Raw genomic sequence first — 123,649 nt, 5'->3', positions numbered from 1 at the left:
TTGTCATCATGTCCCTTTCCCACTTGCATGCGATAGGAACATCATGCGCACTTGTTAGGGATTGTTTATGCAATTTCCGACAACAAGTCTACCATCAGTTGTTTAGGAACATGCCTGCGTCAGGGATCCTCTATGATCTGTATAAATACAACTCACACGGACAAGGTCATTAGAGGGTTTCCTTCCAGATGCCATCTATGCTGCATGTCACCTTGCTACAGAACTCAGCCTTTGTGTCACCTCGGAGTCTGCCCTAGAGACCTTATTCCAAGGTAACGAGGGTTGTGGGGCGCTTCTCATGGACATGATACTGGCAGATTAGGTTTATCACACCTAGCTCACACTAGGGTAGAGATTAGGTTTTCTTGGTTAGGAATTTTATAGCTCATATTTATTTTAAAATGGTGGGCGGTTTATATTCACAACTCTCATTTTCACAATTCTGCTTCTTTTACTGTTCATTATCCTAATCATTGCAGCTCATGCATTTTATCGTAGATTGCAGTCTTTTCAATAAATATATTGAAAACTGTCCTGCATCTCTTTCATTTCCTCTCTGTGTATGAGACTTATTGCTAGCAAGAGAAAAGGGTAACTTCCGTTTAATCATGACTTCCCTGTCTAATCTAGAGTCCATGCGTAAGGCTGCCAGAAATCACCTTTGCTTTCTGAGTTTTTGTGAGGTACTGCTTGTGAGCCAGGAGGGTTGGGCCGACAGTTTCGACTTGTATGAGTGACTCAGTCGCCTACAAACAAAAGTGCTGTCATTCCTAAACCAGCAGTCTTGCAAAGGAGCGAGAGTCTAAATACGACATGGCATCACCAACAATGGTGTTTTGGCACTAATTTACGGATAGCCTGAGTATCTCTATCTCACACACAGCAGGTACCCTAAGTATAGCACCTAATTAGGCTATAGATTGTTCAAGCTTGAACCCTTTAACAGGATTTTTCCCCATTTGGTGTTCCTTCTCTGTATCCATTACCCATTACTAAACATGGCGAACGCCATAGACATTCCAGAAAATGTCAGACATGCATTAACACAACACCTAGTAGCCCATGGCTTAACAGATAAAGGCGGGGAAGTCACATTTATCGTGGAAGCTCACGAGGCTTACCAAACAGAAACATTCTATTCCTGGGTCACCTTTCCTGAAGAAAACACTACAACATACACATTTCATACATATAAAATAGCGAACATACCACAGCGGTACCAAGCTTCCCAGTATCTGGAGATACCGCTTTCTTATCAAGAACATGAAAATTGGTTCAATGGCACCCTACCACATGTAATACAACCTGTGAGATTAGGTCCCTTAAGTAATGATGGACCAACGTGGCCCATGTTTGCCACATATACACCACATCCTGGCATACAGGCAATGCAAATTGCTGACATACGTGCACTTTATAATGAGATGCTACAATTATACAGATGATTAGTACAATTCGCTATGCAGACTTTGAATACCGACCCAGCATGGGCTACACCAGCTGGGCTACAATTGGCCGGTACTGAGATTAACCCACAAATGGTACATTCTATCATGGGCAAGGTACTCACGTAACACAAGAAGATTTAATTCTGAATAGCACAAAAAACTAACCAGCTGGAAGCAGTGGTTCCCATACGGGAGCCCAAGATAAACATAGAATTCTCACAATGTGCTTGCCATTCAGAATGGTTACCTCAGTGGACGACTGCACTACATGGAGTACAGTCTTTGCTGTGATTCAGTCGGCTACTCATGGTACACAGACACTTGCCAACTTACCGGAAGTGTCAAAACAAATTCAAAATGAGCACGGGGCTGCTCTAACCCTAGATTTGGGGATGAAACTGATGCGTAACTTCAACACAGTCTCCTCAATAATACTCTGTAACATTAAAGGGGAAGCTGTAGCATTGGCTATACGCCAATGGCTCCGGGAGATTCCACAGTTGCAACAGGAGCATCAATTGTTTCCGAAACCTATACTAGTATAGGACAGGATAGTTTGGGAGTCAAGCCGAAGAAGCCTGAACTTCAGAGTACCACCCCTAACAACGGTACTAAACAAGCACAAGAGGGTTCTAAAAAATGCTGGGATAAACAAAAACAAAATAAAGACAGAAGAAGTCAGAGAGTAGACTCTCCGCATCTGGAGAGCTCCGAAAGAAGATTTAGTTTCAGAAATAGAGAAACTTTGAAGGCACCTGACAGATATACTGATACAAGTCCCTCTTGTTCCTTTTAGGACACGCCGGATAGAAAGAGTGAGAGAGTGGGCCGTTCAGAGCAACTTACGGGCTACGCGAAACAGAAGGAAAACTCACAGCATTGCTCAGACAAATAAAAGAGGACAAATCCCCACAACAAAAGCCACAATTCAAAAGGAAGAAGGTGGCAGCAATTTCCATAAAACATGCCAGCAAACTTGTGAACGTTGCTGAGGAACAAGACGTGAGTAGTGATCCTGCTGGTCAGCGCGGCAGAAGTTACAATATGTCGCCAGAGTCTGAAAGATCTGGATGTGACAGCAACTAACAACTTGCTTGTAGTTGAGACCACGGACGGGCATGTTTCCCACCCAACAGGGTTTATGGATTAAAAATCCAAATTGATGGAGATATAGCGTGCACTAATAGTGTAATTTTTTGGGAAGAACTTAATTGTGATGTCCTATTGGCAGAAAGAGACTGGTCACCTGAGTACTTCTGCAAGCTCCCACGTGGGGGAAGATGTTATTTTGCCTTCTTTCTCAGATCTTGTTCCAGAGGCAGTAAAAGAAGTCTATGCTGTTGACTGGGGGTGGTGATGGTCAGGGGAGTGGTAACTCCCCTTTCCATTGTCCAGTTTCGCGGAGGCACCAAATGTGCCCTTCAAAGCATACCAGTGGCTTGGGGAGGCTACCCCTCCCAAGCCATGTAACACCTATTTCCAAAGGAAGAGGATATTACCCCCCCTCTTCCAAGGAAATCCTTCGTTCAGCCTTCCTGGGCTTGAGCTGATGAAGCAGAAGGAGGGCAGACACCTGTCTGTGGGGTGGCAGCAGCGTGGGCTGCCCTGAAAACCCCAGAAATCTGGTAGGAGCAATGCTGGGGGTCCTTTAAGGAGCCCCCTGAGTGCATGGAATCATACAACCAATACTGGCAACAATATTAGGGTATGATTCTGAGATGTTTGATACCAAACATGCCTAGGTTCGGAGTTACCATTATGTAGCTGGACATAGGTAGAGACCTATGTCCAATACACACGCAAAATGGTGTCCACATACTCTTGAAGTCCATGAAAACGGAGCCAGAGCTTGTGGGGGCACCTAAGCTCATGCAGGGGTCCTCAAACACACAGGTACCTGCACCCTGCCCTTTGGGCTAGATGGGCCTATTATAGGGGTGACTTACAGTGACCTGGTGCAGTGACCTGTAATGAAAAGAGTGCATGCACCCTTTCACGTAGGCTGCGATGACAGGCCTGCAGAGAGGTTTTGCATGGGCTACCATGGGTGGCACAGTACATGCTGCAGCCCATGGGGACCCTTAGTACCCCAATGCCCTGGGTACCATATACTAGAGACTTACATGAGGGCACCAGTATGCCAATTGTGGAGTGTAAAAACCATGAACAACTGAATTTAGGGAAAGAGAGAACAGTCACTTGGGTCCAGGTTAGCAGGATCCCACTGAACACAGTCAAAAAGACATTGACATCAGGCAAAAAGTAGGGGTAACCATGCCATAAAGAGGGTACTTTCCCCCATCAGGCATGTTTTGTTAATTCCTCAGGGGAGTTTTAGCCAGCCAGACCCTCGTTATGTCTCAGGTCAGCACTCTGGTATAGTTACTAAATACAGTGTGGGTAAACTGTGCCAACAATGGTCACACACTAACACCTTAGCAGCAGTTAAAGAACATCTTAGTCTCCTATCAGAGGAAGTAGACATGCAGGATTTCTTGCTACGCCCAAGAAAGCCCCGCTCTAAACGATTCTTGTAAGCCATATACAATGAGATCTAGAAGCTTTCTCAAATGGAAGAAAATATGGAAAAGGCTTAAGCTGTTGTCAATAATGGCCCGAATACTCTGTCCAACAGAATATACACACATAATAATAATGTGTCTTCTGAGATTTACATCATTCAGAATGACATGTTCTTTTTACAACATGGGCAAAGTCAGCTGCGTTCCATCATGCAGTTGGGTTGGACATTGCAGATTCTGAAAAATGGCCCCGTCCATTGGAAACACATAAACAGTAGTGACTTGTTTGCTGCTTTTAATTTGTCCAGGGAACAACAGATAATGGCTAAAATGGAAGCAACATACACCATGCTTAAAAAAACAGAAAAGTTAGAAAAGCTGCCTTTCACCATAGCAGAGACACAATCAACAGTATGATTAGTACATCGGATCTGTGCAGTGATACTAACAATCAGCGCCTCGGTGAGGCGATTGGCTCTCCGACAGAGTAGCAGGCTGCACTGATATGCCCAGTGAGGGCGCTCAGGGTATTTGGCAAGTGAGAGGAATGAAACACAAAGCCTAATAAGAGGGAGGGAGAGAGAGAGGCTTACCTAGTAAAAAATAGAAAAAGGGAGAAACACAAATTAGAGAGAGACGTGAGGGAGCCCTTCATAAGCAGGGACAGACAAACCGAAGCTCTGCAGGAGCCGAACAACACACCAGACAATGCAATAAGGCCAAAGAATGGGGAAAAGGAAAGCCAAAAGGCGACAAGGAAGTCCACAGAGATGGAGAGGGGGTGGATTCTTCCCAGTTCCTGGCAGTTGGGCCCCGTGGGCAGGCAACAGTGATAAGATTTCCCCAGACTCTCTCAACAAGACCCCCCTGCGGCCTCCCACTCTCCTGTCCCCCGGAGCATCTCGGATAGACACTGAATCACCATTTGCTGGGGATCCCAGGCACCTGGCTGGCAAAAGGGGTGATGGTCTGGGAGAAGGGAGGAAAGATCAGCTGTAGGAAGTTGGCTCTGTATATACTATCTCAAATTGAGAGATAGTGTGCACAGAGTCCAAGGGTTCCCCTTAGAGGTTGATAGTGGCAAAATTAGATAATACTAATGCTCTATTTTGTGGTAGTGTGGTCGAGCAGTAGGCTTATCAGAGGGTAGTGTTAAGCATGTGTTGTAAACACACAGGCAATAAATGAGGAACACACACTCAAAGACTTAACTCCAGGCCAATAGGTTTTATATAGAAAAATATATATTTTCTTAATTTATTTTAGAACCACAAGATTTGAGTTAAGTACATAAAATGCAAGGTACTTCACACAGGTAAGTATAGAACTTTGATTTAAAACAGTAGTACACACAGTTTTGGTTAAAATGACAATAAGCTATTTTAAAAGTGGACACAGTGCAAAAATCAACAGTTCCTGGGGGAGGTAAGTTTGGTTAGGTTTCTCAGGTAAGTGAAGTACTTACACAGTCAGTCTCCTGGGCATAGGCAGCCCACCGTTGGGTGTTCAAGGCAACCCCGAAGCCACCGCACCAGCAACACAGGGCCGGACTGGTGCAGAGGTCAAAGGAGGGCCCAAAACACATAGGTGCCAATGAAAAACAGGGGTGCTCCGGTCCTAGTCTGCTTACAGGTAAGTACCTGCATCCTCGGGGAGCAGACCAGGGGGGTTTTGTAGAGCACTGGGGGACACAAACACACAAGCCCACAAAACATACCCTCAGCGGCACAGGGGCAGCTGGGTGCAGTAGGCAAAGTAGGTGTTGGGTTTGCTATTGAAAGCAATGGAGGGACCCGGGGGTCACTTAGGCGATGCAAGCAGGGCACGGGGGTGGGGGGCTTCTCGGGCCAGCAACCGACTGGCCTGCTGGTCACTCCTGCACTGGTAGGTGGTTCATCTCGGTCCTGGGGGCTGTGGGTGCAGTGCTTGGTCCAGGCATCGGGTTCCTTTGTTACCAGGCAGTCGTGGTCAGGGGGAGCCTCTGGATCCTCTCTGCAGGCATCGCTGTGGGGGTGCAGGGAGGTCTACTCAGGGTGCCCACGTCATTGGAGTCACCTGGGAGTCCTCTCTGCGGTGTTGGTTTCTCCTAACTCGAGCCGGGGGCGTCGGGTGCAGAGTGTGAAGCCTCACGCTTCTGGCAGGAAGTGGAGTCTCTTTAAAAGTTGCTTCAAAGTTGCAAAGTTGTTGCAGTTTCTGAACAGTGCCACTGTTCTCAGGAGTTTCTTGGCCCTTTAGGTGCAGGGCAGTCCTCTGAGTCCTCAGAGGTCGCTGGTCCCGTTGGCTGCGTCACTGTGCAGGTTCTTTGAGTCTGGAGACAGGCCGGTAGGGCTGGGGCCAAGTCAGTTGGTGTCTCCGTCGTCTCTGTGGGGCTTTCAGGTCAGCAGTCTTTCTTCTTTCTTCAGGTTGTAGGAATCTGATTTCCTGGGTTCAGGGTCACCCCTAAATACTAAATTTAGGGGTGTGTTTATGTCTGAGGGGCAGAAGCCAATGGCTACTGTCCTTGAGGGTGACTACAACCTCTTTGTGCCTCCTCCCAGAGGGGAGGGGGGCACATCCCTATTCCTATTGGGGGAATCCTCCAAACTCAAGATGGAGGATTTTTAAAGGCTGGGGTCACCTCAGCTCAGGGCACCTTAGGGGCTGTCCTGACTGGTAGGTGACTCCTCCTTGTTTTTCTCACTATCTCCTCCGGACTTTCCGCCAAAAGTGGGGGCTGTGTCCGGAGGGGCGGGCATCTCCACTAGCTGGGATGTCCTGGGGTGCTGTAACAACAGGCAGGAGCCTTTGAGGCTCACCGCCAGGTGTTATAGTTCCTGAAGGGGGAGGTTAGAAGCACCTCCACCCAGTACAGGCTTTGTTCCTGGCCACAGAGTGACAAAAGCACTCACCCCATGTGGTCAGAAACTCGTCTGGTTGTGGCAGACTGGCAGAAACTGGTCAGCCTAGCACTAGGCGTCAGACTGGTATTCAGGGGGCATCTCTAAGATGCCCTCTGGGTGTCTTTTACAATAAATCCCACACTGGCATCAGTGTGCATTTATTGTGCTGAGAAGCTTGATACCAAACTTCCCAGATTTCAGTGTAGCCATTATGGACTGTGAAATTCGTATTTGACAGACTCCCAGACCATATACTCTTTATGGCTACCCTGCTCTTACAATGTCTAAGATTTGGCTTAGACACTGTAGGGGCATAGTGCTCATGCAACTATGCCCTCACCTGTGGTATAGTGCACCCTGCCTTAGGGCTGTAAGGCCTGCTAGAGGGGTGACTTACCTATGCCATAGGCAGTGGGATGTGGGCATGTCACCCTGAGGGGAGTGCCATGTCGACTTAGTCATTTTCTCCCCACCAGCACACACAAGCTGTGAGGCAGTGTGCATGTGATGAGTGAGGGGTCCCCAGGGTGGCATAAGACATGCTGCAGCCTTTAGAGACCTTCCCTGACCGCAGGGCCCTTGGTACCAGGGGTACCATTTGCAAGGGACTTATCTGTGTGCCAGGGCTGTGCCAATTGTGGGAACAAAGGTACAGTTTAGGGAAAGAACACTGGTGCTGGGGCCTGGATAGCAAGGTCCCAGCACACTTTCAATCATAACTGGCATCAACAAAAGGCAAAAGGTCAGGGGGTGACCAGCCAACAAAACAAAATGGACAACTATGCAGTGGTAAAGGTGACTCCACCAGTGGCACCAGATGAAGCTAAAGTAAGGGGAAGGTTGCCACAGGAGATTCAGATGCTAAACCCATGCTCAGGGAAATTATGGCTGCGATACTGGAAGTCAGAAACTCTTTATAACCTACATTAGAGTCAGTAACAATTGAGGTAAATCTACTCCAGGCAGATCTCCAGAAAATCAGTGACAAGATCCAGTGGATGGACAAAGATATCTCCCTACTGAAAGACAAATTTAAAACTATTAAAGAACAGGTTGGGTGGCTGGAAAAGGACAAAGACCTAGTCCAAACAAAATTGGAGGATTACAAAGGATGCTCCCGTGGAACAATATCCAATGGTTGGGCTACCGGAGAGGGCAAAGGGATGTTCATAGAGGACTTAGTTTTGAATATGCTAAAATTAAAAGGCCTCTAGAAAGAGATGCCATACTACAGGCATCCCATACCCAGGACCAGTTACAATATGGGACCTCGACAATAAGAATCTTTTTGGATTTCACATTTCAAATGCAAAGACTGTAACACAGCTTTGAAGAGGTAAAGAGATGCCTGAGAGAAATAACTCAAATATATGATGCTATTCTCAGCAAAGCTGAGATTAGTGGCAGAAAGGAAAGCATGGCATTATACGACCCAGGGCAAGGTGTTGGAATGGCTAGATGGCTGGAGACCGGCAGGAACACGCCAAAACGAGAATAACAAATAGTGAAGGTGCAATCAGCGAGAGACTTGATTATGGAGAAGATCGATATACCTGATATCTGACAGAACAACGGGGAACCCATCAGTGAAAACAACATACACTTGCAGGAAGGAGAGACAAGAGAAGACGAACCTTCTGAATATTGGGAGACCCACCGCAGATGGGGGCGACAGTGATGGAGCCCTTGCAAGAGAGGGTGGAGAACTTGGACACTAAGTCGAGCTGGAGCAATGGAGAAACTGGACTAAGTCGCTGAGACATGGACCTAATATGAGAAGGAACACTTCACACAATTTGAGAACTAGTCCCAAGTAGTGGGAAAAAAGGATGAGAAAACAACGGGGAAAAGGCGGGCAGTGGCCACCCGAGACACCCCACAGTTCACAGTTAATGGGTGTTAAGGGTCTACAGGCACTCTGCAAGTTTCAGAGACTGGCATTTGAGGGCCTGTACTGCGGTCCATTACACACAAGTGCAAAGACCCTACATAAGTCAGTCCTCTGGTTACAGGCCCAACTAAACTTCCTACAAGGATATCTCTTAGATATTAGAGGAGACTCCTCGCCCTTCATACGGAATCTCACCCGTCATATCGTGGCATGCTTCATCTTTGGTGCCTTGCCTCACCTGGGTAGGGTAACTACCACTCGAGTGGACTCAACCAGAGAATACAAACTTTTGGGAGGTCAAGTTAAGATAGTACTCTCGACAAGTGCAGAGTTCTAGTTAAAATGACTTGGATTTCCCGTAATTAAATGGTTACCTTTGTCATGAGTACAACTTGTTCTGGTTGAATTATGAAAATATTATGGTTTTCGCATCCACTCAGCACTCTTCCCTACATGTTTCAGCTTAAAATACTCTTATCATACGGGTCACTCGGCTTTCTTTGGGGCTAGAAATTACCTGCCTGTCTACATCTTGTACTAAAGGAGTGTGTCTAAGGAGGCATATGGCTCTCCTACCTGTCACCCTAGTTCTCTAGGACCTGTCAGAACATCGACAAAAACACTTGTTTATACGTTATTTGAGCATTTTATGTTATAAGTAGGTTCTAAACCATCAATCACCACTCCTAGTGACATAATCTGATCTAACTATTGTGAGGCCTCATTCCTCTATATCATGTGTGTGAACCATCTTAATTTTATCATTTGATGGCACTCAGACACTCTGCACATAAATATAGTCAGAAACTTATCTATATGTATGACAATGAACAGTGAAAGACGTTAAATTTGTCTCCTCACTTACCCTAATTGGTTCTTGATACAACTTCTTAAGCTTAGCAGAAAGGGACATTTTCCTTTAGTCGTACACTTTGGGGGGGTATACAAGCTACTATTACCAACTTCTGTCCATTTCTAGCTCCGAAAGAGGATTTAATGAATCTACTTTTATTTTTGGTATTAGTTTGCGTCTACTATATTGTGCTTTCTCAAAAGCTAATATTTAATTGCTTCAATACACACACATTTATAAAGTGCCTGGTGTAACTGTGCGTACTGTCACTAGGTGATACTGCACATAAATATATACTTTAAAAATCCCCCATAAATTGTTATTGCAAACTCATGTATTACTAACCAAGGCCAGACACATAGATAGCAAATTCTTCCAAAAAGTCCTCTCCCTTTCCTCTGTTGTCTGTTCTCTTCCCCATCACCACAATCGGACTCTGCAGAATGGTTGTCCCTAGATAATCCATTCTACAAGGAGCTATCTGACTTTTGTCTAGTTCTGGGTTAGAAATCGGTTTTCAAGTATCGGAAAGTACTTTCAAATGAAAACCTTTTCAAATTTTTCTGAAATTTAGCAATCTTAGATTGGGTTAGAAAGTCTTCAAATTCATTAGTAATATTATTAATTTCTTCAAATTGTTTTCTTGAATACTGTTATAGAGATCTAAGTTTTTAGAAGTGATTTGCTAGTTTTTATCTTAATGAGGAGTGCATCCAAGAGTTTTTTGGTCATTTCTTATGATAAGAACTAGCCAGCCTTGAGTGCATTTCCATGCGATCATAGACTAGTCTTTTCGGAATTCAGAATCTGCTAAAATCATGTGTGGTTCATTAGACATTATAAATCCTCTTGGGGCTGTATTCCCTATTAGATATTCCATCATAATGGCCCCATGGTGCAACGTCTTCACTTGTGTGTTTTTCAGTTTCTAAAGTTCCACTCAGTCATTTATGTTAGATAGTGTTTGGTTTAGAGTCTCCTCGCCGATTAATGGTGGTGCCGATAGAATAGCTGAGATTGCTTCATCGGATATGATACAACCTCTGCCATAGTGGAGTCTTTTTTCTACCCTTATTCCTATTGTTTTGATGAATCAAATCAATTTCTTACTGCTATATTCTGCTCAATACCTCTTTCACACTCGAGAATGAGAGAATATTGGCCATCACCGTTCTCCAGCACAATGAATCCACAACAAACATGTGCAAAGACCCTACTTAAGTTAGTCCTCTGTTTAGGCCCAACTAAACTTCCTACAGGAATATCTCTTATATACAGGGAGTGCAGAATTATTAGGCAAATGAGTATTTTGACCACATCATCCTCTTTATGCATGTTGTCTTACTCCAAGCTGTATAGGCTCGAAAGCCTACTACCAATTAAGCATATTAGGTGATGTGCATCCCTGTAATGAGAAGGGGTGTGGTCTAATGACATCAACACCCTATATCAGGTGTGCATAATTATTAGGCAACTTCCTTTCCTTTGGCAAAATGGGTCAAAAGAAGGACTTGACAGGCTCAGAAAAGTCAAAAATAGTGAGATATCTTGCAGAGGGATGCAGCACTCTTAAAATTGCAAAGCTTCTGAAGCGTGATCATCGAACAATCAAGCGTTTCATTCAAAATAGTCAACAGGGTCGCAAGAAGCGTGTGGAAAAACCAAGGCGCAAAATAACTGCCCATGAACTGAGAAAAGTCAAGCGTGCAGCTGCCACGATGCCACTTGCCACCAGTTTGGCCATATTTCAGAGCTGCAACATCACTGGAGTGCCCAAAAGCACAAGGTGTGCAATACTCAGAGACATGGCCAAGGTAAGAAAGGCTGAAAGACGACCACCACTGAACAAGACACACAAGCTGAAACGTCAAGACTGGGCCAAGAAATATCTCAAGACTGATTTTTCTAAGGTTTTATGGACTGATGAAATGAGAGTGAGTCTTGATGGGCCAGATGGATGGGCCCGTGGCTGGATTGGTAAAGGGCAGAGAGCTCCAGTCCGACTCAGACGCCAGCAAGGTGGAGGTGGAGTACTGGTTTGGGCTGGTATCATCAAAGATGAGCTTGTGGGGCCTTTTCGGGTTGAGGATGGAGTCAAGCTCAACTCCCAGTCCTACTGCCAGTTCCTGGAAGACACCTTCTTCAAGCAGTGGTACAGGAAGAAGTCTGCATCCTTCAAGAAAAACATGATTTTCATGCAGGTCAATGCTCCATCACACGCGTCCAAGTACTCCACAGCGTGGCTGGCAAGAAAGGGTATAAAAGAAGGAAATCTAATGACATGGCCTCCTTGTTCACCTGATCTGAACCCCATTGAGAACCTGTGGTCCATCATCAAATGTGAGATGTACAAGGAGGGAAAACAGTACACCTCTCTGAACAGTGTCTGGGAGGCTGTGGTTGCTGCTGCACGCAATGTTGATGGTGAACAGATCAAAACACTGACAGAATCCATGGATGGCAGGCTTTTGAGTGTCCTTGCAAAGAAAGGTGGCTATATTGGTCACTGATTTGTTTTTGTTTTGTTTTTGAATGTCAGAAATGTATATTTGTGAATGTTGAGATGTTATATTGGTTTCACTGGTAATAATAAATAATTGAAATGGGTATATATTTGTTTTTTGTTAAGTTGCCTAATAATTATGCACAGTAATAGTCACCTGCACACACAGATATCCCCCTAACATAGCTAAAACTAAAAACAAACTAAAAACTACTTCCAAAAATATTCAGCTTTGATATTAATGAGTTTTTTGGGTTCACTGAGAACATGGTTGTTGTTCAATAATTATATTAATCCTCAAAAATACAACTTGCCTAATAATTCTGCACTCCCTGTATATGGGAGACACTGCACCAGTCATATGGCGGCATGCTTTATCTTGGGCGCATCCCCTCACCTAGGTAGGTGTACTACCAACCTGTTGGACTCAACCAGAGAAAACTAACTCTGGGAGCCCAAGATAAGTTGGTACTCTGGACAAATACAGCTCCAGTTAAAAATGACTTAGGGGCAGGGCCAAGGAACATGGCCGCTAGGACGTAAACCCCCCGAGCTCTCGGCTGGCCTTACCCTATAACGTTTATAATCCTGCTTCATCCTGCATTATCCTTTCCCCCCAATGTGACAAAGTTATCGTTGAACCTCACTGATAACAAGGGATGTCTGTAAGCGATGCTCACAGCACCTGTGAGGCTGAAACCGGTGCCACAGACTCACCTGGACTGCTCCGAGCCTGGGGCGAGGTGTGGCCTTTAGCGCAAAGGAGTAGCCTGAAGAAACACCCAGGCCTGCGCGGGTGAAGCAAACCACCACCACAGTGGCAAGCCGCTCACATGGAGGCAAGTACAATGCCGGGACGTGTGCAGGGTAACATTGCGGCCCCCGTGAAGAACCCCCAGCGGGATCCCACTGAAAAGACAGGTGGGGTCTGATGGCCACATCTGCCATAACTTGAGGTGGCACAGCGTCAATCTAAAGTAAGCAGTGAAATCCCCCTCCCACCCCTGTGCCGGCATCCTTCGCTGTAGTCTCTGATGCCTTTGATTGCTGCAATGGGCACGTCGAGCACGTAGCCACTCCCTGGCTGAGCTGGTGATCACCACTTGGGCGGCGCAGAAGATGGTGCACTGAGTGGCTGCATGGACTGGGTTTGTCTTCCAGGGAACCTGGGAGCAAGGGCAATGCTGCTGGACCCGTCGAACCCCCAGGCTGAAGGTACTAGCATGGAGGATCAGAGGTGAGATTTAGGAAACAAAGTGATGCATTCTGATCCGCCCCCACTGCATAGTAAGGCCTAATGACAAGGCCTCTGAGGTCTCAAACTCACCCCGTGGAATGAGGTGGGCCCAGAAAGTAGAGTACGTGACCCCCAGAGTTAGAGCCACGGAGGAAAGCCAACGGTACTGCGTGTCTCTGATGCCCACTCCAGGAACTGAAGTCACAACAGGATAAAGCCTGTCCCCGGGGGGCCTGGGCACACATGTAAAATGCTACAGAATCCTCACATTCTTGAAGCGGCACAGAACTGCTCTAGCATGCCTATGGAAGACATCTCACAGATATAGGTGCCCAGCATTTGGCCAAAAAATTGGCAGGGTCAAGTATATAATTCCTCACACTCTTCCTATGCTAGAGGAACTTTAATCTGGGACCCCCTTCTCCCTTACTTATTCCAAGGCCAATGTGCGGGCGGTATGTCCTATTACAGGGAACTTTAGATGGTCAACACATAACCATACTGTATTCTTACCTCCTAACATGGATGATCTGGGGTTCTTTCACACCATACAGAACCTATTGGTGCAGGACCTGGGGCCTCCCAATAATGTGCAGCATCCCACCCAAACGGTATTCATGTGCCATTCCCTAACCCCCAATACACATAGCAGACTGTATAGGATCTTGCTCGCTGGGCTCCCTCATCTAGAAAAAGGTGAGGTCAGCACCTGGCAAGATTCTTTTCAGACCACTCCTCCGTCAGTTGTAGGATGGGATGGGGTGGAGTGAGGTGGGCCAGAACATGGCGGATGCCTATTGACATAATGGAGGGCCAGGAGGTGCGGGAGGCTATCTCAGTAGCCCTCGCTGGCTACTTGGAGACAAATTAAGGCTCTGCGTCCCTTAGATCCATGGAATGGGAGGCCGTTAAAAGTGCGTGTGGAGCATATGTCTTAGCCTCATATACGGGGTGCGCAGGCAACTCTAGTCAGAACTTCCTCAGGAGTAATCTGTCCTTGCACCAATACAGGCTGAAGACCCAAATACGCTTGATGGACAGGACAGGGAATACTGCATGCGTCATCAGATCACAGACATATGGGACCGCTTAGACAAATACATCCTATGCATTACCAACAAAGATTGCACCGGGAAGGTGATAAAGCAGGCGAACTACTGGCCTGGATATTGCGCAGGGAAACTGCCCCTCCCCTTGTAACACATTTATTGACTCCTGAGGGAAAGAAGGTAACTTCCAGAGCGAAATTAGTGCAAACATTCAAGCAGCAGCTACAGCGGGTGCACGGAGCTGACTCAAGCATTGATGCACAGCGCTATAGTAGGTTCCTGGTTAGACATTCCTAAGCTTAATACGCTGGTGGTAGAAGCACTGGAGACCAATTTAACTTTGAAAGAGCTCTGGGCAGTATTGAAAGACCTCACATGCTCAAAAGCACTGGGTAGCGAAGGATTCCCACCCAAGATTTACCAGACCTTCACAGCACCATTGTCACAGAAGCTCCAGTAGTTTTTCTTAAGAGACCAAAGCAGATGACTTTTGAAGCCAGGGGGGGGGATCACAGGCCGACCCAGCCGCCTATAGACACATATCCATTTTTAACGCGGACATGAAAACACTCTATAAACTACTCGCAACTGGCTTGCATCCCTTTAGGATCCAGATGGTACATAGAGACCAGTGTGACTTAATTCCAGGTCGCAACACTGGAATTAATCTTCGCAGACTGGCCTACGTACTGCACAAGGTCCAGAAGCCCGACGAGGAGATGGCGCAGGTAGCTATCAACTTGGAAAAAGCATTCAATACTGTGGACTGGGGTTATTTGCTGGAGGCTCTTAGGGTCATGCGGTTCGGACTTCAGTTCTAAGGCTATTGCTACTCTTAGTTGCACTTGCAATAGAGCCTTTGGTGATCTGGGCAAGTGGGAGCTGCACCCCTGGGGCATACAACTGGGGGAGGTACAGCACATAATGCACTTTATGCAGACAATGCATTGTTCCATATGTCTTACCCCAGGGGCTCCGTTCCACCACTGATTCGGCTAATGGAGAGTTTCAGGGAGCTCTCTGGACTGTGATTAAACAACGGCAAGTCCTTGCTATTTCAGCTTGCTTAGCTGGCATGGGGCACACCTGTAGAGCTCCCACCCCTGGTCTTGCATTGGGAAATGTCACACTGTAGAAATCTGGGCATAAGAGTGGCAAACACACAGAGGCTTGTCAACTTAGCCTCAATATTGATAAGGTGATAGACGGCCTTGGTGCCTCCGTCCAATTCTGGAACACCTTGCCCCTTTTACTAACAGGATGCTTAGCCAACTCTAAGATGGTGCTGCTGCCAAGATGCCTATACGTGTTGCAAAACTTATCGTGCCCCATCCCAGTTAGGGTTTTCAAACGTCTGGACTCCCTTTTGGTCTCCCTACAGTGGCCCCTGTCAACCTTAAAAATGACTCATGATGAAGGAAGTTTGGAAGCCTGCAAGACTTTATTTATAATACAATGCCATACACCTAAAGCATGCAGGCTGCTGCCTAGCTCCCGAAGATAACAGGGAGAAGCGCTTGCTGCCAGGAAGAGTGGAGGTGGTACTCTTACCCAAACTCCTTATGGAAGGGGCCAGACCCTTGTCGACGGCCCTGCAGACAGTGAGGATCACAGCTTCCATTTGGCAATGCTTCACCCAAAAAGACTTAAAGAGAGCCCCTTTCCACCAGGATCTATCGGTCAGGATATTGAAACCAGTCTGAGGATTGATGAAAGAATTGCTGTTCCGAGAATGGAGTGCAGGCGGCTGTAGCACACTCGACGACCTTTATTCCAGCGAGAATTTTATATCCTTTGAGGAGGCATGCACCACATTCACAGTGGGGCAGGGTCATTTCCTGCAATATGCTGGATTGGTCATTATAGCCAGAGAAACTTGGCCCACCTTCTCGGAGACCCCTGATACAACACAGACTCTGGGAATCCTCCTGACCTGTGGGGTGCCACTTGATCACACTATTATATAAGGCCATGAGAACTGATAGGGGAGAGTGGCAACCATGATCCCGGGTCACCTGGGAAAATTATCTGGGTTTGCCATTAGGAGAAGTGAACTGGGTGCGTATTAACGCCCTCACACACTCTGTCTCCTGCAATGCCCGCCTCAAATTAATCCACTATAACTTTCTGTGCCAGACTTATCTTACCCACAAAGATCTCCACAGTATGCCTGACACTCGTTCAGATCGCTCCCCTAGATGCAGGGTTGGAAGCACAGGATTCCTACACATAGCATGGGTATGCCAGGAGGTGCAATAAAAGTGAGGGATGGGGAGAATTAATGGTCCAGTGTACAGCCTCCCTATATTGACACTAATAATTTATGCCAGGAGGTGCACAGGTAGAGGGGTCTAGTAGTAGCGGACTTTAATAGGACTGTGCGCATTACTCTGGGACTCACACCATCACATTGTCTTTTGGAGAACATCAGACGCCCAAAGAGTAAGAAGATGGCCTTAAGATTCTGCAACTGGTGCAAGTGTTGGCAAGATGCCGGATTGCATATCCTAGATGGGGCAAAGAGCACCGGCATAGAATGTTTGCATAGGGACATCAGGGAATGGGTCCTAGTGGAAGAAATATGGTTGTCAGAAACAACCACACATGCCTAAACAATGCATGCCTGAACAACGTGGTTGGAACCACGACTGCGTCTTTACTACACATGGCTTTACCACACATGCCTTTACAACAAATGTCATTGTAAAAGCATATGTGGTTATGCGTTGTAAATTCCCCCCCTCTGCCCTGCACCCTAACACCAGACACCCCTGCCCTGCAATTCACCCCACCCCAACCCTAAAACTACCCTGACCGATCCACCCGAGCCCTAAATCCGATCCATCCCGCCCCCACCCCAAACACTCCAAGGCCTACCTGCACTTAAAAGTACCCCGACTCCCTCCCTGCCCTCAGCCCTAAATCCAAATTACCCCAACCCTCCCACCAGACTCCTAAAACCGGCCACACACCCCTACAAACAACACCTCCTCCCCAAACTACCCCACTCCCCCTCGCCCCAAGTCCTAAATCAACACTCCTGCCCTGCAATCCACCCCCTGCCCTTAAAACTACCCCAAAACCCTGCTGTGAGCTCTAAATTCACAAAACTACCTCGACCCCCATGCCCTGAGCCCTAAATCCCCAAAACTACCCAAACCATCCCACCCTGAGCCCTAAAACAGACCCACACCCCTAAAAACAACACCCTCACCTCAAACTCGGCTCCAGCACACACTTACCGCTCCTGATCCTTCTGCGCCCTGCTCCCGATCTGTGCCTGCCCATCCACACAGCTCGACCACTGCCTGAGACACAAATATGCGTGGTTGAAGCAAGCGCTGTTCTGCTTGTGGACAAACGGCACGCATGGCTCAGCCCGCGTAGTTTATGATGTTTCCCAAGATATACAAAGCCTCATAATGTTTCCTCACTGTAATTGCTTGATGGTATTTATCTCTGGTAGACTGTCTACTGCTGTAAGGTTGTTTGTTGAAAAACTGGAAAATAAAGCTTATAAAAAAAAATGACTTGGGGTGAAACCAGGTTTTTCCTTTATACAATGGCTACCCTTGCCATGATTAAAACTTGTTCTGGATGTATTATGAAAAAATTATGTTTTTTACATCCACTCAACTCTGTTGCCTTCATGTTTCTGCCAAAAATACTCCACCCATGCGAGTCACTCTGCTTGCTTCAGGGCGACAAATTCCCTGCCTGCCTACCCCTTGTATGTAAGGGGTGTCTCTAATAAGTCAGCATATGGCTGCCCTACCTGTCTGCAGTTCTCTAGAACTTGTAGGAACATCTACAAAAACACTTGTTTACAAGTTATTTGAGCATTTCATGTTGTGATAAGATGATTCAAAACCATCAATCTCCACTCCTAGGGAACACTGCACACAATCTCAGTATTGTGAGCCCGTTCTTCTATATCATGTGTGAGCATTCTTAATTTGATCACTTGACAGTACAAAGCCACCAAGAGTACTCGACAGAGTAAGACAGCAACCTGAGCTGACAGGCACAGACTATACTGATACTAGGAGGAACAGGAGGGGGAGAGCATCCTACTGAGACTACAAGCTCATATGCACTTGCCTATGGATACTCTCCTAGAACGTGAATGGGCTGGGTAGTACACTCAAGAGAGGAATAGTTGCCCAATACCTCGGAAGACAGGGGCCGGATCTGGTCCTATTACAGGAGACATGCCTAACAGGTAACACCTGCAAAGCACTAGAGAGAGTACTGGTTGACTCAGTGTTCACAGCAGACTCGAGGGGGGTGGGTATCCTGGTCCGTAAAGCAACGCCCTTCACCCACACACATACCTGGACTGACACCCACGGCTGATACGCGGCATGATCAGGCAAATGGGACGGCCTGGTGACCAATATCAGTGCAGTATAGTCACCGGCTAACCTCCACGGCCCCACCCTGAAAGCAGTGAGCTCCTTGACATTACACGTACCACCAGGAGTTCAGATATTGGGGGTGACCTATACTTGGTATGTAACTCATCCACCTCTTAGTTCATCACCAGAGCTGGGGGGGAGACCTACTGGCACACTTCATGGAGGCAATGGGGATACTAGATATTTGCAGAGTGCAAAATATGTTAGCAAAAAAAAAAATATTTGGGGACACATCAGTCCTTTTTCCCAGATAGATGATTTACTAACTCAACATATACACGCAGAACAATTTCAAGATGCCAAGATGCTAGTGAGGGTCGTCTCAGACCACTCCCTGGGTAGTTCTCAGAGGACATAGTGGAGAGACTAGTGAAGGCTGAACCTTAGACTCGTGGTATCTGCAGAACAGAGAGATTAGGGAATCCCAAGCTAAAAATACAGATAGCTACTTTCAAGAAAAAGTTTAGACCGTAAATTCAGCATGCAAAGTAAGGGAGGCTTATAAGACAGTGGTGAGGAGACAGACAATCTCATTGACAGCAGGGGAAAGGTAGAAAAAGAGGGCCCAATGGACATGATAGAAAGGAGTAGTAGACCTAGAAAGGGCAGTAGTCACCTCAGGGAATGCCAGCTCACTACACCTATTACAACTCGGGGAACAAGAATCTAGAGATGTGATGGGACACAGAGCAAAGCCCTCCTACATAGCAACATGACAGAAGCTAAATGAGGTATGGAATAAATCTGGGAAACTTTTAGAATAGCTGGAGCACAGAGACTGTAGTAAAAACTGGGTATCAGAGATAGAAGTTGACATAGGGCAGCTAAGACATAGCAGAGGCTTTTGCCAACTTCTATGGCCAACTATATACTTTGGCACCTACAAGAATTCCTTAGGATATACAGGAGTTTCTGAAGGATATAGAACTGCGTACGCTCTCGATGGTGGACATGGAACAACTGGCGCTGATATAGAGGTGGGTGAGATAGGTCTGACTATCCTAGAACTCCAGTCAGGTAAAGCAGTGGCCCCAGGGTCATCTGTAGGAGCTATATAAGAGGATGGCGGGCAAACTGGGACCACATCTACTGCAGCTGTTTAAAGAGGCTAGACCAGTGGTTCCCAATCTGTGGTCCGTGGACCCCCAGGGTTCTGTGACACATTCCCAGGTGGTCCGCAGGCATGAGTCGGCAGGAAGGCACTTCTTTAGCTGGGGCCACTGACAAACACGTGCGTGTGTGTTTTATACCTATTACTTCCTTTGTTCAGCAGTTTTAAAAGCACTACAACATTCCTTGTACGTCCAGCAGCTTTCGGACAAAAAAAAAAAAAAACTTGAAGATAACTCTAGTGATTAATGTACTTGTTTGTATATTTTTTGCGAATTAGTGTTTTAATGTTTGAAATTCAAATCATTCAAATTGCTTGGGGGTTCCCTGTTTCCAATAATGATTCAGGAGGCAAAAGGTTGGGAACCACTGGGCTAGACGACAAGGTCAGCTTTCAATGGATCAACGCCAGCAACAGTAGTCATGATTCTTAAAGAAGGTAAGATGCCAAACAACTGTTCCTACAGACCGATCTTACTGCTCGATGTAGAATTAAAGATACTAGCAAAGTTGCGGGCAAGCAGGCTCCGACAGTGGGTATGACGTTAGTACATCCCGATCCAGCTGGCTTCATCCAAAGCAGAGGGACCAGGCTTAACCTTCGGAGACTATATCAGTGCATGGACTACACAGAACAAAGAATGATAGCAGTATGCCATCATTAGGTGGGAGGAAGCACACGGCCTCTCATCCCAGCACAGTCCACCCCACTGCATCCTGGTAAATATAGTACGCTTACTTCAAAGTTGCTGTAGTTTTTCAGGTAGTGCTGTTACCTCTAGACACATGTTTTGGGGTTCAACCCTTCATCAGTAGAGAGCAAAAGTAGCAGAGAGCAGAGAAAAGTCACCTGGGATTGCTGGTATGCTGCCCAAGTCTTCACAGGTCACAGAACCACTCCACAGGCACACATGAGCATCCCAGGTGAGCTCCTCAGGTTTCCTTTGTGTTATCAAATGGAACTCATACATATATATATATATTTTTTTAAACATGGTGAACTCACACATGTCAGTGCTTAGTGAAAACTGGCAATAAGTTTTTCTTTAAAGAATGAAGGCAGTAAGTCATCACTGTTTAAATGTGTGCCTACATTAGGACCGGTTTTAACTAAACACATAATTCACATTTCCCAGTGAGTTCACCATTACTGTTTTTCCAAAAATGCTTCGCAACCAGTTTGCAGAGAGAGATAGAGGGAAAAAGAGAGGGTGTGTGTAGAGAACACAAGCTGGATCTCCTCCAGTATCAAATGAATGGTGGTCCACACCCTCCACCAGGGCGGAAAGGCAACTTCGGCTGGAGACTCCCACGAGATTTGTCACACTCAAAAGGACGAGTCATCACGCTTTTGTTAATACGTTTTTGTATAGCTCACAATCTGCAGAGACTTCTATAATCACAGAACAGAGTGATCACTGGGACGGAGACCACTCTAATCGCAGGACAGAGTAATCACTGGGACCACTATAATCATACGACAGAGTAATCACTGTGGACTGAGACCGCTATAATCACAGAACAGAATAATCACTGGGACGGAGACCACTATAATCATACGACAGAGTAATCACTAGGACTGAGACCACTATAATCATACAACAGAGTAATCACTGTGGACTGAGACCGCTATAATCATAGGACAGTCACTAATCACTAGTATTGAGACCTCTATAACCATAGGACAGAGTGATCACAGGGGCTGAGACCTCTATAATCATAAAACAGGGTAATCTCTGTGGACGGGGGCCACTATACTCATAGGGCAGAGTAATCACTGGGACTGAGACCACTATAATCATAGGACAGTCACTAATCACTGGTATTGAGACCTCTATAACCATAGGACAGAGTGATCAGAGGGGCTGACACCTCTATAATGATAGGACAGAGTAATCACTGGGCCTGAGACCTCTATAATCATAGGACAGTCACTAATCACTGGTATTGAGACCTCTATAACCATAGGACAGAGTGATCAGAGGGGCTGACACCTCTATGATGATAGGACAGAGTAATCACTGGGACTGAGACCTCTATAATCGTAGAGCAGAGTAATCTCTGTGGACTGAGACCAGTATAATCATAGGACAGAGTAATCAGTGGGCCTGAGACCACTATAATCAATGGACAGAGTAATCACTGGGGCTAAGGCCACTCTAATCATAGGACAGAGTAATCAGGTGGACTGAGACCGCTTTAATCACAGGACAGAGTAGTCACTGGGGACTGGGAAATCTATAATCATAGGACAGAGTAATCACAGTGGATGGCGACCTCTATATTCAAGTGAAATAGTAATCACTGGGGTTGAGACCACTATAATCAAAGGACAGAGAAATCACTGGGGAGTGAGACCAATATAATCACAGGACAGAGCAATCACTGGGACCGAGACCTCTATAATCATATGACTGAGTAATATTTTTGGGACTGAGATCACTATAATCATAGGACAAGGTACTCAATGTGGACAGAGTCATCACTGTGAACTGAGAGCACCATAATCATAGGACAGAGTAATCATTATGGACAGAGACCACTGTGATCATAGGACACGGTATCACTGGGACCGAGACACTATATTCATATGACAGATTACTCACTGGGGACTGAGACTTCTATAACTATAGAACAGAGTAATATCAGTGGGACAGAGAGCACTATAAGTATAGGTCAGAGTAATCACTGGGACTGACACCCTACAATCACAGGGCAGAGTAATCACTGGGACTGAGACCCTACAATGACAGGACAGAGTAATCACTGGGACTGACACCCTACAATCATAGGGCAGAGTAATCACTGGGACTGAGACCCTATAATCATGGGACAGAGTAATCGATGTGGACTGAGACCCCTATAATCACAGGACAGAGTAATCACTGGGATTAAAACCGCTATAATCCTAGGACAGAGTAATCATTGCGGACTGGTACCACTATAATTATAGGACAAGATATTCACTGGGGACTGAGACCTCTATAATCACTGGACAGAGAAACCACCAGGCCCTGGATCACTCCAATTATAGGACAGAATAATCACCAGGCCTGAGATGACAGTAATCGGACAGAGTAATTACTAGAAATGAGAATACTATAATGGTAGACCAGAGTTATCACATTCAATTGTTTTATTTCATTATCTGGATAGTCTGTAGTCTGTAGTTCCAGTTATGGAAGCAAAACCTGCAAGTGTATGATTTACCTGTTGTTATCTCTGCATGCTGAAACCATTTTGTCTGCAAGTCACTATCATGTGCAACCACTCTTGGAGTCTCATCTGTGGGTGGTATTCCTCCGTCAAGAAGCTACTCAGCTGCCTGTTAACAAATACCATCAGATTTTAGAGTTCCAAGTAAATTCTAATATATTTTCGGGACCTCTGCCTGGTGTGTCGCTTGTGTTGCTCCATGGTTTGTGACTTCTGTTGCCTCTTTTCCTCCTAGATCATGCCTTCCAATATGGGGAATGCTTTGCAGATGTGATGATGGAAGAAGAATCAAATCAGGCCTCGATTATTTGCTTTGCAATACCTTCCATACAATTGATCACTTGATATTATATGGTCTGTGCAAATGCTTAATATTGTGGACTTTTAGATGTGGGAAGTTTCATCAAGTTCCCTCTGTGATGAAGTAGGCAGGGCACGGATGGTTGTCTAAAAAAACACTTTATTTGAAGCTTGACAGTACACAGGAAATATCCCAACCACTAGAGCTCCAGAACACCAACTGACCCAATAATATTTTTCTGAATAATCTAACATTCTATATTCTAAAAGTCCTAAGCAATATTCTACCCACAAAGCATTGCTAAAATACAATAACAAGATACCACACATCTCCCCCCTTTAGCTTCTGAGCAATCTAACATTCCATATTCTAAATTCCAAGCAATATTCTACCACAAAGCATTGGTAAAATACAATACTAAGTACCACATAAGCCCCTTTGCTCTTCGATTCTATAATACGGAAATGTATTGTTCTTTGTAAATTAACAGGTGAAACTGGAGTAAATAAATGGTTCCACATCCAGTTATTTTATTTCATTTTCTGCATGGTATCTATTTTTGAAGCTGTAGGACAGGATGGGAAAGGCAAAGTGATTTATAGGTTTTATATGGTGACACTCTATTAAAGAATTCTTCAAAATTAGTTTTGCAGTACTCTTTGTTGATTATTCCTCTGATAGCATTCTGTGTGGACTCCCTACCCTCATGTTATCCGAAAGTATTTATATGCCTACTGTACATATTAGTATACGCTCAAGTTATTATTGTGATGGATTTTTTGTCTGTCTTTGAGATAATTGATACGGTTTTCCCCAGTGCGTGATCTTTCATTGTGAGTGAGAATGTCTCTATGACTGAAACATTCCTGGCATTCAGAGCACTGGTTAGGTTTTCCCCCAGTTTAGGTTCCCTCATGGTGAGTGAGACTGGCTCTGTGACTGGAACTCTTTCGGCATTCAGAGAACTGATAAGGGTTTCCCCAGTGTGCTTTCTGTCATGGTAAGTGAGTTGATATTTCTTACTGAAGTGTTTTGGGCATTTGGAGCTCTGATAAGGTTTTTCACCAGTGTGACTTCTCTCATGTAGTGTGAGTTTGCTTTTAAGTCTGAAGCTTCTTTGACATTCTGAGCACTGATAAGTTTCCCCAGTGTGGATTCTCTCATGGTAAGTGAGGGTGGATTTACGGCTGAAGCATTTCTGGCATTCTGAGCACTGATAAGGTTTTTCACCAGTGTGGGTTTTCTCATGTAGTGCAAGTTTGTTTTTGAGTCTGAAGCTTTTTTGGCATTCAGAGCACTGATAAGGTTTTTCCCCGGTGTGTGCTCTCTCATGTAGAGTGAGGCTACATTTCTGATGGAAACTTTGCTGGCATTCAGAGCACTGATAAGGATTGTCACCAGTGTGAGTTCTCTCATGTAGTGTGAGTTTGCTTTTAAGTCTAAACCTTTTTTGGCATTCGGAGCACTGATAAACTTCCCCAGTGTGGATTCTCTCATGATAAGTGAGAGTGGATTTACGGCTAAAGCGTTTCAGGCATTCTGAGCACTGATAAGGTTTTTGCCCCGTGTGTATTCTCTTGTGACGAACAAGATCAGTTTTATAAATAAAGCTACCCAGGCACTCAGAGCACTGATAAAGTCTTTGTCCAGTGTGGATCCTCTCATGTTTCCTGAGATTGTTTTTACAACTGAATCTTTTTTGGCATTCAGAACACCAATACGGTTTTACCCCCGTGTGAGTTCGCTCATGTAGTGTGAGACTGAATTTACGCCTGAAGCTTTTATTGCATTCAGAGCAGTGATAAGGTGTTTCCCCAGAGTGGGTTCTCTCATGTAGTGTAAGACTGCCTTTACAAAACAAGCATTTCTGGTATTCAGGGTACTGGTAAGGATTTTCTTCAGAGTGGGTTCCCTGGTGCAGAGGGAGATCGGAATGATAGATGAAGATGTTATCACATACAGTGCACTTATAACATTTCTTTCTTGAGTTTATGTCTTCAAGTTGGGATTGGTCTTGCATGCATGCCATGGTAAGATTGAACCCGATTCCAGAGCGCATATAAGTCAATAATGTTCAGCGTTAACTTCTACGGCAGAAGTACTGTTCTTATCACTTCTTTATTGCTTCTATCTGGAGATCACATGATATCAGCCGAAACCATTCTATACTCTTTTTCTGAGAAGACACATCTTTGGGAATGTCTTCGTAGAGGTTATTGTCTCCATACTATGTCCATGTGGGTTCTCTCATGTTGAATTAAACTCATTTGGGGACTGAATCAGTTCTGAAATGGGATTATGTAAGCGTTTATAAATCACTAAGAAAGCATTTGACAGGGATTTGGTGATTAGAAATTAGGTACACTTTTAAATACATGCAATGGCAGGAAGTTTAGAGAGGTAGGATAATATTATATATTATCAGTAGCAGAACATCTGCTCCTTTTAAAGTTCCTGCACTCAGTTCATGGTTGCCAGCTTGTGCATAAGCAAAAAGCTAGGAAAGTGAGAAAGTCTGAAGGTTCTGTGTGGTTGCAAACAATGAGATCAGCCCAAAGGGGCCTCGTCGGTGGTTACCATAATTCTACAGAGGCTATGCTGCTGCAGTGATTTGCCTTGCTTTCATGGTAAAAATCTATTCCATGGCTTTCTTTCGTGGTGTGTGTTCTTTCCTCTTGAATCAGACGGGGCTTCAGACTAAAGTTTTTCCTCCCATGTAGAATCTGACGGCCTTTCTGCTCACGGTTTTTTCACCAGAGAATTCTTTGTTGGTCATTAAACCAACTGAACAACAGATGTTCTTCTCAAGTGCAGCGTTTTGTGGTTGTTCTCTTCAAGTAAATATATTCTTACCATTAACCTTTACATCTGGCTTTCAGGTTACCTGTGTCTTCTGTTTACAGTTTAGAGGTTATTTGCAGCCAATAACAGATACCTGATTAACGTCTCTAATCATTTTACTGTGGGTGTTTGATGATCTATAACAAAACGTATGCAATCAGAGAAATCAGTCACTAGTTTTTTACTCTACCAGCTCTTCACCACTCCTTGCTCCTAGATACTGTTTGCTTCTTGGAGCTGTGACATATCTTCACTTTTTTGAAAAAAAAAAAAAAACATTTAATGGGATCATTTTCTGTTGCATTTCTATGAAACCGCCATTTTGCTTTGTTGCTTCAGTCACCTGTAAATTGAAGTCAGAGATTGTTAGTGAATAAAACTGAAACAAAGGAAAACATTTATGAGCTGATAAACTACAGATTGATTGCATTTTGGGAAGTTACGCTGCATTTTCAGTAGGACTGAAAGGGCTCTAGGCTCTGTGCAGATTGGGAATTTGAGACCGGGGGGACACGAAATTGATAAGGCCATCAATAAGCGTGGGTGTGTCATAAATCAAATCCAACTGCGTCACGCCTATTCAGGATGCAGAGTTTGATGCTGATGACAGAGTACCAGTGTAGCTTGGAGAAACTTGCAGGTTACATTCCGCGGTGACGCCTGAGCACTAAACTACAGTTCCCAATTCCAAAGAATCCTTAAACTCTAACAACGTGTAAAGATGGCGGCAGCCATCTTAGTTTCTTGGGTATAACTTCCTGTTTCTCTGTGTCTTTTTTAGGCAGCCGTACTACAATGTTATTGAAGCCTAGACCCTTGCTTGTGGATTTGTGATTTATGTTTTAGAATGACAATTACTTCCTTGGCAATTACTTTCTATACAGGATGCCGAAGGACATTTCAACAACAGAGTACTGTTTTAGGAATAAATAAAGTTGGAAATCAAACTTTGAACTATTCTTTAACATATACTTTATTATACTTTATTATTCAAAGACTGACATTTATTACATTTTTCAAACTTTGAATTCTTCTGTGAAGAAAGAGAAAGAATTCCAGCATCATGTTTCATATGTTATATTAATGTGTACTAAGGTAACGATATATATATATATATATAAGCATGTGGCCTGTGATCAAGGACGTGATGTCTGAAACGTGCATGGCCTGGGAATGTAAAGAATTATTTGAAGGTTTTGCAGCATTCCAAAATAAATTGCAAACTGCAACCTGTTGGGAGTGCGCTTTTGTCTGGGGACAACTTTGTTTTGTACATGATTAACGGCCTGTCCAGCTGTGAAAGCAGCACCACTGCAGAGAGAAAGCAGGTCTGTGTGACTTTACTATATCGCCATACACAAAAGCAACAGGATGGAATAATTTCAGCAGAACTCAGTAACTGTGCTTTGAAGACCCATCCAGGGAAGAAAGGGGTCCAGCACTCACTTTACAGTATTGGCCCCTAAATAAGCTAATGCCTTTGTCCGTAGCAGACTAGAATATGGGCACACACCCTACTTAGGCATCCATAAATCTACTCTCGTCTATCGCCAAAGGATCCAGAACGCTCTAGTCAGATCCACCCTTCAGCTCAGGAGGTTTGAGCCCACTTTTAGCAGCTATATTGGCTTTCTGTTAGGAAGAGAATTCTCTTCAAATCCACAAGCATAATGTTTAAAGTCTTTACGGAGAATGCCCATCCCTACATTTGTCACAAATGTCAGAACTAACCACCAAGACACTCTCTAAGAACAACCAACCAACAAAATATTCTCTAAGAACAAGAAAATGATTATGATAGTCACTCTGTTCAAGTAGTTGTGTTGGGGAGGCCTTCTTTTTTAGGGTAGAAGGACCCAAAAATATGGAAATCTATACTAGTTGAAATCTGGGAAAAAATCAATGGAAACGGTTCATGTTCAGGAAATCCCTTTAAACCTTGGTTTTCAATCAGTAAACAAACATTTCCTTTTTAGCCTTGAAGAGCAAGTTACTTACCTTCGGTAACGCGTTTTCTGGTGGATACATTAGCTACCTGTGGATTCCTCACCTAATGCATTCCTCACCTAATGAATTCTCCCCATGCGTAGCATTCGACGGAAACTTCTCTCTCTAGCTCTGCACGTCGGCGAGGACGTCACAATTGCCAGACTCCACGTGGCTCCGTGTGACGTCATCGTGGCAATAAGAGGTCCTCGCCGGCGTGCTGACGTCAGTTTACGACATTTTTTTAAGTGCTTTTGAAACATATAGAGAACATCGACAATCTACACCCTTTAAGATTAACAAGAATAAAATTTATAGAGAATCTTCATATAAAATTTTTGCATTACTCTTTAAAAAAGAGGCATACCACCATGAACAGCTTGCAAACTTGAAAATAACCTGAATAACAACTATAAACATATATACATATATATATAGAAACATTGAAATTAAAGCACTGAAGTGCACACCCAAGGAGATCCTGGCATGACCAGACATACAATGGGGAGGTGGGAGGGACCGTGAGGAATCCACAGGTAGCTAATGTATCCACCAGAAGACGCGTTACCGAAGGTAAGTAACTTGCTCTTCTGATGGATACAACTACCTGTGGATTCCTCACCTAATGAATAGAGTCCCAAAGCAGTACCACCTCGGAGGAGGGTGTCCATCTGGTCAGACCAGGAACTCCTGCAGCACGGACCGCTCAAAATGGCCATCCCTCCGCACCTCCGCATCCAGACAATAATGCTTCACAAAGGTGTGGAGGAAAGACCAAGTCGCGGCCTTACAGATGTCCGCCACCGGAACACCTCTGGCCAAAGCTGATGAAGTCGACTTGGCCCTGGTGGAATGGGCTCTGATCTCCTCAGGAGGATCCTTCTTCACCAATGAGTAACATATTTTTATACAAAGAACGACCCACCTAGAGAGCGTTCTCTTGTGGATGGCCTTCCCCTTCCTCTTCCCCACGTATCCAATAAAAAGTTGTTCATCTAACCGGAACTCTCTCGTCCTGTCTATATAAAAGCTGAGAGCCCTCCTAGGGTCCAGACGATGGAGTCTTTCCTCCTCCTTAGATGGGTGTAGAGGAGGGTAGAACGACGAGAGAGTTATGGACTGTCCCAAGTGAAACGGAGACACCACCTTGGGGAGGAAAGCCGCCCTGGTCCTCAAAACCACCTTATCCTTATAAAAAGTTGTGAAAGGCGGGTGAACAGAGAGGGCCTGCAATTCACCAACACGTCTAGCCGACGTAATGGCTGTCAAAAACACAGTTATGAAAAACAAGTACCTCAAGGGGCATGAATGAAGTGGCTCAAAGGAGGAGCCCATCAAAAAAGTCAACACTAAATTCAGGTCCGACTGTGGCATAATAAAAAAGGCGTAGGAGGAAATTTATTAGTAAGTCCCTTAAAAAATCGTAAAAACAAAGGAGATTTGAATAAAGAGGGTTGATCTGGTAGATATAAAAAAGCAGAAAGGGCCGAAAGATAGCCTTTAACAGTGGCCACAGTACAACCACGCTGAGCCAATGACAATGCAAACAATAAAATATCAGAAAGATGTGCACTTAAGGGATCAATTTTCTTCTCTCCACACCAACGAACGAAATTAGCCCACCTACTCGCATAGACCGACTTGGTGGAGTGTCACCTGGCCGATAAAAGAATGTCCACCACCTCTGGTGGGAGAGAAAAGGAACTCAGGTTGCCCCGCTCAATCTCCAGGCATGAAGGTGCAGGCTCTGGAGGTGGGGGTGAAGAACCTGCCCCTGCGACTGCGAGAGGAGGTCTGCCCTGAGAGGGAGACGGAGTGGAGGGCACAGTGAGAGCCGGAGTAGGTCTGCATACCACACCCTTCGTGGCCAATTCGGAGCTATTAGAATGACTTGGGCCCGGTCTTGGCGAATCTTCCTCAAAACCCGAGGAATCAAGGGTATGGGAGGAAACGCGTAAAGCAACTGGTCGCACCAGGACATCTGAAACGTGTCCCCCAACACTCCTTGCAACGGATACTGAAGGATGCAGAACGACGGACAGTGCGCGTTCTCCCGAGTGGCAAACAGGTCTATTATGGGAAAACCCCACATCCGAAAGATGTAAAGAACCAGATCTGGATGCAGACGCCACTCGTGGTCGTCCGAGAAGAAGCGACTGAGTCTGTCCGCTCGTTCGTTTTGGACCCCGGCCAAATGGTTTGCCACTACGCAAAGCCGATGGTCCCGAGCCCGGGACCAGAGTCGTAGAGCTTCTCTGCAAAGAAGGTACAACCCTACCCCCCCTGTTTGTTGATATACCACATCGCGGTCCTGTTGTCCGTCAGAATCTGAACTGACTGCCCACGAAGGGACGGGAGGAAGGCCTTGAGGGCCAAACGAATCACCCGCAGTTCCAACAGATTGATATGAAACCTCTGCTCTACTGGAGACCAACGACCCTTGATCTCCAGATCAGCTCCCCACCCCAAGGTGGAGGCATCCATTATCACCATGGTCACCGGAGCCAGCAGCGAAAACGGCTTCCCTTGAGAAAGGTTGCCTTCCGCAGCCCACCATCGGAGATCCGCAGCAGTGTCTCTCGAGATCCTTATCGACTCCCCGAGATCTCCTCTGTGTTGAAACCACTGCCTGCGGAGGCACCACTGAAGAGCCCTCATGTGCCAGCGTGCATGAGTGACCAACAGAATGCAAGAAGCGAACAGACCGAGCAGACGAAGGACCTTGAGGACTGGAATTACCGCTCCTTCTCGAAACATCGGAACCAACGACTGAATATCCTGTTTCTGCTGTGGCGGAGGAAAGGCCCGATTCAATGTCGTATCCAGTACTGCCCCGATGAACAGGAGGCGTTGAGAGGGCTCTAGGTGAGGCTTGGGCACATTTATTGAAAAACCCAGACTGAACAACAACTGATGGGTCAGCTGCAGATGACGCAACACAAGCCCCGGAGACTCCGCTTTGATCAACGAATCGTCCAGGTAAGGGAATACCTCCCTCCGGAGGTGTGCTGCAACCACCGCCATCACCTTCGTGAAGACCGGTGGTGCGGAAGTAAGACCAAAAGGAAGGACCGCGAACTGATAGTGCCGCAAACCTACCACAAACCAGAGATACTTCCTGTGGGACTTGAGAATGGGAATGTGAAAATAAGCATCCTGCAAATCGACCAACACCATCCAGTCCTCCTTGTTCAACGCCAAAAGCACCTGCGCCAGTCAGCATTTTGAATTTCTCCTGTTTGAGGAACCAATTCAAAACCCTCAGGTCCAAAATAGGTCTCAGAGGACCATCCTTTTTGGGGATCAGGAAGTAACTGGAATAACACCCCTGACCCCTTTCTTGCTCCGGAACCAACTCCACTGCACCCTTCAACAATAGAGAGCGAACCTCCTGCTCTAGCAACAGGAGATGATCTTCTGAACAAAAGGAAGGACGGGGAGGGAAGGGAGGAGGAATCTCCTGAAAGGGCAGGGCGTAACCTTTTCTTACCACACTGATGACCCAGGAGTCTGTTGTTATGGACTCCCATAGGGGAAGAAAAAGAGAAAACCTCCCCCCTGCCGGAGAGACATGAGAAACAATGGCAAGAGGACTAGGGCTGCTTTCCTTGAGGTAACCCTCCAGAGGAAGAGGAAGGGTGCTGCTGTTTGGTGGCCCCTCTTGTGCGGACTCTGCCCCGCCCCCTGAACGATCGATAAGGGAGGCTGGAAGACCGCTGCGACCTCCCACGAAAGGAAGCCCCTCTACCAAAAACTCGCAGCCGTCTGAACGACCGAAATGGGGTGGAAGCAGCCTGCAGACCCAAAGACCTAGCAGTGGCCCTACATTCTTTAAAGCGCTCTAGTGCAGAGTCCGCTTTCGATCCGAATAGTTTTGCCCCATCAAAAGGCAGATCCAATAGCGTGGTCTGGATGTCAGACAAAAAACCAGAAGTGCGTAATCACGCATGCCACCTAGTGGCAACGGAAGTCCCCATCGCTCTTGCAATAGAGTCCATGGTATCCAGCCCTGACTAAATAATTTGCGTAGCCGCCGCCTGAGTGTCCAAAAGAAGGCTACGCAAGTCCTGGGGCATGTCTGGAATAACCGTCTTCGTCGCATCCATTATAGCATGGATATACCTGCCAAGAATACAAGTCACATTGGCAGACTTTAGAACCATGCTGCGTGCCAAAAACACCTTCTTGGCCTATTGGTCCATTTGTTTGGATTCCCGGTCCGATGGGACTCCCGGAAACGAGCCAGGGGCCGACCTTGAAGAGCAGGATGCCTGCACCACCAGGCTTTCTGGTGAAGGGTGTTTGGACAAAAACTCCAGGTCCCCAGGCGCCGACCTATAACGCCTGGCCACTGACCTACTAACAGGGTGACAGGCTTTTTCCAAACCTCTTCGATAGGTTCCATCAGAGCCTCATTGAATGGCAGAAGAGGATCCGCCATGGCAGTAGCAGGATGTAGAACTTCAGTCAACAGGTTGGTCTTAACCTGTGCTGTCGGTAAGGGAAGTTCCAGAAATGCTGCGGCTTTCCTAATCACCGAATTGTAAGTGGCTGCCTCCTCCATATATTCTCCTGGGGAGGCCAGATCATATTCCGGAGAAGTGTCAAGACCACTTGCCGTGTCCAGTCCTGGGAAGTCACCTTGGGGAGTGATCTCCCCCTCCTCAAGGAACTGCTTTTGATATTCCCTCTCTTCCAGCAACCTAAGGGCCTTCCTCCGAGACCTCAACTTAGCCTCGAGCCCCGGCGTCGACATGGAGTGCAATGACGTCGGTGAATGGCGCCGGGACGGCGTCATGAAAGATCTCCGGATCCACCCGACGCCGCAGATGGATCCATCTGCGCCATGGACAAGGCTCCTGCATCACCTCCGACACCGGCGTCGAAGGTCTCTCCCTCGACGTCGAGGGCTGCGCTGCCGGCAGTGGTGCATGACCTGAGTCTCCAGCCGAACAAAACGGCATAAACGGCGTCGGCTTATATGGAGCCGGAACACCAAGATTGAATGCCAGGGGACCAGTGGGGCCAGCCGGCGCACCACCTCCCGGAGCCATATTTCGAAATATAGCACACATGGCATTAAGAAATGCCGCCGGATCCATACCTGGAGCCGGGAATGAAGGATATCCCTGCGGAGCCGGTGCCGGCGCCGGACTGGACTCTGCAGCGCCTGGATGCACAGGCGAAGCCAGATGACTCTGAGGCTCCATGACCTCAAAGACTGAAGGTGCCGGGGACGTTTGCGGGGTCACAGTTTGTGGAGACACCGTCGGACTCACTTCCCACGACTTGCGGCGCTGTGTCGAAGGAGACCTCGACTCCGACCGACTTCTAGAGCGACGTCGGGAGTCACGATGACGCCGTTTCTTGTGAGACGACTTCCCCGAAAAGGACCCATGGTGACGCTTCCTCTCTTTCTTGGACTTAGCCAAAAATAGCTTCGCCTCACGCTCCTTCAACGCCTTCGGATTCATCTTCTGACAGGAGCCGCATTCCTGGACGTTGTAATCCGAACTAAGGCACCAAAGGCAATCGTTGTGAGGGTCCGTCACCGACATCCGACCTCCACACTCCCTGCAGGGCTTGAAACCCGATTTCTTTGGAGCCGACATCGAGGAAAAAACACAAAGTATCCCTTCGAAAAGAGCTAACGATACATGTAACAGAAAAGTAACCGTTATCGAAGGCACGGAAAAAAGGGAACTGACGTCAGCACGCCGGTGAGGACCTCTTATTGCCACGATGACGTCACACGGAGCCGCGTGTAGTCGGGCAATTGTGACGTCCTCGCCGACGTGCAGAGCTAGAGAGAGAAGTTTCCGTTGAATGCTACGCATGGGGAGAATTCATTAGGTGAGGAATCGATTAGGTGAGGAATCCACAGGTAGTTGTATCCATCAGAAGAGGGCACTACCGTCAAGAGCCTCCACCGGAGTGTGTGTTGTGCTATATATAGTGCCACCACATAAATAAAAAATCAATACATAAATAATGAAACAGCCTGCCAACAGATTAAACATGCACTAGCAAAACAATTAGGTCAATAGGTCTAGCCTTCATGTGAAAATGCATGCACACAGCAAGACAAATGTAAGAAACAAAAGCCAGACCTTATTGAAAGCTCTCTTGCATTCATGATAGCCCTCATTTTGTTTTTATGTTTAAAGAAGGTAAGATGGCAACAGCACCATCATTATAGTTCTTATTCTATGTATGTGACATAGAAAGGACCAATGACTGTAATAATGCATCACTTGCCTCATAACCTTCCTTTCATGTAGAAATGGTAATAGGACTGTATGGAAGGGAGTCTTCAATGCAAACCAGCTTTACTTCCATGAAAAACAACTACAGGCAGATAAGGGAGCCTTCATTTTAGTCCTGCAAGTCTTTCAATGTAATAGAAACAAATGCAGTAAGGGAGCCTGCTTGCAATCACTCAAACAGAAGAAGAAAACAAAAATACTCCACCTTGGAAGCACTGAGGAGAAGCCACTGGGCACTTTAATGAATGCACAAGGGGACAGAAGGAGGGGCAACAGAGACCAACAAGAGTAAGGCATAGCTGGGAAGAATGAGGTGTTGACACCGGAGAAAGTGGGGGAGGTAGGAGGAGCGGGCTGGGGGAGAGACAGCTAATTATAAAGTAGTGCCTCTGGCTTTGCAGGGTAAGCTTTACATTGGAGGTAGAAGGATACAGCCATTAGAAAATAACATTAACTTGAAGAGGAAATGCTCCTCTGAGCCAAGATGTGGTTGAGAATGTCTCAAGGCACTGGCTGAAAGATGCTGGTCCAAGGACGTCAATGGTTGAAGGGTGTGGGTGTAAAGTCCTTTCTGTGTACATTGACAGTTCCATTGTCAAATCTGGATTATAAAATATACACACATTTCTGGGTTTTTAGGAAGGGTTTAAAATATTTTTGTTTACTCAGACATGCTAATCTATGGAAACAAAATCATGGTCTCCTGGATTTTTTTTTAAAGTTGGTTGGGAATTAAAGAAATTTCACTTTGCTGCGAGTGTCAAATAAATATATAATACATGGGATCCTGCAAACCCTATATATAAACCCGCCTTGATTTCTTTATAACAAGCGACTAGTGACACATCCATTCACCTATAATTAAGAAACGACGTAGCTGCTCAACAGTAATAACTTGTTATAGCTGAGTTCTGAAGTCACAATACCTACTGCAAGAGACAGCAGCCGAGAAGAAAGGCAGGCCACGACACAGCATATTTAAAGCGTTATTTGAAAAAAAATATATATATATGTTTTTTCCTTCTGCTACATTTTTCTTGCTGAATAGACATAAAGAAGATATTTATGGTAACTTGTTTACTTGTACTCCTTACGTAATTAGAGAAAAGTTAGAATCTCTTTACATCTTTCTGCACATTCCAAGCTACATCGCTATGTTTGTTACAATTTGTATTAAACGGATTCTAATATATTTTTGCAAGAAATATCTATTCAATTTTTTATATGTTTAATTTTACACTAGAAATTCCACTTGTAGTCTTCATGTCTGCAAACAGGTCATCTTGTTGACATGAAAGAGCAATGCTTAAGTATTTAAGTGGTTTGTGGGAAGGGTGATGGTGTGACCATGTAATGTAAGGAATAAAGGACTTTCTGATGTATATTATAAGGATACTGAAAGCCATTAAGGAGTTCCATGACTTTATAAATGAGCTCAGCTTTTGGCCAATGAAAACTCCTCGGTGACTTGTGATACAGCCTTATAATGTAAGGCCGGTGGTACTTTAATCCATGTATTTCGAGCAAAATCCAAAAGCTAATTAACATTTACACTGCAACATGAAAAATAAAGGAACAATGAGGCCTGGTGTGGCAAAGGTTTTTTTTTTATCCTTTGTGTGTCTTTGTCAAAAATTCATATGAATTACTGTTCCCAGCCACTTCAACATGTGAGAGAACATTATCCAGGCGATAGTCTGTCTTCGTCTTATACTTGTACTTTTGCATTCATAATTCATTGACAATCCATCCATAAGTGACGGAGAACACAAGAGAGGTACCAGAGATCAAAACAGAGCACCAGAATGAGATACAGTACCCACGCCTGATTATAAACTGATTATAAAGGGGGCAGATGCCTCCCTTTGTCATAAAAGTAGATTTCCTGCTACAGCCAAGTTGAACTACAGACATTTCCTGCCATTCGTAGCCAATTAGGAGGAATGGGAAGGATAAGGGCTTTAAACTCCACCCAACTTATTCCTCAAGTGGTAGACAAGGATGGAGCATCCAGTGGCATTTGGGCAGAATTTCCCAGGGAAAAATAGTTACAGACTTTCACCTAACAACCTCACTAGTGGGGAAACCCCATTGGACTCTAAGAAATAATGAAACGGAAAAGTGCTAATATGATGCAGGAGAAGTACTTTTGCTGCCAACCCAGTCAAAGGCACAACATGGAAGCCTCTGGTGACAGCAGTAGGGAATTCCCTGTTACCTCATGCCAGTGTGTGGGCGCCACATCCTTATGAGCCAGTCTGTGCTCTTTCTTACAGCCTACAGTGCAAATCAAACATTATTGTCATTCTCCATCAGGCAGTCCGTCCATACGGAGGTCTTTCATTAGCTCAACTGGGACATCTCATGTCTCTCCAAATATCACTGGCTTTGTGTTTGCGGCTGGGTACTTAAAACCTGCTCCTGTCACAGTGACCCTGTAATAGCAAATTCAAGGATTGACCTTGGATGTATCAACCACACGGACATCCAACTGGGTGCCATCCACCCAGACAGGTTCCAGTATTCTTACCTGTTAGATTGATATAAGGCTCAATACTTCCTTTGGGCAACACAAAAAGATTATGATTGGAATGCTGAACATTGTCAAACATTCACCCCAAGTCACAGATCTGGGTTTAATCTGTTGTTGTTTTGCTCACCACGCCACCCCAGTTTGGACCCCGCCATATGCAAATCAGACTCAAGCCTGCTCCCCATGGGAACAGCACAGCCCGAACCACCAGGCTATATCCTCCCTGGACCGGAAACAAGCATCCTGTGACCGGTTTCGGGGTACCATCCCTCATCAATCAGGCTAGCTTTAATCCCGTGGCACAGTGAGCCTGGCACCTACATCTGAGCGTACCCTTCCCACTTAGGAAGACTACAGCACCACAAAAAAAGGGCGAGCAAAATAACGATGGATTAAACCCACATCCGTGCCTGGGGTGAGTGTTTCAAAACTCTGTCCATCATTTTATTTTGTGGTGTTGCTATGTGCACCCTAAGTGGTTAGGGTATGCACAGACGTGGGTCTCTTGCTCGCTGCGCCTCTTGGATTCAAGCTAGCCTGGCTGATGAAGGGTGATACCCTGAAACTGGTCCCAGGATGCTTGTTTCCGGTCCAGGGAGGACCTGGCTTAGCAGTTCGGGCTGCTCTGTTCCCATGAGGAGCAGGGTCAAGGCAGATGTGCGTATGGCTGGTTTCAAATGGGGGTGACCTGGCAAGCAAAATAACGATGGATTAAACCCGGATCTGTGACTGGGGTGAGTGAGTGAAAAGTTTCAACATTCCATCCATCATTTTATCATGTGGTGTTGATTGCTCCCTTGGCCTCTCAGTAGTGTGGGGCGGTCACTCTGGCACGCCTCAGCCAGACCCTAAGTTTGTTACCAGTGGTGGTGCAATGATGCAATGTTGTGTGCGCAGTTCAGCTCTGAACCCTGCAGTTGTAACAGCGCTCTCTGAGTTCAGTCTGGGGTGCTGCTCGTCCACCTCTTCCATGTCCAGTCTTATGACTCTTCTCCTTCTCCTCTAGTTTCTCTCCTGTGAAGTTACCTGCGAATCCTTGCGACTATTCCTGAAACTGTGAGCCTGCTGCAAGATACTCCTATCACCACGAACTTTCACCTCCGGATTACCACCAGACTATCCTGTCGCTTCTGGTCCCACAGTTAGCGTGGGCTGCACGTTCCTTCAATGAGCCATCGGGAAACCGGCCAAATGAACGAGTTACTTACCTTCGGTAACGACTTTTCTGGTGGATACATTAGCTACCTGTGGATTCCTCACCTGATGAATACTCCCATGGCGCCAGCATTTGACGGAAATCTTCTTACTAGTCTCTGCACGTCGACGAGGACGTCACTCTAGCCCACGCGACGCCGTCTGACGTCATACAGGCAATAAGAAGTCCTCGCCGACGTGCCGATGACAGTACCAACATTTTTTACGTGCATGAGAATAATAATAATAACCCAATGCAATGAAAGAGCAAAGCAACATCTCTTAATATTGTAAATCACACAACATTGCAATAAAATAGCTGTAGATTTAATATAACCTTTTTCTTTTTTTTTTTTTTTTTTTTTTTAAACAAATAAATATATTTATACATACGAATCATGTATATACCCAATATATATATAGATTTATATATAAATATACACATATATACAAATATCATACATGCAAAATGTATTGCAACTTTGAAGACCAAAAGGAGCACACTCAAGGATTGCTTGGAGAGACCAAAAAGGCAACGGGGAGGCGGGTGGGACCGTGAGGAATCCACAGGTAGCTAATGTATCCACCAGAAAAGTCGTTACCGAAGGTAAGTAACTCGTTCTTCTGATGGATACAACTACCTGTGGATTCCTCACCTGATGAATAGAGTCCCAAAGCAGTACCACGCCCGGCGGTGGGTGCCTAAATGGTCAAACCAAGAAATCCTGCAGCACTGACCGTGCAAAATGACCGTCCCTTCTGACCTCAGAGTCCAAACAGTAATGTTTCACAAAAGTGTGAAGGGACGACCAAGTTGCGGCCTTGCAGAGGTCAACCACAGGAACACCCCTGGCCAAGGCCGAAGAGGCCGACTTAGCTCTGGTGGAGTGAGCTCTAATGCCCTCAGGCGGATCCTTCTTTGCCAAAGAGTAACAGATTTTAATGCAAAGAACAACCCACCTGGAGAGTGTTCTCTTGTGGACTGCCTTTCCTCTCCTCTTGCCCACGTATCCGACAAACAGCTGATCCTCCAGCCTGATATCCTTCATTCTGTCGATATAGAAGCTCAACGCCCTTTTTGGGTCCAGGCGATGTAGTCTTTCTTCCTCCTTTGAAGGATGAGGCGGAGGATAAAACGTGGACAAAGTGATTGTCTGAGCCAAATGGAAGGGTGAAACAACCTTCGGAAGGAAAGCAGCCTTGGTCCTCAACACCACCTTATCCCCATAAAACGTTATATAAGGGGGTTTAACCGATAAGGCCTGCAACTCACTCACTCTCCTTGCAGATGTTATAGCTACCAGGAATACTGTTTTAATAACCAAATACCTTAAGGGGCAAGAATGCATAGGCTCAAAAGGGGACCCCATAAGGAAAGTCAGGACCAAGGACAAATCCCATTGAGGCATAACGAATGGTTTTGGAGGATATTGATTCAGAAGACCTTTCAAGAATCTGAGAACAATAGGGGATTTAAATAACGATGGTTGGTCTGGAAGACAAATGAAGGCTGACAAGGCCGACAAATAACCCTTAATGGTAGCTACTGCACAACCTTTCTGCGCTAGAGACAGTGCAAAAGACAAAACATGTGACAGATGAGCATGTAAGGGATCAATCTGTCTCTCTCCACACCACATAACAAAATTAGACCACCTATTAGCGTAGATAGATTTAGTGGAGTGTCGCCTGGCCGCTAAGATAACATCCACTACATCAGGTGGGAGAGAGAAGGAACTCAGGTTGCCCCGTTCAATCTCCAAGCATGTAGGTGCAGACTCTGGAGGTTGGGGTGTAAAACCTGCCCCTGCGACTGCGAGAGGAGGTCTGCCCTGAGAGGGAGACGGAGCGGAGGGCACAGTGAGAGTTGGAGAAGGTCGGAGTACCATACCCTCCTTGGCCAATCCGGAGCTATTAAGATGACTTGGGCCCGGTCTTGGCGAATTTTCCTCAACACTCGAGGAATCAAGGGTATGGGGGGAAACGCGTAAAGCAACTGGTCGCACCAGGTTATCTGAAACGCGTCCCCCAACGCTCCCTGCATCGGATACTGGAGGCTGCAGAATAACGGGCAATGCGCGTTCTCCCGAGTGGCAAACAGATCTATCCGAGGAAACCCCCACATCTGGAAGATTAAACAGACTTGATCTGGATGGAGACGCCACTCGTGGTCTGCCGAGAATTGGCGACTGAGACTGTCCGCACGTACATTCAAGACCCCGGCCAGATGATTTGCCACCAAGCAAATCTGATGGTCCTTTGCCCAGGACCATAGCCGAAGAGCTTCTCTGCAGAGAAGGTACGACCCTACTCCTCCCTGTTTGTTTATGTACCACATCGTGGTAGTATTGTCCGTCAGGACCTGTACCGACTGACCACGAAGGGATGGGAGGAAGGCCTTGAGAGCCAAACGTACAGCCCGTAACTCCAACAGATTGATATGAAACACCTGTTCCTCTGGAGACCAAAGCCCTTTGATCTCCAGATCCCCCAGATGAGCTCCCCATCCTAGGGTGGAGGCATCCGTTATTACCGTGGCCACTGGTGGCGACTGCGCGAACGGCTTCCCCTGTGAAAGATTGTTGCCCGCAATCCACCACTTCAATTCCACAGCAGCATCTCTGGAGATCTTGACAGTACCTTCTAAATCTCCCTTGTGTTGAGACCACTGCCTTCGGAGGCACCACTGAAGAGCCCTCATGTGCCAGCGAGCATGCGTGACCAACAGAATGCAGGAGGCGAACAGACCGAGCAGACGAAGGACCTTGAGGACTGGAACTACCGCTCCATTTCGAAACATTGGAACCAATTCCTGAATATCTTGAATCCGCTGAGGCGGAGGAAAGGCTCGACTCAATGTTGTATCCAGTACTGCCCCTATGAACAGGAGGCGCTGAGAGGGCTCCAGGTGAGATTTGGGCACGTTCACCGAAAAGCCCAGGTCGAACAACAACTGGGTTGTTGACTGCAGATGATGCGACACAAGCTCCGGGGACTTGGCTTTGATCAACCAGTCGTCCAAGTAAGGGAATACTGCTATCCCCTTCCTTCTGAGCTCCGCCGCAACCACTGACATCACCTTTGTGAAGACTCGAGGTGCTGAAGTAAGACCAAACGGGAGGACCGCAAACTGATAGTGCTGCGACCCTACCACAAACCGGAGATACTTCCTGTGCGACTTGAGTATCGGGATATGAAAGTAAGCATCCTGCAAGTCGACAGACACCATCCAATCTTCCTTGTTCAACGCCAAAAGCACCTGTGCTAGGGTCAGCATCTTGAACTTTTCCTGTTTGAGGAACCAATTCAAGATCCTCAGATCCAGGATTGGTCTCAACTGACCATCCTTTTTGGGAATCAGGAAGTATCTTGAGTAACAACCTCGACCCTTTTCCTGCTCTGGGACCAACTCTACCGCGCCCTTTGAAAGGAGGACTTGAACCTCCTGTTCTAGCAACAGGAGGTGTTCTTCTGAACAATAAGATGGGCGGGGCGGGATGAGGTGCGGGAACTCCCGAAAGGGAAGGGCGTAGCCTTTTCCCACAATGCCGAGAACCCAAGTGTCCGTTGTGATAGACTTCCACTTGTGGAGAAAACGCTGTAATCTGCCCCCTACAGGAGAGGAGTGAGTGGGAAACGGTGGAAGCCTAAGGCTGCTTCCCCTGCTGCACCCCTCCAGAGGACGAGGAAGAGGCAGAGTGCTGTTGAGAGGCTCCTCTGGTACGGACCCCACCCCTCCCCCTCCCTCTAAATGACCTATAGGGGAGGGAAGAGGCGGGTTGCTGGAACCTCCCCCGAAAGGAAGAGGAATAAGAGCCACGCCCAAATCCCCGAAACCTCCTGAAAATTCTAGAAGAGGCAGAGGAAGAAGGAGCTTGCAGTCCTAACGATTTGGCTGTGGCTCTGCTCTCCTTAAATCGTTCCAAGGCTGAATCTGCCTTGGCTCCAAACAGTCTGTCCCCATCAAACGGGAGGTCCAGCAGGGTCGACTGCACATCCGCAGAGAACCCTGAGTTTCGGAGCCAGGCCTGTCTTCTTGCCACCACAGCCGTGCCCATCGCCCTGGCCACCGAGTCGGTCGTGTCCAGCCCAGACTGGATAATCTGGGTCGCGGCAGCCTGGGCGTCCGAGACCACATCCAAAAGACCCTGGGGAAGCTCCGTGAATGAAGACGAAATATCATCCATCAGCGCATGGATGTACCTCCCCAGAATGCACGTGGCGTTGGTGGCCTTCAACGCCAAACTGCATGACGAAAATATTTTCTTGGACTGCGCATCCAGTTTCTTGGAGTCTCTGTCTCCAGGCACCGTCGGGAAGGAACCAGGCGCTGACTTTGAGGAACAGGAGGCTTGCACCACCAAGCTCTCCGGCGTAGGGTGTCTAGAGAGAAAGCCAGGGTCAGATGGTGCAGCTCGATACCTCCTGGCCACAGCCCTATGAACGGCCGAGGAAGACACCGGCTTCTTCCACACCTCCAACACCGGATCCAGCAAAGCCTCATTAAATGGCAAGAGAGGCTCAGCTGCAGCAGAGGCCGGATGCAATACCTCTGTCAGCAAATTCTGCTTTGCCTCTGCCACCGGCAAAGGCAGGTCCAAAAAGCTCGCTGCCTTCCTCACCACAGCATGAAAGGAAGCAGCCTCCTCCGTATATTCCCCTGGAGATGAAAGGTCCCACTCAGGGGAAGTGTCCAGCCCACTGGCTGTATCCAGACCATGCAGTCCGTCTCCAGAGTCCTCAATCTCTCCCTCCTCTAGGACTCGCTGGTACTCTTGCTCTTCTAAAAGACGGAGAGCACGCCTCCTCGAATGAAGTCTCTCCTCGATACGCGGAGTCGACATGGCCTCCGCCGACGTCGAAGAACGGCGCCGATCTCCAGAAGCATCTGACGCCGCGTCCGGCGCCACAGGCAGCTTCGGCGCCGAGGCAGGAGCCGGAGGACGAGGTCTTGGAGCCGATGGACCAACCGGAGTCACAGGCCAAAATCCTGACTTCGACGGAGGGGCAACCTCCGGGGCCGAAACATCCAAAGCCACCGGAGCGGCCACCGACGCCGGCACCGGCGCCGAGCCCACATTCCCAAAAGGGAGAAAGGGCATAAAGGGTGCCGGCCGAAGAGGCGCAGGATCACCCAACGAAAAGGCCAAGGGCCCCGAAGGACCAGCCGGAGCAGCTCCTGGAGCCATCTGCTGAAAGATGGTATACATCGCATTAAGAAACGCGGTACTATCGGCTCCAGGAGTGGGAAAAGCCGGATACTGGGGTGCCTGGATCGAGGGCGACCCCGACGCCGGCCTCGACGTCTGCGACGCCGGAGAAAACACAAGAGGCTGCACCACCTCAATCACTGACGCCTGACCAGGTGAAGTCGGTGACGCCGGAGAGGGCAACGGCGTCGATGGATGCGGCGTGACCGTGGGGCTGACCTCCCAAGTCCTCCGACGCCGAGCCGAAGGTGACCTCGAACGAGACTCCTTGCTGGAGTGACGTCGTGAGTCTCTACGGCGCCGGGAGTCTCGATGACGCCGGTGAGACCTTGGCGAAGAAGACTTCTTATGATGTTTCTCCTTCTTCTTTGACTTTGCCATAAATAACTTGGCCTCGCGCTCTTTGAGGGCCTTCGGATTCATGTGTTGACATGAATCGCAAGTCGAGACGTCGTGGTCGGAGCTCAAACACCATAGACAGTCGGAGTGAGGATCTGTAACTGACATCTTGCCCCCACACTCTCGACAGGGCTTGAAACCCGACTTCCTCTGAGACATTGTTACCGCAGAGAAGACTACGCAGCAGACAATACACTGTAACCACGAAGGTAACAGTAACTCCCTCGAAGATAACCGTTTCGAATGCACGGAAAAAAGGGAACTGTCATCGGCACGTCGGCGAGGACTTCTTATTGCCTGTATGACGTCAGACGGCATCGCGTGGGCTAGAGTGACGTCCTCGTCGACGTGCAGAGACTAGTAAGAAGATTTCCGTCAAATGCTGGCGCCATGGGAGTATTCATCAGGTGAGGAATCCACAGGTAGTTGTATCCATCAGAAACAGATGCGAATCCATGTGATGAACTCTCACCAGCTGCTCAATTACCAGCAAAGTTTTGTCCTCTTGACACACCCAGTCAACCCCTTCTGAATGTCATGCATCAGTGTATCCCAAGTCACACCTTATCTGCACTGTTGTAAGTTTAGCAGTGAAACATGAGAGTCTGCCCCACCCTTCTTGTAACAGACTACTTCCTATAGTCACGCTTACGTTATTGTAATTCAAGGAACACCTTCATTGCCCGGTGGACGTAGTCGGCTCAGTAAAGCAGCTGCCTTACCAGAATCACTCATGTGCTGAAGATCACAAGTCAATTCAAACCTATACAACCACAAAATCTCATCAGACCCTAAAGAGTAGCTACAAGTAAGGCCCTGTCATACTAAGTGTTTGTAATTCACACAAACTGATTTGTAACTGCAAAACAAATGTATGTACAAAACCCTGATAATAAAGTGTTTTAAGAATAGCACAGGTACCAAATGTGCAAGGAATCCAGAAAATGCAACCAGCAATAGAGATCTCCAAAATGTGATGACAATATAGTGAGATGCACAATGTATGTAAATATCTATTGCAATTGTTGAACACTTGCACAACCTACAAAATGCACTGACAAATAACCATCCGCCGGAAGCCCTCCTTGCGACGGTGAGAAGGACATGTACTCTGGGTGACCTGCAGCGGACAGGAAGGATAAGGGACAGAATATAGGGACAAAGAATCACAAACGTTAACCAAAAGAGAGGCGCGGTGTACGCCAGGTACAGATTCACAAGGTGAGTCACCACACATCCCATAAAAATGAATTACAGCCTTTCTCGGAAAGCACACACAAGGCTACAACATGTAGGTCCATGGGCCCTGCACCAGCTAGCAAGAGGTTACGCAGGTACAATAGTTGTTGAATGTGGTGCCTCCTAAAGCGCCCTCTCAGGGGTAGTTAAGTACATCCTGTCTGAATACACCACTTGACAAATGGACACACCTACCTCTGTGCAGTAAGAATGTTCCAGGTCCTGGCTGCCCTTGTCCACCTCTGCCAATTCAAAGAAGCCAATTTCACTGATGTCTTGTCATATATTCTAAAACACAGAAAGGGGTCAATAGTAGGACATGATTAGACAACACCCGTATGCGTTCCTTAAATATACACAAGACATCAGTATACATTTTCACACACGCCCTCAGGTATCTACAAACAAAGAACAAAAGAATGAGCAGGGTGTCAAACTTTCTTTGTCTTTTTTTCAGAGACTGCAAGGTCAGACATCAGTTTTTACCACCTATGATGAAATACTACAGAATATCACAGATTAGACATGTTATAGATCGAGAGGACGTACTCGCATCTTGATACCCATCCCACAGAGAGCCAGAACCTCTACAAAAATGGAAAGAGCCAGCATTTGTTTAATCATACAAGTGATGTTCTGTGCTGGTGCTTTAAAGTTGATTTGGGAAGCACACACAAGTTTTACATGTTCCATCACTGTGCGTATTATGACTGGATAGGAAGATGAGATCTTGGAGACATCACCGAACTTCCAACATGGTATCCTTGGCATATCCATCACCTCAACTAAACAGGTATATCAATGTTGCAGATGAGAGTGAAAATACCATACATGCATGGAACATATAACTTCACCTTAATCCACAGACACAGAGAAAAAGGAGTTAAAACACTACACACTGTATGTGAGATTTATCAATAAACACACATTTCGAAGGATGAAATACAGAATCTGAATTCCACATAAATGGACCGTGCTCTCATATGTAAGCAAGCAACATGCTGCAAAATAAAAGCTACACGTGTAGTGTTGTACAACATCCTCATAAGCAAGGTTCTTAAATGATGACTGATTTTGATGAAGACTCCCCCAGTTCCCTCTGGAGAAAATAAGCGAGAGTCGTTGAGGGCAGTGCAGACAGGACAGATCTGGCACACAATGACTTATGATGTGAACAACCTGTGACTAGAATTTAATCAAATGTAAAGACTGCATTTGTGATCGTAACTAACAATTTCTGTTCTGAGCAAAACATAAAACCAGAAGAAAATGAAGTGTGCTGGCTTTCTGTGTTTGAGAACTAAACAAGGCAATGAAATAATAATGTTCAAATAAAGTATGCAAGTTCTTCATGAAAACATCTTCCACTCCTGTCTCACTCTTAATCTGGCCACCAACGGTCTCGCAGATGTCCGCAGTGTGGCAGTTGTCTGTGCTTTACCACTCTGCCTCCTTGTGCACCTTGCCATGCCTCCATCAGCCACTTACTCACTACTGAAGCCCTCCTCTGCTAAGGGCTGTGAGAGCATAACACAGAGGCAACAGAAATGCCATCTGCATAACCACATCCAAGCTCTCTGCGGACAAATCAGCCTCCGGCACTTCCATATTGTATAGACACGCCTTCGGTCTCGAGGTGGAGTAGGTGCAGCATTGCGCAAATGTGATCAGAAGCCTGGTGCAGATCACCAACACACCGTAGAAGGTCTAGCTTCACAGTGCTGCCCTCCTCTTTCTCCACTTCCAGTGATGTACATGGTTCTTAACACCAGAGAGAGAATCCACATCCCTGATCTGTCCCCCCCTTTCATATGAGTGGGAGCTGCTGAACTACTTGTTCTTCCAATTCTATCTGACCAAGAAGGGAGGTTTCCAAAGAGTCCCCAGAGAACTACTGCATGAACGGGGCTGGTGGCTGCCCGAAAGCAGAATTCCCAGAGATGAGGGGGCATCACCTGGAGTCCAATCTGCCTGACTTGTCCTGGGACCCACAAAGAGTTATGCATGAGCAAGAGGGAAGGAGCAAATCAACCCAGCAGGAGGAGCTGATTGTTGGTTGGTAGGAACAAGCAACAGCTGACCCTGGTGCTATGGGGTCCATCCAACAGAGACTCAAAGCAGTCTGACTCGCAATCTCAAAACTGAAGGCAAGTCCCTGAATTCTTCAGAGGAACTGCTGCATTCCCAAAAGGGGACCTAGCAGTCTGTTGTCATCCCCATCCTAGTAGCCATGGGACTTGCCGAAGTGTTCTCAATCGGCTTGCTCGACTGAGACCTGGACTGACATTGCCACCCGCTGTGTGCCTGTGACAGTGGGCGGCGTGACAGCAGCAATGCTGTACGGCGTGCCCATGCAGTCTGTCCAACTCTGAAGAAGAAGACTGCAAATGGGTGGCCCACGACTGTCGACCCTGATGAAGTAACACCTGAAAATGTGGCCCTGAAGATAAAAACAACTGATCGGGCATTTGCCATGCTTCACACCAGCTCCCTCAAAAGCACCAGGATCTGTGCCAACATTACTTTGCAGTCCTCACATCTCAATGTGTCCCCAGAGTGACTTCCTGGAAGGCTGTAAGATTCCAGTACACCAAGACTGCAAGGCAATTCTGCTGCTGAAGGCTGCAGGATCCCAGAAGAAGGCCACCGTCAAAAGCCATCACTCCTGCTTCTGCCCTCTGAGGAGCTTGCACCAGCCAACTGAGTGGTACCATCAGGTGCTGTGATTGAAACTCAGCATTCAGATGAATCCATCTGTAGCAGAAGGCTGTCCACTGCCATTTGCCAATGATAGGATACAGATGAGGCAAGCAACCCCAGTCCCCATGGCTGTGGCCCAATAGCCCCTGCCTGCCCATGGCCTGTCGAATGGGTTGTGACAAGTGGCCAGTACTATGCCCTATGGACAAGATGTCCACCATGATTGTATTTACATAGTTGGAGGTATCAACACTGAAGACACCAGACAAAGAATGTTCAAACCGGCAATGGCTTGGTGGTGATTCACTGCATCAGAAGACAGCAGTGTCACAGAACAGTCCACGAGGTGTCAAAGATGGAGCCTGAAAAAGCTGCAAGAAGGGCTATGTGGTGGAGGAGGGGGCTGCTGAAGCCTGCGAAGTGCAATGTGCATGGTTCCCTGGCCTCACCACATATCTCTCAGGCCTGGAGAGCAAGAACAAGCATGGAAACTATCAAAAGGCTTCCTGACAGGAAAATTAAGACACGGTGCAGCACATGAAGGAATAGCTGGGGATAAGTGGGAACCATTCAGACATCAGTGTGGTGGGTTGGCACACAGCAAGGCACCTTTTTAAGGAGGATGAGAAAAGATCTGAAAGCCAGATGGAGCTGTGAACCTTTGATGGAGATTGGAGTCGTTAGACACTGTGGACTAAGCGTTCTGTAAGCCTCGGACATGCAAGTGGAACCAGTGGATGGCATTGAATGGGGGCACTAATTGGAGGCATAAGACTCTAGGGCTGTGATTAGGAGCTCACAAACAAAGACATGTGGACATCAGAAAGGATGCAACACTTTTAATATAGCTGAAGGAGAAGCCCTGTCTGGGGTGATCTTGTCGCGCCGCGACTGCCGCGGCCCCGGCCGCAGGCTCGGGGTGCCGCGGCACGGCATGCTTTACATGCCGCGGCGTGTGTGAGAGCCGCAGAAGAAGCCGCGGCTTGCACACACGCCGCGGGGGAAGCCGCGGTTTGCGCTCAGGCCGCGGGGGAAGCCACGGTTTGCGCTCAGGCCGCGGGGGAAGCCACGGTTTGCGCTCAGGCCGCGGGGGAAGCCGCGGTCTGCGCTCAGGCCGCGGAAACCGCCTTAGGTCGAATCAGGGGTCGCGGCACTCGCCGTGCCCCCTTCTTTCTGTTCTGCCGCAAAGGCAGACGCGGCAGGCCTTGAGTCCCCGAGTGGGTTTCGGGTCTGACCGCGCTTAGCGCAATTAGTGCGCTTTACATTTCAGCCCACATAAGATTTAATCTGCTCACCACTTACCTAGGTTTAGAGGCAAAAGCCGAACATTGGCACACGTGGTGTTTTTATGCCTGCCTTTTTCCTTCCCAGCATGCTGTCCACTTCCTTTCTTCCCAGCATGCATTATTTCTATTTGTTTGAACACGTGTACTTTATTCACTACGATGTCCTTTTTCCCAATCTAAGATGGTGGTGTTTCTACTTCCTGTTTCCTACTACCTATGGGTATATAAGGGGACTTTAGCTTCTTTCTCATTGCATTGCGTTGCAACACTCCTTGGTGGTAGTCACGCTCTGATTGATTTCTTCCTGCGATTCCAGTGTTTCCTGACCTGTCTTTGTTCTCCAGTCTTCCTGATCTTCAGTCCTAACGCCTTGGTGTCCTCCTTTTGATTCAGGGAGTTCCTGTGGAGGTTTTTTACCCTACTGGGGTTTTTCCTCTGGGACTCCTTCTGGAGGGCACGGACTGTAGTGGTTTGCTCTTACCAAACAGCACCGTGGCTACCGGAAGGGGTCGCCCCTACCTCGGCCAGAGCAGAACCTGCCGGAACCGGGGCCGTTCCCCTACGCCTCTCAGCTTCGACGGTAAGCCCATTGAAAACCGTGACAGATTGCAACGCCCAAAACTCCAGTTGCAGTCCGGTATCATGGATAATCCAGTGGCAAACACGGAACCTACGAGCCAGACCCTGCTTATGACGATACAACAACAGGCTCAAGAACTCCGACAAGCCTTTGCATCCAGGACCACAGATGTTCCCGCAGTAGCTGCCACTACACCTCGTTTTTCCGGGGATCCTACCAAATTAAAAGAATTCCTGGATGCCTTGACGGTGTACTTTGCCTTTCGCCCCTCGCAATTTGTACAAGACAAGACCAAGGTGGGGTATTTGATTAGTGCCTTATCGGGGCCAGCCTTGGCTTGGGCCACACCTCTAGTAACCAGAAACGATCCCTGCCTATCTAATTATTCCACCTTTATCACTACAGATGTTTGAACGCCCTGGACTCGAGGCGTCAGCTGAAGAGGCTCTTTGCGAAGTCCAACAAGGGAGTCAAGATGTATTACAATACATCACCCGTTTCAGACAATTAGCAGCAGAAACAACCTGGGTGGAACGTACCTTGGTGACACTGTTCCGTAGAGGTCTCAGAGAGGACATTAAAGATGAACTAGTGCACTCTGCTAGAATAGAAAACCTTAAAGGATTCATGGACCAGGCTCTGACGATATAATATCGGTTGAATGAACGAAGAATGGAGAAAAAGAAGAGTCGTTTGCCATCTCACTCAGTACCGTCTCGCTCCTTCTCTCATCGTACCGAGGAAGTCCGTCCTGAACTGAAAGGGAATACTGAGGAAGAGCCAATGCAGATTGACACGGCTCGAGGACCTTTATCAGCCAGTGAAAGGGAACATAGACGAAGGAAGGGGCTTTGTCTATATTGTGGTGCAGCTGGTCACCTAATTTGCGCTTGCCCCATTCGTCCAACCAAGCCCTTGGGAAACGCCAACTCCCGTCCTCAGTAAGAAGGGTGAGGACGGGATATCGTGATATACCTTCTATTTGCTCTTCCAGGGAAGAAGGAACTGCTCTTTTTCTCTTACCAGTTATCCTTCATTTAACTGATGGTCGGGAAGAAAGAACCTTGGCCTTATTGGACTGCGGAGCCAGTGGCATCTATTTAGACGAAGCCTGGGCCAAGGAACGACAGATAGCACAAATACCTAAGGATGTACCAGAAGAACGAGTTACTTACCTTTGGTAACGACTTTTCTGGTGGATACATTAGCTACCTGTGGATTCCTCACCTAATGAATACTCCCATGGCGCCAGCATTCGACAGAAATCTTCTTCCTAGTCTCTGCACGTCGACGAGGACGTCACTCTAGCCCACGCGACGCCGTCTGACGTCATACAGGCAATAAGAGGTCCTCGACGACGTGCCGACGTCAGTACCAACATTTTTAACGTGCATGAGAACAACCACCCAATGCAATGAAAGAGCAAGGCAACATCCCATAACCTTGTAAAATACACAATATTGCAATGAATAGCTGTAAATTTAATATAACGAACAAATATATGCAAATCATGTATGTACACAAAGATATATACATATATATATATATATATATATATATATATATATATATATATATATATATATATACAGATAATATACACACGTATCCATATATACAACGTCTATTGCAACCTTGAAGACCAAGAGGAGCGCACTCAAGGATTACTTGGTAAGACCAGAAAGGCAACGGGGAGGCGGGTGGGACCGTGAGGAATCCACAGGTAGCTAATGTATCCACCAGAAAAGTCGTTACCGAAGGTAAGTAACTCGTTCTTCTGATGGATACAACTACCTGTGGATTCCTCACCTAATGAATAGAGTCCCAAAGCAGTACCACGCCCGGTGGCGGGTGCCTAAATGGTCAAACCAAGAAATCCTGCAGCACTGACTGTGCAAAATGGCCGTCCCTTCTGACCTCAGAGTCCAAACAGTAATGTTTCGCAAAAGTGTGAAGGGACGACCAAGTTGCGGCCTTGCAGATGTCAACCACAGGAACACCCCTGGCCAAGGCCGAAGTGGCCGACTTAGCTCTGGTGGAATGAGCTCTAATGCCCTCAGGAAGGTCCTTCTTTGCCAAAGAGTAACAGATTTTAATGCAAAGAACCACCCACCTGGAGAGTGTTCTCTTGTGGACTGCCTTTCCTCTCCTCTTGCCCACGTACCCGATGAACAGCTGATCCTCCAGCCTGAAATCCTTTGTTCTATCAATAAAGAAGCTCAACGCCCTCTTTGGGTCCAGACGGTGCAGTCTTTCTTCCTCTTTAGAAGGATGAGGCGGAGGATAGAACGTGGACAAAGTAATTGTCTGAGCCAAATGGAAGGGTGAAACAACCTTCGGGAGGAAAGCAGCCTTGGTCCTCAACACCACCTTATCCCCATAAAAAGTTGTATAAGGGGGCTTTACCGATAAGGCCTGCAACTCACTCACTCTCCTTGCAGATGTTATCGCTACCAGGAAAACTGTTTTTATAACCAAATACCTTAAGGGGCAAGAATGCATAGGCTCAAAAGGGGACCCCATAAGGAAAGTCAGGACCAAGGACAAATCCCATTGCGGCATAACGAATGGTTTTGGAGGATATTTATTTAGAAGACCTTTCAAGAATCTGATAACAATAGGGGATTTAAATACGGGTAGTTGTATCCATCAGAACAGGTACACACCGTGGATGGGTCACTCTTGGCCTCTGGACCTGTACAATATACCACCCCTACCTTCTGTTTACAGTTTGGAAAACACCAAGAAAACCTTTCGTTTGATTTAATTTCATCACCACACCACGTCATGATCCTGGGAATTCCATGGCTCACACGGCACAATCCTTACATCAACTGGGAAACAAAAACCATTTCATTGTCCTCTCACTTTTGCCAACACCACTGCTATCCCGCCGGGGATTATTGGTCCCCAAAAGGCCTCTCAACAGCGCCTTCTAAAGTGGGGGGCTCCATTAACGTTCTACAGGGAGTTCCCAGGCATTATCAGGATTATGCCGATGTATTCCAGAAGCCAGAAAAACCTGAACTGCCACCCCACAGAGAATACAACTGTGCCATTCCTTTAGAACCAGATACAGTGGTTCCTTTTGGGCGGATGTACTCCCTCACAGAACCAGAGAAACAGATTCTGAAGGAGTACCTTGATGAGAACCTACAAAGCGGGTTGATTACTCCCTCTTCTTCACCCGCCGGGGCTCCTCTTTTCTTTGTACCAAAGAAAACTAAAGACTTGCGTCCTTGTATCGATTTCAGAGGATTAAACAGGATCACTATTAAAGATCGGTATCCGTTACCCCTCATAAAGGACATCTTAGAGGCAGTCAGAGGAGCAAAGAGATTCACCAAGCTGGATCTCCGAGGAGCCTACCATCTTCTAAGAATAAGAGAAGGTGATGAGTGGAAGACCGCCTTTAGAACACCTTTTGGTCACTACGAATATAGAGTAATGCCATTCGGGCTCACTAATGCCCGTCCATTTTTCAAAGGTTCATGGATTCTATCTTTTCTGATCTTTTGCAACAAACAGTGGTGGAGTATCTTGACGATATCCTAATCTATTCGGTTCATCCAGAGGAACATTCCAAGCAGGTTCGCCAAGTCTTAGAGAGACTCCGACAACATTGTTTGTTCTGCAAACCTGAAAAATGCGAGTTTGATCAGACAGAAGTAAAATACTTGGGATACTGCATAAACCAAACCGGAGTCGCCATGGATTCAGACAAGGTGCAGGCTATATTGAATTGGCCATCTCCTTCTTCCATCAAGGAGACTCAGTGTTTTTTGGGACTAGCCAACTTCTATCGACAGTTCATAGCAGACTTTGCCCAGAGAACCAGCTATATTACTCAAACCCTTAAAAAAGAACACCTAAAGAAGGGTTTTTGTTGGACACAAGACGCTGAGTTAGCCTTTCAGGAGTTAAAGAAAGCCTTTATTCAAGCCCCTATCCTACGACACCCAGACACCAGCAAGCAATTCATTGTTGTCGCAGACGCCTCAGAAAGGGCCATTGGAGCTGCCTTATTGCAAAGACAAGACGATGATGATTTAGAACACCCTGTATTTTACCTATCACACATTTTATATGATTCCGAGCTGAACTATTCCGTGTTAGAACGTGAATTACTCGCTTTAAAAACCGCGTGCACAGAATGGAGACACTTTTTGATGGGGTCAAAGGAACCTTTTGAAGCCCGGACAGATCACAGAAATCTACAGTGCCTCAGAAACTTTCAGTGTCAAAATAGCCGGCAGGCTCGATGGGCTTTCTTTTTCAGCCAATACAACTTCTATATCACTTACATCCCTGGTTCTCAGAACATCCTGGCAGATGCCTTGTCCCGACGTTATCCTGAGTGCAGCGATTCTACTGTTCAGAACTTATTTGACAACGACAAGATCATTGGGGTAGCACAGACTTTTTTAGACCAAGTCAAGTCCGAATATGCCCGCCTAGACGAAGCAGAGCTGAGAAAGTTGCGTCCGCAACTGCATACAGATCATGGCTATTATTATCATGACAAGGCCCTGTTTTTACCCACTAAAGTAGTACAAACTGAAGCTTTACATATGTGCCATGATTCCCCTATCGCAGGTCATCGAGGAATGAAAGCTACCCAAGAACTTTTGCTGCGCTCCTTCTGGTGGCCAACTCTCAAAGCTGATACTGAGACATATGTATCTTCTTGTCCTATATGCGCTCAAGCCAAGACACCCCGTACCAGACCAGTGGGATTACTCCGTCCATTACCAGTTCCCCCCGGCCCATGGCATACCATCTCCACGGATTTTATGTGCGCATTACCTTCCTCAATGGGGAACCACGTAATAATGGTAACCGTGGACTCCTTCACCAAGATGGCTCACTTCACGGCCTTAAGAAAGTTACCAACGGCTAAGGAATTGGGTCAAATCTTTACTCAAGAAATCTTTCGGCTTCATGGGTTACCTCAGGTCATTATATCGGATAGGGGTCCTCAATATATCTCCCGATTCTGGAACCAATTTTGTAAGACCTTGGGAATCAAAGTGGCCTTGTCATCCGGGTTCCACCCTCAAACCAACGGACAAACGGAACGACTCAATCAGGGTCTCGAACAGTATTTACGTAGTTTCTGCAATGCTACACAAAGTAATTGGGCTACTTTTTTACCGCTTGCAGAATTCTCCTATAACAACTCCCTACACAGTGCCTCGAAGGTCTCTCCGTTCTATGGCTCCTACGGTTTCCATCCCAAGACTTTTCCGACTCCCCTGAGAGATAACTCCAATCTTCCTGCCATCTCCTCCTATGTTCGACAGCTACGGGGTATACAACGAGTTATCCATTCCAACCTTGTGGCCACTAAGTTACGCATGAAAAAGATAGCAGATAGGAGACGTTGTGCGGCTCCTCAATATCAGGTTCATGAAAAGGTCTGGCTCTCCTCTAGATTCCTACCTCTCCGACTCACTCAGAACAAATTCAAACCTCGCTTTTATGGCCCCTTCCTAATTCTCAAAAAGATCAACCCAGTGTCTGTGCGTCTTCGCCTGCCCCGGACGTGGAAGATCCACCCTGTATTTCATGTCTCTCAGTTGAAACCTTATCGTCCCAATCCTTTTCACAGACAATTTTCTTGTCCCCCTCCTCTGTTGGTTGATAATGTGCCCGAGTACGAGGTCCAGGAAATCTGTGACTCCCGGTTTTTTCATGGGCGCCTCCAATATCTTATTCATTGGAAAGGTTACCCTATGAGTGAGTGCTCCTGGGAGGATGCCCCTTCAGTTCATGCTCCTATTTTGGTCCGTCGCTTTTTTCGACTCTTCCCTCACAAACCTGGGGCCTCGGGGGGGGACATACTGTCGCGCCGCGACTGCCGCGGCCCCGGCCGCAGGCTCGGGGTGCCGCGGCGCGGCATGCTTTACATGCCGCGGCGTGTGTGAGAGCCGCGGAAGAAGCCGCGGCTTGCACACACGCCGCGGGGGAAGCCGCGGTTTGTGCTCAGGCCGCGGGGAAAGCCGCGGTCTGTGCTCAAACCGCGGAAACCGCCTTAGGTCGAATCAGGGGTCGCGGCACTCGCCGCACCCCCTTCTTTCTGTTCTGCCGCAAAGGCAGACGCGGCAGGCCTTGAGACCCCGAGTGGGTTTCGGGTCTGACCGCGCTTAGCGCAATTAGTGCGCTTTACATTTCAGCCCACATAAGATTTAATCTACTCACCACTTACCTAGGTTTAGAGGCAAAAGCCGAACATTGGCACACGTGGTGTTTTTATGCCTGCCTTTTTCCTTCCCAGCATGCTGTCCACTTCCTTTCTTCCCAGCATGCATTATTTCTATTTGTTTGAACACGTGTACTTTATTCACTACGATGTCCTTTTTCCCAATCCAAGATGGTGGTGTTTCTACTTCCTGTTTCCTACTTCCTGTCTATGGGTATATAAGGGGACTTTAGCTTCTTTCTCATTGCGTTGCAACACTCCTTGGTGGTAGTCACGCTCTGATTGATTTCTTCCTGCGATTCCAGTGTTTCCTGACCTGTCTTTGTTCTCCAGTCTTACTGATCTTCAGTCCTAACGCCTTGGTGTCCTCTTTTTGTTTCAGGGAGTTCCTGTGGAGGTTTTTTACCCTACTGGGGTTTTTCCTCTGGGACTCCTTCTGGAGGGCACGGACTGTAGTGGTTTGCTCTTACCAAACAGCACTGTGGCTACCGGAAGGGGTCGCCCCTACCTCGGCCAGAGCAGAACCTGCCGGAACTGGGGCCGTTCCCCTACGCCTCTCAGCTTCGACGGTAAGCCCATTGAAAACCGTGACAGATCTTGGATAATAAAGTTCTGACAGTTGAGAAAGGAGTACCAGGTACATAACCGAACAGGGAATTTTTATGATCAGTGGAAGAATGTGTGAAGAAAGTGAAAATTGGGTTACTGACCTCACTATACGACACCCAATCTATGTAAAGCAGAATGAAACCTAAACAGTATAGAAAGGTTCGGGCATTCACACAACACACATTGATAATCCCACAATGGTCCCCAATACACAGACCGATATGGTGATTTGAAAAGAAGATGTGGGTCTGACAAAAGACAATATCAAATTCTGCTTGCAGGACATGAGAGAAAAAAATGGAAAGGAGACCTCCATCAAAATCCGTGGGAAAGTCAAATCATCTCTCACCGAGACGCTAACAGCAGAATGCTGATCAAATGATTCTGTTAGTGGCCAAAACTGAAGTCTCACTGCAAGGACTAAGCACCAAACAGTCTGATTCAAATAATAAACTGGCAGCTGTAGAAGTGCAGTTGAACACTTTGCAGTCAAAATGTGAGGATTTGGAGAACATGGCGAGGAGAGACAAAATTAGGATTTACAATGAAAGTGAAGAAGCTGAAGGTTCTAATATCGGTACTTATGTTCTGGGAGTGTTCAAGCATGTGCTAAGGGAGGGGGCAAAGAGAGGCATGGTGATGAAGAGGACCATATCAGACCGACAGAGTGGTATCAAGAGTGCCACAGCAAGAACACTGGCAGCTGAGTTGAGAAAAGTTTGATGTGATCTGTTTTGATGTTCAGAGAGTTGTTATTTTTCATACATACAAGGGAGGTGGTGTACTGAGCAAACACAGAGGTCAGTTCCTATACGAGCACTGCAACTTAATACACATAACATCAAGTGTCCATTTACTTAAAATAAAGGGGCTTAATTCCCCTTCCACAATGGCAAGGATTCATAATTTCCTGGCCTCTGAAAAAGTACAGGAATACACTTCAAAAGAGAGACAGGATTTGTAAGATTGGAAACACTGAAAGGCAAGAAAGACAGATGTATCATGATGTATCATGGTGAAAGAAAGGGTAGGGGGGCCCTCAGCTTAGTAGCTCTGCATGCACCCAATCAAGCACAAGACAGATTCCTGGCTATGGTCCTACTGAAGGTGATGGCATTTATAGTACAGGACCTATTGGTCTTTGGGGGTTTTAACACAGTTATGAAAGTGGTGACAGCCATATCATCCACTTCTTATGGACCGACAAAAGAGCTTTTATAAGGTGTTAAGGAGCAGGCTTGAGGGTTTGTACCTGTCAGACACATGGAAAGCTTCTACTGCAACAACAACAAAGTGATAGTTGGAATTCATGAAATAAAACCAACCATTAAAATTGCTTAGGCTGAATTCAATTCATTGTTTTTCACTCACTCAAGGACTCAAGCAACACTGTAAGGACGAGCACCCAATAGGATAAAACCTGCACTGAGTTCCTTTCAACCCTGCAAAGAGGGGCCTCGCCTGGCAGTTCAGAGTGGACTGTTTCTTTCAGGAGCAGGCTCAATAATGATTTGCATAAGTCAGGCTTCTGTCTAAAGTGGCACAGCTAGCAACAAATGATGGATTGCAATGCAGTCCCAGTGACCCCCTGTGGCTGAGATTAATGCAAGCATTCCATCCATCATTTTTTTTTTTTTTTTGCAGACACATGGACCATTTTCCTCTGTAGATTGTATTCTACTCTATTTTCAATCTGAGCTTCCTGTTGAAAAAACACTTTAAGGGCAACTTGAGAGGTGGGAATAAGAACAATAGCAAAACCCGACCATGCCCCAATGTGGATATTATTCCACTGGAAAAACACCACAGGCGAATAAACTGGAGGCTGGGTGTATATATATTCTAGGGTACAGTTAATAGGGCTGAAATATCCAAAGCCATTGCCAAATACATAAGGAACAATGCCAAAACTTTTGTGGGGTGACATTGAGACCGCAATAGGGTACGTCTGACTTGTAAGGCAGAAGCAGCTAACAGAAAGAAGACCTTAGTGTAGGCTTGGCTAGAGGATAACTTAAAAGTGGTAGAGGACAACCATAAACGCTCTATATCCCGATCAGATCTTAGAACCATCAGTGCTGTTTAGAGACAAATCAAACACCTCTTAGTTAACAAATAAGAGACAGCCCACCTGACTTCAAAGAGGACATTTGCAATCCAATAGGTCTCACATTTTTTAGAGTTAGAGCTATTGGCATTGTAAATTCATAACTGGACCTTTCTTGCCACATAAACTAGTCAACCCTGCCTCCTAAATTTGTCTTTTCCAGTCATGTAATTCCAGCGACCCAGCATTTAACTAAAGCAACTCCATTTACCTTCTTCCTCTATCTTAAAACATATACAGTTATCATATAAACCTTAGTCAGAAATGCCCTTTGGCATTAGAGTGTAATGCTCAAAACACCATAACAAAAATATCATTTGGGACGGACTGGAGGGTGAGAGGAAAGAGGGAATCGGGAGTAAAGATGGAGAATGGTGTAGTAGCAGTTTCATGGGCCCTGGAGTAAGAAAAGAAAATGGTTGACTGTAATTTTGGTAGGAAAATACAGCAGTAATTTAAGTTGAGTGAGGTCCATAGGTCTCTGGACCCCGGTGCCACTGCACCTGTTGCTCCATTGATAACTAGAACTCAGGAGAGAAAGCGGATGGGGCAGAAAAAGAGAAGCAAAAGGAATACAGCAGACAAAAGGAAGAAAGAGAAGGGGGTCGCAAAGAAATAAAAGAAAGAAGGGAAAGAAAGAACAAGACAATGAAAACACAACTAAAAAAAGAAACAGAGCAAACGTGTGAGACATACGAAAAAAGTGAAGGAGGTTAGCGAAAAAAGATAAAGAGGAAAAAATAATGAAAGAAGTGTGAAATGAAAGAGGAAAATGAACATTAGAGGAATGTGAGAGAAACAAGAAGTGAAAGAACCAGGCCATGTATGTACTGACACATTTCCCACAGACACAGAATATGAAAACCACTTTGACACTTCAGGTCCCGACAAGTAACTTGTGGCTTCCACATATAGACAGGAAATACAGGGATTTATAGTAAAACGTAAATTGACAGATAAAGATAAGAAAAACACCAGAGAAAGGAAGAAAGAAAGATCTAAAAAAAAAGTGAAAAGACGTATACCTAGTCAAAGGAAAGAGCAAATAAAAAAGACAGAGAAAGAATGAAGGGAAGAGGGTGGCTTGAGGCCGATGGAGCAGCACGCGTAACACAGAGCTCCCGGCAGCCTCTGACCATCTAGCATTCATCCTGTCTCCCCGGCCTTCGGAATCAACCCGAATTGGAGCGAAAGGAGCAGCGGAAACCCTAGCAGCCCTTGTGTGCCGGGCTGTGGGGACCCTGTAAGGCCCTGTGGCGTGCGGCAGCCCGATCCGCAGCGGGCGACTGACGGGCAAGATGGTGGCTCCCCAGAGACGCAGTAGGCGGCCCTGAGAGACGGCGCTGGGGCCCCAGAGCAGAGGAGCAACCTGCCGGTGAGTGACGGGGGGCCACCGGCCCTTGAAGACTGCCGAGCTGGGCCCCGATCGGGGGCTGGAGTGGCGTGGTTTGGTGGGCGGCGGGGCAGCAGGGCCCCCGGTACCGGAGGAGCGAGTCTGGTGGAGACGCGGATTAGAGGTGTGCCACCCCGCTGCCTTGCTCCTGACCCGTGGTGCGGCGGCGCTGGAGACATTTTGGAGCCCTGACCTGTGAGTGCTGGCGCTGGACCCAGTTGGGGTGACCTGCGGCTGGGGCGGCCTGGGGGCCCTTGGCCGGGGTTCGTGTGCCGCGTTCGAGGGGGGGGCTGGGAACCTGATACCCCCCCTGGGGGGACGTGCTGCGGCCAGAAAGGAGGCCATTTGGTGGACTCGGGCAGGGCGCAGCAGACCGCTGGCTCTCGAGGTCACAAAATTTTTGAAGAGGGACGAGGAGGGGGCTAGGATAACGCCATAGCACCCTGAACAGGGAGTGCGGATGCCGGGCCCGTGTGAAGAGGCCTACAACTGAACACAGCTTTGTGGCCCGTGGCTGGGGTTTCTGCACCGTGCTCGCTGGGAGGCTGGATCTCTGTTGCCTTACCCCGGGGGGGCGGGCGGGACGGGATGGATCCCACATTGCGATCCGAGCAGTGACAGGTGCTTTGACGGCCTCATATTGCGCTAAAGGACTTTGGAATTGCGCAGTTGAGGCCCTGAAAGTTGTAGCAGTGGAGGTGTGCAGCCACACGGTCACTTGTGCTGATACAAGGTGGGCCTCAATCCTGTGAAAGATTACGGGAGGCTGCGGACATGGGTAAACAAAAAAAGCAAGATGACCCTCGGGACGATGTGGCAAGAGGATCCCAAAAGGACGACGGTACCAGCGAATTTGACAAGGCCCTGCACCAAGAGACCACTCTGGATGCTATACTACAGGCTATACAGGCATCTTGAGATGCTCTAGAACTTAAAATCGCCACATTTCTGTGGATTTGACACTCCTTAGGAATGACCATCGACAATTGACTGACAGAGTGGTCACCAATGAAAAATCTCTGGAACAACATGCCCTGGAATGCCAGAGGATAACCAAAACAGTGTCTGAATTGACGTTGCAGATTAAAACACTCGAAGCACCAGCAGAAGATGCTGAGAATAGGGCGCGAAGAAGTAACCTACGGCTGGTTGGTTTCCCCGAAAAGACGGAGCAGGAGGCACGTAGCATAGAAACTTATTTGGAGCAATGGATACACCAAGAAGTGGGCCCTGAGGGCCTGTCGCAATATTTTGCAATAGAGCGGGCTCACAGGATACCGGCGAGACCCCCGCCTCCGGGTGCCAGACCAAGCACGATCATTGCTAAACCGCTCCATTTTAAGGACAGAGATTTGATACTGACACAGACAAGAATGAAAGGGGGAATTACACTTGGGGATCAGTGGATAATGATATTCCCGGACTTCACCAGAGACACTCAGAAGCAAAGAGACACTTTTACTGAGATTAAACGGCAACTAAGAGAGCAAGGCATACGATACGCCATGCTGTTTCCGGCTAAACTGAAAATCATCACTAACAATGACACGCTTTTCTTCACTTCGCCGCAACAGGTGCGGGAGTGGCTGGACACGTCTGGAATGGCTGAATTGCCCATGCTGAGACTCGCAGGAAAAAGGGGAAACGGCTGACAAGTGCAGCCCTGCCGTGCAGCCAGGCATTGCAGGAAATGCGAGAAGCAGTGCATGCCGCAGCATCTTTAGGAGGAGGGGGCCAAGCTCGCCACACCCCTCTTAGACTCATTTGGATCGGGAATCAATGTTTGGCAGCGCCTCCTGCTCGTCCCATGATGCCTCTGACAACCCACCAAGGGTCACCCCAGGGACATCAGATGAAATCCTTTGAAGGACGTTGCCCGTCGCCGCTGAGACGGGCTCTCCTTGGAGGGAAGTCTCGAATGAGCCAGATGGCTAGAGCCCAATGACACTGTTGGCTTGCAGGGAGCACCGGCGCTCAGGGGAAGCTTGAGCAAACATTCAATAACCCAGCTGGCAGGATCATCCATGCGCTCAGCAACAACATGGTAACTGAACTTACTTTACTGAGGCCGGGAAGTAATATCCAACCATATACAATTAGGTGATGGGCGGGGGGCCGCGGGTATTGCCCTTGGTCTTTGCCTTCGCCACCACACACAATGTTTAAGCAGTTAGTGAATGTTTGGACGGGGATAGTTCTGATGCCGGTCCTGGGGAGAGGGAGTTTTGACAATGGGCGAATTGTTTTGTTTGATGTTATCTGGTCATTAACAGGAATATCAACTCAATCTTACTCATTGCCGCTGCCAGGACTAGTGTTACTGCCCAGCACAGCATGGCCACTCGGGTGGGACAGAGTACACGAGTTACACGTACATACAGGGTAGACCTTTAGCTTATAAATTCCTTACCTGGAACTTTAGGGGATTCAATAGTTTGAGCAAGCGATATAAAGTCTACAGTCAGCTAAAAAGACATGGAGTACATACAGCAATTATACAAGAAATGCACCTCACAGACAAGGAGGTTAAGGCTATAACTAAGCCAGGGAGAGGTCAGGTTTACGCCACAACATACTCAGCTTACGCACGAGGGGTCCTGATGTGGATATGGCCAGGAGTACTGTTCCAAAAAACGGCTGTAGTAATAGACAAGGAGGGCCGCTATGTCTTGGTGGCCGGTCGCCTGGAAGGCAGGGACATCACATTGGGAGGAATCTATGCACCTTATCAAGACCAAGGAACCTTTCTAAACACACTGTCGCACACGCTGGGACCACACTTTACCCAGGCAACATTAATGGGTGGCAACTTTAATTGTATAGCAGACACCGGGTTGGACAGATCCCTCCCCCACACACAAGATGGCCAAGAGTTTCACTGACTGGCAACAGCATTGGGGCCTTACAGACTCCTGGAGACACCTTCACCCTCAGGAGCGAGATTACTCTTTTTACTCGCCCTTACACGACTTACATGTTCGACTGGACATTTTTCTAACATTCCCCAATATAAACAGTACAGTAATTAATGCTGAATATCTCTGCCGTACAGTGTCTAATCACAATACTTTACTGCTTATACTGGACTGGATAAGGGACTATAAAAAATATGTCACCAGACAGCACGCGGAGGGAGATAGGGCAGGAGCATTATTGGCTTGGCTCTCAGCCCCACCGAGGCAGCACTCCCTGGTGATGGAGATTGTAGACTCGGCGGGGAAGAGACTCTACGGGCAAAGTGATATTAACACTAGCTTCACTGATTATTACTCACTACTATACGCCCCCCGTCGGGGACCCTGGACCCAGTTCATTTGTAATGTCTGAGGGGTCTGAAGCTTCCTGTACTGGGAGAGGAAGAGCGACGGGTATTGGAGGAAACAATCTCCCCCTCAGAGGTAACTATAGCAGTGGGTGCGATGGCTAGAGGAAAGGTGCCATGTGCGAAAGGACTACCTGCAGAGTTCTACAGTGTCTATATAGACCTCCTGGCGCCGCAGCTGAGTGAACTCTACTCAGAGGCACTGCAGACTGGAGTGCTTCCCTCATCCACAAATGAAGCTATAGTGATACCATTGCCGAAACAGGGTCACCCGGCTACTGAAGTGCGCTCATACTGCCCTTTATCCATGCTTAACATGGATTATAAAAAAGTTAGCCAGATCCAAGTCTCGAGAATACTACCCCATATGCAAAAGCTGATCCATCCAGATCAGACGGGATTCATCCTGCACCGCAGGACCGCTCTTAACATAAGACGACTGATCAAGATATTACAAGCCCAATCTCCGAACGTGCGCACCGCTGCAATAATAGCAGTAGACATTGAAAAAGCGTTCAACAGTCTCAGGTGGGACTATTTGGAGATTATAATGCAGCAGATGGGTCTGGGCCAGGGATTTCTTAAGTGGATAAAGTTGTTATACACAACCCCCACCGCCCGTGTTCGCACGGGTCGCACAATTTCGAGATCGTACAAGATTGGCAGGGGCACCAGACAAGGTTGCTTGCTGTCGCCTCTGCTATTTGCCATTGCGATGGAACAGCTGGCACAGATGGCAAGAACTGATAGTTACTACAAGGGACTAAGGGGGTGATTCTGATTCTGGCGGGCAGCGGAGGCCGCCCGCCAGAATTCCGCCCCCATTATACCGCTCCGCGGTCAGAAGACCGCGGAGGGTATTATGAGTTTTTCCCTGGGCTGGCGGGCGGTCTCCAAAAGACCGCCCGCCAGCCCAGGGAAAAACTCCCTTCCCACGAGGATGCCGGCTCGTAATCGAGCCGGCGGAGTGGGAAGGTGCGACGGGTGCAGTGGCACCCGTCGCGTATTTCAGTGTCTGCAAGGCAGACACTGAAATACTTTGCGGGGCCCTCTTACGGGGGCCCCTGCCGTGCCCATGCCATTGGCATGGGCACGGCAGGGGCCCCCAGGGGCCCCGCGACCCCCCCTACCGCCATCCTGTTCATGGCGGCTTTCCCGCCATGAACAGGATGGCGGTAGGGGGGGTCAGAATCCTCATGGCGGCGGAGCGCGCTCCGCCGCCATGAAGGATTCCCCCGAGCAGCGGTAAGTCGGCGGTAGCCCGCCGACTTGCCTCTTCTGACCGCGGCTGAACCGCCGCGGTCAGAATGCTCGTGGGAGCACCGCCAGCCTGTTGGCGGTGCTCCCGTGGTCGGTGGCCCTGGCGGCCACCGGCCGCCAGGGTCAGAATGACCCCCTAAGTGTTGGGGATCAGTCTCACCAAATTGCACTTTATGCGGATGATATGATAATATTTCTGGAAGACCCAGACAGGGAGGTACCGGGAGCCATGGACCTGTTAGAGAAGTTTGGGGACATGTCGGGGTTGTGTATAAACTGGCAGAAATCTCTCATCTTTCCATTATATGAGGGGGCGCCTCGAGTTGCAAATTCTTAGGGTTTGGAGTGGACCTTGTCCACCTTCCGTTACCTTGGGGTAAATATTTATAATAATCCTGTAAACGTGAATAGAGCGATCTGGAAGTTGCGGACAGATGCCCAGTTCTGGAAGACATTACCCTGATCAGTGGCGGGACACTTGGCACTGGTAAAAATGATAGCTCTGCCTAGATTAATGTACTATTTCTCGACATTGCCCCTACTAGTCCCTCGTCCGCTATTCCAGGAGATTGACTCTATTTTAACGAGCTTTATCTGGGGGAAGGAGCGACATAGACTGGCTTTACATAAACTCCAATGACCTACTGAAGAGGGGGGGATGGCGGCACCAGACATTAATATATACTATTTAGCATGCCAATTACAGTGGCTGGCAAAAGCATGGTATACAGCACAATCAGACATAACCAAGGGGCAACAAGCACACCGTCAAAACTCTTCTGGAGATACTCCTGATCCCCAGAGGGATGCGGGTGATACGTTCGCCAGACCTCTAGGTAGTGGGCGCCTGTTGGAAGTGCAGTTTGCAGCGCACAAGAACCACATCTCTTTACTCACCGGACATGCAGCTGTCCTGCCTTAATGTACTCCCCGGTGGAAATGCTGCAGCGGGCGTTACAAGACTCGCAACATACAACATCTCTACGATTGGGGACCTGTTCTGTAATGGGGAACTGCTGTCTTTTGAAGCACTGATGGAACAATTTGCAGTCCCCCTGGGGCTGTTCCTTATGCATAGATCACTCACAACACTCATACAGCGACACTGGAAACAGGGTTTAAGTGAACCTCCTACTCATGCGGGATGCCAGGCCCTCTGCACAATAGGGGGAGATAAGAAAGTTGTTTCTACACTCTATAAAACATTACATAAAGACACTCTACTCCCTCTTGACAGGTTGCGGACTCTCTGGCAAGAGGATATTGGGAAGCCTGTAGACGAATCTCAGTGGAGGAAAATCACAGTACATATAAACACGGTATCCAGAAATGCTCGTTTTAAATTGATTAAACTGTATATATTTCACAGAGCATACCTCAGTCCCGCCAAGATAACATCGATGTACAACACTTTGAATAGTGCATGCCCCGGTGCTCGGAGCCTGGTGCAGATCCGATGCATATGTTATGGAGTTGCGGGAAACTGGAGCAATACTGGGATGAAGTACTACATAGCATAAAAACAGTGACAGATAGGAGACTTCGAACTTCCCCAATAGTGGCCTTACTAGGGGGATTCCCTAGATCCCACACACAGAGAACTACAACTAAATACATTGACCTGGCACTGATCCTGGCTAAAAGGGAGATCACGATGCACTGGAAAGACCCTAGGGCCCCACCACTAAAAAGATGGCAGGATACGCTAATTAAATGGGCAGAGGCAGTGAAGGGGGCTGGGACTGTAAGTATGGCGCAGCAGTGGGACCATCTCTTGAATTGCCTTAAAGACCCAAAAATTGATACTCAGGAGCAAATCACACCTTCGGAGGATTCAGACACGGCTGAGGATCTCAGTCCCTAGAACATTGTAATGTGCTGGCATTGATGTTGACTTTAATTTACCATACGGAAAGGCAATACTGGAATATTGATTGTAACCTGGAAATGGAGTCTGATATGGGAAAAGGGTACCAGGGAGGAGTGGTTTCCTTGAAAAGTTGACTTTCTATATGTTTGTTGATAAAATACCGATAAATATATATTTTTTTTTAAAGAATGAAGGGAAGAGAAAAAATAGTGAAAGAATGAACGCCTGATGGAGAGAAAAAGAGAGGAATGAAACAAGGAAAGAAATAACCAAGTTTTAGCGCGTATGAAAGACGAGGTAGCAAAAGGAAGAGGAAAATTTAAAAAAAGGGAGAAGAGTGGAAATAAACAATTGAAAGGAAGAGCAAAACTGTTAACATGTGGATTTTAAGAGCTGGCAAGAGAAACATGGGGAGAAAGAAAACATTGAGAGTAAACAGGGTAAAGGAAAGAATGGAGTGAGGTATGTGAAACAGACCCTCCCAAATAAAGTTGGCAGCTAAGAATAGATTTAATTGGCTCCCCCACGTCCTAAAAGAGAAGTCAGGGTGTGGAACAGGAGGGGGCACTGCAGAACAGCAGTAGGTGCATTAGCAGAGTTGTATGTGAACCCCAATACAGCAATATTGGGGCACTTCAGATCAGGATTGGGGGTATAGACAGAGTTGTGTCCCGGCCCAGTGCTGGACTAACAGAAAGGCAGCAGGTGAGGAATGAGAAACAGAGCGCTGTGTAATTCCTGGTATTGGAATAATGGGGCGCTGCAGATTAGGGTTGAGGTGCACTGACAGAGTTGTATGTGGGCTGCAGTGCTGAAACAGTAACAGGCACACAAGGTCAGAAGTGAGGTATGTTAATGGAGCTATGTATAGAACCTAGTATTTGCGTGGCAGTGTTGCCGAGTGTTAGCCTGGAGGTGCCCTGGTGAAGCTGCAAGTGGGGCCCAGTATGGCAGTTGCATTGCCTCTAAGCCACAGAAGCGAGGAGTCCTGAAGGGCGTGTGTGAGACTCTTAGTAATGAGAAGAAATGTGCACTGAATGTTAGAATTGATGAATCCTGGCAGAGCTGTGATGGTTTCCATCAACAGTGGCGTTGCATGTTAGACTTGAGGTGCACTTATTGAGCTGTATTTTGCTCTTTTGGGTCCAGTATTGGCTTGGCAGTGGGACTGAATATTAAAATTGAGCTGCTATAATGGAACTGGGTGTGAGCGGGGACCCAGTTTAGAAAAGGAAGCGACCTCGTCAGGGTAGAACTTAGGTGCACTGATGGAGCTGCACCCAAGGTCCTAGTACTGGAAAGGCAGTGTACTGACTGTAAGAACTGAGGTGCTCTGGCATACAGCATGTATGAGGTACTGGCACGACTAAGGGGCTTGGAGTGTGTGAACTGATGTGCACTGATTGAGCTGCACCCGAGGTCCCAGTACTGGAACAGTAGAGTGTGCTGACTGTAAGAACTGAGGTGCTCTTCCAGACAGCATGTGGGGTTCTGGCACTGGCATGGCTGCGGGCTTGGAGTGTGTGAACTGTGGTCCACTGATGGAGCTGTGCCCAAGATACCAGTACTAGAGCAGCAGAGTGTACTAGCTGCAAGAACTGAGGTGCTCTGTCAGACAGTGTGTGGGGTTCTTGGAACCGGCACAGCTGAGGGCTTGGAGTGTGTGAACTGCGGTGTACTGATGGAGCTTTGCCTGAGGTCCCAGTACTGGGGCAGCAGAGTGCACTAACTGCAAGAACTGGGGTGCTCTGGCAGACAGCGTGTGTGAGGTTCCTGGCACTGGCACGGCTGAGGGCTTGAAGTGTGTGAACTGCGGTGCACTGATGGCGCTGCGCCCGAGTTCCCAATACTGGAGCAGCAGAGTGTGCTGACTGCAAGAACTGAGGTGCTCTGGCAGACAGTGTGTGTGGGGTACCTGGCAATGGCACAGCTGAGGGCGTGTAGTGTGTGAACTGCGGTGCATTGATGGAGCTGCGCCTAAGCTCCCAGTAATGGGGCAGCAGAGTGTACTAACTGCAAGAACTGAGGTGCTCTGGCAGACAGCATGTGAGAGGTTCCTGGCACTTGCACAGCTGAGGGCTTTAAGTATGTGAACTGTGGTGCACTGATGGCGCTGTGAGTGGGATATCAGTATGGAACATAAGTGGGCACTGTCTCTAGGGATTGTGGAGCCCTGGTAGAGCTGGGTGCCTAGGCTATAAGCAATTACAAGCCATTCTCTGCCCTTGCTCTCAGCACACAGGAAGGCACACTTGGTAAAGAAAATCCAAGCCAAGGAAGGCTGGGAGCTAGGCAGCTGAGAGAGGGTGCAGAGAGCCCACAAAGACCAAATATGACCAAGATTACAGCCTGATTTATAGCCTTGTTTACAGTTAACCTCAGAGGAAGAATGCTCTGCAAATGAAAAGTGAAGCTTCCCTGACATGAGCGGGAAACAAAGTAAACAAAAGTCCCCTGCAGACCAGATAAACAGGGCAAAGCATAATTATACAGTAGCTGGCCCCTGCTCCCACACAGAAGGAGGGACAAAGACGCATGACTGACCACTTAAAAGTATCCAAGAGGTCGTAGCTTATGCTCGACTTAAAAAAATGATGAAATAAGTGAAAAAGTGAACTAATTTAGCCAAATAACTGAAAGCTAAGAAAAATAAAGAGGAACTATTGGGCATGAGGCAGTAAAGTGGTGCCTCACCTATGATAATGAGTAAAAAAAAAAAAAAAAACATATTTATGTCACTTTACTTGGTGCTTTGCAGCTGCTCACCCAAGGGGAGAAACTTATAACTTCACACCAAGGAACCAAACTGTGGGTTTCAATCCTCTGTACATTTCTAACTCCCCTTGGGGTGAGGGGATATGGAAGTATAAGTCCAAATAAAGAAAACCATGGGTGGGGAGATCCCCAAGGAAAGACTGCAAACACTGTGGAACGGCAATAAGAAGCACTGGTAAATCCAGAAGATCCGATTTTTGGTTATCGGAAATATTTGGTAAAAGCTGGGTGACTCTGTACATTGCTGCCAGCCTTCCTAGAAAGAAAATACCATATTGAAACATCTACTTGGGCTACATCAGTAGGGAAGCAGGAAGTAGGTCTCCTCTGTTGAACAGACTGTATTAGCCAAATTAAGTTGCTCACTCGAAGAGAAGAATTCTTAAAAAAGATTGCGATTTGAGGAAGTAATGGACTGAAAAGGCAAATATACTTTTAACAAGAGATGGCAAATCCAGTTACTTTTTGCCTATGCAAGAGCTATTGGCTTTGCCAATATGTTTTAGCAACATCGTAGACAGGAGTGGCTGCTGTTTAGCATGGCTAAACGTCAGTGGGGTAAAGGAGGGTGGTGTGGAGTGGAGTGGCGTAAAGTGGAGTGGAGGCTATTGGAGTGGCGTGCAGTAGAGCTGAGTGGCGTAGAGAGGAGTGAAGAGGAGTGTACAGTGTTGTAGTGCAGAAGGTTGAGACTTGAGTGGCGCAGAGTACAGTGTCAGAGTTAAGTAGAGTGGCACAGAGGGTGTTATATAGAGTGGCGTACAGTGTTGCAGAGGAGAGCAGCATACAGCAGAGTAGATTTTCATAGAGTGGAGCGGTGTAGAGTGTTATAGAGTTGAGTGGCATTGAGTGGAGTGGTATACAGTGTCATAGAGCAGAGTGGCATAAAGTGTCAGATTGGAATGGCGTGGAGTAGTAGTGTGTTACAAAATAAAATGGAGTAAAGTGGCTGAGAGGGAGTTGCATAGAGCCTCGAAGAGTAGAGTAGTGTTGTAGAATGGCAGAGTGGAGTAGAGTGCTTTACAATTAGAGTCATACAGTGGAGTAGTGTCAGTGGAGCAGAGTTTAATAGTGTAGAATATCAAAGAGTGGAGAATCGTAGAGTGGACAATAGTAGAGTAGAATGGACTAGAGTGAAGTGGCGTAAAGTACAGTGGTGCATGGTAAATTAGCATAGAATGCATTAGTTTTGAGTAAAATGGTGTAGAGTGAATTGATATAGAGTGCAGTGATTTAGAGTAGAGTGTCGTAGCATAGAATGCAGTCACATAGAGTGGAGAGGCGCACAGTGGAGTAGAGTGTCTCTATGTGCAATGGCATATACTGTAATAGCGTAGAGTAGATTTTTCAGAGTAGAGTGAACTGGTGTAAAGTGGAGTGATGCACAGAAGAGTGGAGTGGTATAAAGCAGTGACATAGCGTGCAGTGCTGCAGAAGGGAGTGGCATAGAGTGGAGTGGCGCAAAGTGGAGTAGAGTGCAGAGGCAAAGAGTGCAGTGGTGCATAGCATGGTGGAGTAGAGTGCACTGGCACAGCGTAGAGTGGTGCAGAGTAGAGGGATGTGGCATAGAGTGCAGTGTCAGTGCAGTGATGCACAGTAGAATGTAGTGGCGTAGAGTGCACTGGTGTAGAGTGGCACAGAGTTCAGTGGCAGACAATGTAGTGCTGTAAAGTACAGTGTCATATAGTGCAGTAGTGAAGAGTAGAGTGGCGTAGAGTATAGTGGCGTACAGTGATGTGGTGCAGAGTAGATTGGCATAGAGTGCAGTGGCGTATAGTGTATTGGTTTTGAGTAAACTGGTGTAGTGAGCATTGATGTAGGGTGCAGCGGTGTAGAACGCAGTGGCACTATGTGGAGTGGTGTGGAGTGGCATACGGTTGAATAGAATGGAGTGGACTGCAGTGGCATAGAGTAGATTGCTTCAGAGTAGAGTGAAGTGGCATAGAGTGCAGTGGTATAGAGTAGAGTGTCACAGTGCAGTGGTGCAGAGTAGATTAGAGTGGCTTAGAGTGGACTGGTGTAGAGTGGAGCGATGTTGACTAGAGTGGGGTTAAGTTCAGTGGCGTAGAATGCAGTGCCATAGAGTGCATTGGCATAGAGTAGAGTGGCAGAGAGTGAAGTGTTGCAGAGTATACTCTTGTAGAATGCAGTGGTGTGGAGTGCACCACCAGAGAGTGCAGTGGTGCAGAGTAGAGTGGAGTAGAGAGCAATGGCATAGAGTAGAATAGGGTGGCAGAGAGTGCAGTGTGTGTAGAATTTAGTGGTGAAGAGTGCAGTGGTGCAAAACAGATTGATGTAGAGTGCACTGGTTTTGAGTAATGTGTAGAGTACATTGGCACAGAGTGCAGAGCGGAGTGGCATAGAGTAGATTGTTTCAGAGCAGTTTAGACGGGATTAGATGGGGGATTGGCATAGAGTGCACTAGCATACAGTGTAGTGGCACAGAGTAGACTGCATTGGCATAGAGTGTAGTGGCATAGAGTTCAGTGTTGCAGAGTAGGGTGGCGTGGAGTGGTGCAGAGTGATAGCGAAGAGTGCAGTGGTGCATAGTAGAGTAGTGTGGGGTAGAGCGCATTGGCAAAGAGTAGAGTGGAATGGTGTAGAGTAGAGGCGTAGAGAGGAGTAGTGCAGTGGAGTGCCTTAATGTGGAGTGGTGCATAGGAGAGGGCAGTGTTGTGGAGTGGCGCAGAGTAGAGTGGAGTGGAATTACGTATGCAGGGTATGGGAGCGCACTACCACTACAGACAACACATCTTCTATTGAAATGACCATTACATGTGCATTCAAATGGAGTTTTAATGATAAATGTATATAGCGCACAAACAAATAATGTGTGAAAATGTTATCACCTAATGTACTGATTTAATCCCCAGCCCAGTTTATTCACAGGCATTTAAATTTTGTTGTGTGGTAGAAAAAAAATAACATTGTACAACCTTTCTGAAGCAGACCCTTGGTAGCCAGCGTGATTGTCACGAAAATCATTTAACTTTGTAGATGGAGAAAGAAAAATAAACACCAAACTCCCTGGAAGATAAAGCCTGACATTTGACATCCGTCTTTGAATGTACAGCAAATGTGACAAGATAAGAACAAGATTTAAAGGCCTGTTTACAGAAAGACGAGTGAGTGGAAGAATTTAGCAAACAAGGTTTAGGGAACATGAGGGCTGAACTTGAGCTGGACAGCCGAAAGCATATAAAGCAAGCAAATAGAAAGCCAAAACATGCAAGTTACAAATCACAAAGCCAATGATGCAATCCTAGGTCAACTTTCTGAATGTTCTCAAGATGTCATTAGCAAACCAGACAGCTGTACTGGAAGGCTGCAACATAAAAATGGATCATATTTTCAGTGCAGCTGTAAGAAAATGTACGCGTGTGCACGTTTGAAAAGGTAAAAGCTGTAAATGTAACAACAAATTGACAATGTAGCAAAATAAAACAAAGAAACTTCTAGGGGGAAATAATGAATAGCCTTACCCTGTGATAAAAACGAACAAGGCACACTTCCTAAACAAAAGTGCTGTAAACCAGCAATTAAAATGCCATCATGTCAGTAAAGTAAATATATCAAAGAACATATGCTGCCCGAAACTATACAGAAAAGTGATGAATGAAATGCATGACTTAATGTCAACCACTACTAACCACTCAGGAATAGATCTCAGCCCACTGTTATTTTGCACACCAGCTCTCCTCAGTTTGGACCAGGCCATATTTTGTATACGTTAGGGTGACTTGAATTGCAAGCCACTCACCATGTTGCTTCTGAAGTCTCACAATAGCGTTACTTTAAGCACCACAACCCATGAGTAAACAAATGTGACAGTGTAACCATTCCCAATATGTTACAGACAGAAAAATCAAAGTAATTGAAACCATATAAAAAAACAATTGTTTAAGTGGTCTGACCCAAAACCTATTTTCTGTTGCGCTTCTTACATGTTATTTTATTTAAGTATTGGTAACATGAGATGTCCCAGACAGCGAAAGGCCATCTTAAGCGAGACCAACACATGGAATCTTTCTTACAAATTATGAAAGGGAGGTAGCTTACGTCAGAAAAAATCCACACAATGTTCCCCCTGATGTCAGAAAGGTGCTGGTTGAACTGTGGGGCGGAAATAACGCCTCTCTTTATATATGGTGTATGTGTCAGGTAATTAAAGGAGGCACTGACCACTATCAAGGATATAGAGAATTTTCCAATAATAACACATCCAGCCACCATAAGCTAAGGAACCCGTCATCGCAATGGGAAGTGATTACCTAGAGATGTAGAAAATTATATATCAACTCCTACTAACGCCAGATGACATTAGACAGACAATGTAAACATCTAAAAAGTCTGACCTGTCACACATGGCAGAAGTTATAATAATGATATTTTGTTAAAGATCAGAAGAGTCTTTTAGCTTTCTGCAATGTTGCATTAGATGGAGAAAGACCTATGGGAAGTGACATGTCCTCCCAAGCGGAGAGCTCTTACAATGTTGGTTATGAGAAGGGAGGTCATGTCCATCTGGAGAACATGCATAGAGGGCTGCTACTGTTTAACAGGCAATTTTCCTAGCTCAAAAGGAAGGTGGGGCAAGGAGGTAATTTGTGATTTGTTGCTGTTTGTATCTTATATTATTTTATTATATGCTGAGTTGTTGTGATCACACTGTTGATTATCATTCCCAATACCTGATGTTGTTACTTTTCCAGATAAAGCTGGTGTGCAACACGCATATCCGCAGACAACACTGAAATTAAAAAAATAATAATAATGCAACAGGTCTTGCATTTGCTTGAGTTAGGAGTATTGGCGTTGTAAATGCATAACTGGACTTTTCTTGCCACATAATTTGGTCCTTTCTGCCACATAATTCCAGTAGCCCTGCATATAATTAAAGGACTAGCAGGCCTAATGGAATATTATTCCAAACAAGGTCCTCAAAACACAAACTACTCCAGCTATAAAACAAAAGTTTGAGACATAAGAGAGCTTAAAAAGACCCTGCATGGTGGTTGGGTAGTTATTATTTTGGCGTCCCCATTAATCTAGTATGGGGACCCATAGATGATCTACATAGAAATAACAAGTTTCAGTGAACGTTCTGAAGGTGGCCCCATTGTCCTAGGTCCACCACAGGGTGAGTTATGAGGAAAAATGTTTTGTAAAAGGAGTGCCCTGAAAAGCATTATGGGGTAATTTTCCGAGTGCCGGGAATATTGTAGTATGTTGGCTGCAATGCTCAAAACAGCCCCTAGAGGACATCACAATAAAACTAAAATGTGCAAGAAACATGGTCATGTAACCATACAGTTAGCCCGTAGAGAGCATAACCACATGAAAATAGAATATCATAAATTAATGCAGTGTAACCATATAGTAAGACCCTGAAGGGCATAGTGAATTACACATTTTCAGGGTTAGCAGGCCTACTGCAATGATATTACAAACCAGGCCCTTAAAACACAAACTACTCCCAGATATAAAACAACAGTTCCAGCCATGAGAGAGCTTAAAAAGGCACTAAATTGTGGGAGGGATTTATTATTTTGGGGTTCCCACTAACCTAGTGTGGAGACCCAGAGATGAGTAGTTAGAAAGAGCACCTCACGTTGAACGTTTTGAAGGTGATACCATTGTCCTAGGACCACCACAGGCTGAGCTATGGACAAAAATGTTTTGTAAAAGAAATGCCCTGAAAAGCATTACGGCGCAAGTTCCCCCGAGTGCAGTGAATATTGTAGTATCAGCTCTCCTGTTGTGCTAGGAGACCCACTCTGATGGTTTGTGGGTTTGTTACTAAAGTATTTACCAATTACAAGGGATTTTTCACAGCTTAACAAAGAGTAAATAACAAAGAATATATGTTTTGCATAACAATATTTTACATTTCCCTTAAAATCACATACCCCTTTAAAGAACTAAATGAGACTGTCTTGCACAAAATGGGGGAAAAAAATACTTAATCACAAATTCTTTAAACTTCTTCAGAAATTTCAAATTTTTACCGGTACATGTGGATACACAATTCGCACCAGGAACAGATGCAGAATTCTTACCTACATTTGCTTCAACCCTGTTCCCAAGTCTCACGTCAACACATGAATTATCTCTGGTTTTAGAATCCACCTTCTTCGCATCATTCCACAACTAACCACTTGTGCAATCATTATTAAAGTTCCTTTTTTTTTTTCTTTCCCAAGCTAAAATTTTGTTACATCTTGACATTCTACTAAAATACCATACTTTCTTTTCACTTAAAGCAGAAGATTTGTTATACACTTCCTTAATTTGCATTGGTTTGGAAACTTTACTGCAACCTTTATTTGTCCTGTGTCCCAGTTTAACTCTCATCCAATCATCAGGTTCCAAATCAACTTCTTTTTCCCCATGTTTCTTATTATAATACTTCTTATACACCATTTCCATTTTTAACAAATTCTTTACTACTGAGGGAGACCACTTACTACATAATTTCATATCCACCCACGCCTTATTATCCTTAGTAAATGGTCCTCTTCCTCTGAAAATTCTAAAAGGACTATATCCCGTTATCGTTGGAGTAATCCTGTATATCCAAACAGTTTTGAACAATTCCTTTTTCCAGTCCAGCCCCGCCCTGATGGTAGCTTGTACACTTTCCATTATACTCTATTAAACCTTTCTACCACTCCATTCCCTGCTGGATGATACACAGGAGAAAGTTTCCCTTTAATGCCATTCCTAGTTAAGGAATTGGTAAATTTCTCTGTAGTGAATTGTGGCCCATTGTCACTAACTATAATTTTAGGAATTCCTTCTCTCCAAAATGTTTTCTCTAAAAATGAAATGACTGTTAGCATTTACTGTTTTATTTATTTAAATTTCCAGCCATTTAGAATAATTATCAACCATAACTATTATGTATTTGGCTACTCCCCATTCATCCAAAATAGGACCTACTATATCCACACTCAAAAATTCCCCAAGGATTTCCTGGATATTTATGTTCACCTAAAGATGTTCTAAATGTTCATTGTGTTTTATCTGCATGTGCACACACTGCACAACTCCTGACAAACCTCTCTGTGCCAATATCCATACCAAGCCACCAGTAAATTGACTTCACCCTTTTTTTTTTTAAACTTGACAATACTAAGATGTGCTTCATGGTTAATTTCCAGAATTTTAAGCCTCAACCCCTTAAGTGGAACTAACCTACCTCCTCTTAAAATATAACCTGTTTCACTAAGAGATAATTCATCTCTAATTTCCCAAAACTGCTTGCACTCATCTTGCAATTTATCTTTCTGTCCCCATCCTTTTATAATAAATTCTTTCACTTGTGATAAATATTCATCATAGTTCGATTTCCACTTCATATCCAAAATTACTGTATAGTTCTCACTGATCGTGGTCACACTATATTCATCCTCAACATGTGTTGTATGTTCATCTATAGGCAAAGGCGATCTACTCAAATAATCTGCGACTTTATTTTTTTTACCATTCACATATTCCACATCATATACAAAATCTAACAATCGCACTGTCATCCGCGCAATGTGTGGTGTAGCTCTAATTATATTACTAGATGTTAAAACTTTCACAAAAGGTTTATGATCCGTGCATAATTTAAACCTAGAACCCCATACATATTGTCTGAATTTCTCCATGCCTCAAACTGCTGCCAACATTTCCTTTTCAATTACAGAACATTTTTCCTCACTTAGAGATAATGAGCGAGGAGCATAAGCAATAGTATTTTCTTCTCCTGACTAACCTATTTGGGTTAATACAGCACCTAACCCTATTCCACTTGCACCTGTAGGCACAATGCTACATGCACTTACATCAAATCCCTGTAACGGTACTACATTACATATATCACTATTAATGTTCTCAAAAATCTGTTTCTAGGTCTTTGCTCCAAACAAACTCTTCTCATATTTTTAACAACCGTCTTTACCCATGTGTCTTCATTGCAAAGTTGCTTTTGTCACAAATTTAGCATAAAATTTTGCCAGACCCAAAAACGTTCTGATCTCTTCCTTGGATGTGGGAGCTGGAGCATTTCTCACAGCTTCAATTATGTTCTTTTTCAGTGAAATGCCTTCCTTCCCAACTTCATGTCTTAAGTATGTTACTGAATTTAAAGCAAACTTGCATTTTCTTTTTAACTCTGCCATTTTCATGTTACACCTTTGGTTTGCGCTAAAAGTTCAACAATTCACGGAAGAGGATATCTATCCACTACAATGTTCTTGTTGATATCCCTCAAATCCATACATAGTCTCAGCTGCCCATTTGGTTTCCTTGCTACCACCAAAGGAGATAACCATTCTGCACTCTCAACATCTTCTATAATTCCTTTAAGCACCAAATTATCCAGTTCTTCAATTACACCATATTTTATTCTCATTGGTATATTCCTTGCCTTGTGACATACTGATACAGCGCCCTCCTTTAACACAATCTTATGTACATATCCACGTAATCCTTTACCACAATCTTATGTACATATCCACGTACCTTTCCAACCTTACCCAAGAGCACCTCCCAAAACTTCTGCACTAATTGTCTTTGTAAGGAAGTTACTGGTTCGCTCAATATCAGAACCTGCTCTTTACTATTAGGACCCAGAGATATCCCCAAATGTCCTTGATCTGTATGGATTCTCTTTTTTTCTGCAAACCTTTGCAAAATGGCCAATTATACCACAGTACAAACATTTGCTTCTAATGGCAGAAGATTTTTTGTCTCTAGCATAATGCCCTTTATTTCCACATCTGAAACATGTTTGCTCTTTGTTGTTCACCATCTGTTTATTACTATCCTTATTTTTCTTTGTAGTATTTCCTGCCTGACACTTCTCATTACGTCACTCCTGAAACTTTTCATTAGTTTTCTTTCTGTATTAACATTTGTTACTTTACAAACATACTCCTCTCCAGTTTCTTTTCTACATGCTTCTTTTGCACATCTTTTTGACATCTCTGCTTTTTTTTGTTTTACTATAGCCATTATTTCCTTGAGCGGTGCTTCTCCACATATCCACAACTTTTCTTGTATATTGTCTTGTTAGAATGCATAACTATTTGATCTCTAATTACGTCTTCTTGCAATGCTCCAAATTTACATGCTATTGCTAATTTCTTTAAAGCAGCTACATACTCCTCCACTGACTCAGTTTTAGTCAGTTTTCTTTGAAAAACATTATATCTGTCTATAGCTACACTAGGTTGATAATAGGCATCCAAATCTTCCAACACATCCTTAAATACATCTCTACTCTCCTCTCTTCTAGGCTTCTTTCCCATTTGGGTATATAGACGGAAACCTTCTGGGCTCAAACTGGGCAATACATTTTTTTTCTTTGACATGTAAATTCTTCCCCATATTCATCTTCAATTGCTGACAAATAGTTCCCAAAATATTCCTTCCAATCCATCCATTTAATTTGCGGTTCCCCAGGATACGTAAGAAAGGAAACTGGTGGTGTTAATCTAAGGGTTTGCATTTCTGCCTTGTATATACTATTTATTTATTTTTTTACTTTTACATATGCAATGGATTTGCTTATTAACTTTGCCTCTTCCTATTACTGAATAAATATTCCTTGTTTATTGAATAATTGAAGCGAAACAAATGTACTAATATATAGTCATTACACTAAGCTTGTATCAATGCATATGTTATTCAGCCACTTCCTGCTCTCAATATGGCTGCAGGTTCCTGACGTTAAACACGCTCCCAATGCATTTCTTAATTGAATTTTCGTCCTCCCAAGATGGAGGCACGTTTCCTACGTCGCTTGTTATTATACACCTCTACTTTATAGTGTGGCTCCAGCCACTATGTACTACGGGCGTTAAGCCCGAGGTATTGCGCATGCGTTATCTGCGTACCTCTCCACAGCTATAGCGTGCACGTAATCCTCTGTGCTTCTAAAATGAAAGTATTTTATAACTCACTGCTGTGACCGTTAGCATCAAATTCAAGGGAGTTCACTGTCCCCAACATTTCCAGCGACGTCTCAATCTAAGTTCAATATACTCCAATCTCCAGCGACGTCTCGAATTCAAGAAGGACAGAACCTCCACTCTACGCCTGTTGTGCACGGTAGGTGCATTTGCCATAAAACACTTGTCGCAAATTTGTAGGAAGTCAATACACACAAAATAAGTTGTCATTATCCTTCTTTTATTGGAGAACAGGCGGTACAACCTCTATCCTCGGTCTCCGTTTCCCAAATGCCACACCACTCCATAATCCTATTCTAGAACCCCTAATGGTTACCAGGATCCTAGTGTAAACTACTCTGGATACCACACGGTCCATGTAAACCAGAAACTGAAGTCCCACCTTTGACCCCTTCTTGCCCCTACCACATACTAAATGGCAGTGCTTAGGAAAAACTGACAACCAGCTCCTCACAAACAAAGGGCCTGATTAGGATCTCTGAGGAGGGGTTGCTCTGTTGCAGCAGTAACGGATATCCCGTCTGCCAAAATCTAAATACCATTGTTTTCTATGGTACTTAGATTTCGGCAGACAGAATATCTGTCACCATTGTGAAGGAGTAAACCCTCTGCCAAGATCAAAATCAGGTCCAAAGTCTTCATGAAATTTCTAAAAGTATCCCTATCTCCATATTCTTCACTTCAGTGTCTGTATCTCCACTCTCCAGCCACAGAAAAGCAGGAAATTCACTCCACTGTCAGAGAAAGCTGTCCCCTCCCTCATCTTCTGCGATGCGCAACAAGCAGCATCCAAAATGGAGCCCACGGACTTTAGTACTCAGCCTCTCACCATACAGAGTATTATTATCACATATGCACTAGATGCATCCAGTAGAAGCACAGATACACACAATATCAGAGCAAGGTTCATAGTTTCACATAAAAGCATACATTTACATAAAAGAGGTCAGTAGGCAACACTCTCAATGACACAGATAAAAAGGTATGGTCACCTTTATACGATCCCAAGTCACCCATATGCTGCCATTCTCACTTTATGTGCTAAACCAAGGCCAGGGACAGCAGTCCTCTGTCTGACAGCATTCTCAGGTCTCAAAGTAGATCCAGATCATTACATTGTCATGGACAAGCCTGGGCTTTTGTGCACACCCTAGATCAGCGTGATATCAGGATACCAGTTTCATATGCATTCAGGCACTCAGGCCAGGGGTACATGCAAGTTCAGCATGCAGGGGGCATTTCAGTCCTAACAAGGGGGGGGGCTGTGGATTCAGTAGGCTGGAGAGCATAAAGTAGGATACCAGGCAGTCACACGGGTTCTGAGGGCTGGGAATGGAGCTCTGGGGATAGGACAGGGTGTCTGAAAAGCTCTGAGGAGATGCGTTGTGTTCAGGCGCCTTCGGATACAGTATGCTAGGGAGAAGACAAGCTGGACTTGTGGTTTATGACCCCTGGTATACAAGGTGCCTACAGGGCTCAGAGAGTCAATTAGGGGGCTGAGGGTCTCCTTGCTGTCAAACTTATGGAATCTAATGGCTAATAAAGAGACACTGAGGGTGTCTAAAAGTCAGCAGAGGGGGTCTCAGTACTGGTTTATCACCTCTTCGGGTTTGATAGATGGTCTCCGAGCCTGGTAGGAGTCCTGGGGACTTGCTATCACTTCTGAAAATCTGTGGATAATATGAAGGCTCTGAGAGCAAACGAGAGCCTTAGCACTGTGGCCAAATGGCCAATATAGTGGTGAAGGTGACTGAGGACCATTTGAGGGTTCAACAGAGAAAAGAGGGTGAGGTATAGCCATCCTGAGATGCCAGAGTACCAACTAAGGGTATATGACGGCCAGCTGAGGACCTGTAGAAGGTGTTTGAAAGAGATAGAGAGTGCCTTAAGATCATCTGGGGCTCAGCTTGCACCTTTAGGTGCTTGCTAAACATCTGTGATCGCATTACTGAGGTAACGTGAGTGCAAGCTAAGGGCCCTGGAAAGGAAGCTGTTAATCTCTGACATCAGGTTAGAGCCATTTTGACAGACATCTGAGGATACTAAGTCATTGCAAATTAATTGTGGGCAAAGGAGAGTTTTAATGTCATATTCAGGGCCTAGACACATTCTTAGAGGATACAGCAAGTAATATGGAGGATATGAGAAGCAGTATGTCCGGTAGAGATGATCTAAGCGATATGGGCTGAGAGCCGGGGGAGGGGAGGGACTCTGACAGCCAGGTTAGAGGTTTTAGCATCTGTGTTGGCTCAGGAAATGTTGATTCCGAGTCTGACTTGTGGACCTCTGAGGGCTGGCGTGGGGTGGCATCTGAGGGCCAAATAAGTGCTTGAAGAGTCTCAGGGCTTTCCTTAGTGCAAACAGATGGTCTCTGAGGGTCTTCTGAGAGAGTGCTGAGGGCAGTGCAAGAGGGTCTGAGTGCAGGCTGAGGGATTTAAGGGTGCCTCAGTGGGGTCTAAAGATCAATATAAGGGGTCTGAAGGGTTGGATGTCCAGCAGAGATGCTCTAAGGGATAGAGGCTGACAGGCACGAGAGTGCTCCTGAGGGCCAGCTGAGACACCTTAGGGCCTGTAAGGGTTGGCTGGGCAATTTAAGAGTTTATGAGACCTGGCTGGTAATGCCTGAGGATAGAATGAGGGCTGTCTAAAACTCGTGGGGTTCGCTGGGGAATTTAAACGGTCTCTGACGTTCTTCTGCTAGTCCCCTTAGAGCAGGACTAGGGTGTCAGATGGCCGGCTGAAGGTAACCAACAAGGGTTGTTGAACCGATGGGGGTCACAGAGCTGGTTTACCTCCAGGCTGGGGGTCTATATGCAAAGCATGAGGCACAGGCTTTAAACCAGGTCCACGGGTGGAGAATACATCACCAGGTAAGGGCTAGGCCAGCAGATGAGCAGGACAAGACCTTTGTGACCAAGCACAGGGCTGTTAGGTGGGGCTCTTAAGTTGGACTGACGCCAGCATCAGTGGTAAGGAGGGGCTAGCATTTGAGGCAGAAATGATTTTGTGGGATAACAGCCTCCTTCGCCTAGCTCAGTCTCAGAACACCCAGTGGCAGCTATCAAGATCCTGAACTGGACTCACCTCCTCAGTGCCACTGGATGCTTCTGTCTCAGATTATCTTGTGCAGATCCAGAGTGAAGGCAGATCGCAGGAGGAGCATTGTGACTATGGAGAAGTATACAAACAATTAAGTCACCTGGGCAACTGCTTTGTATTGCGCATGCCCAGACAAGAGACACATTCCATTATTATTGTAATCCGCATGCGCAGACTACGAGTTGCTAAACACTTGTTATTCTACTGTTGTACAGTTATACTTAACAACTCACCCGGGTAAATCACCCGGGTAAGGCGTGAGACTTTCATATTTTATAATCAAAATATTGTATTTCACCTTTATCCCACTTAAAATTATCTCCCTTTCGATACAATTACATATGAAATAAAATTGATAATATTTTTCTTTGAAATTTCCCTTTTGACAGTTCCTTAACCGGCATACATGTTGTGCACATGCGCAAAAGTACTAGACACTAGCCTCCTATCGCACTGCGCATGTCCAGAGCTTCATAAAGTGCCCGTACCTGGGCACGCGCATTGCTCTCATGGCAAATCGTGCTGTTGGGGACTGCTTTACTGCCGTATTCGCCTAAACGGTTTTCTTTTGAATGTCACTTGGAGCTCTTCGCTGTCGCCGATACTTTTTAATGATGTGTACCTTCGCCTCTTAAATCATTTGATTCGATCCTAGGGATGCAGGGGCATCGTCGTCTTTCATTTTCTATATTTATGCTGAAGCGACCTGTCCGCGGGAGCAATGCCACACTTCGTATCTCTCAGATAACAGAAGTTGAAAGGGAAGATGAACAAGCAGACAGTGAAATAACTTATATATCATATGTCATCAGTTATGTAATTTGAGATGTCATAGAGCATGTAATGAGTGATGTCATGTGTGAGGTCATAAGAACCGTTACTTATCACTGACAAATTCACCTAACTATAACGTTTGATCTATCTATCTTGCATACTGGAAGTCACCAGTAGGTATAGTTAGGGCCATCTTTCCATAGGAAAAGCATTTTTTGACTTGCTTATATCCTTGGTGCCGTTTGACGAAGCTTCACAAAATATATATTTTTTAAAGTATGCTGGTGATTCTTGTTGCACACAGAAAGTTTTGGGGTGAACCGTCAAGTAGGGGCAGAGAAAAAAAGGGGGGGGGGGTCAAAAACTTGCATTTCCCATGTTAATACCCATAGGAGTTTTGAACACAACTACAGCCCGAACCGCTGGATGGAATTACACTAAACTTGGAAGAAAGGTAGCTTTTGGTATGCAGATTACCCTTTTCATTATTCTGTGTAAATCTATTCAGACGTTTAAAAGAAATTAAAGGAAATCGAAAATTGCATATCTAGAACCGTGGCTCCTCCCTGATGAGTTTGCAAAAAATAAGAGCTTGTGCAGAGATTTGCGGAGCACTGATAGGCTACCAACACTTCAACCAGATAGTGTTAGCAGCCACCTCGGGACCCAGCTTTAGTCGAGTCCCTGAAAAAAAAGGTGCAAAGGGGCCAGGGTAGGGAAACCCTGACCACTTAGCACTAGTGCTGGAGTCCCAAAGGGATCTTGCCAGGGCAAAAAAAGCACTTTTTAAAAAACATTTTTGTCATAAATTCTCAACAATTGCTTTTGCAGACAGGGAGCTGCATCTTTAGCAGCTCCCTGTATGCAAAAGGAATGCTGCTTCCTGCAGAAAGCGGGGAGCCAGCTATGACCGCAGGGACCTTAAGGCTCCTCCCACTGTCCCATTGCACACTGGGTGTCCTGCAGGGCATCCAGGATAGATAGCCGCATCCCAGGGGCTAAGATCGGTGAGACAGTGGGCCACGCGGCCCCCCTGCCCAAAAAAATAAAAATATATTAAGGTCGGGACCTGGGGATGAAGTCCCTGCCCCTGAAATCAGAAGTGGGAGGGGGTACTGCAGCCCCCCTTCCCCACTCAAAAAAATATATATAAGGCTGAACGCTGGGGGGTGGGGTCCCTGAGGTCAAGATCGGCCCGGGAAGGTGGGCGGTGCGCCACGCTCCCTGGAATTGTGGTCCATAGGCCCCCCCCACAATGGACATTTACCCAACGAGGTATCACTTACTAACTAACCAGTAGAAAGTGCTCCATGTGGATAGACATTTTGTGCAAAACTTGACTTTTGTTTAGTAAATGAGCAGGTGAGCTTCCGTTCATGATGCTCATACCACATCTTTAGCAGCTTCCTGTCTGCAAAGGCAATGCCTGCTCCCGCAGGCGGCATGGGACCGGCTGGGACCACAGGGGCCATTAGGCCCTGTGAGGCACCCAGGACACATGGATGGGCTCCAAGGGTTGGGGTTCGGGGGGCCAAGATTGGCCAGGGGATGGGGGCCATGTGGCCTCTCCCCAAAAAATAAAAATAGATTAAGGCTGGGTCCCAGGGGCTGTGGTCCCTAGGGACAAAATAGGCCAGGTGAGGGGGCTGCGCTGCCCCTCACCAAAAAAAATATATATATCAAGGCCGGGCCCCAGGGGATGGGGTCCCTAGGGACGAAATTGGCCAGGTGAGGGGGGCCACGCGCCCCTGAGTTCCCAGGCCGAGATCAGCCCGGGGAGGTGGGCCACGTGCCCCTCCCATGGAATTGTTGTTCCTTGGGCCCCTTCCACCCATTGGACATTTACCCAAAGAGGTAGTACTTAATAACTAACCAGTAGAAAGTGCTCCAGTTGGGAAGACATTTTGTGCAAAACTGTGGACTCTTGGTGATAAACAAGCAGGTGAGCTTCCGTTCTGGCCATGATGCTCTTTTCACTGAAATTAAACCTCAACAGGAAATACTTACACAAATATAAACATAGCTGGTGTCCCAGTTGAAGCTCCACTTCTGGAAAGGACAAATGATCCTAATTTCTGGCCTTTGCAAAGGAAAAGCAAGTGTGTATAGTTTGCGATTCCATGTTGAAAAATGATCTGAAATGCTTTGTGGAAGTGAATGCATCTTTCATCTATTGAAGTGCAATCAGATACTCTCACGCCCACTCACACACAGACAGATACTCTCACAGCCAATCTCACACCCAGAGGCACCTTCTCACACCTATTCTCACAGCCAGAGAGGCAGGCTATGCAGCCAACTCTCGCTGTGCATGGCAAAAGGTCATGCACAGTTGGGGTTGGAGGGTTAGGGGGATTGGCTGCAGGGTCTGGCCACAGGCTAGGCCCTGCAGCCAACTCCTGCCACGCACTGCCAAAGGCTGAACGCGGCAGGATTGGATTAAAATATAGTAATGAAAATTACTTTACGTTAAAAAAACATAGAAATTCACTGAAACAAACAAAGGTTACAAGGACGTTATAGTTAGGAAATAGAATGAAAAAAACTTAGAAATTCACTTACAAAAATAAAGGTACAGGGACATTATAGTTCTGTTCTGAATTTACTCTCACAAAACCAGAGAAATTCAGCAGTGATATAGTTATTTCAAGCATTATTGAAGAAAAACTGTGCATTGCAGGGGCACCAGTTATAGTAACTTGAAATAACTCTAACTATAACTGCTGAATATTTCTGGCTTTTGCGAGAACCTAACTATAACGTCCCTGTAACCTTCGTTTTTTTAAGTGATATATATATATATATATATATATATATATCACCTACTGGAGGTTGGCAGTAGGTAGTTATAGTTGGACCTAGTTTCCACAGAGAGAGCTATTTCCTTTGCATTGTTTGATGAATCTTTCCTTAAAAAGTGTGCCTAAGGGTCTTGTTGTGCATGGAACGTTTTAGGGTAATTCGTGAAGCAGGGGATAAAAAGGGGCGGTCAACAAAAGTGAGTTTCCCATGTTACTTCCCATAGGCTATTTAGACAAGCCCATAGCCCGAACTGCTAGATGGAATTCCCCCAACTTTGGCAGAAAGATAGCTTTTGGTCAAGAGATTACACTTTTTGTTATTTGGTGTAAATTGTTCAATAGTTTTAGAGAAATTAAATTAAAACCAAATTGGTATACCTAGAGACGCAAACCCTTCGCTAATCCACTTGCAGCAGATTTGCGAACCCTCGTGCCACAGCAAGGCCCTTATTAGCTGGCTGCAACCTGAGCAGAAAGTTGCGGCTGCCATTTTATGTAACTGGATATGGTTCCTGGGGCTGAATACAAATGAGAAGAGTATGATAAGGGGTTAGGGTGGAGGTACCCTGACCCCGGGGGTGAGATATAGGTGTGTTTGAGGATCATATTATGAGTTTAAAACGAAGAACTGTTTTTTCACCATGTGCGATATTCACAAATGTGCTCAGAGTGCCCCCGCATAACGTCGCAATACATTTAGGAATATAGCTAAAAAAAAGAACATAAAAAAGATATTTCCACACTCACAGACCCACTCAGGCACTCATGCACCCACTCACAGATCCACTCAGACACTCATACGCCCACTCACAGACCCATTCAGTCATGCACCCACTCACAGACCCACTTAGACACTCATGCACCCACTCAAAGACCCACTCAGGCACCCAGTCACAGACCCACTCATGCACCCACTCAAAGACCCACTCAGGCACTCATGCACCCACTTCCAATTGAACACTCAGGCACCCACCCCCAGACCCACTCGGAGACTCATGCACCCTCTCACAGACCCACTAAGACAATCAATCAAGCAGTCATTTGTTAGGTGCGCTACTCACCCGATAGACACCCATGCACCCACTCATAGATCCACTTAGATACTCCTGGACCCACTCACAGACACACTCAGATACTCATTCACTCACTCACAGACCCACTCAGACACTCATGCACCCAGTCACAGACCCACTCAGACACTCATGTACCCAGTCACAGAACTAATCAGACACTCATGCACCCACTCACAGACCCCCTCCGGCACTTCACTTATGCACCCACTCAGAGACCCACTCAAGTACTCGTGCACCCACTCACAGACCCACTCAGGCAATTGTGCACCCACTACCAGACCCACTCAGGCACTCATGCAACCACTCAGACACTCACCCACCCACAGTACAGGGTTTGGGGCTCAAAGGGGGTTGAGTGCAGGGCCCTGCAGCCAACCCCCACTGTGCACAGCCAAAGGTCGTGCGTGGTGCGGGAATAGAGTCTTGTAGAGGGTTGGCTACAGGGCCTGGACACACGCCAACCCCTGCGACCAACCTCAGACATGCACCCCCAAAGGCCATGCGCGGCAGTCGTTAGATAAACATAAATTAATTAAAATTACTTAACTTTAAAAAAACATCGAAATTCACTGAAAAAAAGCAAAGGTTACAGAGACATTATAGTTAGGAAATAGAATAAAAAAAAAAAAAAGAAATTGTCTTAAAAAGCTAAAGGTTAGAGGGACGTTATAGTTAGGTTCTGAAGTTACTTGCACAAAACCATAGAAATTCAGCAGTTATAGTTATGGTTAGCAGAAGTAACTATAACTTGTGTCCTAAGGTAAGGGTGTGTGTGTGTTTATATGTTAGGACCTAGTTTCCATAGGAAAAATGCTTTTTGTTTTGCCAATAACATTGGCACCGTTTGATGAACCTTCACAAAATGTTCAAAACTATTTTGCCACACACTTCAGCTGCTGTCTGGAAAGTTTAGTGGTGATCCATCAAGAGGGCAATACACAATTTGAAGGGAATTTAAATTATGTTATGACTTTAAGAAAAAAGTAACTAACTCTGAGATTGGCTTTTGAAAAATAATAAAAGTTATGTTGTTTGGGATATGCTTAAAACCACACCTTCTTCAGTTAATGTGAATCTAGTGTGCTGTTCGGAGAAAGTCTTCTGAACTTTTGATCTACTAGTAGGCAGAGAGCACTGGAAACATGGTTACAGAGCTAAAAGTGTGCGTGGGGAAGGGAACAAAGGGGACTGCAGTGTGAAACTGAAAAGCAGACTAGTGTACAAAAAGCACTCAGTAGGGAGTGTTGGTCTTGAAATTGACAATATCATAAAATGAAAAATGCATGTTAAGTATTAACAACAGATTGCTGAATACTTTAAGAGCTTCTGTGTGGATCCATGGATCCACCGCAGAATCACAAGGGAGGGCCACACGGAGCGCCACAATTGAACCGTGGATATGTGAAAATCCTACCAAATTAGGTTTCTTTACAGGAAACATGGAAAGGGTTAAACAATAGTGCCCATTTAGAAGTGGTATAACGAAAATAAAAGATAAAAGGAAATGTGTGATTTGCTAAGCACAGGAGTATGAGTGAGAGCACAGTGGGAAGGATAGCCATTTTAGGTACTTTTCTACTGAGAGTGGAGGAGGCTTGCCATATTTCTGACTTGAGATTTGCAGTGGAAAACAGTTGTTAATAGATATGAAAATAAAAGATGGACAACAACAAAGAGATTTAACAGGTAATGTTAATTAGGTTGTATTACAACAAGTATATTAAAAAAAACTGTGAGTGTACGTAAGCTGAAAGAAAATATAGCCTTTAGCCACTACAGTAAAAGGCTGAATAAAAGGGAGCTTAGACGAGAACATTAACAAAAAATATAGTGAGCAGCAAAGGAGGAAGAGGAATTGCCATGCTGAAAATATAGTTATTTGACTAAGCCAATATGAATGAATGCGTTAGAAATTAGATGTGGGTTTTTGCTTATAGTATGCAATTTAATATTATGTAATGTTGCGCCCACACTCACGCACCCAGTTACACTCCCACAGAAGTTCTTATGTACCCATCACTCATATAGCCAGACAGTGACTGACATACTCAGTCACACACCTATAAAAGCATTAACACACCCATGTACGCACCTATACATCCACTTACATAGTCATTCACACACCCATACAGACACTGTCAAACCCACTCTCACACCTAAACAGACATTCATGTACCCAGCACTCAGTCAGTTGCAGATGCAGGTAAACACTCATACATCCAGTTATACACCCAGTCACTCTCCCACACAGTCACGCACATACATATTTACAAAACCATAAAGTTACTCACACACCCACTCACACAGCGACAGAGGCACTTATACATACATTCAAACACCCACACAGCGCGTAAGTAGCCACTATTAATAGAGCCACTTACAAACACAGTTACTCACCCAAACACCCACTAACACAGCCAGGTACCAATCCATACAACCACTTACATACCCATTTAAACACTCATACAGTCACTAACACGCCTAGTCACACAGCTATTTAAATATATAGTGACACACCCACAGATGCACTGATACACTTGCTCACATTTCAACTCAACCACTCACACACCCAGTCATCCATCCATGCAGCCACTCAAATACCCATTTATACACCCATACTCAAACCCCTACACAGCCTCTCACACACACCAACATAACCACTCACTTTCTTATAGTATGTAATCTAATAGTATGTAATCTCAAGTTAAATGTATTCTATATTTGCTTTTCAGACATCTACTTGTGTTTAAAGAGGAATGGAAGATGGAACGATGAGCTGAAAAAAATGAAGAATTATGGTTGTTGACAGAATCCATAAACTGGGCAATAGATTACATATTTAGTGCAACTGGCTTTAGCGTTTGCCACAATGAATGACCATGTCTTGCAGTTTTTTGTGAAATAGCATAGTATCTTGTCAGGTGGTGAGAATCCCACAAATGATCCAGCTGCTGATGATGATGCACCGCCTTCCCTCTCTCTTATCAACCTCTGATACGTCCTTGTATGTATGGTTTTCAGGTGTTTTGAAATAGAGGATGTGCATTGTGAATATTTCTTCACCGTACCTCTTGAGAGTTTTTTGCTGAATAGATTGTATTGGACAACATTTAGAAGAACTTTCTTTGGGGAAATATTTAATCGGAGGAATTCTTTCAAGGAGATAACTTCTCTTCTCCTTCGTTCTGCTCTTTCCATTCTTTTCTATCTTACGCAGAAGACATGTTAACATTGAAATTGTCTTCTTTTGAAGGAAAACCAAAAGAACAATGGACCTGTGGTTTTCAGATTGTCTTCAGAGAGATATGAAACCCAAATAACTGATTTAGGGTCTGGTATGAAATGTGGATCAGTGGAGACTTAGTGTTTTCAATGAAAAGTTTAGGTTTGGTTGTATTACTGGATTTGCATCAGATTTGTGGTGGCATCGTTGCAGATACATAAAATTAATACAAGAAAGAGAAAGACTTGCTGTATTGCATTTATAGAAAGTTTACATAATTACACTGATTTGCTAATTGTTACTTTTGAAATGTTTAATAAGAATAAATATGTGAATAAAATGTATTTATAAATATGTAAAATGTATATTACTATATTGAACTTATAGGTAAAACTGTATTACAATTAATTTTAGAGAAACAGTGAAATTCACTAAAAAAACAAAGGTTACAGGGATGTTATAGTTAGGAAATAGCATTGAAAAAAATTAGAAATTCACTGAAAGAAAAATAAAGGTTGCAGAAATGGTATAGTTAGGCTCAGATTTTACACACAAAAAAAAATTCAGCAGTTATAGTTACCTGAGCTAACTATAACTTAGCTCCCACAATGCACTGCTTATGACCTCACATATTATTTCACTCATGACATGGTCAATGACATCACTGATGACATCTCAAATTACATCACTGATGACATCAGCCAAAAAAGTAAACTTCAATATACTTAATAAAATATTTATTTTTAAAAAATAAGAATAACACACAGGTAGGAGATGTACAACACAGAGTTCACTGTAACCTTATCAACTACTACACTCACTTATCACATAAGAGACAGTTCTCAAAGGATAATTCTGTGTTTTCTAAACCACTACTCTAAATATTAATGACCAAAGTAAAACATTTATCTTTAAAGGGTAGTCTATTGAAAACCACAACAACACCATTTGTGAACCTGGAAAAAGGTTTTAGTACAAATGTCAGATTTACACAAACCACTACAACATACAACTAGTAGAGCAGTCTAGGGGGACAGGCCACTGTGTGACAAACCACTAGTAAAATTATTCTTCATCCTGGCGAAAGGTATGAGCAGAGAGGCGAGTGTGTTATAAATGTCTACTACGCTTACCCACCAACCTAGAAAAAAGGCCTTAGCAAACAGATGAATTTATTGCAATCTGCTACTACAGTCATTCATCACAGAGGAGAGAAGTCTAAGGGAACTGGTCAGTATGCCATAAAACAGAACTACACTCAGCAATCACTGTGGAGTGAAGTCTCAATAAACTGATTAGACTGTTGCAAAGCACTACTATACACATACATTAGCAGGGGGCATGTGTCAGTGTAGGGGCTAGTACACTGATAAATAGTACATCTGCTTTAAAAACAGAATTGACATGTTAGAAATAGTATCACTCATTAGTAGTACAGATTGAGTAGTAATTTAACTTATGGAGTAGCTTAGTGTGTATCTTTAAGTTTCAGAAACTTTTATGAAACACACTCACTGAGTGATGTCATCAGTGATGTCACTGACCATGTCATGGGTGATGCAATATGTGTTGTTATCGGCAGTGCAAGTTTTAGTTAGCTTAGGTAACTATAAGTGGTGAATTTCTGTGGTTTTGTGTATATAAAATCTGAGCCCAATTATAACGTTCCTGTAACCTTTGTTTTTTTGAATTTCTATGTTTTTTTAAATTATGTTACCCAATTATAACATCTATATCCCTTGGTTCTTTCAAAGGTTACAGGGACGTTATAGTTAGGTTCTTAATTTCCTCACACAAAACCATAAAAACTCAGCATTTATATTTACTGTTAACTCAAGTAACTATAACTTGCACCCTAAGGTAACTATAACTTGCGTCCCTCCCATGAATGGGGAAAATGTGTTCCCCCTTTTTCTCAGCCCCAACTTCATGGATCACCCTGAAACTTTCAAGACAGAAACTGAACTTAGCAAAGTATAAGTTTTGAAACTTTTGTGAAGATTCGTCAAGCGGTGCCAAAGTTATAGGCAAAACAAAAAAACGCTTTTTCTATAGAAACTAGTTCCTAACTATAAGGATAATGCAACACCCAGACAAGACTGCAAGAAACCAGCAGTGGATCCTGAAGAAGGAAGACTTGAAAAAGAAGGGGACATTGGCTGATGATGCAAAGTTTTGTGATGATTAGTGAGGGGGTGCAAAGAAAAAAGGGGTTCTCAAAACACATTTTTGCACCAATTAATTTTTTCATTGACATTTTAAACACGCGTAACTACAAAATGGTCGAAGCAATTTACAAGAAATTTGACAAGAATATAGATTATGGTATAGAAAGTGTCCTTTGTGTTTTAAGATCTGAATTTGTTCAATTGTGCAGGAAACTGGCCTGGTGTGTGGTGGGTACCTATGGTACTTACACCTTATACCAGGTCCATGGTTCCCCTACTAGTGAAGTGTGAGGAGTGTCTAAAAGCCAAGCTCACTAGAGGTACCTGTGGATGAGCAGCTGAGGCTTATCAGGAAGACATACAAAGCTCATGCAATACCACTGTAGTCACACAGCACTTGCACACAGTGTTACAAAAATAAAGGTACTTTATTTTAGTGACACGATTACCAAAAATACTAGATAGGCAATACCCCAACAGGAGGTAAGAAAACACACTAAATATGTGCACTAGTAATCAGAAATAGGCATAAATAGCAAGAGAATACAGGGCAATAGCAATAGTCAATAGTGACCCCAGGGGGAGCCCAAACCATATACTAAAAAACTGGAAGGTAAGTGGAATCTGTAGAGGGGAGCTGGAGGAACTAGGAACCCCAAAAGGTAAGTACCACAGTGCCACCCAGCGACCTGGAAGGAAGGAGTAAGTTACTGGATTTTCCCCAAACTACCAGAGGGATTGAAAAAAAGGATAATGCAACACCCAGACAAGACTGCAAGAAACCAGCAGTGGATCCTGAAGAAGGAAGACTTGAAAAAGAAGGGGACCAAGTCCAGAGCTCACAGAAGTGTCCGGTGGTGGCAGGAGCCACTACTCACCGGTCTGTGGTTCCAGGAGTTGGTCGACGGTAGGATGAATACGGTCAGCAATGTAGCCCTGGAGTCGGTGAGGAGTTTCTGGAGGATGCAGTCAGCATTCCATGCAGGATGGAAGATTGCAGTCTGTCTGTGGTGTGGAAAAGCCACAAACAAGCCTTGGCAAATGCAAGAGTCGCGATAGCCAAAAGGTGGAGCTGCCAGGGACCAGCAAAGTCCAGGAGGACTCAACCCATGAGGTGAGTACCAGGGAACCCTCAGCTGGGGGCTGGAGCTCCATGGAGCCTGAAGATCCCTTGGAGGATATGCAAACAAGCCTTGGTAGCTGCAAGAGGTGCAGTGCAAAGGGGTACTGTCCTGCGTGGGAAGGCAAGGCCTTACCTTCACCAAAGTTGGACAGCTGGCAGAGAGGATCAAGTGGACCACTCCAGACCATGACCCAGGATGCAGGATCCATGCAGCTTAGGATGAGGGGAGATCCACTCAGCCGGTTGTCATTGTAGTTGGTGCCCGCAGAGGGAAATTCCTTCTTCTTTCATGTGTAGACTGAAGATTTGACGCCCTCAGAGGATGCACAGATGAGGAAATGTTACAGAAGTTGGAAGGAGCCGTGAAAACAATGTTGCAAGCAGAGGCTTCATTGTGGATGCAGATTGTTTGTTGCTGGAGGGTCCAGTCGCAGTTACAGTGTCCAAAAGTAGAGGTTGAGAGGAGTCCTGCTGGAATCCTGCAAGCCAAATCTGAAAACCCACCCAAGAGGGAGACCCTAAATAGCCCTGGAAGGGGGAATGGTCACCTAGCCAGGTGGCCACCTATCAGGAGGGGGCTCTGATGTCACCTGCCTGACCTGGCCGCTCAGATGCTCCCAGAGGCCTCTGCCCATCTTGTATTCAAGATGGCAGAATCAAGGGACTCTCTGGAGGTGCTCTTAGCACCACCCATGGGGTGGTGATGGATAGGGGAGTGGTCACTCCCCTTTCCATTGTCCAGTTTTGGGCCAGAGCAGTGACTAGAGGTCCCTGAACCAGTGCAGACTGGTTTATGCAAGGAGGGCACCAAATGTGCCCTTCAAAGTATACCAGTGGCTTGGGGAGGTTACCCCTCCCAAGCCATGTAACACCTATTTCCAAAGGGAGAGGGTGTTGCCACCCTCTCCCAAAGGAAATCCTTTGTTCTGCCTTCCTGGGCTTGAGCTGATCAAGCAGCAGGAAGGCAGACACCTGTCTGAGGGGTGGCAGCAGCTTGGGCTGTCTGGAAAACCCCAGAGAGCTGGTAGGAGCAATGCTGGGGGTCATCTTAGGAGTCCCCAGAGTGCATGGAATCATACTTCCAATACTGGCAACAGTACTTGGGTATGATTCCGACATGTTTGATACCAAGCATACCTAGGTTCGGAGTTACCATTATGTAGCTGGACATAGGTAGTGACCTATGTCCAGTACACGCGTACAATGGTGTCCCCGCACTCACGATGCCCATGAAAATGGAGCTGGGGTTTGTGTGGGGACCTCTGCTCATGCCGGAGTACCCGTACACACAGGTACCTGCACCCTGCCCTCTGGGCTAGGAGGGCCTACCAAGGGGTGACTTACAGTGACCTGGTGCAGTGACCTGTAGTGAAAAGGGTGCATGCACCCTTTCATGCAGGCTGCAATGGCAGGCCTGCAGATACACTTTGCATGGGCTCCCCATCGGTGGCATAATACATGCTGCAGCCCATGGGAGACCCCTGGTGCCCCAATGCTGTGGGTACCATATATAAGGGACTCATAAGGGGCCACCAGTTTGCCAAATGTGAGGTGTTTGTGGTCCAAGCAACCAAGTTTAAAGGGAAAGAGCACATTCACTGGGTCCTGGTTAGCAGGATCCCAGTGAACACAGTCAAAACAGACTGACAACAGGCAAAAAGTGGGGGGTAACTATGCTAACAAGAGGGTACTTTCCTATAAGTTGTTTTTAAGTAATAAGGGGCAAACACTTACCGATATATTGGGTTGTGGTATGCCGCGGAACCTTTGCAGCATACTGAAGTACATGGCAATGACAAAACACAATATTATAGGTTAATGAAAACCCTTGCAACATAAAAAGGCAGCCATATTGTTTAGATCACACTGTAGGCTTGATTTATATGTTGGAAGGAAAGCAACTCCGTTGCGACGTAGTTTCCTTCCTGCCAACATAGTGGTCCACCAGCCTGATTTATTTCGGGTGGACCTTAAGTTTCACCACAGTGGAGATTACTCTGTCTCCGCCATGGCCAAACTCATAAGCAGCTACATGTCCACCGCCCACAAAATTATCTAAAAAGTACTGTAGTATTTCTTGAAATTAAAAAAACAAAATACATATGTCAAAATAAAATTAGACATATTGTAAGGTGGCTCTTAAAAGAGCCTTTGCTTTTTGTTAACCCCTTTGCTGCCAGGCCTTTTTTTTGGCTATTTGGGGCAGTTCGCGCTTAGGCCCTCGTAACATTTTGTCCACATAAGCTACCCATGCCAAATTTGCGTCCTTTTTTTCCAACATCCTAGGGATTCTAGAGGTACCCAGAGTTTGTGGGTTCCCCTTGGGGTAGACCAAGAAATTAGCCAAAAAATTTTAAATGGAGAAAAAGGTCTGCAGAAGAAGGCTTGTGTTTTTTTTCCCTGAAAATGGTATCAACAAAGCGTTTCCAGAGCTAAAATCACCATCTTCCCAGCTTTCAGGAACAGGCAGACTTAAATCAGAAAACCACATTTTTCAACACAATTTTGGCATTTTACTGGGACATACCCCATTTTTACTATTGTTGTGCTTTTAGCCTCCTTCCAGTTAGTGTCAGAAATAGATGTGAAACCAATGCTGAATCATGGACAGCTAATCATTTCTGAAAAGTAGACAAAATTCTGAATTCACCAAGGGGTCTTTTGTGTAGATCCTACAGTGTTTCCTACAGAAAATAACAGCTGAAATAAAATAATATTGAAATCGAGGTTAAAAAAAGCCATTTTCTCCACGTTTTACTCTGTAACCTGCGATGTCAGATTTTCAAAAGTAATATACCGTTACGTCTGCTGGACTCTTCTGGTTGCAGGGTATATATTGGGCCTGTAGGGTCATCAAGAACCTTAGGTTCCCAGAGCCAAAGCAATGGGTTTTCCTTGTATAGCTGATATACAGCAATTCATTTGGTGAAATATAAAGAGTGAAAAATAGGTATCAAGGAAACCTTTGTATTTCCAAAATAGGCACAAGATAAGGTGTTGAGAAGCAGTGGTTATTTGCACATCTCTGAATTCCGGGGTGCCCATACTAGCATGTAAATTACAGGGCATTTCTCAAATAGATGTCTTTTTTACACACTGTCTTACATTTGGAAAGAGAAAATGTAGCGAAAGACAAGAGACAATAACACTTGTTCTGCTATTCTGTGTTCCCCCAAGGTCTCTCCCGATAAAAATGGTGCCTCACTTGCGTGGGTAGGCCTAATACACGCGACAGGAAATGCATAATGGACACATCACACTTTTACATTGAAAACTGATGTGTTTTTGGGAAAGTGCCTAGCTATGGATTTTGATCTCTAGCTCAGCCGGCACCTAGGGAAACCTACCAAACCTATGCATTTTTTTAAACTAGACACCTAGGGGAATCCAAGATGCAGTTAGTTGTGGGGCTCTCACCAGGTTCTGTTAACCAAATACTTTGCAAACCTCATAATTTGGCCCAAAAACTAATTTTACTCATATTTCAGTGACAGAAAGTTCTGGAATCTGAAAGGAGCCACAAATTTCCTTCCACCCAGAGTTCCCCCAAGTCTCCCAATAAAAATGGTACCTCACTTGTGTGGGTAGGCCTAGTGCCTGCTAAAGGAAATGCCCCAAAACACTATGTGGACGCATCAAAATGATCAAATACAAAACTACCTGTTTTGGGGAAGGGGGGCACCTGCATTTTTGGTCCTGGGTTCAGCAGCCATATAGGGAAACCTGCCAAATCTAAACATTTAAACCCGAGGGAGTCCAGGGAGGTGTGACTTTCGTGGATCCGCCAATGTTTTCTTACCCAGAATCCTCAGCAAACCTTAAATTTAGCTAAAAAATAAAGAAAAATCCACATTTCTGTGTTGGATCACCGCACCGGTGCAAATTTCCAACCACCCTTTGTTCCCCTCAGTCTCCTGGTAAAAATTATACCTCACTTTTGTAGGTGGGCCAAGTGCCTGTGACAGGGAAGAGCCAAAAACATGTTGAAAATGAGGGGGTACCAAAGTGGGTCCAAAAGGGCAGTTTGGAAAAAAATGTTTTTAGGCTGACAAGTGGGGCAGAATTTTTATCAGTATAGATGTGACAATGCTGGGTGGTTCGAATTTTGTGGATTCCTGCAGATTCCGGAAGGTTCCATCACAAAAATGTGGGAAAGTTGGAGGTTTGCAGGGCATTGTGGGTAAGAACATGGTCAGGTGCAGGTGCATGTGAAGCACACCACCCTGGATTCACCCAGATGTTTAGTTTTCAGATGGGTCTAGGTCTCATAGATTTTTCTACATGGCAGCGTCCCAAAGTCCAAAAAGTGCAGCCTTCACCATTCCTAGTGGGACGATTTTGAGAGTTAGACAAGCTCTCAAGGCCCAAATGTAAATACCAAAACCCAAAATAATCAAATGTCCTCTTGCTTTCCGTGGGATAAGATATTTTAGTGTGCGGGGGGAAAGCTGAAAGATTGTTACCCCTTTCAGTTAGGGTGGGGGCATCACCATGCCCATACTGGTTAGTAGCCACCACCCCACTACTTTTTTTTATTTTTCACTGGGGTGATGTGGAGGCGAGACCAGCTCATCCAGGGCACCCAAGTAATTAATAAACACATTTATGGATATGTTTGTCAAACCAAGTTTTTAGGTTTGAAATGAAAATACGTGTGCCATAGGTGTAGAAAAAGGTAAACCATCAGGACGTTCCAGTGCTGTTTTGCCATATTTTCTATCTAGATGAAAAATTAACATTTTATGATAGAAAAGGAATGCTGATACTGCCTTGTTCACATGTCCACAAGTCAGTTAAAACTTAGCAACATTTACAGTAGACAACATAAACTTTTGTCCCAGACAAATATTTAAGAACACAAAATGTGTTCACAAAAATAAACATTTAGATGGAAAATTGTCACCTTCATCTCAGTTTCCAATCTTACTCCAGTTAAGTGTTCTATATCATTGCCACCACAGCAGATAACCATAAAGTGGGAATGGTCACATTTACTTAACAATGAAAGTAGATGGAGTATTTGATTTAATTTCAAAACTCTTACACCAATCCATGTTAGTTCAACTCATTTCAAACCAAAATCATTTTCACCATCTACTTTCGTACCACAGTGTCTGGCCCAAAAATGAAACTGTGCCCAACAAACCAAACCGTCTTGCACAAACACTGACGTACAAGAATAAGGAACACAGAGGCAAACAAACAAATACATAAAGAGGTAGGTGATTGGCCATTAGGAAACTGCATCATACCACCAACTTACTTTTTGAAGGAGGACAATTATTGGCTTAAATACAATTTAGGCTACTAATGTGGCACATTACTACCAAAAAACATAGTGAGGTAAGCAACTAAACTAGTCTTCAGCAACAACATTTAACAAGTACTAAAAAGACACTTGACACACCCTTTTGAGGTCACATGACAATGAATGGAAAACTAGATATGACATAAAATTAAAAAGTATTGCCATCATCGAGTTGAAGAGTTCTGAAAAGCCTACCTGAAATTGAAAACCTTACACATTTTGATCTCACAAACAAAGACATTTTGATAAGAAATATGCTGGAAACATACTACCCAAAGATAATTCCACTGTTAGAAAAACTGTGCATCCATGAAGTTGCTCAGCTCTAAACATATAGGAACAATGTGACAGAAGATATCAGCACTGTAAATTGTGAACAGAAGGTACCAACGTTTGTTTAATATGTCATTGTAAACCTACTTTTATTATTCTTTGTAAAATTCTTTGTAACTATTTAAAGCATGGTGTGAAGAAGAACTTCTTATAGGTCCCTATAAATGCTATGAAGATGCATTTAATGTTTGTAAAAATAGCATTGCATTGCCCGAATTTCCAACTTACTTACAAAATGCTCATTCAAGAAATAGAAGAAGAAAACAATATTAAAACTGAAATTAAACACAATAGTCCATCTATTTATAATACGTCTACTTCCCAGGCTGCTGACCCACTTGGACAACCAAGTAGTCATACTGAAGCTTTGGCTGCCATGGATGAGATCCTAAATGCAATGGATCAAGTCAAAAAGGACGAGCATAATTTAAATAACTTAGTATGTCAATTAAATAAGGAACAACTAGAAATGTAAAGATACATAAAAGAATCTGTAGATCATGGACAAACATGCAAATGGAATATATGGTACTTTTGAACCTACATTACAATATGTAAGTGGACAAGCCGACCCAGGGAAAAGCTTTGTTATAAAAGTAATTGCTGCTTATATGCATAAAGTTACTAGTTCTAATGTATCTTGTGTAGTTACTGCTCCTACTGGTTTAGCAGCTCATAACATCAAAGGCATTACGTTACATCATCTATTGTTACTACCTGTGGCGCATGATAACAAATTTGAATATTTGAAATTAAATACGGATACATGCCATGTACTTGGTAGACTCCTCAAAAAATTAAACGTTCATGATGACTACTACCATATGATCATCTTGAACTGTAAATGTTCAAAACGATGACGCAGTAGTATAACAGAAATGGCAGTTTTGTCTCGGAACACTTAAAAAGGAAACCAATGATTAATTAACTTTGTTTTATGTTTAATAAATACAATCAGGTATCACTGTATTGATCTATTATTAACTAACCATATACTACAAAGCCAATATAAGGGACTGAACTGCCATATTTCTCTATTATATTGCGATTCTGCCTGAAAAGAATCATTGGCAGCTGAGTACCACAAACATTTACTAGTGGAGGGATGGAGAGACAAAGGCACCAGGTGTTGGTGGAAGTGATGATGGAGCAGAAGAATTAGAAGGTGCTACTGGAGGTATAGATGTAGCTGGTAGAGATCCTGATGAAACAGAAGAAGTCAAATGTGTTGTATTAGCTGAAGAAGTGGCTACTGCTGATCTTCCTGCTTCGGCCTCTTCCACCTCCTTCAGACGCCTTATTTTTGCACATGCCAATCTGGTGAAATAAATTCCTTGCAGGTGTTTTCTCATTCCTGTGGTACCGAAGTATTATTTAATGTCCCCACGGGAAATAACTTTGTTACACAGGTTGCATGTAATAAGTTTGGAATTAACTTTTTTCCTTCTAGGTGGCAAAGAGAAAAAATCCCATACAATGGAGCCCTCCAATTTCTTCCTCTGCTGCACCTCTTCCTAGAAACAAATAAAAAAACAATGAAAAAACAAGGGTTTAAGATTAGTTATGATTAGATAAACTTAATTTATTATTTCTATAAAAAATCAACTCAAACTAAACAAACATTACAAGCTCAAAAGTTCATACTTATAACTTAAAGTTATAATTTATTCCACACCCAAATCATACTACAAGGAGGGTGCATGGCACCCCTCCCCAAACCTCATCAAATAAAGAATGCAATTTTCTTCATGACACAGACTCATGACTAATGCTCACTAAGAAATCCTTCCCGAAGCACTAATCAGAAGCAGTGAAAACAGCAGTCCCTGCTTAGGAACGTCCTAAACCAGCAGTCCAACCCTGACTTCTACCATCTACCAAATGGCAGTCTTGGGAAGAACTAAACAGTACTCTCTTGCTAACAAGGTTTGCATTGAATTTCTATAGGTAGGTCTATCTCCATCCTCCCTCTTTTCAGTGTCTATGCCTCCACCCTCAAGCCACATGAATGCAGTTAATACAGTTCCGCTATCTCAGGGAAGTTGTCTTCATCCTCCATCTTTTGCTAAACCAGAAGCAACCAAATTAGAATCCATGTGTCTGAGTACTCAGATTCACATACCGAACATAGTCTTACTACAACAAAGTGATGCACACAATCTACGCATATACACATGGAATAGGAGTGCAAGGTTGTGGGTTTCTCGTAATAGCAGAACTTTAAATGATAGATGCAGGTGGGCTTGCCTCTCCTTAACATAAAGAAGAAGTTCTTCTTACCCTATTAATTAATTTACAATACATAGTACGCAACTACCACCACTCTAGTAATGTACCCAGGACGTGGAAAGTAGTCCCTCTTTGAGGATACACTTGGTGCACCCCTACAGGACACAGAATAGTTCCTAGACCAACCACTAGAAGGGAACAGCCTAGGCCTCTGTGCACAGGCCAGACTAGTGTGAGAAATGCTACTTTTATGTGGTAACCCCTAGTTTTTGCTGACTTTTAAATCTCTGCACACTGGGGCACTATATGAGCTCTTACTCATGTACACATTGGCTACTCCCTGATTGGCCTATTTAACTCTCCTATAAAAGCATGATATCTGGTGAAGAAACTGCAACCATGGCATGGAAAGTTAAATGTCACTAGTGAACAGCAGCAGTTATAATGCCATCCACTGATGGGACAATAAGAAGGCATGGTTTCAAACGTACCATTGTAGCCTGGCTGTTGCAGTGTAAAGCCTGTAGGGTGAACTGTTAAAATAACCCTTAAAACATGTAAAACACTCTCTTCTATTTATTAGTAAGCCTTGTAGCCCACAAGGTAGGGAACATGGTATTACAAAATGGGCATGTATAATATTAGTGTTACTCTGTGCCTACACTACAAAGCCCTAAACGCTTTTTTATTGGGGCAGGCCTAGCTGTCCTATGTAGAAACCCAGAGTACAGATTAAAATAATAACAGTATCTCAGGAATGGGAAAGGTAGAAACATAATTACATCACTTTATTTATTATGAATTAAAAATCTAATTTAAACAAAAATGAACACAAATTAAGGAAAAGTATTATTTAGAAAGTTAAATGTTCCCTGACTGAAGCCCCTGGAGGATCATTTGTATTACCTCTCTACCTTCTCAGAGACTTGCTTGACTTGAATTATGTGTGAATGAGGTGTGAAATTCATCCCAGGAGCATACAATAGGCTGACCTAACTGGGCAGAGATGATAACTCTGAACTCACTAGAATATGCAGGATTTATGATCCCAGTTATGCTAAATGGACCATAATATTTTAGATTAAGTTTAGATCTGCAGCTAGAGGATGGTAGATTGGCTGAGAACAACCATACATTGTCACCTATCTTACTAATGAGAGCTGGTCATCTGTCGATTGAGCTCAATATTTTGCATTAATCTCTCTTTTCTGAGATTCTGAAGAAGAGTTTCTCAGACATGAGTGATGTTTTGCAAAATATTCTGTACCCCATTCAGGATCCCAATCATCAGCGATCTCTGGAAAAAATCAAGGATGAAATCCAGTTGGAGCAAAAAAAATGCCTAAAATGTGTTGTGCTGTAAACTAACTCTGCAGTGGGAAGCAAGGACTTCCATCATTTTGAGGAACAGACACAAAACACCTTAGAAAAATTATTTCAGAGTTCTGTTCGGTATTTTAGTCTGTCTGTTTGCTTGTGCATAATATCTACAAGTTAAAGTGCTGTGAATTCCTTATATTTTAGAGTGACATTGATTTGGAAATATATTGAGATCCACAATCAGTAATGATCTTGAGAGGGATATCAAGAAGCCTAAAAATATCAGAGTGAAAAGTTTTAGCTCTTTCCAACAAAGAAGGAATTTTAGGCAAGGCTGAAACATGCTTTATCTTGGTAAATCAATCAACTGTTACCATTATAGTGGTACAACCTTCTGAGGTTGGCAACTCCACAATAAAATATGTAGACAGTATCTCCAAATCTCTTGTTGGTAACTCAGACTTTAAAAGCAGTCCATCCTTCTTCTATGTTTTGTTTTACTCTGAGCACAAGTTTCATAAGAACTTAAATACTCACACCCATCTCGTTGAAAAATAGGCGAGCAGAACTTCCTCTTCAGCCGCTCCTCTGTAGTTTTCATCCCTTGTGGTCAGAGACTAAAAAATCATAACTTTGTTGAAGCACCAATTCTTGAAGGTTCTGAGAAGACATAAACAATCTCTTCTTGCAAAAGATTAATTTGACTTTAGTAATGGTACTTGTGAAATTGATATTGGGTGATATCTTTAAATTCAAAATTGATTTGATTTAAGAAAGAGTTGTCAGTGTTGGTGTCACAAAATCACTAGGAGGAATACTAATTTCTTTGGTTCCAAATTTCTAACTTTCCGGATATTGTCTAGAAAGGCTTCCTGAAATAGTCTTTAATTTTTCAGATATATATGTGATTGAAAAATCATATTGCCGAAAATAAAATGTCTAGCAAACTTGATGACTGTTCTGGCATTCAGTTTGTTGAAGATTCTTGTGAGCATTATGAACCAATACCTTGAAATAAGTCCTTAGAAGGAAACGTATTCACTCTTAGAAGGTTTCTTCATTAGCTAGCAGCTCTTTCTCTGTCACTGAAGAATTATATTCAGCAGGTGTACAGTTCCTTGAAAATAAGTCTATTGTATGTTCCAGCTCATCAAGGTCTTCTTGAATTAGTAGAGTCCTAATAGCCTGATCAAATGTGTCAGTTTCCGGGACTAAAGGTTTGGAAGTATCTGGTTGTTAAAGGATGGAAGCCCTTATGAATACTTCTTTTTTCTTTTCGGAGGCCTTTGTGGTTTTCTGGTTCCCAGGTTTTCCTCTTTTTAAGAACATCAGCTATAGGTGCAAAAATTTTTGAATAGTTATTAATACATTTATGATAATAACTCCCCAAACCCAGGGAGCTTTGTGTCTTTTTTACCGAAGTTAGGAAAGGCCACTGTAAAATTGCCCTCACCTTCCTATTATCCATGGGCAAGCTCTCAGTGGAAATCACATATCACATATACCAGATACTCTCCATATTCAACATCAAAGACACATTTTTCAGGTTTATCCGACAAGTCATTTTTCCTCCAGAGTTTAAAGACCTCTGCAACATTTTTAGAGTGATCTTTTGGGTTCTTCGACATAAACATTACATTATCTAAATAGTCAACTACGGGATGGAGTATTAAATCTGAAAATAAAAAGGGCATGAAAAGCTGAAAGACAGCTGGGACACTGCAAAGCCCAAAGGACATAACACGATATTCCTAATGCCTGAAATGGGTTCTAAAGGCTGTCTTCCATTCATCCCCAGCTTAGATCCTGATACGATGGTAGGCTTCTTTAAAATCCAGTTTCTAGAAAATCTATACCCTTCTAATGCCTCTAGAATGTCTGAAATTAAAGGTAACAGGTAACAACCTTTGACAATGACTTTATTAAATCCTCTATGGTCAATATAGGTCCTAAGCTCCTTTGGAGACTTTTAAGGAACAAAAAATAAAGATGCGCCAGCACAGGTCTTAGAAGGTATAATCAACCCATTTTTCTCATTTTCATCAAGATAGTCCTTAAGCAACCTTCTTGAGAGACAAAATTAAAAACATTCAACCAAATGCAATCATGGGTTCTGGCATTAATTGACCTGTTCAAAGACCTTTGGCCTTGGTTTTCAAAACTACGTTTAGATAAACTTGATGAGCTTCAGAAATAGAAGTCAATTGGGCTACAGATTAAACAGAAGAATCCCCTTTAGAATTAGAAACTGTCATGAAATGGGGAATCCTACAACTATTCACACAAAACTCTGAACCAATCAAGTACTTGCAGCCCAATTGACGAAGGGATTGTGTTTAATCTACCAATACTTAAAATTAACAGATGATATGGTGTTGAAATAAAATCAAAACTTGAGTTTGTTGGCGAGCTACAATCTGAAAAGCCAAGGGTTTGGTTTCTTCAGTTACAATACCAGATGTAACCAAAATTCTGTCTACGTCTTCAGTCACTACCGGGATTTGCTTAGCTCTAAGAGGAAAAGAATCTCCATTAGCTCAGTGGATGTCCATATAAGGAGTGGGGGTTCCACGATCAATAAGAAAAGTAAGTGAATGCTAGACTAAAGAGATTAATAGGTTCCCTTGCAGAAGTATAAATTCAGAGCAGTTTGAAGAATAAGGCAGGAAAACATCCTTAGAACTCACCCTGAGTGCCTGTTAAAGAGGCGAGTTTCCAAGTTTTCCGACGGCTTGTAAGGTTGTTTAGGTAAAAGTGGATAGTAACTGATCAAATGTCCTTTCAGACCAGAATAAAGGCAGCTTCCAAACTTCCTTCTTCTGAAATGTTCTTCCTCCGTCAAAAGACCACAAGTAGAAGCTACCTGCATGTGTTCTTCATCGGATGATTGCGGTTTTGTGGTAGGTTTTAACTGAGGCTTATAGATGAGTATATTTCCTATTTGTTTCTTATGCTCAAGATGCTTCTCCTGTATTTGGTGATCTAGTTAAATAGTGAGCCGAATGAGATCGCACAAGCATTCAGGTCTGCAGACAAGAGCTATTTAATCTTTAAATTCTTCCTTCAGATCTTTGGGAAGAGAATATATAAAGCCGATTCTAGGCATTTGACTTCCCTGGCCAGAACTCTAAACTTGAAAATGAAAGTATGGAGGTCAAAGTTACCTTGATCAATTTTTAGAATTTCTGCTTGTGCAAAGTGTGCCTGGTCCTGATGATCAATAGGGTTCTTAAATTCAATAAGAAAGGCTAAAAGGTTATCAAGAAGCAGACTGGCTTTAAATATCAACGGACTGCCCAGGATACAGCGTTTCGGGGTAATATTGCTAACAATAAATCCCATCTTTGCCCTATTGCTAGCACATACATGTGGTCTGAAGGTGAAGTGACATGTATTGAAAAAGTCGTTCAGCTTAGGTGGGTTTCTGTCACATTTCTGACCTGTCAGACCTGCTGAAGGTGGATCAAGAGTATCCCACTGTAAAACTGCCAATGACCGATGAAGAGAGGCAATTTCATTAGTCTTGGTTTGGATTTGTAAAGTTAAATTATTCACAGCTGCCAAAAGTTCTTGAACTTGCTTTTCAGGACCCTTTGGATTTGCAACCTATCAAGGGCATGTCTCTTAGGCGGCAGCAGAAGCCTCTTCTTGAAGTGAAGTTAGGGCTGACCACTTCCTAGACTCCAGATTTTGTCACAGGTAGTCAAGAGATGTGACAAGAAGTGACGCACGATGGAAGGGGAAAAAAAACTAGATCAGTAAAAAAAAGCTTCCACTAAACCAGACTAATCAACAGGACGAGCAGAGGAATGACTCTTAAAGTAAGAAGCAGAATACAAGAGAAAACAAGAGGATCCAATGAGAATAACAGGCAAACAAGCATAATTGTGACACAGGTTGGAACAAGTCTTCAAGGCAGTCGGAAACAATGATCTCTGCCCTGAGGTAAGTGGAACTTAACACTCTGCCTTCTTTTAGGAGTTCCAAATTTACTCAGAACTTTCCCTAAAAACTGTCTAACAAGGCTAGGAACGTCTATAGATTTGCAGATCCCCAAGAACGATTAAAAGGATTATATAATTTCCAAGGATTATGGGATTGCAGTTTCCCTCAAAAAATTCAGGATCCCGAAAATTGGAGATCTCTGAGAAAAACTTGAGAATCAAATCCAGTTAGGGCAAAAAATGCAGCAATTTTTGTTTTTTACTGTAAAGTGACTTATTGTAAATAAACTCTAAAGTGGAAGGGGGTGCCAGAGCTGTGCTGCAAGATGGCTGCCACTCTGTGAAGCTCTGCTAGTCAGGAAGATAATCCAACAAAAATCCATGCATGTAGCTGAGTAAAAAGCTGGTTTATGGATAAGAGTAGATTCCTGTAAATATATGCCCTTTTTGAGTAAATTCTTTGCTGACTAAGGCCAAATCCTTGAGTCTACAACAACTGCAGCCTATGATCTGCAGTGGCAGTGATCTTTGTCTTGGTGTTGGGGCATTTGGGGGTGGGTGCATGCCTCAGGGACGTCCTGAAGAGCACAGAGAAGCTGATGGGATTGTGAGGCGGAGCAGGTGGAAGACCGCAACCTGACCTAACTGGATGAATCGCTGCTAGATGATAGCATAAACGGGAGGTGTCGGAATGCCAGCTGCTCCGGGGGCCAGCGCGTGGTGCCTTCTGACCTGTGTGACTGAAGGTCATTTTTGCCAGGTGAGTTCAACCGAAGATGTTGAGTGTAGGAAAGTACCATCTTGCCTGGCATGTTACCCCTATATTTCACTGTATATATGTTGTTTTAGTCTATGTGTCACTGGGACCCTGCCAGGCAGGGCCCCAGTGCTCATAAGTATGTGCCATGTATGTGTTCCCTGTGTGATGCCTAACTGTCTCACTGAGGCTCTGCTAACCAGAACCTCAGTGGTTATGTTCTCTCTGCTTTCCAAATTTGTCACTAACAGGCTAGTGACTAAATTTACCAATTCACATTGGCATACTGGTACACCCATATAATTCCCTAGTATATGGTACTGAGGTACCCAGGGTATTGGGGCTCCAGGAGATCCCTATGGGCTGCAGCATTTCTTTTACCACCCATAGGGAGCTCTGACAATTCTTACACAGGCCTGCCACTGCAGCCTGCATGAAATAACGTCCACGTTATTTCACAGCCATTTACCACTGCACTTAAGTAACTTATAAGTCACCTATATGTCTAACCTTCACCTGGTGAAGGTTGGGTGCAAAGTTACTTAGTGTGTGGGCACCCTGGCACTAGCCAAGGTGCCCCCACATCGTTCAGGGCAAATTCCCCAGACTTTGTGAGTGCGGGGACACCATTACACGCGTGCACTGTACATAGGTCACTACCTATGTACAGTGTCACAATGGTAACTCCGAACATGGCCATGTAACATGTCTAAGATCATGGAGGGACAATTCCATGATCCCCTGGGTCTCTAGCACAGAACCCGGGTACTGCCAAACTGCCTTTCCGGGGTCTCCACTGCAGCTGCTGCTTCTGCTGCCAACCCCTCAGACAGGTTTCTGCCCTCCTGGGGTCCAGGCAGCCCTGGCCCAGGAAGGCAGAACAAAGGATTTCCTCTGAGAGAGGGTGTAACACCCTCTCCCTTTGGAAATAGGTGTAAAGGCTGGGGAGGAGTAGCCTCCCCCAGCCTCTGAAAATGCTTTGATGGGCACAGATGCTGCCCATCTCTGCATAAGCCAGTCTACACCGGTTCAGGGATCCCCCAGCCCTGCTCTGGCACGAAACTGGACAAAGGAAAGGGGAGTGACCACTCCCCTGACTTGCACCTCCCAGGGGAGGTGCCCAGAGCTCCTCCAGTGTGTCCCAGACCTCTGCCATCTTGGAAAAAGAGGTGTCTGTGGCACACTGGACTGCTCTGAGTGGCCAGTGCAAGCAGGTGACGTCAGAGGAGGCTCCTTCTGATAGGCTCTTACCTCTCTTGGTAGCCAATCCTCCTTCCTCGGTAGCCAAACCTCCTTTTCTGGCTATTTAGGGTCTCTGCTTTGGGGATCTCACTAGATAACGAATGCAAGAGCTCATCAGAGTTCCTCTGCATCTCCCTCTTCACCATTTGCCAAAGGATCGACCGCTGACTGCTCAGGACGCCTGCAAAACCACAAAAAAGTAGCAAGACGACTACTAGCAACCTTGTATCGCTTCATCCTGCTGGCTTTCTCAACTGTTTCCAGGTGGTACATGCTCTGGGGGTAGCCTGCCTCCTCTCTGCACCAGGAGCTCTGAAGAAATCTCCTGTGGGCCGACGGAATCTGCCCCCTGCAACCACAGGCACCAAAAGACGGCATCACTGGTCCTCTGGGTCCCCTCTCAGCACGACGAGCGTGGTCTCTGGAACTCGGCAACTCTGTCCAAGTGACTCCCACAGTCCAGTGACTCTTCAGTCCAAGTTTGGTGGAGGTAAGTCCTTGCCTCCCCACGCTAGACTGCATTGCTGGGTACAGCGTGATTTGCTCCTGTGCACTCTTCCAGGATTTCCTTCATGCACAGCCAAGCCTGGGTCCCCGACACTCTAACCTGCAGTGCACAACCTTCTGAGTTGTCCTCCGGCATCGTGGGACTCCCTTTTGTGACTTCGCGTGGACTCCGGTTCACTCCTCTTCCAAGTGCCTGTTCAGGTACTTCTGCGGGTGCTGCCTGCTTCTGTGAGGGCTCCCTGACTTGCTGGGCGACCCCTCTGTGTCCTCCTCCAAGTGGCGACATCCTGGTCCCTCCTGGGCCACAGCAGCACCCAAAAACCTCTACCGCGACCCTTGCAGCTAGCAAGGCTTGTTTGCAGTCTTTCTGCGTGGAAATAACTCCGCAAGCTTCATCGCGATGTGGGACATCCGTCTTCCAAAGGAGAAGTCCCTAGCTCTCCTCTTTCTTGCAGAACTACAAGCTACTTCCAAGAGGTGGCAGCTTCCTTGCACCCTCAGCTGGCATTTCCTGGGCTCCTGCCCACCCCCGACACTGTCGCGACTATTGGACTTGGTCCCCTTGTCTTACAGGTACCCAGGTCCGGAAATCCACTGTTGTTGCATTGCTGGTATTTGTTCTTCCTGCAGAAACCCCCTATCACAACTTCTGTGCTCTCTGGGGGTAGTAGGTGCAATTTACACCTACATTTCAGGGTCTTGGGGTGGGCTATTTTTCTAACCCTCACTGTTTTCTTACAGTCCCAGCGACCCTCTACAAGCTCACATAGGTTTGGGGTCCATTTGTGGTTCGCATTCCACTTTTGGAGTATATGGTTTGTGTTGCCCCTATACCTATGTGCTCCTATTGCAATCTACTGTAATTTTACACTGCTTGCATTACTTTTCTTGCTATTGCCTGCATAATTTTGGTTTGTGTACATATATCTTGTGTATATATCTTATCCTCATACTGAGGGTACTCACTGAGATACGTTTGGCATATTGTCATAAAAATAAAGTACCTTTATTTTCAGTACTTCTGTGTATTGTGTTTTCTTATGATATTGTGCATATGACACCAGTGGTATAGTAGGAGCTTTACATGTCTCCTAGTTCAGCCTAAGCTGCTTTGCCATAGCTACCTTCTATCAGCCTAAGCTGCTAGAAACACCCCTTCTACACTAATAAGGGATAACTGGACCTGGCACAAGGTGTAAGTACCTCTGGTACCCACTACAAGCCAGGCCAGCCTCCTACATTGGTTGTGCAGCGGGGGATAAGTACTTGTAACTACTTACCACTTTGTCATTGTGTACTTTTCATAAGAGAATACTATACAAAACAGTTCAGTGTATATACACCTAACCAAAAGGTTTTGCTTTTCTCCTCTTAAACTTTTTACAAAGTTCTGAAAAAAACGTTTACTAAAACTTCTAAAGTTTCTAAAAAGTTAGAAAAAGTTTTTTTCTCTGTTCTTTAAAAAGTTCTGAAACTTTTTCTTCCTTCTCACTATTTCTAAACCTTTTACTATCATGTCTGTAAAAGACTCTACTCTTAAAATGGTCAATACTACTTATGACAATTTAAATTACAAGAGCCTAAGGAGTCTCTGCTTAGATAGAGGTTTAGTGATAGGAAAGAACCCTACAAAAGAGTTTCTATTTAACATGCTTATTGTGAATGATGAGTCCCAAGCAGGCACTTCAAATGAGAGGTTAATAGAAGGTTCCCATTCTGACTCAGGGGGTCTCCTTGAGGGAGGTGGGGAGGGTTCTGTACCAGATCTGCCCCCTAGCAGGACACCTAGTAATGTTGGTAGTAATGGAGGTTCCCATCATAGTAGGGGAGTCTTTATTCCTGGAGGCCAAGTTGTTAGGGTTCAGTCAGTTAGGGACAGATCCCCCTCTGTTGTTTCCAATTTATCTTCTGTGTCTAAGCATTCCCAACCCACCCGCCCTGAAGACAACATGTTAGAAAGGGAACTCAAAAAGTTGAGGGTTGAAGAGACCAGATTGAAGCTTAAACAGCAATAGCTGGCCTTAGATAGGGAATCCCTAGACCTGGAGAAGGAGAGACAGAGATTGGGGTTAGGACCCCATGGTGGCAGCAGCAGTATTCCTGGTAGTAATCCTGTTATAGAGCATGATTCCAGGAATCTGAACAAGATAGTCCCCCCCTTACAAGGAGGGGGATAACATCAACAAGTGGTTTGCTGCACTTGAGAGGGTCTGTATGGTACAGAGGGTCCCTCAAAGGCAGTGGGCTGCTCTATTGTGGCTATCTTTCAATGGAAAGGGTAGGGATAGGCTCCTTACTGTTAGAGAAAGTGATGCTAACAATTTTGCAGGATGCACTCTTAGATGGATTTGGCTTAACCACTGAACAATAGAGGATTAAGCTCAGAAACACCAGAAAAGAGTCCTCACAAGACTGGATAGACTTTGTTGACTGTTCAGTGAAGGCCTTGGAAGGGTGGTTACATGGCAGTAAAGTTTCTGAGTATGAAAGCCTGTATAATCTTATTCTGAGAGAGCATATTCTGAATAACTGTGTGTCTGACTTGTTACACCAATATCTAGTGGACTCAGATCTGACCTCTCCCCAAGAATTGGGAAAGAAGGCAGACAAATGGGTCAGAACAAGAGTGAACAGAAAAGTTCATACAGGGGGTGACATGGATGGCAAGAAGAAGGATGGTAAGTCTTCTTACAGGGGTGGGGACAAAAGTAAAACTGAGTCTTCATCAGGCCCACAAAAATCCTCTGGTAGGGGTGGTGGGTCCAAATCCTCTTCCAATAATCAACCTAAAAAGCCTTGGTGTTATTTGTGTAAAGTCAAAGGCCATTGGACAACTGATGCCAGTTGTCCAAAGAAAAACAGCAAACCTCCCACTACCACAACCCCTACTGCAAATTCTAGTGCCCCTAGTAATAACAGTGTTGGTGGGATCAAACCTACTAATAGCCAATCCAAGGGAGTAGCTGGGCTCACTTTTGGTAATTTAGCTGGGGTTGGTCTTGTTAGGGAGACCACAGAGGCTGTGTTAGTCTCTGAAAGTGCCATTGATTTGGCCACCTTGGTTGCTTGTCCCCTTAATATGGATAAGTACAAGCAACTTCCCCTAATAAATGGTGTTGAGGTCCAGGCCTACAGGGACACAGGTGCCAGTGTTACCATGGTGATAGAGAAACTGGTGCACCCTGAACAACACCTACTTGGTCAGCAGTACCAAGTGACAGACGCTCATAACAACACTCTTAGCCACCCCATGACTGTTGTGAACCTCAACTGGAGGGGGGTTACTGGTCCAAAAAAAGTTGTGGTTGCCTCAGATTTACCTGTAGACTGTCTACTAGGAAATGATTTAGAGACATCAGCTTGGGCAGAAGTGGAGTTGGAGGCTCATGCAGCAATGCTGGGCTTTCCTGTGGATATTTTTGCTTTGACAAGGGCTCAGGCCAAAAAGCAAAAAGGACAGGGTAACTTGGATCCTGGAACAATGGACCAAGTGGTCCCTAAAGCTAGGGGTAGCAACGGTAAATCCCTACCCACTATCCCTCCCTCTACAGATGATTCTCCTTCTGAGGAAGAAGAATTTCCTCCCTGTGCAGAACCTTCACCAGATGAGCTGGCAGCAGACACTGCTGAGCTTTTGGGTGGAGGGAGGCCTGCCAAGGAAGAGCTGAGTGTGGCACAGCAAACCTGTCCCACATTAGAGGGTCTCAGACAGCAAGCTGTCAAGCAGCAAAATGGGGATGTCAGTGACTCACATAGAGTTTACTGGGAGGACAACCTCTTGTACACCGAGGCAAGGGACCCAAAACCTGGAGCAGCCAGGAGATTGGTCATACCCCTGCAGTACAGAGAGTTCCTCCTAACTCTTGCACATGACATTCCTTTGGCTGGGCATTTGGGCCAGATCAAAACATGGGAAAGGCTTGTCCCCCTGTTTCACTGGCCTAGGATATCAGAGGACACAAAAGATTTTTGCAAATCTTGTGTGACCTGCCAAGCCAGTGCAAGACTGGTGGTACACCAAAGGCTCCCCTTATTCCACTACCTGTGGTTGGGATCCCCTTTGAAAGGGTAGGGGCTGACACAGTTGGCCCCCTTGACCCTCCTACTGCTTCAGGCAATAGGTTTATCTTGGTGGTTGTGGACCATGCCACAAGATATCCTGAAGCAATTCCTCTAAGGACCACTACAGCCCCTGCAGTGGCAAAGGCCCTCCTAGGAATCTTTTCCAGGGTGGGTTTCCCTAAAGAGGTTGTGTCAGACAGGGGTAGCAACTTTATGTCTGCATACTTGAAAGCTATGTGGAAGGAATGTGGTGTAGCCTACAAATTCACCACTCCTTATCATCCACAGACTAATGGACTGGTAGAGAGGTTTAATAAAACTCTCAAAGGTATGATAATGGGACTCCCTGAAAAACTCAGGAGGAGATGGGATGTCCTGTTACCTTGCCTCCTTTTTGCTTACAGGGAGGTACCCCAGAAAGGAGTGGGCTTCAGCCCCTCTGAACTCCTCTTTGGACACCCTGTAAGAGGTCCACTAACACTTGTGAAGGAGGGTTGGGAACAACCTTTAAAAGCTCCCAAACAGGACATAGTGCACTATGTACTTGGCCTAAGATCCAGAATGGCTGAGTACATGAAAAAGGCAAGCAAAAACCTTCAGGCCAGCCAAGAGCTCCAGAAGCAATGGCATGACTAGAAGGCTGTTCTGATCCGGTACCAACCAGGACAGAAGGTGTGGGTATTGGAGCCTGTGGCCCCAAGAACACTCCAGGACAAATGGAGTGGACCCCATCTAATTGTTGAGAAAAAGGGTGAGGTCACCTATTTGGTAGACCTGGGCACTGCCAGGAGTGCCCCTAAGGTGATTCATGTCAACTGCCTAAAACCCTACTATGACAGGGCTGATCTCACCCTGCTCATGGCAACAGATGAGGGACAGGAAGAAGAGAGTGACCCTCTCCCTGATCTTTTTTCCACCACTGAAAATGATGCTTTAGTGGAGGGAGTTGTTTTGGCAGATTGTCTGACTACAGAACAGAAAGACAACTGCATAAATCTCCTTGGACAATTTTCTGAACTCTTTTCAACTGTGCCAGGCACCACATCTTGGTGTGAACACACAATTGATTCTGGAGACAGCTTGCCTGTCAAAAGTAAAATCTATAGGCAGCCTGACCATGTCAGGGACTGCATAAAACAAGAGATTCAGAAAATGCTTGATCTAGGAGTGGTTGAACCTACTGAAAGGTGCTTGTACCAAAGCCTCACTCAAAAGATGGCAAAAGGGAGATGAGGTTTTGTGTAGACTACAGAGGTCTCAATCAGGTAACAAAAACTGATGATCACCCTATATCCAGGGCAGATGAGCTCATAGATACACTGGCATCTGCCAAGTATCTAAACACCTTTGATTTGACTGCAGGGTATTGGCAGATCAAATTTGCTGAGGATGCTAAACCTAAAACTGCATTTTCAACTATAGGAGGGCACTACCAATTTACAGTGATGTCCTTTGGTTTGAAGAATGCACCTGCCACTTTTCAGAGGTTGGTGAACACAGTCCTGCAAGGGTTGGAGGCTTTTAGTGCAGCATATCTAGATGATATAGCTGTCTTTAGCTCCACCTGGGATGAACACCTGGTCCACCTTTGGAAAGTTTTGGAGGCCCTGCAAAAGGCAGGCCTCACTATAAAGGCCTCAAAGTGCCAGATAGGGCAGGGAAAGGTGGTTTATCTGGGACACCTGGTAGGTGGAGAACAGATTGCACCACTTCAGGGGAAAATCTAGACAATCATGGATTGGGTTCCCCCTACAACACAGACCCAGGTGAGAGCCTTCTTAGGCCTCACTGGGTATTACAGGAGATTCATTGAAAACTATGGCTCCATAGCAGCCCCTCTTAAAGATCTCACTAGTAAGAAGATGCCTAAAAAGGTATTGTGGACAGCTAGCTGTCAGAAAGCTTTTGAGGAGCTCAAACAGGCCATGTGCTCTGCACCTGTCCTAAAAAGCCCATGTTTCTCCAAGAAATTCATTGTTCAAACTGATGCATCTGAATTAGGGGTAGGGGCAGTCTTATCACAACTCAATTCTGAGGGCCAGGATCAACCAGTTGCTTTTATCAGCAGAAGGTTGCCATAGAGAGGGAGGCCTTTGCTGTGGCCTGGGCACTGAAGCAGTTGTGGCCATACATGTTTGGCACTCACTTCATTGTTCAGACAGACCACAAACCTCTACTTTGGCTAAAACAAATGAAAGGTGAAAACCCTAAATTGTTGAGGTGGTCCATATCTCTACAGGGAATGGACTATACAGTGGAACATAGACCTGTGAGTACCCACTCCAATGCAGATGGACTCTCCAGATATTTCCACTTAGACAATGATGACTCATCAGGTCATGGCTAGTCTTATTGTCCTTCGTTGGGGGGGGGGGGAGGGTTGTGTAGGAAAGTACCATCTTGCCTGGCATGTTACCCCCATATTTCACTGTATATATGTTGTTTTAGTCTATGTGTCACTGGGACCCTGCAAGGCAGGGCCCCAGTGCTCATAAGTATGTACCCTGTATGTGTTCCCTGTGTGATGCCTAACTGTCTCACTGAGGCTCTGCTAACCAGAACCTCAGTGGTTATGCTCTCTCTGCTTTCCAAATTTGTCACTAACAGGCTAGTGACTAAATTTAGCAATTCACATTGGCATACTGGTACACCCATAATTCCCTAGTATATGGTACTGAGGTACCCAGGGTATTGGGGCTCCAGGAGATCCCTATGGGCTGCAGCATTTCTTTTGCCACCCATAGGGAGCTCTGACAATTCTTACACAGGCCTGCCACTGCAGCCTGCGTGAAATAACTTCCACGTTATTTCACAGCCATTTACCACTGCACTTAAGTAACTTATAAGTCTTGACACAATGTGAGGCCCCCCTCACCCAAAATTGTCTATTCACAAATCAAGCAAGTCAAAACCCAAGTGAGTGAAGTTCAAGAGAACGCAATCTATAAATTTCACGCCAATCTTTATAAAGTCCAATCCAATCCAGAAGTTTATTGGATCACATCTTCACATTTACAGCATTATCCATGGAAATACACTCCGAGCCAACACGTGTTTCGTCATGGGAAAGTCCTCTAGTCCCCAACGACTTCTTCAGGGCTCTACATTATAAGTAAATAATTTATATTAGAAACCAAAATGCTCAAACTGCATAATGAAAAAATATAATATATAAAGGTCCCCTTTATGGTAAAAGAAAAACAGATCCCCAAGTAGCGCGAGAGGAAAAGTGATTCCATTAGTTGTGAAAAAACCCCAAATTGTATAGTTCAAAAAAAGCACACCCACATCAATGATCCACAAAGTCACCACGTGAAGATAAAACAAGTGCTAACAATCACCAAATATACTGCATATTCACAAGCAATTACAAAAACATATGTCATTGTAGCCCACTCCTTCGTTCACCAATAAGAAGACTCTGCACTACTATCAAAACACCCAATGGAAACTCACCAAACATTAAATCAAGTGAAATATTAGTGAAAGTCCACAAATAATCTGTACTGAAAATATATTACCTCCTAATCATACCTTATATACTCCCAATTCCAAATAATTTATAGTTACTTCAAAAGGTAGGTATTGTTCCTAATATAACTGCTCTGTGCAAGAAAACATACCTATTTAAACAAGGAAGAGCACATCATTCAATAAAGTATATAACGAATAATCCCAAATACGATTGTATACCCATGAATTGAAATTATATATCTTACATCAAGTTCCTTGATTATTGTATGCTCAGTATTTGAAAAGTCGTTTCCATTCAACGCTATAAAACAAATAGAAATGTTGAATCTATAATCCATGTTAATCAATACTCTAACGTTCAAAAGCCAAAACAGTCCATAAACATTGTCCTCTACGTCCTTACCTATTATAATGCAACCGATCCAGATACGGCGTTTAACCGCTATGAAAACGCCATGTTGCGAGTACGCACAAGCGCGCCTCGCCTCACCGGAAGTTAAATACATCTCCGGGAGCGCAAGATCACCTCGCGTGATCGACATAAAAAACGGACTGTAGTCCGTTGCTACAGCAAAACGACGTGCAGTGCCACAATGCAAGTGCGTAAATCACCAATTTCATGCACGAAGGCTATATAAAGTTTCCGGACATCTAATAACAGTATACCCTCTAACACCAAAGACTGAAGGTCATTTGTAAGTAAAAGACGAGACTATACAATGCCGGTGCATCTTAAAACAACTGTGTTGTAAATGAGAAAGATGCTCATATCTTGTGTGCACAAGTGTACAACACCCACATAAAACAAACTAATTAGCACTTACTGTTACAATTGACAATTACTCCTTAACTTGAAAAGGAAACAACTAACATGAAATACCAACCCCTATTAAGCACATTACCTGTTCTAGGCTATTTCATCAAATAGTGAAGTGAGTTCTAAAGCAACTGTATACATTAGCACATGTCATCGTCCTTATTATAATCAGGGCACCCAACTAGAAACCAAGTGATCAAGAGAAATCAACAAGTTGAAAGAAGGAAAATAGAAATAAAATAATTCATAGTCAATTAAACTGTGAAACCCTTAAATTCCCATATATTATCAACTGATATAGTAGTATTTTGGTTGATAATTACATTATTTGTATACATAAATTAAAGTATGAAACAATCGTATCCATGTATTTTAAACATACAATTGACTGGTGATTATCACATTTGTGTTATCATTGATCACCCAAAAAGAACTCCAACTCCCTGTCAGAGTTAAGGCCAGATTCCACAGCCTTTAATCTCATTATCCATGTTGCCTCTTTCCTACGTAGCATTAGTTCTCTATTACCCCCTCTTGGATTGCGGGAACATGTTCTAGTCCAAAAAATTCAAATTCTTATGAATTGATTGTGAGTTACAGGATAGAATATGAGCAACTATTGGATATCTTGCATCACCATTTTTAAGCATTCTAATATGTTCTCCAATTCTAGCCTTTAGTGGGCGTATTGTACTTCCTACATAAATACGAGTACATTTGCAACGTATTATGTAAACAACATGAGTGGTGTTACAGTTAATCATAGTACAAATTTTGTAAACTTTCCCATCCAAAGAGAATTCTTTAATCCTATGGCATGCCCAACGACATGCTCCACAATTACCACTTTTGAAAAAAAAACGTCGTTTGTGCAGATAGCCAAGTTTTGTTGGGAGACACAGTAGTAAAACTGGGGCTCAAAATGTTTCTCAAGGTTCTTCCTTTCCGGTATGTAGTGGACACTCTTTCTGTTATTACATTTTTAATTGACTCATCCTGTAATAATAAATGCCAATGTTTAGCCACGAACTTCACCAAGATCAAAGAGGCATCATTAAAATCTGTTATGAGACGTACCTTATTAGATTCATCTATCATGTTCTTCCGATTTTTGGTTCTCAAGGTATCAATCCTGTTAACATTTTTACTTTTTGATTGTGCCTTCTTGATCACCTTGTTAGAGTAGCCACGCTCTAAATCTTCTACCCATATCATTCACATGATACAAGAAATCATCATCCAAACTGCAATTTTGTCGTGCTCTCACCATTTCGCCAAAGGGAATAGAAGCTATTTGATGTCTCGGGTGTGCACTCGCAGCATGTAAAATAGAGTTACATGCTGTAGCTTTTCGGAAAAGTCTACTTTGGATTTTATTATCTGCAATGAGGACTTCTACGTCTAAAAATACAATCTTCTCTGCACTGTACTGGTATGTAAAGTCAACATTCATGGTGTTAGAGTTTAAAAAGGTACAAAATTCCAACAACTTTTGTTCTCCACCAGTCCAAATCAGGAAGCAATCGTCTATAAATCTGCCCCAAAACAGAATATCGGTTTGCCACTGAGTGGATTCAGGGCCCCAAACCCATTTGTGTTCGAACCAGCCCATGAACAGATTCGCATAGGAAGGAGAGAATTTGGAGCCCATTGCAACACCCCGTTTTTGTCTAAACCAGTCATTATTAAATAGGAAGAAGTTGTTAGTAAGAATTAAATCAATCATTTCAATTATCATTACAGTATGTTGCCAGAGGCTCGCTGATCTTTTAGTTAGAAAAAAACAAATGGCTTCCAGTCCTAACTCGTGTTTGATGCAAGTATACAGAGATACTACGTCAAGTGTGACTAACAACATATTCTTATTCCATTCCACATCATTTAAAATACTAAGAATATGAGTAGTATCCTTAATAAAAGATGGGAGATTACACACCATTGGTTGTAAAAAGCAATCCACAAATTCAGAAAGTCTTTCAGTTGGACCTTGTAAACCTGAGACAATCGGTCTTCCCGGTGGAAAAGGCAGACCTTTATGAACCTTAGGTAGTGTGTATAGACATGGATATCTTGGATGCGTGACCTTTAAGTACAAATATTCATCTCTATTTAATAACCCTTGTTGTTGCCATATACATAGTCTTTTATTGATCAAATCCACCAGGTTGGGGATGGGGTTGACAGTAACACTCTCATAGCATGCCAAATCATTTAGTTGTGACAAGATCTCATTGTCATAGTCTGCCTTATTCATGAGAACAACATTCCCACCCTTGTCAGCTTGTCTAATAATAACGTCTTTGTCTTGTCTGAGTCTTTCCAATGCAACTAGTTCATCTGGACTCAGGTTTTTAGAAAATTGTCTGTATTTGTTCTTCGCCATGTACTATCATAGTCTTGACAGACCAAGTCAAAAAATCTATCAAAAGTGCTCATACCCCAAGATTTCGGAGTCCAGCATGATTTCCTTTTTAAACCACTGGAGATACTTCTACTGAAATCTACATCTAGATCATGTAGTACCCTAGAGAAAATGTCCGGATCCTCATCCCGTTCTGCTAAAGAGAGTATGAGAGCTGTATCTTGCACTTCCTCAATAGATAAGGCACTTAGTGAAGAAACCGTCTCATCCGAAGCTACATTCTCAATTTGATTCATCTGAAAATACCTTTTTAGTTTAAGTTTACGAACAAACCTAAATAGGTCAATCTTGGATCTGCAGGGATCCCCAAAAGTTTTAGGGCAGAAATGTAGTCCTTTAGCTAAAAGACTACTCACCCCCGATGTTAGTTCAATTTTAGACAAGTTGACCACATTTATAGTTGATAATTCCTCTACGCCTAATTCTTCTTGTCCCGAGATCTTGTTTTGACTCCCTCCTGATCCTTTGTCTTGACCACCTGATCCTCTACTACCCCTCCTAGTCTTTTTGTATGGGGTGTTCCTTTGTTCTGAATAAATTTGCCTTGTTTCATTCTCATTAGCTCCTGTAAAAAAGTACTACCCTCCGAGACGTCACTAACCTGGGCAGAAGTACTCGGACCACCTTCTACCTCACTATCACTAGTGACCGAGGTACTAATGGATGTTGAGTCAGAAATGTTGGACAAACTAGACCTCCTAGGGGCCAAATTGGTGTGTACTAAGTGATCATATTTACTGGAGAACGTGAAAATTCTACCTGTCAGATAATCCTTCTCATCTCGTTTCAATTTACGGGCTTTTCTTTGTGTGATTTCCTCCTGATACTTAAGTAATATTTCCTCCAGAATCTTGTAGTTTTTATCAGTGGCTTCCTTAAGATTCAAATTAGCAATTTCCTTTTCTAAAACCCCAATTTCTATTTGTAATTGGGTCACTTTCCTCTCTGAATTGATAATTAAAATATCCATGAGTTTCATCGAGCTGGTAGTCAGCTCCTTATCCCACATAACTAACAAGTCTGTATCCAAATCATCATAGGTAGGAAAGATCTGAGATCTTAAGCCTCGGGGGATGCAATTTAATTTCCTATACTGTTTTAATGTTGCCCCATCCCACCACTTAGATAATTCACTCTTTTTTAATCTCCCCAATCTAATGAATTTGCTCCTTAAGCCTTCATTTTGTAAATTAAAGTTATTACGTGATGTGTTCTGAATCGTGCCCCCCTTGGCTAGGCTTTCGAATAGTTCCTCAGCTAGTTTGGTTCTGTCCATGATGCACAATGTATATAAGTTAAGGCCCGTATCCAAGCTGCCCCCCTCGAATTGTTAATAAGTATAATGGGGTGTAATAACAGGGGACTAATGGCGCTCAGGATACTAATTGGGCAAATATATAATTAGGGGTTGCCTACACAAGGGAAAACACCCATCCCTCGAAGGTTCAAAATAAACCCAACAATACTTGACACAATGTGAGGCACCCCTCACCCAAAATTGTCTATTCACAAATCAAGCAAGTCAAAACCCAAGTGAGTGAAGTTCAAGAGAACGCAATCTATAAATTTCACGCCAATCTTTATAAAGTCCAATCCAATCCAGAAGTTTATTGGATCACATCTTCAAATTTACAGCATCATCCATGGAAATACACTCCGAGCCAACACGTGTTTCGTCATGGGAAAGTCCTCTAGTCCCCAACGACTTTTTCAGGGCTCTACATTATAAGTAAATAATTTATATTAGAAACCAAAATGCTCAAACTGCATAATGAAAAAATATAATATATAAAGGTCCCCTTTATGGTAAAAGAAAAACAGATCCCCAAGTTGCGCGAGAGGAAAAGTGATTCCATTAGTTGTGAAAAAAAAACAAATTGTATAGTTCAAAAAAAGCACACCCACATCAATGATCCACAAAGTCACCACGTGAAGATAAAACAAGTGCTAACAATCACCAAATATACTGCATATTCACAAGCAATTACAAAAACATATGTCATTGTAACCCACTCCTTCGTTCACCAATAAGAAGACTCTGCACTACTATCAAAACACCCAATGGAAACTCACCAAACATTAAATCAAGTGAAATATTAGTGAAAGTCCACAAATAATCTGTACTGAAAATATATTACCTCCTAATCATACTTTATATACTCCCAATTCCAAATAATTTATAGTTACTTCAAAAGGTAGGCATTGTTCCTAATATAACTGCTCTGTGCAAGAAAACATACCTATTTAAACAAGGAAGAGCACATCATTCAATAAAGTATATAACGAATAATCCCAAATCCGATTGTATACCCATGAATTGAAATTATATATCTTACATCAAGTTCCGTGATTATTGTATGCTCAGTATTTGAAAAGCCGTTTCCATTCAAAGCTATAAAACAAATAGAAATGTCGAATCTATAATCCATGTTAATCAATACTCTAACGTTCAAAAGCCAAAACAGTCCATAAACATTGTCCTCTACGTCCTTACCTATTATAATGCAACCGATCCAGATACGGCGTTTAACCGCTATGAAAACGCCATGTTGCGAGTACGCACAAGCGCGCCTCGCCTCACCGGAAGTTAAATACATCTCCGGGAGCGCAAGATCACCTCGCGTGATCGACATAAAAAACGGACTGTAGTCCGTTGCTACAGCAAAACGACGTGCAGTGCCACAATGCAAGTGCGTAAATCACCAATTTCACGCACGAAGGCTATATAAAGTTTCCGGACATCTAATAACAGTATACCCTCTAACACCAAAGACTGAAGGTCATTTGTAAGTAAAAGACGAGACTATACAATGCTGGTGCATCTTAAAACAACCGTGTTGTAAATTAGAAAGATGCTCATATCTTGTGTGCACAAGTGTACAACACCCAAATAATACAAACTAATTAGCACTTACTGTTACAATTGACAATTACTCCTTAACTTGAAAAGGAAACAACTAACATGAAATACCAACCCCTATTAACCACATTACCTGTTCTAGGCTATTTCATCAAATAGTGACGTGAGTTCTAAAGCATCTGTATACATTAGCACATGTCGTCGTCCTTATTATAATCAGGGCACCCAACTAGAAACCAAGTGATCAAGAGAAATCAACAAGTTGAAAGAAGGAAAATAGAAATAAAATAATTCATAGTCAATTAAACTGTGAAACCCTTATATTCCCATATATTATCAACTGATATAGTAGTATTTTGGTTTGAGAATTTTGGTTGATAATTACATTATTTGTATACATAAATTAAAGTATGAAACAATCGTATCCATGTATTTTAAACATACAATTGACTGGTGATTATCACATTTGTGTTATCATCGATCACCCAAAAAGAACTCCAACTCCCTGTCAGAGTTAAGGCCAGATTCCACAGCCTTTAATCTCATTATCCATGTTGCCTCTTTCCTACGTAGCATTAGTTCTCTATTACCCCCTCTCGGATTGCGGGGAACATGTTCTAGTCCAAAAAATTCAAAATTCTTATGAATTGATTGTGAGTTACAGGATAGAATATGAGCAACTATTGGATATCTTGCATCACCATTTTTAAGCATCCTAATATGTTCTCCAATTCTAGCCTTTAGTGGGCGTATTGTACTTCCTACATAAATACGAGTACATTTGCAACGTATTATGTAAACAACATGAGTGGTGTTACAGTTAATCATAGTACAATTTTTTAAACATTCCCATCCAAAAAGAATTCTTTAATCCTATGGCATGCCCAACGACATGCTCCACAATTACCACATTTGAAAAAAAACATTGTTTGTGCAGATAGCCAAGTTTTGTTGG

At 44.8% G+C, this 123,649-nt stretch overlaps 1 protein-coding gene across 1 annotated transcript; it reads right to left on the bottom strand.

Moving 5' to 3' along the window:
* Nucleotides 1-23,568: 23,568 nt before the first annotated feature.
* Nucleotides 23,569-82,366, bottom strand: LOC138287371 (zinc finger protein 717-like). Its single transcript, XM_069227757.1, has 3 exons — nucleotides 82,243-82,366; nucleotides 45,291-45,383; nucleotides 23,569-26,611 (listed from the first exon to the last, which is right to left on the bottom strand). The coding sequence occupies exon 3, from the start codon at nucleotides 25,484-25,486 to the stop codon at nucleotides 24,182-24,184; it is 1,305 nt and encodes a 434-aa protein (XP_069083858.1). The 5' UTR covers nucleotides 25,487-26,611; nucleotides 45,291-45,383; nucleotides 82,243-82,366; the 3' UTR covers nucleotides 23,569-24,181.
* Between the last annotated feature and the right edge of the window lie 41,283 nt (nucleotides 82,367-123,649).

This window comes from Pleurodeles waltl, chromosome 4_1 (genome assembly GCF_031143425.1).
Source record: "Pleurodeles waltl isolate 20211129_DDA chromosome 4_1, aPleWal1.hap1.20221129, whole genome shotgun sequence".
Taxonomy (NCBI): Eukaryota; Metazoa; Chordata; class Amphibia; order Caudata; family Salamandridae; genus Pleurodeles; species Pleurodeles waltl.
Note: the sequence above shows the minus strand (reverse complement) of the source record. Positions and strands in the feature narration are given on the sequence as shown.

Bases quoted from the DNA above. Each gene is read 5' to 3' on its own strand.
- LOC138287371 (XM_069227757.1), bottom strand. From the start codon at position 25,486: ATGCGCTCTGGAATCGGGTTCAATCTTACCATGGCATGCATGCAAGAC.